The 143,907-nt window shown below is 36.6% G+C and overlaps 2 protein-coding genes across 2 annotated transcripts; one reads left to right on the top strand and one right to left on the bottom strand.

The window, feature by feature from the left end:
* Positions 1-24,619: 24,619 nt before the first annotated feature.
* On the bottom strand, positions 24,620-44,373 carry AP5M1 (adaptor related protein complex 5 subunit mu 1). Its single transcript, XM_036841530.1, is given in 12 exon segments — positions 24,620-25,330; positions 27,758-27,854; positions 30,728-30,846; positions 30,937-31,022; positions 31,748-31,806; positions 31,808-31,855; positions 31,857-31,889; positions 32,462-32,532; positions 32,535-32,574; positions 32,576-32,689; positions 36,854-37,499; positions 43,996-44,373. Coding segments are annotated over 12 exon segments (1,470 nt in total). The 5' UTR covers positions 44,070-44,373; the 3' UTR covers positions 24,620-25,247.
* Positions 44,374-44,516: 143 nt separating this feature from the next.
* Positions 44,517-97,846, top strand: EXOC5 (exocyst complex component 5). The gene is made up of 18 exons (XM_036841529.1): positions 44,517-44,776; positions 61,349-61,443; positions 62,072-62,219; positions 63,196-63,390; positions 67,033-67,097; positions 69,348-69,376; positions 72,723-72,832; positions 73,346-73,390; positions 73,499-73,639; positions 74,638-74,720; positions 76,038-76,247; positions 77,559-77,706; positions 87,536-87,644; positions 91,169-91,289; positions 92,466-92,552; positions 94,457-94,565; positions 94,762-94,977; positions 95,634-97,846. The coding sequence occupies exons 1-18, from the start codon at positions 44,750-44,752 to the stop codon at positions 95,820-95,822; spliced, it is 2,127 nt and encodes a 708-aa protein (XP_036697424.1). The 5' UTR covers positions 44,517-44,749; the 3' UTR covers positions 95,823-97,846.
* Positions 97,847-143,907: the final 46,061 nt, after the last annotated feature.

Genomic DNA, 143,907 nt, shown 5'->3' with positions numbered 1-143,907 from the left:
ACCTTATTTCTCTGATCACTATACTTCTTGCTTGTGACATTTAAACATGTTTTAGCAAGTCAGCTTGACGGAGGTTTCCTTTAGTTATGTAACAGAAGCCAGTTTAAATATTTGATTTATTTGAATTGCTGAATTCAAAATACTGTTGGGCATTTTACATTAATTTTAAAAAGAGGATGCTTTATAGATGACTAGTCTGTTTGTCAAATTATTGCCTTTTACCGTTTCTTAAAAGTTTTCATATTTCTTCTTGTAAGTGTTTGTTAAGGATGGTTACTCACCCAAAGAATAACGGGGAAAAAAAAAAAAAAAGCCATAAGCCTGAACAGGAAGGGCCAAGCGTATGGTGAAGACCTTCCATCTTACCCAGGCTTCTCTCAGTTCCACTTTGAACTTTAGATAACACGCTGTTTGTATATATGGGTGTGTGTGTGTGTGTGTGTGTATGTGTGTTTATGTATACAGATGTATAAATTTAGTCACCATGCATACTTGTTGGGGTGTCAGATCAAAGCACCCTCCAAAACATTTTCCACTAAGGACAGGAACAATTTTGAGCACTGTGGGGGAAATTCCAAGGAAGCCTAATTAAAATCCTTGCCAGAGCAGATACTGCTTTTTCATGTCAGGTATTTATCACAGAATTTTAGCTTTCTTTTAAAAAAGGGCACTCTGAATATTTACTAATAAAACATTCTGAATCAATTTCTTCCTCTTTAAAAATTCTAGGTGATGAACATGAGGACTGTAAGTACGCAGTACTAGAGAAGAAATGATTTTGGGATTGATGCACATGAATTCCATGGCGGCTCCACCTGCCAGGTGGAGGTCTGAGCATCTTCACAAATCCATTCTCCCTACCCATCCTCCCTTGCAGCCTCCAAGAATGCCTGCCCAGTCAGCCTCAAGCTTCCGGTAGGGGTTGCTGTTGTCTAATACAAGGCCTATTGTTCTCCATAGAATTTGGTTATCGCTTCAGATCATTGCTAACCTTTGCCCTTTCCCAGGATTTAATCTGTTTAAATTGATATTGGTTATTTGCTCTTGAGTTTACTGTGAATTTAATCTTATATTACTGTTTAATACATTAAAGTGCTATTTTGGTTGCTACCACTACACTGATTAGCATTAATTTTCCCCAGAATGTGTTCTGAATATCAGTGAACTTGTTCAGCAGAAGGAATGATAATTTTATTGTTTTTTAAACAGTGAAATATTTGATTACTTTATAAAATGCATGAAGTGAATTTTGATGAGATCGGTTCTAGAATCAAACTAAGACTTTCAGAAGAATTGAAACACTAGTCTTAACATACAAGTCTTGCCTTTAAAATTTTATTTTCCTGCTGGTAGAGATGCATTATATTTGCTTTTTTTTTTATTTAAATGAGTAAATAGTGGTATCCCCTCGTTTTTTTAAATAATCTTTTATTTATTTATTTATTTTTATATTTTTATTTTTGGCTGTGTTGGGTCTTCGTTTCTGTGCGAGGGCTTTCTCTAGTTGCAGCAAGCGGGGGCCACTCTACATCGCGGTGCGCGGGCCTCTCACTGTCGCGGCCTCTCTTGTTGCGGAGCACAGGCTCCAGACGCGCAGGCTCAGTAGTTGTGGCTCACGGGCCTAGTTGCTCTGCGGCACGTGGGATCTTCCCAGACCAGGGCTCGAACCCGTGTCCCCTGCATTGGCAGGCAGAATCTCAACCACTGCGCCACCAGGGAAGCCCCATATTTGCATTTTTGAGGCTGAATAATTTTAATTCCATTTTTATTATACAAACCCAAGAGGAACATTTACTTTGTTTTCACTGATTAGTTATACAATTATTCTTTTCAGATACTACATGAACCATGAACCATAATATTATATTCCTTGCTAATACATTTTGGCAAAAGTATGTACATGAAAACACAATACGTAAATGTAATGACTTTCTCAAGTGAGCGCACTGTTGCCGTGAAGCAACCACCTTCATTTTAATACAAGTAAAATTCATTAATTTTTCTCAGTTAGCAAACCGACTTTTCCAAATGAACTAGTGAAGGAAAAACATTGCCTGTTTTATCCTAACCCAGCTGATTTGCCTTTTATTACAAGATGCCTATTTGGGGAGGAGAAAAAAAAAGTCTTTAATTTTAATAAACTTGATGCAATGCTGACTCCTACGGGATTAGGTATGGTTCCGATATACTTAGTTTCTTTTTGGTTAGTTTCAAAGTAAAAGTTAGATTCAAAAGCAAAAGGCTTTGAAGCCAAGATACGACCTTCAAGACTCAAATGTTGAAAAGAAGAACCTGGAGACCCAGATGAACTAATCCTTTGAATTGCAAAACTTAACTTACACAAAAGAATATTTTATTTTTTCCCTTTCATTAAAATGTTTAAATCCCATCATAAGTCTAATAACCAGATTATGTCATTTGACACAGACAGTTGAGTTGAGCCTTGTATCTGTAAATACAAATGTAGTTTTTTGGAAAAAAATACAATTAACTTTGCATTCACATTTATATAGTATAGATTTCAGACTAAGTTAACTTCCCCTTTCTGAAGTAATTTTTTAGTTGTAGTGTTGGTCATTCACTTTATGTGTAGAGTAAAAACATCTTTTTTTCCACCTTAAGATAAGTTAAAAAAAATGACACTAGCTATGCACATACTGAATAACTCAGGGTATGGGATTTATAAAATCTGTTAGCTATTCCTAATAAAAATGCAAAGACTAAGAATGCTAATGATCTTATATATTTGTGAAGCTCCTGCTCTTAAAATACTTAATATCACTTAATCTAATTCTTGGAATACCTGTTTAGCATTCTTCAGATGGATTGTAAAATGTTAGTTAAATAATATTTCTAAGGGTACAAGGTGAAGACTGAAAATTCCAATTTCTAGTACTGTTCTTCCAAGATAAGGGGCAACTAATACAGCCTTTGTCTTGTAGGAAGCTGGAGTCAGATGTTAAAACAAAGTTTACATTAATCCTGAGGAAAATTCACAGTATCTTTCTCTTTCCCTGATATTTCAAATAGCTCTTAAGTTGACAGGGGGGTGGAGTCATAAAAAAAAAAAAAGAATCACAGCAGTAAACTAGGGGTATGTGACATTCTCTAATAAAAGGAACCAGGCTCCTTGGAAAAATGGCTGATTATAGGACTGAGGCAGAGAATATTCAGCATGAATCTGGAGCATCCTGTAGTGCCAGAGAGTGAGGAAGTGCTCAAAAAACAAAAAGAGACAACAAAAAAATGAAGCATGTCAAAGGGAAATAAAAAGCGACCTGAAAAAACTACTAACAGACAAACCTGGAACAATGTGGGCAACAAAATAAATAAGGTAGTATTGGATGTATGACCCATAGTATAAAATAAATAGTCATGAATCCATAATTGAACAAAAAATGAAATATAAAAAATGAAATACTAAAATATTAATATGAAATAGCCCAATTAAGAAGTTTTAAACATTAGCAAGTAGTTAAAAATCTTTTTAAAATACTCTTCAAAGAAAACATATTTGTGAACCAAACTGAGTTGCAGGTCTCCAATTTACAACCTAAGCCACAGTCTTCTATTTGCCCTGGGTTCATTTTTCAAGATTATATAGGGTCATTCATAATTTTCACGGCAAATGTAACCCTAAAGTTTGATGTTAATCTTTGGGGAATAGTAAGCTTGTTAAGATATGAAAAAGGAAATGTGAAAAAATGGGCCTAGAAATCCTTGCCAAGGAGCTACACAGTTTCCTCATATAGAGTTGACCCAACTCCTCAAAACCAACCTGCTTTTCCAAGGTCCTTCTGATCAAAATGGATCCTGTAATATTATCTAGCCCCATAAAGGAGTGGAGAAGCTCCCTCACCATTGATAGGAAAAGATTGATACGATACATCGTTAGGTGAAAAGCCAAGGTGGAGAACAATATGTCTAATATAACACTTTTTGTGGTTAAGTAGAGGAAAATAGAGATATATTTTTATAGTTGCTTGTATAAACATGAAATATATCCATAGGTTATGTAAAAATTTAAGAACCACTGTGAACCTATGGGGTGGGAACTGGGCAGATGGGACAATCTGAAGAGGAGGCTTTTGTTATATACCTTTTCTTTAGTTATGCTATCACCTTTCTGAAAATTTAAATTTAAAAATATATTCTGGGCTTCCCTGGTGGCGCAGTGGTTGAGAATCTGCCTGCCAATGTAGGAGACACGGGTTCGAGCCCTGGTCTGGGAAGATCCCACATGCCGCAGAGCAACTAGGCCCGTGAGCCACAATTACTGAGCCTGCGTGTCTGGAGCCTGTGCTCCGCAACAAGAGAGGCCGCGATAGTGAGAGGCCCGCGCACCGCGATGAAGAGTGGCCCCCGCTTGCCACAACTAGAGAAAGCCCTAGCACAGAAACGAAGACCCAACATAGCAATCAATCAATCAATAAATAAATATTTAAAAAAAAAATATATATATATATATATATATATTCTATTTTAATCACAAATCCATATTCAACTAACTTAAGTTTGAAAAATGTGTTTTGTTGTTTTATGTACTGGAAGAGTCCGGGGGCAGAGTAAGGGATGGCTGGATAAATCAGAACTTTCTTGTTTTTGTTCTCTAACTCTCAACTCTCAGCTTCTGGGTGTTGGCTGTATTCTCTCTTGCAGCAGATGGCTGACCCTCAAAGTTCAGGAAAAATGGCCACAAGATGCATGAGTCATAGGCTTATATTATCCTGAGACCTTGCCAAAGAGGAAGAGAAAACATCTTTCCTTCTCTGACAGTTAAGTCTAGACCATGTTGGGTCACATATCCTTCTTGACCTCTGAACCAATCATTGTGGTCAGGAGGTAGAATACTCTGATTGGCCAGGCCTAGTTCATATGGGAACGGTGAGGATGCCCTCACTTGTACCACATAGAAAGGGGAGGAATATTCCCCTAAGGCTGGCATGATGGGCAGTGAACACATATCTACTATAAAGCCAAATGTACTTAAAACCAGAACAAATCCAAATCCCTGTGGCTCAGGCATTTATATCTAGACTTACTGCAGAACTCAGGGACCCACAAGATGCTAGGGACCTGGAAAATGACCGTTAACCATATAAAAGTTTGCTCTCCATTTATGCGGGCTGTGAAGTTGACATCCTTCTCTAAGACCCTACCTGATTAAAGCTGATTATAACAAACTGGAAAACACATCAAGCCCCTTCCCCCCACACACTGTTTATTCACTCCTGATATAAATAGTTTTAGAGTCTAAACTTAAATGATGAGACAAAGGAAGATGTTTGCCAAAAGAAAGAGTAATTCAAGAAGCTCTGATTTCAGAAATGCTGAATTAATCTTCATAACGCTGCCAAATTTTTAGAAAGTAAAAAACTCAGCTAAGCTCATTAAGAAATCATCTAACATGATGATTGAAGACAAAAGGGTGGATATTCAGTTAGTGAGTTACCCAGCTCATGCATCTTGCAGCTTATTCAGAACCTTGCGAGAACCCACCTGCTTCAAGAGAGAAAGCTGCTACCCTCAAAAATATCTACACACTATGCATTGTGAGAGGAAGCAGGGTGAACTAAGCCTCTCGAATCCCTTTAAACATCAGTTTCCTCATCTGCAAAATGGAGATAAATTTGTTTTGCAAAGCTGTTGGGAGTTGTATTTGTGCCCTATTGCTGCTATAACAAATTACTACAAACTTAGTGGCTTAAAACAACACAAACTTATTATCTATAGTTCTGGCAGTCAGAGCCCAAAATGGGTCAGCAGGGTTGTATTCTTTCTGGAGTCTCTAGAGGGATAATCCATTTTTTTTTTTGCCTTTTCTAGGTTCTAGAGGCTACCCACATTCCTTAGCTCATGGCCACATCACTCCAACTTCTGCTTCTGTGGTCATATCTTCTTTTCCAATGCTGACCCTCCTGCCTCCCTCTTACAATGATCCTTGTGATTACACTGGCCCACCCAGATAATCCAGGGTAATCTTCCCATCTCATGATCCTTAGCTCAGTCGCATCTGTAAGGTCCTTTTTGCCGTATAGGATAACATACTTACAGGATTCAGGGATTAGAACACAGACAGCTTTGGAGGTCATTATTCTGCCTGCTACAGGAGAATAAAATGAAACAATGTCTGTGACTATTCTTAGCATTGTGCTTGCCACATAGCAGATATTTGACCAATACCTCTTTGCAGTTTGTAAGTTTTAGCAATTGAGATATTTGACTGTGCATCCTGTCCAGCATTAAATTCTTAGATGTTCAGTATCTTTGTGGGGGCAGAATACACAATGCTATGTTCTCATGGATGCCAACCTAATTTTATACATTTGTGAGCTCTGTGTACTGACCTTAGAAGATACTTTCTGTCCAAAAGTAAAGGGCAGTCCTTGAATGGAACTATTTTAAACAGTAAATGGTAAACATGCAAGTTCTCTTCAGTTACTCTTTAACGAAGACCAAATGCAGCACACAAATTGTGGAGAATTTTCAGAGAATACTCAATGTCCTGAAGAATGTTACATCTTGTAAAAGCTAGTAAAAGGGTTATTCATCAAACTATGTTGTAAGAGGTCAAGATGTAACAATACAGATATTGGTGCCTCAGCAGATCTCCTCATTTGTATTTGGGTTAACAGGTTCCCAGGGCATCTCAGCCTCCCTCTTTTGGGGAGGGTCCTGCTGGCCCCAAACTGTACTCAGTGCAGCCCAGTGGCCCTGAATCAGGGTGGTGGATGCTACACTGTGAGTTTTTCTCTAGGCCCATTATACTCCAAAGACTTCAGTGGCCAAACAAGACTCCCCATCACTTTGAAGAAGGTATGCAATGGCCTTTGAGAGCCTCCCCAAAAGACTCATGAAGCTTAGTTCACATATCTAAAGAAAGGTAAGATGAAGTCTCCACTAATTTTAGTGAAAAAACACCCATGATACCCAGAGGGGCCAATCTTTGCAGTAATGATGCAAGTATTTGGTATGCAAGTATTTGCAGTATTTGGTATGATGGGCCATCCCTAGTATGTGTTCTTTCTGGTTAATAATAGTCTTTGTTTAGTAGTCACTCTCCTATGAGGAAATGCTAATGTAATACTCACAGTCTTCTGCTGCTGGCTGGGACCTATCATCAATAGGTCATAAATAAACGACCACCACATACGAAAGACAGTATGATTATATATACTCCTACTACCTCCAATTACAGTAAGAGCAACAATTATAAGGTTGTACTCCTACAGCCACCCTAGGGAGAAAATGAGAGGAAAACGTTCCATTAGCTTAATGAAGAGAGCACAGCAGAGGCACAAATATTTTCACTATTAGCACCTATGGCGCTACACGAGGGAAGCTCGAGATGCAGGGTAACAATTAAACTTTCTGACAATTAGCCCCTACAAAGTGCGTTCCCTGAAGCCAAAGGAGACATTTAAAGAATCACATTTACATTTTTCTCACCTCCTGCCTATGAAATTTGAGTGAGTCATTTGCTTGTGGAAACAGAGGGAGTCAGGATGAAAGTTTATTTCAGAGATGACTACAAAGTATTGTTGGCAGGCTTGCTGGAGAACACACATCAGCTGAATGGCGTGGTTTGTAAAAGGGAAGGTTAAGAGAGCTTAAAGCCAAGAAATGTTTACACCAACCTAATTAGAGAAAATATGGATTTGTTCAATGTGAGTAATGTAGCTTCCTTGTTACCTCTGCTAAGAAGAAGACCACAAGAGGGGAATAAAACTGCTCCACCCAACGAAGCAGAATACTGACCTCGATCACACCGGTCCACTACTGCTATTGCTTCTTATTGCCCCACAGGGTCGCTGCTGAAGAATGTCCAACAGCCCCCATCCATGTTGCAAGGAGGCCTCTCTCAGCAGGACAAAACCGATCTTAGATGAAGGCTAACTCCTCTTCCTTGGAGCTAGCTTTGACCAGAGTATGCCTTTTTCTGTTTTATACCCCGCGTCCTGGTCAGCCTCAGTAACTCTGCGTCAGGACTGGTTCAACCCAGAGTCCTCTCTCCCCACCCTTCCCTGGATTTGACACCTCCAGGAATTGGGCAACTTCTCAGTTTAAACCCTCAAAACACCCTCAGAGGGGTTTCCTGGATTACAAATTTCCAACCTCTGACTTCCAATAATAGTGACTGAGAGAAAGCTGAAAAGAAAAATGGCAAGTTGAATAGCAGACTATGTCTTACTGAGAAACAGTATTGCCTAGGAGACAGTCTTTCAAGCGTGATTATCCTTAATGTCTGTGGATTTTGCCTGTGTTTCAGGAGATAGTTTGCGACTACAATTAGGCTTTAGGTGTTTGGTGAAATAACCAGTTGTTTTAAAATCATTAATTCGTAACAAGATACTGAGTTGGAGAAGTACAGTACTTCCCAATTACACCCTCACCAGTCCTTGTGACAAGCGTGGTCAACTCCCTTTCCTGAATCGTGTGGTAGCTACTTTTCACAGCACTTGCTGCTCTTTCCCTGATTACCAGAAGGTTCACTCTTGCCCCCTGCCACCTCCACCCTCAAGTTCTGCGGCCACTGTGCATTATGTTGTAGAAATTACACCACCCTCTGGACCTCTGCATCCTTCTTCCTCCCCCCACTCCTTTTTTAACTCCAGAGAATTTGTCACTACTGACATACTGCATATTTTACTTATTGTTGTGACTTTGTTAACATTTGTTAAGTAGAGCCCTGGGGTGTTGGATGGTGAGCCACAAGGTGTTCAATGAAAACCGCCAGGGAAAGCGAAATAGAGAAACTTATTACTCATAGGTCCTGGAGGAAGTACATGACACACCGAGAGGGGCCATGAGGAGAGGTTGAGTCAGGGTGCAGGTGGAGGGGGTGTGGCAGGACCCAGGGCACATGCCTTAATAGTGTCCTCGGGTGGAATGCTTTGGGATTCCCAGGTGAAGGCTAAATTGGTTAATTCAAACCAAAAATAGTACAGTTTTGGTGTAATCTAAGGGGTGCACAAGGAGAAGGCCCTGGGAGATGGGGGAGAGTGCTTATCACAATTGGGGGATTCATATCAGGAACTTGTGACTCTGCGGGTATAGTGTCAGTTCAAGGCCCCTGCAGGCAGTGTGGCCACATAAAATGAATGCCAGGGCAGGAATATGTGTTATAGGGTAGTCTAAACTCTCAACACTTATTTATGTCTTTATTTCCCATCTCTCCTTAATACAGTATAAGCTCCATGAGGGCAGGGGTTTGTTTTATTCATTGCTGAATTCCCAGCGCCAAATATAATGCCTGAACATAGTAGATGCTCAATAAATAGTTGTTGAATTAAAGAAAAAAACTGCAGGTAGAATTTACCAAAGTCTTTGTATATGTGTGTGTGTATGTGACCCAACCAAGAAAATTCTATAAGGGAAAGATTTTTATAACTCCATAATTTGCCTTCCTAACTATGAGCCCTACCATCATTTTCATCACCATCACTCTTTCCTATTGCTAATGATTTGTGTCATCCAAATTATTTTCCCCAAATTACGTGGCTACAAACGATAATATTTGGTTTACATAAAATTTGTCTTATATGCATAATAGAAGCATAGCAGGTGACAGAGACTTAGAGATCACCTAGTCATCTTGCCTTGCTCCCGCATTTTTCAGATGAGGAAACAGACAGTAAATGATGTAGTCATGATTGCATAGCTACCAGCACTGCCTGGATCTCGGGGCTTTTGTTTTAGTTTTAGGAGAGAAATGTCATGTGACTTTACAAAGGGATTTGAAAACCTGTCCTCATCAGAATAGAAGATCCCCCCTTAAACTCGCAAGCCCTAATTCCCCCGTTTGGAATCTGGAGGTAATGATTTATCAGGGTGGACCACGTGAATAGGATGAGTAGGGAATGGTTGACGTGGTGTAATTTGAGAGGTAGGATGGAGGCCCTGTAACTCCAAATACAGAACACCCCCAAGGTCAGAAATTGCACCATTGGCCTTTGTGCCAAGCTTTACTCACTCTGCAGTCCTATTTGAAAAGCAAATCTTCTGAATGGTGGAACACACAGGTTCCTAATACTTCAGTGGGTACCATACATCTCTGGATGTTTTCTGCAGTTGGTGTACGTGGCACAAAACAAAGCATGTTTTGCGGGTAAAGAGGAGAGTAGGCAGTGATGTGTCGAGGGCAGGGTGGTCCTCTTCCCATGTACGCAAGAAGGGGATGCATTGTCTGTAGAGAAGCTAAACACAATAACAAAACTGACCAAAAGTTGGTCTGCTTTTTATCGCCATGTGCCAACAATTCCAAATAATGTTAGTGATGAAATAATCCTCCCCCAAACTCTCTTTTAGTCTAAATTCTAAACAATTGCTGTGGTTATTGTTGAGTTGAAATATATAAAATGAGCACATTTGGATAACTTATCCTTTAATAAACACTGTATCCTGCATGTAGATTGATTTGGAGAATTCCCAATTATACTGTTTGCCCCACACGTGGACCCGGCTACACCCATTCCTTTCCAGAGTAATAAAAATTGAAGATTGTTAAAGCTTGCTTTGAAAGCAGTTTCTCTCTCTCAACTTTGGGGCACTACATAGTCCTGCGTTTAAGCAGCTTTTTGTTGTTGTTGTTGAAATAATTAACAATTTAGCACAGTGATTGGAAAGATGAAGAAATAGAACTTGGGTTGCTTCAATTCGGTCTTTCTGGGCAGTTTTTATTATAATAGTGAAACAGCATACTAACTCTGAGGTATAATGTTTCTGTTTGGGAAGTGTAAATTTTGTTTCAAACATCTAATCTTTTACTCAATTAGAATAATACTTTCATCATTAATCATTTGTTTTAAACTAAAATATAACAAGAAAATAGAATGTTACATCAGTGGTATGTTTTAGTTGTCTAAATTGTACCTTTTGCATATGTTTTGGTTTTATTAAAATTCACTTATCAGTTACTGCAATGTTATTTTGTGTTACTGTAACAAACTCTTATGTAGGTATAAATTCATCCCCCTTTAATAATACATCAATGTAATTTAAAAGTAAGTACATTTTAATTTGTTCTGTGATATTTTATTTTGTATTTTTTACTGGCATGATTATTATGTATATGGCATATATATACATATATGAGATACACACATATGTACATATATATTCAATAAAAGACAATTTTTACTATCTGCACTCCTTTTCTGGCCATAATTCTTGTTCCTTTCGTATGCTGAAAATAATTTTGTCATATGGAGATGATAGGTGTTAAAAAATAATCCACTCCATATGTCAAATACTCCAGGTATGCCACCAATATCCACACTGACACTACACTGAGATCTTCTACCAGCATCTCTAGTAGCTAGTTGTAACTTTGCAAATAATACTTTGCACATTGGTTGTTTTTTCTAGTGATTACTAAGCCAATGGGTTACATAACAATTTGAGTTCCATTTTTAACTCCATCAAAAGATAAGGATTCTTATTATTGTAATTACTTTGTCTTTACTGGTTAAATTAACATTCAGCTCTTGGGGTTGCTGTGCAACATACGATATGATTTTACCTACTGTTTGTTCAAAGTAGTCTTGTCACAGTAACAGCATGCTAGCTTGAAAAGCCTTATAACAAATAGGTAAATACACATCTTTTGTGAATTAAAGGGGGTAATTATGTCAGCCTTACTGCATTTGTGGGTGAATAGCTAAAAATAACTGAAGTAAAAATGTCAGGAAATATTTAACATTAAATACAAGTAATCACAAGATTGTCATAAAAATGAGAATGACCTATAAAACACAATTTTTAGTTTCTCTTGAGAGAGTACCCACATTAGAATATGAAAACACATGCACAAATACTCTTTTATTTCCCCTTCGTTTTAAGCAGTCCCAGTCCTATACACTACAGGTACAATTGCTATAATTTTCCTGTCAAAATAGACCTTTGCTATAAAAGACCCCCATATTATTATTTTAAAAATTTATCTTTATGCTTTATACAAACAGAACCCAAATAAATCCTGATATTGAAAATATTTTGGCTTGCTAGAAACATGTAGGATTATGCTATATGGGGTGTGCTTATTATTGAGATTCATTTAAAAACAAACACACCAGCATTTGCAACTGAGCTTCAAAGCAGTCTTTGGTTAACTACACACTTATTCCATGATTCTGTCTTTGTGCCAAATCTTTCTGGGAATTCCTTTTTCTTTGTGAATAGCCTTTAAACCATGTGGCATATTCTTCCAAATATTTGATTTCTTAAATTTAAGCCCCATGACTATAAGATGGTTGATTAAGCTAGATAAAATGGTTTTTTATTTAATACAATGAGGCAATCATAAGATTCATTTTCCTTCTGCAGCTTCTAAATTAGCTTTGAAGGCTTTTGCAAAGAGTAGTCCCCGAAATATCTTACTTGCTATGATAGCTTCACTAGAATCAGCTCTAGAGATTAATCTGAAAGACAACATGTATTTGAATACCTGAAACTGGTGGAGTTGTTGATGATGTGAGTCCCATTTTTAAAAGAGAGGCAAATGGATTCTAATGGCTTTTGATGTAAAGCAATGATGGTGGCATAACTTAAGTTAGCTGTGTTTGAACAAGAGTGAAATACTTCAAGTTAGAAGTCACCAGGAAACTGACATAATCAGTTTCAGAATCATATTAAATTTTCTCCGATCTTTTAAATTTTGCCTAGAACATTATCAGTGGTGGATCAATGACACCCTTTTGCATATGTAATTATTCTCACCCTCATTCCAAAAATGATTTGAGGAAATTAAAAATAAAGGATATAATAGTATAATATTAATAAAGTTCAATATAATAGGATAGGATAGTACCATAGGATACCGTAGGATAAAAAGATAGAGAAATTGAGGCAAAGGTAAGTAAAGTTAGAATAGTAAAATGATTCAATACAAAGATGACAAAAAATATATATGAAAAACTCTGCACATCTTTAATAAAGGTCAAAATTTCAGCTCTCAGCTTCCTCGTGACCAGAGAGGAAAATAATCTGTTGCAAGAATAAGAATATATATGTGTGTGAATGAGTTCATTCTCTTTCTCTTCTCTCTCCCCACCCTGCCCCACCCCTGTGGTGTGTGTGTGTGTGTGTTTAAGGAGAAGCAGTGGGGCTGGTTAGCTTAACTAGATGGAAATCTAAATCTAACTTTGCCATTAACACAACTTTAAATTTGTCTGTCCTGCAGTAAATGTGGGGATTTAATATTTTGCTTTTCCCTATTTTGCTAGCACATTACAAAAAAAAAAAAATACTTGGGATGTAAATAATAGTGACCTACTTCCAGTTCATAAGTCGTTAAGAAAATAGAAACAGCTGCTATCATTATTTGAGGGCGAGTCAAGGGGAATGTGTGCCATCACCTGTGTACCATTCACTTTGTATGTGCTGTGTCATTTCATTTGTACACCAGTCTTATGAAGTAAGATTCCTATTTCATAAATGAGGATGCTGGGTCCAAGGTTTCCTTAAACACAGATGGCATTTGAACTGTGTCTGCCTAACCTGAAAGTCACACTATATTCTCCACTGACCACACTGCTTACTAACCCCTCCAAGGGCTTTACTGGAAAACTATGTTAAGTAGCACAATGAAGACTCATCCTGATTTCAGATTCCCTGAGCGTCAATCTTTCATTTTCAAAAAGGCTCAAGGTAACTTTTGTGTACCCATTTGAGCTTCAACTTTTCTGTTGCCAACTACTACCTGAACTATTATTTACTCTATATTTTGCTTTATATGTATTCATTTAAAATTTATCAATAGATTTAAGGAGGAAACTTTATATTACTATTAAAAATGTACAACCAGCATGCTTGCTAGAAATAGAAACATAAAGAGAAATAACTATTAATAGATGTGAGTTTATGTGGCCTCTAGGAAGCTCTCAGGCACCATCAACTGGGCATCCCAAGGGAAGCCTCCGGTGCAGGACTGGGAAGTTAGGAAGCTCCTCCCTCCTTGGGTGTGGGGAGTGGTCCTCAGCACGAGTTTCCTGAGGGTCACATCCAGGCCTCGATGGTTTTATCATGCCATTCACTTTTCCACTTTCAGGTATCAGACAGTCTTTGCATTGTGGTAGGGACTCAGGCCTAGAGAAGATGAAGGAATATGTCCACTGCTATTAGAAATCTGTAGCTGCAGCTCAGAGTACTTTCTTTATTCAATAGAGCTAATTTGGGCAAAAGGGCTGGTAGAATAAAAGAAAACAAAATGTTCCTATTCTGTTAAAAGAGAACAAATTATTTTCAACTCTTTTTAGCATTACTAAGATTTAAGTGCCCTGATCCAAAACTTCAGATTTCTAGGAAGCTAAATTTGATGATTCAAATGTTTTATTAAATCAATAAATCAAGCAATCTGACATTAAAAAAAATTATGTTGTCAATTAAATCATTTTTTTCTATTATTTTTAGGAAAAAAATTTCAAGAAAATTCAAGAGATAAGAGTTGGTACTTAAAGCATTTCTTTCTTTCAGATTGTAAATTCTGGGAAAGCAAGCACTTTGTTTAATATTTACATTTTTTTCCTTAGAGTCTAGTACTGTATATTACATAATAAATAATGTGTGTCAGAATATTCTGAATGTATTTATTTCCTTACCAGGTTTAATCAGTTGTTCATCTTATGAAGAAATGACTTCCACACGTAGCAATTAGTTAATGAATGGTACAGGCTGTATCTTGGACATTATAAAGAAAAGCCTTCCAGAAGTTAATTGAGCTCTGTTAATAGTTTGTGGGTTATTACTGCATTTGTTCAATGTTCCTGTGGATGAATTTTATTTTCGTTCAATCCCACTTTTGGCAGAATATGAGTGTTCGGTCACCTTATGTGAGTTTTGCATAAATGTCTTTCCGTGAATAATGATGAATTGATAAACTTTAGCAAACTTTATATAAACACTTAAACCCACTCACTTCTACGGCCATTTTATTAACTCCCAAAGACCCATTCAAGCAATGGAGTAGGCATTCCTGCAATACAATATACAGCTGAACATTCAAAACCAAGGCCAAATGGACAATTCATATAATTTTGATAGTCTGAAGGCATAACTGTCTAATAACTAGTTGCATGAAAAGGCCATTTTTAATCTTTGATGTAGAAGGGAATGAACACTAGTCAAATACCTATGTACTTAGAACTCTGTATCATTCAATGCTCACAATACCCTATGAAGCTTGGAGGAAAGTGAAGACCACAGACATTAAGTAATTTATCCAAGACCACCCAGCTTGTAAATGGCAGAGCTGGGATTTGAAATCAGGCCTGTATGACTTCAAAGATTATATATTTCCTCTACATCATTCTGCCTTTATGATAAATGGAAATTTTCAAATAATCACTTGGAATTCTTGGATACTGGCAACTCTACTTCATCAGTATATGGGACTCACCGAAAGCTGTGACTTTATGAGGTGAGGGGAGTCATAGCATACCAGGTCATATTATATTGAACAAAACCAGGATTGACTCTGGTGAATAGTGGGGAGCTCACAAAGCCATTGTAGAGTTCCAGAAGGGAATTCTAAGATGAGAGTGCCAAATGCTTTAGGGTTTACGGAAGCATAACTGCAAAGAATGTGTCCTATGATGGGCAGCAACTGCAGGCCTCCGCTGTTGCTAGTCTAACAGGTTGATCCAAAACACTGCACACTGTGTCTGAAGAGCAGTGCACAGATGGTGACAAACCCTCCAAATAGTGTTAGAGATGGCAATCACAGGGCAGAAATCACCTGTGCTGAATGTGGATGGAACTACTGTTTGCACAATGGACTTTTTATACACACATGCAAAACCATAATCACTTGACATCATTGATTTGTCTCAGGTGGGAGGACAATCTGCTTTATTTCATATTTAACATTTCACTGTGTTAGTGAATCAAGACTAAGCTTTTGTTTCTAGTGGCACTGGGAATACAAAGATGCAAAGATGAATGTCATTGTCCTCAAGGAGTTCAAAATATTGGTGAGGAAAGTGGTGTAAAGTTTGCAAACTAATATGTAAGAGCAGTGCTCTAGAGCTTGCATTTTTGTTTTACTTACACACATATGCACACTCGTGTATATATGTATATATATACTCAAATGAAACAAGGCTAAGAATGTGTTCCACAGTTCTACTGGATATGAACTAAAAAATTTAGTTTTTTAATTTATCTGTCCGTTGACAGATGAGTGGATAAAGAAGATGTGGCACATAAATAGAATGGAATATTACTCAGCCATAAAAAGAAATAAAATTGAGTTATTTGTAGTGAGGTGGATGGACTTAGAGTCTGTCATACAGGGTGAAGTAAGTCAGAAGGAGAAGAACAAACTCTGTATGCTAACACATATACATGGAATCTGAAAAAAAAAAACAAAAAACAACGGTACTGATGAACTTAGTGGCAGGGCAGGAATAAAGACGTAGACATAGATGGACTTGAGGACACGGCGGGAGGGGGAAGCTGGGGCGAAGTGAGAGTAGCATCAACATATATACACTACCAAATGTAAAACAGCTAGTGGGAAGCAGCAGCATAGCACAGGGAGATCAGCTCGGTGCTTTGCCGAGGACCTAGAGGGGTGGGATAGGGAGGGTGGGAGGGAGGTTCAAGAGGGAGGGGATATGGGGATAATTGTATGCACCTGGCTGATTCACTTTATTGTACAACAGAAACTAACACAGTATTGTGAAGCAAGTATACTCCAATAAAGATCTATTAAAAAAATAAAAAATAAAAATGCTAAAAAGCTATGACTTTTTAGACCATGGCATTTTAGATTGGCATTAACTCTGCTTCATGACTTCTTGCATTACCCACTTGCAGTGGGTAATGACAAAAATACAGAAGTTATATTATAAATAAATATCTGGGTGTACTAAAAAAAAATTAGTTTATCAACTGAGTATAACGTATATTAGCATATCAACAAATTATAAAACAGCTCTTCACTTACATATTTTCTGTATAATCCTATTTATACATCATTACATTTTCTTCATTGATAATGCAGAGGTAAGTCTCATACGAGCACATGTGAACATGCATTCAAAATTAGCAAGGAAGGGAGGCAGAGAGGGGAGACAGAGTGTGTGAGTGTATATTTGAGTCTTTAGGAATGCGTTAGTATGTCTGTATATTAAGGTGGAAATTAAATATAGTAATTCCTTTCTTTAGAAGTTTTTATTTATCTAAATAGCCAAATATCAAACATCCGGAAGCAAAAAATATTCCCTTGCATGTATATACTTACTATATTAGATGTTTCTGGGTTTCTGCGATTCTCTTTTTGGAGAGATAGACCTCCAGGGATATGACATTGTCCCTGGGATGCCCTTCTTTCCTTTGTCTGCCTGGTGAATTTCAACCATCACACCTCTTTGGACAATTTCTGTACAAACAATGTATAGAAGTAGTCTTCCATTTTACAGTGTGAACACATTGCAGGAGTTATAATGTACCATTCAAAATCAGGTACTAAAAAAAAAAAAAAAAAAAAAAAAAAAGAAAAGACAAAATCAGGTACTATTTTTTGTCTAGTTCTGGAATGGTATATAATAGGAGCACAGTAAAAGTAGTTTAATTATGAGTTTTTATTGACTAAACTAAGGTCTCAATTTCAACGGGATTACTCAGCAGTTTTTAAATCCAAATCATACGTTATGTTCAACTTTGTTTAGACCTTTAACATTAAATGACTTACTATTTTAGTATCAGGGAAATACTTAAATTATGGGCCTGAAGCCACTTATATTCACATTAGTTAAAAAGTCTTCTTGCTGCTACCAGTTAACAAGCTGTAAGCATTATTAACCACTTCTCCTGGTGATTTCCTTAGCAAAAGCAGAGTTAGAAGCTTGGCATTTGCTTTATTTTAGATTCAAAAAAATTTTTTTTAAGATTATGAACAAAGACTGAAGTTCCTTAGAAAAATGTTAAATAAGATATTCATTTTAAATATAAAATATCCAGGTTAACTCAAATTAAATCTTTTTTATCAATTATTTCTATACTTTATATGATGCTCTGTAAATACTATAGAAATGGTAAATAATAAAATATCTAGCAAAGAGGTTCTCAAGAGCTTGTAGCATAGGCTAATAATCTTTGCTAAGTGTGATAGAAAGATTTTTAGGCTGAAATACAGAAGACTGACAACTGGTCATCTTGGTGAATCTAAGAAAACAGTTCTTCAAAAATTACTCAATCCATAAGAGGTTACAGAATACTGAATTGTATTCAATAACACCTGCAAGGGACCAAGTAAAATATGGTATTTAAATCCCTATTAAACACTACACTCCTAAAATATAAAAGTGATTTAGATTGTTCATTTTCCACAGATGAAAGCTAAAATTCTGAATTTTTAATTATTGACTTTCCCCCAATTTTAGCAGTACATATAATACTTACTAAATTTTTAAATGTCAGATTGGTATGCCCGCTTTCAATTGCTGTCTTGTTTAATTCTCAACTTTTTCTTATGAAGTAGCTCAAGATAAATGTAGCTCAAAAAAGCTCTCGTAATTATCAAGCTATTTTTCCAATGCACATATTATATATTCAATTACACACTCAAGTAATTTCACAATTGTTTTCATTTAAAAAATTATTTTCAGTTGATTATTTCTTATGCATTGTAGATTCTGGGAGGAAAGTTACATAAAGCATTTGAAAATAATTCAAAGGTGTAGTCAAGTGAATGAGGTTTTTTTTTTTAATAGGATACTTTACTAGTGACAAAAATCTTTAAAAGAGAGTATTAATACTTCAATATTTTGAAGTAAGATAGCTCAGAAACACAAGTTAAATGCTATTTATTTTTCTAAAATGTATAAATGACTCATTTTTATTATCACTCATGCACTGTAATAGTTGGGAGAACAGCAGGTTGCTTGAAGATGCAACAAATATTCTTTGAACACTTCAATAAACAGAATGTAAACATTCACTTTAATAATGTTTCCTTTGTTAATGCAAAACTGAGTGCATTTTTTCCTTGTCTCTGGTTGAGCCGTGACTAGCTGAGTAGCAACAGCAGAGCGCTGAAAGAATTTTTCAACAGCAATTTGCTTGTTCTAATTTACTTTTCAAGGTTGATGATCAGGATCATTATGTGGCTTGCAGAAGAACTATTTCTATTAACTTGATCCAGTCATTCCTCTTGTTCTCATCATATTTAGTTTCCCTGGCAGCTTTAAGTGAATCAGAAGTGCCACTGGTGCTCCAGTTCTATCGTTTCATATACAAAATGAATTCCTATATCCTTTAGAAACAAATCTGTTATACTCATTGAGAAAGTATGGGTTCTTTGAAATGAGTGACTTGGATACGAAACCTTTGCCTTTCGTTCTTCAAATGGAAATACTCTTTCTGGTTAGTGGACCTATGCAACAATAATACCAAAGCATTATCTGTTCAATCTTAACTTTGTTTAAAGAAATTCTAAGTAGCCTCGTGTTTTGAGCTTGAACACAATCATCACTCATCAACAAGATTAAGAAATAAAACTCATGTAATTTTTAAAATTTACATGATGCATACTGGAAAAGGCTTATTTTATTTCAATGTATAATATTCTAAAAATGTAATGGGAAATAATCAAGTTATTCTCCACATTTTCAATAAATTTCAAAATAGCTGAATGTTTTCCCAATCTGCTTTCTGTGAGGGAACGTGTATTACTATAGTTCTAACATTTAAAGAGTGCCAGCTAAGTGATTTGGAAAATTCAGTGGTATTACATTCGTCACATTAAACAAAACTATAAAACTGGGAAAGAAAAGAAACTCTTACTTCAATCACTGGCAAATTAACAAAGTTAACAATATAAATAAAATGGATCACACTTACCAGGCTTTGCTTCTAAAAGGGAAAAATCACAGGGTTTAAAAATATAGTCATTAGTTATCTCTTTATATAACCTGCAGAGGGCACTCAAGTCCCTTGAAAGAAAAAGTAAAAAATTTAAGAGGGATAACAATAATTTTTCATTTTTATTTATTAGTAGTGTTAACTAAATAACCTTTTTTTTCACATAAACTATCATTTAAAGAGAAGACATTTAGAGGAAACATAGTTTGATTTTAAATGTTTAATGGAGTATTAAGATATAAAAATTTTCACATCCTACTGGAAAAACAATTCAGCAGCAGGTGGTTTCCACCCCAGGGCATCCGTCAATATGTAAATGCTGCGCATCATATATTAACACCACACTACCATCAATTACACAGATTGGCCAAGGCCTGAGAAAAGTCAACCTGGACCTCAAAGTAACCTGCTTACAAGGCAGTAAATTAGTAATACAGATAAGGCATTGCATTGCTCCAGGCTATATACAGACAATAATGTTATCATATCCATAAAACAGTTGTTGAAAAAAAAACTAGAAGCTAGTTGAAAAGCTTTCAACTCATAAGAGTTTTAAACATTTTATAAGAGTAATCTCAAGAGCTCTTTGGCAATATTCATTTTATGCACCTCTTCATTACTACTAACATTGTGTTTGCAGGGAAGACATTTGAATATTTAACTTTAAATATTATTCTTCCTCTGACATGATAATGAAATATTTCATAGGGAAACCCACCAAGTTGGACACACTAACATAAAACATTATATAAATACGCACACACATACATCTATGTCTTACATAAATATATTCTTTCTCTGATAGCATATTTCAAAATATATTGCAACATTTTATTACTAAAAATTTACTGCGTAGAGTAAGTTAATTATTAAAAATACTAGTTTCTTAGCAACATGGCCAGGGGATCCTGCTTTCCATCTTATATTTTTTCTGATCCTCAATTTTACCATGGTTAAGTAACTTGCTATCAAAAGATATTTAGAAACATTTTGGTTAATAAATTCAAACTAGAGATGTTCATTTGGCACAAACATAAGTTAGATATGCATTTATTTGAGTCACTGTTTCAATTTAGAAATTGGATCACAAAAAGTTTGAGCCAAAAAAAAGGTATAAGAAAATTATCCTAATACATAACTTGCAAACTGATACTAGAATAATGAACAATTACAAAGCATTAAAAAATGCTGTCTATAATAATAAAACTAGTCAAGAAACACATCTTACAATTTTATTCTTCAAATATTGTGCAAAATTTCATAGAATGTTTCAAAGTTTAAAGTTATGGAGGAAGGGTACCCAGTTAAATGAGAAAAAGGCAGAAAAAAATAGTAAAATAGTAAACAGTACTGTCGAAAATGGTTATTTTGATAACTTAAAATAATTAGTTTGAAGTATTTTTGTAATGGTACTTCTATGAAAAAAATCTTGATTCACCATGGGAACAAAACAAGCTCTTTTTCCTCAAGAAAGGACAAAGTTAAATAAATCTTCGAAATCATAAGTCTTAAGATGAATAATTGTGTATTGCGACATGTTTTCCCCAATTGGATTTCTTTACCACATACCATGACATTTTTTAATGGAGGCGGATGGGGAGAAACTGTGCAGTTTAATAAAATAGAAGCATTTTCTCAGCGTAAGTTGTAGCTTTGATTTTTGGGTTATCTCAGGGCCAATAAATATACACTCTAGTATATGAAACAAAACTAGAAGATATACTTAAACTGTGGTCTTTGTTTCTTCAAAGCCTATGTTTTCTAAAATCATTGTTAGGCAAAGTAAAAAGAAATGTTTGTTCTATTACATAAGAAATAAACTTCATTTGGTATTCAATTGACTTTCTAACTTAGCAGACAGGACTTTTACATCTTCAAATACTGAAAATAAATTGCATTCTTGGCCCTTGCTTTAAAAGGTTATAGAGAATAAACGCACACCCTGGTAGTGTTCTAGTGATCTCCCTAATCTCAGTTGCACTTTGTCAGAACGAGGTAACTGGTAGTTAAGTGAAATACCCTAGATCAAAGGGGGATTAATCACCAACTGAATCCTTGCTGAATAAACCTGTCATTCAAGAAAATTATTTCCACTGAACTTAGCAGAGGATTGAAGGTATTTGCATAACAGGGACCAACGTACTTCAGCCAGGTTAAAAGGTTCAGAATTCATCCCATGTTTAGCTTTTTGCCTCCTTTTCCTTTCAGCAGCCTGGTACAATGGTTTCTAATCTGATAATACAGCTAACTATCTAAATGATGTCAGAACAGGAAAGTATTGCAAAGTTTGGATGAGGGATGGATCAATTTCACTTTCAGTAACTCCTAAATCTGATTTGTTGGAATTTAAGATGTAATCCTAAAAAAGTCCCTTAAACCTGAGAACTGTTTATTAACATCCCTTTTCTGACCTTTGTCTTAGAAACAACCGTTCTGCTGTGGCAGCGGTCCCTGCAGAGACTCTGGATGATAACTCGACCTACCTTCCTCCCAGGGGTGGTGCAGGAGTCCACGAATATCTATAACGGATTCTGAAATACTATAATAAAAACTAGAGGAAAAATACTAGTAGCTGTTCTATGTATTAAATTGTGCTTTGAAATATCTTAAACCATACAATGTATATATAAAACCACAATTTTAACTCACTGAAAATATTGAGTTGGTGTGAAAAAATTAATTTTGTAAGACTAATGATTAAAAATTAAAAAAAATAATTTAAGAATACCTGATAAGGTTATTTACTTCAAACCTGACATTTGAATCAATTATTTAAAAAGTAAAAGGTAAAAAATGCCCACCACTGTAAGGGGATTTATCTTATGCTATAAGGGTACTGCTGACTTTAAAAAGTTTGAGTACATTTTCAGAAATGTAACACTTTTTGTACATTTTGGGTCTACTGAAGAATAATTACCCATATGATAGACATCAGATTTCATAATCATATTTTGGCACTAAAGGGAATTTAGCAACTTTGCATCTAGCGGTCTGACACCATCCAAATCTTTAACTGGAAGAAGGTGCTCATATTCAGTGCAAACACACAGCATCTTTCAAGTTAAAAAATGCAAAGAATAGTTATCAAAGAAAATGAATAAAATCCATAGCGAGATAATATTTTAGAAAATGATTGAAGTTTTAACCCAAGAAAGGACTCTTAGAGTGTCTTATAGCTTAGAATAAGAACATGTCAATCACGATTAAGCTTCTGGAATCGGAATCCCTTTGAAATGCAGCTGTTTCTTCTTTAATTGTGGCAGCGGACTCTGAAGAAAAGAAAGGTCCAGCCTTAAAGATGAGTAAGGAATACAAAATAGCTCAGGATTAGTTGTGGAGTTCAAAGGTCGCTAATTACACTAAGGAGTTCCCAGACACAGAGAAAACATTAAACAGGTCACCTACCAAACGGGAAACAGACTTTGTCTTCAGAAATTATCCTGAAGTGACAGGTTTCTAGACAAAATCAAAGCATCATAGTGTGCCCAGCTGATATCAACAGGATGAAAACATGAGTTAGTTTTAGTTCTGTAGTGCTATGTTAGAATGGAATGGCAACAGATGGCATCAGGTTCCCCATTGTCCCTACACTTTTCCAGTACTTCTTAGATTTTCCTCAGGTTTCTAGAAATGTCAGATCAAAGATTCATTGGTTTTTCTGAATGCTTATAAAGTTTTGCCTAGGGGATTATTATACTGAATCTCAGCCTACTCACTAGATAAATGTCTCTTCCCTATTTTAGTGTACTTTGTTAAACACTTATACAATCAAGATGTACAAATGGCTCCATTAATATAAGTGAAATGTTAAGCTTTCCTTGAGTTTAAGAGAGATCAAAAAACTTAAAGGGAATGATTTTTTTCTTCTTTCAAAAGGAAAGTTTTTACTACTGATTATCTATGATTAACCTAGAATAACAAGCTAAAGTCCTGGTCTGGAAGTTACTCTATTTTCTTCATTACTTGGGATAATTTTGAACATAGAACATTATGCCATGATAATGCCTTGCAGAAAATGAGTTTACAATGAGTAGGATTGACCTTAATTTAAAAAAATTACATTTCAAATCCTAAATTTCTATGCAATCTCCTTTCAAACTATCATAGCTCTCTTTCAAGAAGTTAGCAGCTTTTTCTAAGCTTTTCCTTAAGAGACTCATAAAAAAAAAGAAACCAAGATATAATTTAATTGAATATTAATCTGTAATGCGTATTTTTTTTTAATAACTCTTCTAATTCTGTTCTGTAAAAAGAAACTTGACATGGAATAAGTTTTGAGGTTCTTGAGATTTCATCTTTTCTTGAATGGTCATTTAAAGTCCAACTTGACAATGAACTACTTTGAAAACAGAATGTGACAAATAATTGTAAAGACAGGTAGAGAATAAAGAGTATGACTGGATGGTTCCTGAAGAAACCCAGAGCATGCCAATAAGGAAGCAAGGGTGACAAATTTAAAGAAAATGTGCTACATGGAACTGAAATAAGATTTAAGTGATACTCTCTACGCATAAAATAGCTTTTGAATTTTTACCTGAATTCATTCATTAATGAATTATAAAAAAACAGTGAAAGACCAATATTATATCTAAATTTATCTTTAAAAATTTGGCTGCAGATATTTAGTAATCACAAAACACGGTGCTCATCTTCTGAAGGCATCCCACCCCTCTTAATATGCTTACTAAACAAAATGTTATTGTGGCAGATTAATAAACTTGCCTGAAAAGTAACTCCAGAACAGAGATAAACAAAATAGAATTATGCAGATTCTTTATTAGTCCGGAGGATAGTTCTGATTAAAAACAGCTTACTATTTTAACAATTTTCTTTCATTTTCATCAGCTGTTTTCTCAAGAGATTTACAAAGTTGTTTCTCATGTGGTCTCTGGTATTCTGTAACAACACATTGTACTAGCACTTAGCACTTAGGTTTGGAAGAGCAAATAGTTTTTTATCTTGCATGCCATCTACAATCCATTGGGAGTAGCTGCCTGCAGCTCTGCACTGAGGAGCCTGAGCCCATATCCAGGAAGGCTCAGTGGAGAAAGAGGGCTGTGACTGATTAGCCATGTCTGCCACAGGGGCAGGAAGAAACATGTATGGCAGGATAACCCAAGACTAGTCTAGAATAAGCTGAAAGTGAATCACTACATTTTATGCTCTGAAAACATACTTGAGCAAAATCAAAGGGTAATGAAATTGGATACATTAGTCTTTAAAATGTTCTTTCAAAGTAGATCAGACTAAAAACACTGAACAAGAGCATTTTGTAATTAAATCAATGATTTTCACTCATAGGTTATATGCATACATATTAAAAATAAAAGACTGTGATTTAATTTATGTTACTGTTGTATAAATCCCATTTAAACATGAGACAATTACAGTAATAATGATCCATATGTTACTGGAGCAGGAGCTTTAGAATTCCAGATGTAATAGTCAGAAGAAATTAGTTTCCGGTCTAAAAAAAAAATAAGATTATATTATCTTAAAAATTCAATGAGAAAGCAAAGTCATGATATTTAAAATTGTGGAACACAATTATTTCAAGGAAGGCAATACTTTGAGATATCCATTTCAATTCAATTTTTATCAAGGCATTATTATAACTTTCACCACTTTAAAAAATATGGCTTCATTAAAGACATGAATAATTCATCTTTTAGCTTATATATGCCAAAATCCCTCATGCCAATCTGCTAATTTTTTTTCTCACATCTTCCCTAAATTCTTTTTCTTACAGACCATTACTTCAGCTACAAAAACATTAAAAATAGTTTTATTGTTTCCCTTCTGTAACCTCTTCACCACAGTTCTGATTCTGATCTTGCTATTCTTTATGCATTCAAAGTTTCAGAGATGGAAATACACACCCAACTTCCTAGTAACGTTTTAAAAAGGTTGCTTCAGTGGTTTCTTATAGTTCTGATCAAATTTAAGGTTTCTGTTTTAAGAGCTTTGGACAAATGAAAATCTCTTTAAAGTTTTCTGATATGTAAAACTGAGATGATAATGCTCATTTGGAGCTAGACACGTGTAAGTTCTTATTCCGTACATCTCTATTTATCCAATTCTGCCTTTTCTACCTTCCTCATAATGAAAAGGATAGAGGTAGGATGTATTACCTCATTGCCTTTTTTTTTGTTGTTTGTTCAGTTTGAGAACCTAGTAACATTGAGAGGCAACACAGCATATTGGTTAAGTGGTCAGGGTCAAAGACAGACTGCCTGGATTTGAGTCCAGTTCTGCCATTTACTAGCTATGTGACCTTATTCTGTGTGTTCCGTCAGCATCCTCATCTGTAAAATGGAGATAACAACACTTACGTAGGGTGCTGTAAGGATTAATGAGTTAGCACACCTTACATACTCAGAACTGTGCCTGGCACATAGTAAGCAATAAACATCAGCTATTATTATTTAAATTAATATTATTAGCATTATTAAACTATTTTCAGAACTAAGTTGTATATTATGAATATAGATTTTATTGTCAAGATGATGGCAGAATAAAGGTTTTTACATAGTTGCACGAAGTGATAGTTATGCTCTGAAACTAATAGAAGAAGGAAATAAAATATTGGTCATAATTATACATTTAAAGTGACCTCTTTCATTCATATATTAAGAAGCAGGTGAATTACTGAAACATCTCATTCTGTATTATAATATCTGAAAATTACTACAATATGTTTAGTTAATATTAATAAGATACAATATTTTAAACATTATCTAAAGAGACAACATATTTCCCATAGACAACCTAAAATACTGGTCTGTTTGCATTTAGACAAAACTGCTGGTTTGTCCAAACTAACAACTGTATTGTGCCTTCATTAAAAAAAAAAAAAAAAAAAAGCATTATGAAGACTCTTCCATATACATCAATTTCTCTAAAAAGCAACGAAAAAATGATGTAGGAGAAAGCACAGGGATGTATGGAGGTAAAGAATATGGCTTATTCTGGTTATACTACATAGAATTTATTATTGCCATTCACAGGTAATTGCTTAGAATTCAGTAGTTCTGAGTTCTGTAATTCTTTAGAAACTTTAAAGTACGAAGTCTTGTCTTATCCTTCCTAGGGACCCTAACCCTTAGTTTAAGAAATACTTACCTAGATAGCTTTATTCCCCTTAATATATGAGGCAAAAATGTTGCTGCTTATGTTTAGCTAACTCTACCTCATTCTAGCTACTTTTTTATTCTATGCCACATATCTATATTTGATCTGAATTAATAATTTTGAATTCATCTACAAATTGCTCTGTCTCCCCTCCATATATTTCCATTTGTACTATGTGTGTATGCATGTGTACACACACACACACACACACACACACACACACACACACACATTTCTCTTGCCCTCCTTTTGGTAAAACAGGATACTAAATAATGCTCATTGACTACAACATTTGCTAAAAATATTTAAAATTTTAAGTAATAATCATACTTAACATTTATTGAATCCATCCCACATGCTAAGCATTATGCTAAGTGCATGGTTGATATGATTTTATTTAAACCTCCTAACAACACTGAGGTAAATACTACTACTAATTCCGTTTTATATATGAGGAAACTAAATAAGAAGTTCACTAACTTGCCCAAGAGTAAAAGAGTAAATTATAAGCAGAGCAAAGCAAATCCAACTTTAGACTAGAGCCCACCTCTATGTCAATCCTTGCTCATCCAGACCACTTTACAAATAGGAGAAGGCAGAGGGCAATGTACATAAACTGTTACACAGGATGGATTAGGCCAGAATTCTTATAAATCGGTATTATTCTCTGATCTTTTTCTGTCACATTTTAATTTTATCTTAGTTAATAATAACATAACACCACTTTAATTACCTTAAGTTAGTTTGAATCTGTACAACTTACATGTACTTATTTTTGGTTTTCCTGATGCAAAAACTTGAACTGAATGCTGATCCGCATAACACCCAGTGAGTGTGTAATCTAAGATCCTAAAATGAAGCTAGAACAAGAAGAGAAATGTACCAAATTAAGGTGATTATTTGGTAAAAATGATGCTCACGTTTTTTTCCCTTGACACAAGTTTAGGAATTTATTTCAGAGTTCACAAAATAAAAATCACAAATAATACTGTGTGTGTGTGCGTGAGAGTGCACATATTCACACATATACACTCACCTTTCCCTTTTGCATTAGGGCCATTTCTTTGTAAGGCTGACATTATGAAGTGCTTAACACGTACCAGGCCCTTCACTAATATAAACTCTTATCTGCACTGCAAGGAATCCCTATTTTACAAATGAGGGAACTGAGGTTCAGAGATGGAAACACTTAGCAGCATCCCAGTAGGTAAGCAGTAGAGCTGGCATTTGAACTCAGACCTGACTGACTACAAAAGCTGGTGCTCCTTCCCCTATGGTGTTTGGTGTTCTGTATGCTCTCTCCTATCTCTAAGGCTATGTGGTTGTGATAGATTTCAGATCGTTAATTCTTTTATACACCTTTTAGCAGAACACAATAAAGTAATTACTAGAACAGAAACACCAGTTTATCTGGTGTTTGGAGGGAATGAAACGCTCTACTTAATTTTTCAGAAAACTAAAATTTAACTTTTACATAACTAACCTTTCTAAAATGTAATGAATGAATGTAATGAATGAATGTAAGTTCCTGGATTTAACGGATAATGTGGTGATATCAGTATAAATGCCAATTAATATATTGGGCTATAATAGAGAGGGCCATTAGTACCTTCTCTGAAGGCATAGTGCTCGGCTGTCTCTGAGCCACAGTGATATTCACATGAACCATGAAAGGTCTATTCTTACAGAACTCCTGTCTCCTTTTGCTGTGATTCTCATCTTTGCTGCTAAAAGCTTTTGATTTGGCAATATCCTGATAGCTTTTCTATACTTTTCTTCCTTCTCCCTTCCCTGCAAATTTCTCTCTTTTCCTGTCTTTCTCCTTTTGATTGCCAAACTAACTGATCATAGGCATAGATGTAATTTTCAGATCTTCTGAGCAATTTTTTCCCTATTGCAACTCAAATTATCTAGTAGTAAAGGGCTTTTGCTTGCTTGTTTGGTATAATTCTGGATGCTGGAAATTATGACAAGGTTGATTTCCACACAACTAGATATTATAAAAATAAATGTATTCATTGAACACAAATACGTACTACACGTTTTTGATGTGACTATAACTGGTTAGGTAATGAAAATGAATAGAAGAGTCATAATCCCTACCTTTGAAAAACATCCAGTATAGTAACATCTCACATTTTTTTCTGAAAAACATCTGGAAGAGGGAATTTCTATAATAATCATTGAAACAAAGCTCATGGACATAGTTGAAGCCAATACAGAAGAAATGAATATCACTAGTGTACTTCTGACTTCACTACCATTTCCCCTAGTTGCTTTTACATACAGATTTCAATCTCTCTTTGATTTCTTTGATACTACTCTATTTAGGTTTTCCTGCTACCTTTCTGATCACATTTTCGCTTTCCCTCATTGATCCTTTTGAACCTTCCTCCTATTTTCTCTTATCTTTTTCTGACCTTATTCATTTCTACTGCCTCAACTATTTCTTCTCCATGGATAACTCCTAGATCCTAAGAACAGTTGAGCTTTCTCTTGAGAATCAAGCTTTAGGTTTTTAGCCACCTACTGGACACCTATACTGGGGTAAGTTGCTATTACCAGCAACATACGTGATATGAAGCCCACTCCCTCCCAACTTTCTCCACATTTCTTCTAAGATACAGAACTTTCTTCTAAGTATGTTCATCCATTCATCAAATATTTATGTGCTAGGTACTGAACTAGATGTTGGGAATAAAACAGTGAATGAATGAGATTCACACAGTCTTTGCCCTCCTGGAGCTTCAAGTCTGGTTTAAGTCACAATTTTTTAATGACATCATCTTTGACTTAAAACTATTTCTTATCTTTCTACTTAATTAGTGAGATTAAAGGCTATACCTTTATCACAGCTCTATTCCTTTTCTTCCCTTCCTTTCTCTTTCTGTGACACTACACTAGTTCAGCATTATTAACTTATTACCTTTCATCTGGAATACTAATATAGCTAAAAAATAGTTTCTTTGTCTCTAGTTTTTTTCTTCACTCACCTTCCTCACATCCATTTCAGATTGATCCTCATAAAGTATCGCTTTCTGAAGGACCACTCCCGTACTCAAAAAAAGTATAACATTTTCTAACAAAGCAATGAAAGCCAGATTCAAATCCTCTACAATCCAGACCTAAATCACTTATTCAGACTTTTGTGTGACTACTGTTTCTAGCACTGGTTCCTAAACATGCCTTGTTATCCTTCATTCCTGTGATTAAGTCATTTCTTCACCCATACAAACGAGAGTCAATCTTCAAGGCTTCGTATCGATGCTTACCTGAGCCTCAGAGTTTTGCCTGAACTCCATCTCTACTACAAAGCTTTCCTTGACCACTTTGGTTGGAAGTGCTCAGTCTTTTTTTTGAAAGACCAAAAGCAGTTAGTCCTGATCAGTTACTGACACGCATCATTGAAAAATCCCTAGAGGGCAAAGACTACATCTTACATTCTTTGTATACAAATCTCAAATGTGATATCTAAGAGCTGGGTAGAACTAGGTTAAGTTGAGGTATTTAGGTTTTACATAATTCTTTCACCTTAAAAATTTTAAAGTCTTAAGTGAAATAGAAAGTGATTACTAAACAAAAAGAATCTTACTAAAATCTAACAGAGGACTTAGACAAAAAGAACAGAACTCCAAAAAAAAAAAGTTAGGAAACAGTAAAAATCAATTAGATATATGCAATTTGGAACAAAAGGAAAGGTTTCTAATGTAGTGAGCCATATAAATATATTTACCTTTAAATATGCTGTACCTCCAATGCAAATCTGGTCAAATGGCTGCTTTTCATGGCTCTTGGCTCCAAAAGTTACAGTTCCAGAAAGACTAATTTCCATTGATTTTGGGAACTTCTGTCCTAAAAACAGAAATACATCAATCAACTATTATAAATTAAATAGATTCTACAGCAAATGAATGAAAAAAAAATAAACAAAACCTAGTTTACCAATAATCCAGATCAATAAGCTTTTCTCTCGAAATACTTCAAGCTGGCCAAAACTAACTTTGTATTCCACATGTGTGACTGGACCTCTTTAAAAAAGAAATGGACAAAATGGAAAGAAAAAAATAATCATAGATATAACAGTTTTAAGAGATGTAAGTCAAATCTTGCTACTGTTACTTAATACAAGGACAACATAAAAGCAGATCTGTATTCAAGTTTGCAGAATACAGTAGAATAAATAATGAATATTATATCTCAGAAAACACAGAAACACAATAAACATTTTTTTGGTGATGCTATACATTTCATTATTATTCTAAGATAACTACAAAGTCATGCAGAATGTATTAATACAGGCACATAGATTGACGTAACATTAAAACTGTGATTTTACTATATATTTATGTATCCTTTGAAAAGAACTATTCTGTAGGACAAACTTAAAAGTAGAACTGATAAGGAAGTAATCTTATGATATTAATTCACCAGGTTTTCTAGTTGGGCTTGATCTGTACATTGAGTACAGAGAAATTGCTAGAAATAAAGCCAGTAGTAAAATAAACCCTGAAGAAGCGACACTGGCTGAAGTTTATAACTTACTAGCAAGCAGTTTAACCAGAAAAATGATGATATTTAAAAATAAAGAGATTATGTTTTATGACAATGTTTTTGGTTCAGAATCAGCATACGTTTGAATAACATAAATTTTTAGATCTTAAAAATAAGGTAAAAACCAAGACAATTTATTATAGGGCAGTGGGAACGTACTAAAGAAGGCAGAGATCATGGCATTATGTTATTTTATTCCTACCTGTTGTAAAAAGGTATATGAGCTTCACAGAATTCAAAACTATTTTTCACACTTTCATGACAGTTTTAAATTAACTGTTATTTTTAGTTGTACTTCTTCCTCTTTTAACCTGATAAAAACCCAAAATTGGTGGCACAGGGACCTGGAAACAAACATAAAAACCATTTTATATAATTCTCAGGTTTAATGGGTCTAAAATATCAGTGGTGATGGAGAAAAAGCCTTGCAGTAATATAGTCATTACATACAGATATGACTTAAATGACTAATGGGTTACTCCAAGTTATTTTGATAATAGATGATGAAGCTACATTCCTTCTAAGGTCAGGATTCTTGCATCTCTTTCTATTTCCAGAGATGAGAAAGGTGCCTTACAGAGGTGTGTGATACATTCTTTTTCCTACTCCTGCCTTGTTCAGATTCCTTCCTCCAGGTTTCTCTATGACCTGCAACATAGAACATGCACTAGGCATACTGATCACTGACACCCCGCCCACCGTTTCTGCTGCCCTGCTTGTATCTTGACTCCCCAACCCTCCCAGATCAGCAGTAGCTTAATGGGTCATCAATAACTGATTGAGGGAAACAATCTGAATCTTCTGGTAAATAAACTCCTGAAAAGTTCTTGTTTGGACCAAAAGTATGGTGATTTGCTTACAACAGAATTCATAATATAAGATTAGCAAAGTCCCCGACTTCTCCAAGGTTGTTTACCTGAGAAGTGTAGTAGCATAAGTTGAATGACTCTAAAGGTGGAGTGAGTGGAAATTTGTAAGGCCCACTAATGCAGAATCATCCGCTGCCTCAATGCTACTAGAAGTCAGAACGGGCAGAGTCGAGAGATGTCACACAAGGATGAACCAGAATATCCTGAAGTGGAGATCCATTGGTGGGGAGACTCAAGCTGATGGTAACATTTGGCATACTTCCTTCTAAATCACACTGCAACACAAACAACAGATATTACCAAGATCCTTGAAGCATACATCTTCTGAATGAGGCCTTTCTTAATTTATCTGAGTCACTTTCCACAACTTAATTCACTTTTCTCTCAAGGTATTATTCTCATTGCTTTCTTGTGTTCTGGTTAATGATTCTATCATGCTCTCAGACACCCAAGCCAGAGACCAGGAGAGCCTTCCTAGAGCCCTCTGCTTACATTTAAAACCCTTAAAAAGCTACTTTTCTTCATTCCTGTTACACTGGTACAGGCCCTTACAATTTCTGTCATAGCCCTCTAAGTGTATCTAGACTCGCTTTCCTCTAATCAATCCATCCTTCATCAATGCCAGAGCTATCTTAATAAAACATAATTCTAATTATATCGTATCCATGTCAAAACCTCTCAATAGTTCCCCCTCAGTTTTGTATTACTTTTAAAGCCTTTTGCTGTTTGGTTCCCATCTACCTCTTTAACTCGTTTCTACCTGCAAGTAATGCTGGAGACACAATGGGGACTGGTCAGAGGATCAGAGACTTATTCTCTCCCAGCTCCTCCTATACGTGAGTAAGCCCTCATTCCTATACTAAACACCTTTACTCCCATAAATCTGTAGTGGCTCTTTTTCTGACCCAGCCAGACTGATACACCTTACTTGTTGTGTGTGCTGGGGGGGCGGTGGGCAGTCAGGCTCTTCCTTTATAACTCAAAACTTGACATTTACCTCTATTAAGCACCCAATTACAACTGTCCAATTGAGGCATATAAGGCTTACTAACAAGTTTTGTTTGGCTAGACTTGTACAATATTTTAAGAGTTGGTGGAACTCAGTAGGTATAATGCTTAGCTCCAAATGCAAGCAGCTAGTTCCACTATCATATACATAGTCTGCATTATGCATTAACTGCCCACTCTCTAGAGGTGAGAGCAAACGTCTGTGCCCCTGTTTGTTTCCTTCTTTAAGCTTTAAGTTTTTGAAAGCAAGAATTATTATATTTTTCTTTGTATCTCTAGTGCCCAGTACATTGCTAAGTATAAGAGATACTCCAAGGACTTCCCTGGTGGCGCAGTGGTTAAGAATCCACCTGCCAATGCAGGGGACACGAGTTCGAGCCCTGGTCCGGGAAGGACCCACACGCCGCGGAGCAACTAAGCCCATGCGCCACAACTACTGAGCCTGCGCTCTAGAGCTCGTGAGACACAACTACTGAAGCCCGCACGCCTAGGGCCCGTGCTCCACAACAAGAGAAGCCACTGCGATGAGAAGCCCGCGCACCGCACCAAGAAGCCCGCGCACCGCAACGAAGAGTAGGCCCCGCCCTCTGCAACAAGAGAAAGCCCATGTGCAGCAACAAAGACCCAACGCAGCCAGAGATACTCCAATAATGTTTGCTGAATGGATATCTTTTTATAATTACGAACCGTACCTTTGGTTCGCAATTTTAATAGGAAGCGTTTCATTTTTTTATCTACCACTTGACATATGTGTGAATTCATGAATATATCTGCTGTATAATGCAAGCATTTAGAGAGCAGGCAGGCATTATGAACAGTACCATGTATAATTAGTGACTTATAAAAGTCTTTCAGTGATAGTTAGAATAACATCAATCCCATTTGATAATAAAAATGCCAAATAACTACTATGAAACTTAAGAACATTTTAGTATTTTCAACTTTAAATCATCTGCTACTTCACTCTCTATATGTGGATAGCAAGAATTAAAGAAAAAGTTTTATTTTTGCAGATATTTATGGAGATAATATATGAACAAATATTAGTAGCAAATAGTATCAAAATTTTTAAATATTCTGTTTATACTTATTAAATTATTCTCTAACACTCTAACATAATTAAAGGAATCAGGGAAACAGCAACCTTTATGGAAATAACCAACAAATTATCTGCTATTTAGGCAGCTGAAATACCAGAGCACTAGCCATTCACTACGGGATGAGGACATCCATTCTAGAAGAACTCTGTATACTACCCTTTAAACCAGTCTGGCATATACGTATCTGGACTTTTAATTAGGAATTATAAAAACAGAAGGGACCTAGGTACTTATCTAATTTTAAAAATGAGAAAAGATTGAAAAAATTGTGTAACTCTTCCAAAGAGACAGAAATTAGTGGTGGAATGAGGACTAGAACTTCAGTCCACTGGCTTTTGGTTCACCAGGTTTCCTACTAGGATTGAGATAAAATGAAGATAAGTATTTCCATTTACAATAGGCTTCACAATAAAACTCCTTTAAATACTTAAAAAATGGTTTGGCTAACAGTTATACTATTTACATACAACCCTAAAGAAACATTTAGTTCATGAGTTTCAGTACACCCTCACTATTTTTATTTTTAGAAAAAAGTTTTTTAAAGATGAAAGTTTCCCATCATGATCATTTGTATTAGATCAAGAATAGGAGCCAATCTAAAATTCCCAGAAGCAATAAACTAGGGTCAGCCTATCAATGAGCTATTTAAATAGCATAATATTAATTAGTATTAAATTATATATAACATATTCCCTGTTCATTACTACAGAATGAAAAACAGAGACGGTGAATTTTCCTACTTATATTTTACAGAACTTACAAGAAACGTAGATTCAACAGCTTTAAGAGGTATGAATGACATAATCCGTGAACACCTTAATTTTGGAAACATTTATGATAATTATTTCTATTAAAATTAATAACTGGAATGTATTTTTGATCAAAATAGAAGTGAGTTTAAAACAGGCACATAAATTTTTAGGTCACGTTAAGGTTAAAAAGGAAAAAAAAGACCCAATTTGTCTGCCAGGACTCTTCTAATTCTCTGTTCTTGAAATCTACTTTTATATATTGGATTTGCACTTAACTACTCAACTTTAATATGATATATAAAAAGTTTATATCAATAAGTGCAGAGAATAAAGGAAGATAACAGAAAAACAAAGACACCTGAGAATATTAATATGCACTTGTAGACATTCTCTTGGAGGGGCTCTATTTTGATCATTATTGAATGTGGCACTGATCACTCCTAACTGTATTGTTATTTTCATTGCCTTTTCCTATTACCTAACCTTAAACCACAGAACCCTATATTAACCTAGTGACTTGTTTAAATAAAACATGAGCCCTTGAAAATGGCTTCAGATATTAAGTCAGAGATTTGTCAATTTCACCCCCTCTAGGAAAAATGGAAAATAGCTATGGTGACTTTAAAATATTTTCACAAATTCTTTGACACTACTCTTTTCAAAAGATGGAGCCTAATCCCACTCCCCTTGAACGTGGACCAGACAAAGTGACCTGCTTCTGATGAACAGAAAGTGGTAGAAGTGATACTATGTGACCTTTCAGCCTAGGTAATAAAAAGAATAGCTTTCACTCGTGCCTCATGTGGCTGTCTGTCTGTATGATCATTTGATCAAAGGGAAGGCAGTCACCAAGTTGTGAGGACGTTCTTAAGCAGCCTGTTGAGAAGTCCACATGGAAAGGAACTGAGGTCTCCTACCAATAATCAGCACCAACTTGCCAGCCATGTGACTGAGTCACCTTGCAAGCAGAACTTCCAGCTCCAGTCATACCTTCAGGTGACTATAGCCCCAGCTGAAATCTTGACTGTGACAGACTTCCACACTAGAAGTTCCCAGCTAAGTTGCTCTTAAAGTCCTGACCTACAGAAACTACGAGTATAATAAATGTTTATTGGTTGTGGTAACAGGTCAATTCATTACACAGCAATGCAGTTGACCCTTGAACAATGCGAGGGTTAGGGGCACTGACCCTCTGTTCAGTCAAAATCCATGTATAACTTTACAGTCAGCACTCTGTGTCCAAGGTTCTGCATCTGTGGATTTAACCAACTGTAGATTCAGCCAACTGCAGATACCATAGTACTGAATGCAGTACGTATTTAGTGAAAAAAAGCCACGTATAAGTAGACCCACGCAGTTCAAATCCGTATTGTTCAAGTGTCAAATGCATATAGCCAGTATAATTAGTAAGAAATGCAAAAAGATAACATTATAAAATTTCACGTGACATAACATTTAATGACTGCTGTTTATAAGAATCAAGAATGTCACATTATGATGTAAAATAAAGTCGGCAAATTTTACTTTTCTCCATAAATGTTAAGTGGTATGATAAAACAAGTACCAGGGAAAATCTCACCTTGCAAGTGACAACTCCAATGACTTGCCATGTATCTGCTATATCCTGTTTATCATATTGCATGGATTTTACCTTTTCAGTGATAGAAATAGAAACCTGTGGTTTTCCTTTGTATGTTCCAGCTTTCCAGGTTGGCTGTTTTTGTGGATGAGTAACAGAAGCAAAATTAATACTATCCAATGAATTTTGTAAGTTGGCATCTAACAAAGTGCCAAAGGGACAAGCCTGTAGAAGCAAGTCGGGCAACTGGCTCAATTTTGTATTTAGCTCACTGTCATTTTTTTGACCTGAGTAAAGAAAACCCTGTACCCCAAAAAGAAGTTCAAAGCCTTGTGAAATTCCACTAATGCTAATTAATGGTGGACGAGGGGATAAAGTTTGTTCCACCAGTGGAACACAAGCGTATATCATGCCATTCTTCAAGAAAGCAACAACTGGCCAGAGTTCTTCACCTCCTACTGGGAGTGCATAAATGGATGTTTTATTGATGTGTGAACAGCTATCACGACTCTCCGAAAAGTCCTTATCATCATCCAATAATCTCAGTTCGAAAAGCAGTGCTTTAAGGAAGGGACCATCTTCAGGAACAGGCACATAACTTGCTCCATTGAAGACTTTGGCTCTTTTTTCAACAGTTGGATACCGTCTGTATTAATGGAAACAAAAACATAATTAATTCCTGCAAGTAAAATAAAACTGAAGTTCAAAACCTAAAAACAAACATAAGGCAAACACTAATAACAACAAAACACACAATAACAAATACACACACCAACACACAAAAACCACAACCAAAAAAATATTATATTACATGTTAAATTCTTACTAAAACAACTACCTGTTGTGTACTTGATATATCTCAAATGATAAAGTATCATTATCTATTATTTTAAAAAATTCAATTTAGTTAATTTTTTAAATGGGTAGAGTACCTGGTTCTAATTCAAAATCCTAGTCTTTGGCTGCTCAGATTCGCACTTAAGCAAGGCGTGTATACCTGTATACATTTTAGGCATCTATAAGGACTTATTTTTCTTTCTTATCTTTTTAAAAAAATTTTACTTTTTATTTCCTTCTCTCTTTTGTTTTTTAATCACAGGGAACATCTTTCTCCCCACTCAATCCTACCTCCAGGAGTAACCCCTGCCAAGGGTTTAGTGTTTCATCCTTCTAGAGGGTTTTCAACGCTTTTAAAGCATAAACATAAACACACTGTCATTTTTAAAAAACAGAATGATACATTTTGCAGTGAAACTTACTTTTTTCACTTTCCAAGTTAGGTCACATAAAGCTACAGCTGCACAGTATTCCATTGGGTTAAGGACTTGCAATCTATCTGGACCCCCATTGGTAGAAACATCACTTCTTTTGTTGTTACAGGTAAGGCTGCAAAGATTTTCTTGTCTTGTCTTTCCTTTCCCCTTCCTCCCTCTCCCTCCCTCCCCACTTTCTAATTGAGGTATAATTTAGACATAACATTATATCATTAGGTTGGTCAAAAAGTTCATTCATTTTTTTCCGTAAGGTGGCTCTAGTAGTGCTTAGTTGTCTTTAACTTCATTGGAAACAATTTTGTTAGACTGTATTGTGACAGCTGTCATATCAGTGTTCATTTAAAAAAAAAATCAAAATTGGTGAATTTCTGTGTTGCCATTTTAATATTGAAAAAGAAAGAAAAAGCAACATTTTCAGCATACTATGCTTTATTATTTCAAGAAAGGTAAAAACACAATTAAAACGCAAAAAAAAAGATTTGTGCAGTGTATGGAGAAGGTGCTGTGACTGACAGAACGTGTCAAAAGTGGTTTGCGAAGTTTCATGCTAGAGATTTCCTGCTGGACGATGCTCCACCATTGGGCAGACCAGTTGAAGTGGATAGCAATCAAATCGAGACATTAACTGAGAACAATCAACGTTATAGCACACTGGAGACAGCAGACATACTCAAAATATCCAAATCAAGTGTTGAAAATCATTTGTACCAGCTTGATAATGTTAATCGCTTTGGTGTTTGGGTTCCACGTAAGTTAAGCAAAGAAAATCTTCTTGACCGTATTTCCGCGTGCGATTCTCTACTGAAACATATCGAAAACGTTCTGTATTTAAAACAAATTGTGATGGGTGATGAAAAGTGGATACTGTACAATAATGTGGAACGGAAGAGATCGTGGGGCAAGTGAAATGAACCACCACCAACCACACCAAAGGCCGGTCTTCATGCAAAGAAGGTGATGTTGTGTATAGTGGGATTGGAAGGGAGTCCTCTATTATGAGCTCCTTCCGGAAAACCAAACAATTAATTCCAACAAGTACTGCTCCCAATTAGGCCAACTGAAAGCAGCACTCGACAAAAAGCGTCCAGAATTAGCCAACAGGAAACGCACAATCTTCCATCAGGATAACGCAAGACCGCGTGTTTCTTTGATGACTAGGCAAAAACTGATACAGCTTGGCTGGGAAGTTCCAATTCATCCGCTGTATTCACCAGACATTTCCAGGATTTCCATTTATTTTGGTCTTTACAAAATTCTCTTAATGGAAAAAATTTAAATTTCCTGGAAGACTGTAAAAGGCACCTGGAACAGTTCTTTGCTCAAAAAGATAAAAAGTTTTGGGAAGATGGAATTATGAAGCTGCCTGAAAAATGGCAGAAGGTAGTGGAACAAAACAGTGAATACCTTGTTCAATAAAGTCCTTGGTGAAAATGAAAAATGTGTCTTTTATTTTTACTTAAAAACCGAAGGAACTTTTTGGCCAACCCCTAGTTTCAGGTATGTAACATAATGATTTGATATTTGTATACATTGCAAAATGATCACCACAGTAAGTCTAGTTAACATCTGTCACCTTACATAGTTACAAAATTTTTTTGTGTGTGTGATGAAAACTTTTAAGACTTCCTGTCGGGGCTTCCTTGGTGGCACAGTGGTTAAGAACCTGCCTGCCAATACAGGGGACACAGATTTGAGCCCCGGTCTGGGAAGATCTCACATGCCGCGGAGCAACTAAGCCCATGCGCCACAACTACTGAGCCTGCGCTCTAGAGCCCGCGAGCCAGAACTACTGAGCCCACACGCCACAACTACTGAAGCCCGCGCTCCTAGAGCCCGTGCTCCACAACAAGAGAAGCCACCACAACAGGAAGCCCGCGCACCGCAATGAAGAGTAGCCGCAATGAAGTGCGCGTAGCAACGAAGACCCAACACAGCCAAAAATAAATAAATTAAATAAATTTAAAAAAAGACTTCCGGTCTTAGCAACTTCCAAATATGCAATACAGTATAATTCAACTATAGTCACCATGCTGTACATTACATCCCTATGACTTATTTACTTTATAACTGAAAGAGTGTATCTTTTGACCCTCTTCATAAATTTCTCCCACCCCACCACAGGACTTTTTTTCTGATTCCATCTTAGTAGAGTAGGATGGAAAAAAGTGGTTCAATTTAATCCTCCACATTGTGGATTCACTAGTACCCTGAGTACACTTGGTACCCTGAGTCTTCTTGCCAACCCCTACAAAAACATGTAAGAGCATTTTAGTAATAGTGGTTTATCTCTATGGCCCTGGAAGATACTATGAGGTAACAAAAAGAATGAAATGAATAATCTTTCATGGTTTGCATGCTCTATCCTGAACACTAAGTTACTAATTCATTCTTTTTGGGGGGGAAACAAATTTACAAAAATGTTAAATCACATCTTCTTAATTAAAAAAAAAAAGTACTTTCCCGATTCCTTATCTCAACACTCCAAAGTCCACAACAAAGTCATTTATTTGCTATTAACTTCTGTGTAAATTGCCTAACTTCTCTAAGTCTGTTTTCTTATTTGTAAAATAAAGGAGTGGCTAAAGAACATATAAGCAATTCTCATCAAGAATCAAGAACAGACCTAGACAAATAATGTTTTTCTACTAATTCACTAATACTACTAATAAAATATTGGTGTTTATTAATAATTTTAAAAAAGAAAAATAAGAATGTATTCAAAGTTATCCATGTATTAGTGAACCTCACTCATTTACATTCTGATGCATTTTCTTGATTGAGGAAAGGGAAGAATTAGCTAGCCCTCCAGTAATGGCCTAGCAGGTGAATGCCACTTCTTTCTCTTAGTCTTTGGATAAGGATAGTTAAAAACTCTGGACTGAACTCTAGTCCAGACTATTATCCTCTAGAGGATAATTAAAGTTCTCTTAAGTGTAAGAATTTCATGATTGAAATTGTAAAAATAAGTTTATCTGGGACCTTATAGAATGTCTCAATATATGTTCAATAAATACCTTGTCAGATGACTCAACCTGTCATTTCAGAGTTATTCTAGGCCTTTTCTAAAACAGGACTTGAACTTTAAATGGCCCCGCAACTATAGGGAACAATACCAACCTAAGCTAGACTTAAGCTGGTACTGTTACTATCTATCCAGACAGCAAATCTCTAAACCAGAATCTAAATCAAGTTCTGTTGTGGGGAAAAAGTAGCTAGATAGAGGAAAGATCATCTGCATTCTTAAATCTTAAGTGATGGCCATTATCCTTTGGCAAATATGTGGATAACAGGGCAGTGCATATCTGTTTAGCTCTAACTCTGGCCCCAGGAGGTCAGAAAACAGAAAAAAAAATAAAACCTAACTAATTCATTCAATGATAGAGGATAAATAAGTGACAGATGAATTATCTGAACCCAACTTGCTGCCTTCATAGAGATGTTGAAAAGTCCACCCAAGCAAAAAGAATTTTTCTTTTGAAATATTCTGAGCACAGTGGGAAAGAACTCTGAAAACAAGCACAACTTCTTCAAGAAACTTATTATTGTACACAGTACAAAAATTTTACCTCTATGAGATATTAAAATAAGCTACAAAGCCACAGATATAAATACACTATGGTATTGGCAAAGAACAAAGTTATAGAACTGAGACAGACCAATGTTTATATGGGAGACATAATAAACTACTATCAACAGCCCCAGAAATCAGTGAAGAAAATACACACTGTTTGGAAGATGATGTTAGGAAAACTGGGCCACAGCATAGAGAAAAACAAAATGAGATTCCTACTTAACGCCACATCCAAAGATGGACTACAGATGGATTAAAGGCCTAAATATAATAGAGAAAATGATAAAGTCAAGAGGAAATAATGTAGGAAGATATCTTTGGGAAATAAGGGTAGGGAGACTTCAACAAGTTCCCTCAAAGGGCTAACTACTTTGACTGCAACAAAACTAGGGATTTCTGTTTAACCAAGGGTAATGAAATTACCAATTGTCAATGAAATTGACAATGACAATAAGTTAAGATAAAATATCTATAATACCTAAAAATGACATAGGACTAATATCAAGATTACGCAATGAACTCTTGCAAGTTAACAGGAAAAAACCAGCAACTCTTGAAGAAAAAAACAGACAAAGGATATATACAGGCAATTCACAGAAGAGGAAACCTAAAGGCCCTTGCTACACAGAGAAATGCAAACGAAAGTAAGATATTCTTTACACCAATACTGGCAAAAAGTGGAGTAAGTGTTAGGAAAGAATAGAGATACTGCTGAGAGTGTAGACTGGTCAAAGTATTCTGAGGAGCTAATTACTTGGTAATATTTAGCCAAAATCAGTATAGATATGCCCCCATGTAACTGTCTGAGGTTATCTACTGCAGCACCGTTTTGATAGCTGAGTTGGGGGCAATCTGGGAGATCATCACCAGGGGAAGGGGAGATGTAAAATGTGGCAGATGTAAACCATGGAGTACTACAGAGCAAGTAGATGCAATGGCCTAGATCTGCACTATCCAGTACAGTAGCTGCTAGCCATACATGGCTATTTAAACTTAAAATGAAACAAAATTAAAAACTGAGTTCCTCAGTTACAATAACCACATTTCAAAAACTCAACAACTACATGTGGCCAGTAGCTGCAATATTAGACAGCATAGATTTAGAACATCTCCCATTTCCATCACTGAAGAAAATTCTATTGGACAGTGCTGCCCTAGATGAACACAAAGTAACCTGGATGTTTCTGAAAAATAGTGCTGAGAAATCTGACAAACATAAGAGAAGGGAATGACATCTATAGCACACTTAATCATATAATTTGAAAAATACATACACAAACACACAAACAAAAGGATAAAGATACCAAAGGAAATATATAAGTAAAGCAGGAGTACCTAGGATGGATGGACCAATAAGGCTGATGAACCATATTGAAGATTATTATTAACCTACTGAGGTACAACAACAAGAACAATAAATGTAAGCCAGGTATCCCAGAGAAAATGGTAAACTCCAAGGCTCGATGCCTTCAGTAACAAAAATTGTTAAGGTAGGAAAGAGGGAAGTTTTCATATCCACGTTGCCTACCACTCTTCACTTAAAATTACACTCATCTTTGTCAGCCTCAATCTGGATTCAGAGCTAGCTACTTCACTATAGAGCTTTTCTCAGGGAAGAATGAATGTTTGCAAGAAAGAACTGTCCACCACTGAGAACAAAAGGTGAAACAGATAACTCAATTGCCACCCATATTTTACAGTGAGTTACTGTATATTCCCTTCACAGAGCTAGTTCGATAAAACGTGGCAAATTCTAAAAGTGGAAACAGATCAGCTCACACCATTTTTAAAAAGTGAATTCAATTTAATTTTTTGTACTTTTTCAATTTTCTTCAACAATTAGGAGCTTTAAAGTAAACTATCTGAGAATTTCTGGGAATGAAAAATAATTACAAGATGAAAGTAACAGCCTGATACTGCTCAGCAAAGACTTTCCATAAAAATGAGTTAAAATGTCCTTGAATGATTCTTATTAAAGTAGAAAAATGTGAAACATGTTTACTGCTCAGGAAGTTTCCTTTCCTTTCGTCATCTCCACATCAATCTTACGTAGGTGGAGTTACGATACAGTAACATTAATATGAGAAAATACATAATACTTAAAATGTGCCAGGCATCAACTCATTTAATTCTCACAACACTATGAGGTAGTATTATTACAATCTCCACTTAACAGATGAAACAAATGTTAAGTAACTTGCCCAGGTGTCGGACCAGGGATACACAGCATCACAAAACTACGCTACACCATCCATCTGTCCGATCCATCACGCCTGAGGATTTAGATTTGCGTTTACCTGGAGAATCTGACGGTGCCACAAAGTGGAGTTCCCGGTTCGTGGCTTATGAGCCACACTGCCCGCTGGGCCATGATAAGCCACTAAGGCATCAGCTCTTCTCTAAGGCTGCCACCGAAGAAGAGCGCAGACCGGCTTTCTCAGGCGTTTTCTTTTACCAGAAGCCCCGAGGCTCACGCATCTAGAGCCACCTTCTGCCCCACCACAGACAGGTCGGGCTCAGCAGAGAAGCTAACTCCTTCAGGTGAAGTCACTAAAACCTCTGAGTCCACGCTGGACAACACACGCCACAAAAACTTCTGTTAATCCGCACTTAAAACCTCCGGAAATCTATTTATCCCCACCAACCCTGCTACTTTCTTCCTCTCGAGTCCACTTCCGGGACGGTAGCCCGCAAGGATCACGGTTCCTCACTAGCCCGCGCAGGGAGCCTCTTCGCGGTTCGCCTGCTACTCTCCCCCTCGCCGGCCCCTCCCAACAGCCACCCGGGCACGCGCAGCTCCACTTCCGGCGTACGAGGCGGTGACAATGGGAGCGGCGCGGGCGGCGCCGGGAGGCAGCTGACAGGCGTCTTCGGCTTTGCTTCATGGCCGCTTTCCCGCCCCGCCTGGGCTCTGTGGGCAGCGGGGCGGCCCGCGGCAGCCGGGAGCCGGAGCTGGCGAGCCGAGCGGAGACCTGTGCGCGGCGCCGCTGAGGCGCAGCATGTGAAGGAGAGACGGCATCCAGTGCGAGGCGAGCCTCTCAGCCGGCCGGGATGGCCACGACGGCCGAGCTCTTCGAGGTGGGTCCCCGCAGCTCTTCAGGGAGTGGCAGGCCCGGGGTGCAAGCAGCGAGGTGGGCGGGCAGAGGAGCGGGCGTTCGCGGCTTCGGGAGCAGCCCTGGGGAAGGAAGGTGGCAAGGGGTGGGGTGGTGGCTCCCGTGTCGGCGCGGGCGGAGCGTGAAAGGGGGAGGGGTGGCTTGGGGACCGGGGTGGGGAGGTGGGCAAGGGAGCAAGCCCGGAGTCCCAACGGAGGAGCGTTGGTTTTGTCCGCACGGCTGGAAGGGAGCCTCAGGGTTTGGGCGTTGGAAGATGAACTCGGGATGAGAGTGGGAAGGGCTGACTTGGGGCGCGGAAAGAGGAGACTGACCCAGGTCTGGCGAGCCCCGTCTTGTCGCCTGGATCCCCGCGTGATATTCTAGGGCCACCCCTTGAGATTGGGACGACTAGGCGCTTCTCGTGGTTGAGTAATGACTCCGTTAGCCAGTGTTAGAAGCGGCGCTCACTTGCCTAGCATTTACTCTTCCATTTGAAAAGGCTGTAGTATTTTTTACGACGATAAAGGCCTACTAAACCCTTCCGACTGAAGGAAGTCAAAACTAAAATTAACATTTGTGTTCGGGTCTTGAGGAATTGAAGTGTATTATAACCCCCCCTCAACTCGGTGCTTTGTGACCACCTAGAGGGGTGGGATAGGGAGGGTGGGAGGGAGACGCAAGAGGGAGGGGATATGGGGATATATGTATACGTATAGCTGATTCACTTTGTTATACAGCAGAAACAAACACACCATTGTAAAGCAATTATACTCCAATAAAGATGTTAAAAAAAAAAAAAAGAGTCCTTAACGCGTGAGACAGTGAGATTCTAATGTGTTTCTTGGACCGTTTTCAGTCTCTAAAACTTAAAATTCAGTTTAGGGAAATCCAGTGTGAGAAGCTGTGATGCTTGAGATAATAGAATAGGAAAATTCTAATTAGACCACCTAACAACGTGTAGGGGATCTTCTTTTGTGACAGAAATGAAAACTGAGATGTGAAGGAAGGGGAAGGAAGAACCTTTTTGATGTGTGCTTGTGTTTCATATTGAATAATAAAAAGTGTAAGAAATAATTAAGAAGACTGCAGTTGACAATAGATAATTTCTCCATAAGTGAAAATTGGATCCTTTTTTCTGCGTGAGATTCAGCAGGTTTTGTGGGGTTTTTTGTTTGTTTTTTTGGCTTAAAATTTGAATGCCACAGTTTCTATAACAACTGGGAACTTTTCATTTCTTAGCTAACTATGTTTTGGGTTTCTGTCAGCTTTTGGATAGATAATGCATTTATTGAGGAATAGTATATGCCATTTTTATAATAAGTTGTAATAAAATAGTAATTTATGAGTGAAGGAATATAATTATAAGAAAGAATTGGGAAATATTAATTACATTTCCTCAGATTTAAGTGTAGGGATATATTATTACATTAAGTACTCTAACTCCAAAATTGTGCCATCTGTTTATTGATTGACACAGGAGCAGGGAGACATTCTTTTTGCTACAAGCTTTTACTGTGTGTTCCTGAGCAAGATACTAAATAGTTCTGTAGTTCCTTGTTTTATTTTCACATTTTTATAAAGGTAGAAAACAATTTATGAACTTTAAGTCTTTAATATAATGAAATATGGGACCAGCCAACTATTAATAGAAAACTGTTATTTTGTCATACAGTTCAGAAGGCATTAACCTTTGGGCTTATGAATCCTGCTTGACATTCCCAGTTGTCTTTTTTTTCTTTAAATGTTTGATCCCATGAGTCCACGTATACTTCCTTGAAAATATATTTGATTTCTTCCCCCTGACCCCACCATGGGGGAAGGAGAGGAGGCAGAGAAATATCTGTAGTATATTTAGCTTTCTAGGGTCTTGCCATTTAGTAAAGTAGTTAAACTAAATTAGGGTTTAAGTTAACTCAGTGACTCCAGTTATGATAGCAGGTAATATTCACTTACCAGTGATGATAGAGACAGACTAGTCCTGTGTCTACAGTGTTCATAGAACGACCTTGAACATGCTTATGGATCTTAACGCATGTGACTTTCTCTTTCCTGACCATATGTAGTTTGTTTCATCAAAATTAAAAGCATATTACCTTAGGGACTTCCCTGGTAGTGCAGTGGTTGAGAATCTGCCTGCCAATGCAGGAGACACGGGTTCGAGCCCTGGTCCGGGAAGATCTCACATGCAGCGGAGCAACTAAGCCCATGCACCACAACTACTGAGCCTGCGCTCTAGAGCCCGCGAGCCACAACTACTGAGCCTGCGTGCCGCAACTACTGAAGCCTGCGTGCCTAGAGCCTGTGCTCCGCAACAAGAGAAGCCACCGCAATGAGAAGCCCGTGCACTGCAACAAAGAGTAGCCCCCACGCGCCGCAGCTAGAGAAAGCCCGTGCGCAACAACGAAGACCCAAGGCAGCCAAAAATAAATAAATAAATAAATAAATTTTTTAAAAAAGCATATTACCTTAATTACAATTAAAGGTTAGTAGTCATGATTAAGAAGTGTATTTATCTTTTCATCCCTACAGTGGATTCTACTCTTGAATAAGTTTTCATCCCTAAGTGGAAAGTTGTTCTCTTTGCTTTAGAGGGAGAAGGAAAAAAAGAAAACAAAAACCAAACTTCGTTTGTCACTGCCATTTCCTGTTGCTTTTGCCTTAGGACCTAGGTTGTAGGACAAGTCAGGGAGTGCTTTTTCTCTTGCTTCCCTTTCTTAGTCACAGCTGGAGAACTGTGGAAAACAGAGATCAGGATGTAGTCAAGGATATTTAGTTTTTGCATCCTGGCTTTAACGCACCAATAAACTGAATTGTGTTTTAATTTTTTCACATTGAAAAAGAAGTTAACTCAATACAAAATTATGTTTTGAATCCATGAAATTTCGTAAGTGTTAATCCTATTTCTTTTAAAATCTTCTTATTGGTCCTGTGAGACTTCCTTTTTAACATAAACACCTTCATACAACAAAATCAAACTACAGGATATTTCCTCAGTTGACAGAAATGGTTTAAAAGTTCTGTCTGCAGTGTTTCTAAATGATCACCTCAGGTTGGACATTCTAAACAGGAATTCCTATGTGGTTTGGATTATGTCCTCTGCATATAAAAAGTGGCGGGGATAGTAAATTTTTTCTTTGTTGTCATAAGTATTCCTCTCTTTTCACTGCACTACTGAGAACATTGTACTCCCTTCTCACTTGCTATTTTTCTCTCCTGTCATTCTTCTGGAGACAATGGCTATTCTTCTGCTTGGGCAAGCTACCTTTATGGGAAAGTTCTTTGTTACGTAGGGTCCGTTACCCATTCATTCAACAAATATTTGTTGAGTACCTACTAAGTTAATGAGGCTGCATGTCTCAAAGGGTGTGCTGTATACATATTAATCCTATGAGATGTGCTGCAAAAAACCCAAATGGTTCAGAGCCCAAGGGTATGGGCATGCTTTGTTTCATTAGAGATTTACAGTATACCTTAGTATGTTAAGTATTCTAAGAAGTTCATTTCCCAAACTTTTTTAACCATGAGACTGTTTTACTTTCTACTGTTAATTTTGTGAATTCTATGGAACATACTTTGGAAAATGTTGAATTGTATATAGAACTCACCCTTACTGTTAAATAAGGGGAGAGAAGATAGATATATAACTATATATATATATAAAGCAGACAAGACGATAAAAGTCAAGATATAAAGGGAGGTAACTGTAGACCCCAGAGACAAGGGAAGAGTTCATTTTAGCTGAAAGATAGCATGCATGAAGAAGAGGAGTGCCATGTAAGGTAATTGGGGTTTAATTGTAGAGGTCCTAAATGCCAGGATTAGGAATTTGATTTTTTTTTTTTTCTTTCTTGTAAACGTAGATGCCTTGATAGTAGTGTTTGAGGTCATGTAATTTGACTGTGGTGACAATGGCTATTTGACTTCCAGCTTAGAATTTGAATAGCTAAGAACACGTTTGTGTAAAAACATATTTATGTCTCTTAGATTTACAAACTAAGTAACAAAAGCTATTTAAACAGACTTATTGAAAAAGACTTATTCTGTTGTTCAATTAACTAGTTAAATATGTTTAATGAACATGATATATACAAGTAAGGACCACTCCTTTACCTTCAGGGTGCTGAAATGCTACTTGTTTTAGACATATTAGCTATTAAACAAGTGTTTGTGGAACCTCGCCACCAATTACAGTATCATGTATATGAGAAAATGTATTTATTCAGTAAACATTTAGCTTACCTTACCTTACCTACCCTAGGCCAGAAATCCTTCCAGGTACTGGAGTTAAAAGATGGTTTGAGTTAAAAATCTAGTTGGGGGAGTCAAAGAAAAAAAAAAGAACTCTTTCTACCACTACTCTCAATATTACTTCACTTCTGACACCAGATGTGTGGGGATTTTCTTCCACAAGAATTCAATTCAGTTTTCCAATAGACACTGACTGGGTGTCCTACAATTCGCTGTAATTCTGATACTGTCTACCTGGAGTTAGCATCAGATCCCACAAGTTAAGGGCTCAGTCCCACAGAAATGCCCCCGCTTCAGATACCAGTTGTAGTTCAGGTTGTCACCTGTGTTTCTGACTGACAGCTATAAATTGGAGGGTCTCATGACCCCCTCTTAGAGATTCAGTAATTTGCTAGAATGGCTCACAAAACTCAGGAAAACAGTTTACTAACTAGATTACTGGTTTATTATAAAAAGATAAAACTCAGGAACAACCAGATAGAAGAGGTACATAAGACAAGATGTGGGGAAGGAGTGCAGCACTTCCATTCTCTTGGGTGCTGCCACCCTTCCAGCACCTTGATGTGTTCAGCAACCTGGAAGCTCTCTGAACCCCACACTTCAGGGATTTTTATGGAGGTCTCATCTCATCATGTAGGGATAATCATTAACTCATCTCTAGCCCTTCTCCCCTTCCCAGAGTATAAGGGGTGAGGCTGAAAGTTCCAGGCTTCTAATCATGCTTATCTTTCTGGTGACCAGTCCCCATACAGGAGCCCACCAAGAGTTGCTTCAGTAGGACAAAAGATGCTCCTATTACCCAGGAGATTCCAAGGGATTTAGGAGTTGTGTGTAAACCACTCCTATCACCTTTGTCACTCAGGAAATTACAAGAGTTTTAGGAGGTCTGTGTCAGGAACCACGGTTGAAGACCACTGGAACAGAAGATGCTCCTAGTACGCTTATCACTTAGTCCCTTAGTTGTCTTGTGTCTGCTTTCTTTCTACCTTTCCATGGGTAGGATGAATCCCATTTTGCCAGTCTGAAATGAAACGAAACGTTTGTAGTGCTTTTCAAAAGAATCAATATTCAGTAAATGTAATTCATTTAAATCCACCATGAAACACGTAGTCTCATGAAAATCAAATCAAATGTGGTTAAAAAGGAGAGCCAAATGTGATAAAATTCATTTAGTTCCAGTGCCAGAATTGCATAAAGTTCATATTTGGTTTCTGGTAGAATCTTGGATTTATAACACCATAGAATGCCTATTTTTTATTTCTGGAGTGGAAGGTGGTGGTCCTGCCTTTTTGGTTTTGGATCTATGAAGCAAGGCTTGATTTTCAAGATCCTGTGCAGGGGATTTGGCCATGGCCCCGATAACAAGTGGTTTGATTTATTGTGCATCTATGGTGTGCTCAACATTGTTCTGTTGACCACAGCTGGAAAGCTAGAGAAGTGTATGACAAATCCTGCCTTTGCTTTCAATTTAAGTGTGGAGAAGAGAAAAACTTACAAATGTTACTATAAAACAATAAATGACAAAATGGCAGTAATATATTGTTTTGTGTTGGCATTTGAATTTTTAAGCCTCATAGGGGTTAAGAGTGAAAAAATCAGTGGAGATCATCTAGGGAAAGAACCCTTTCCCCATAAGTATCCTTGTGGGTTGAGTTACCTGGTCACGGGTAAGGAAGCAGAAGTAGCATGGGTTTGAAAATAAGACTAGAGGAGGCTGCTGGTAGTGTACCTGTTCATTTTGGGGTGCAAAGAAATTTGGTTAGGTAGTGCAATATAAGAACTTCAAGGGCAGACTTAAGAGTGTAAACTTCATAGTTTAGGAATTTCATAGGGAAGTTTCTGACTAAAAGGGAATAGTGTTTTAAAGATTAGTTTGGCAGTGGTCTGCACAATGAATTTAAGAAAAGCCCCTTATATAGGAAGTACTTGAACCCACCTGTTAGTTGGTTTAATAGGACACAAATACTTATCTCTGAAATCCTCTGAGCCTTATTTTTTAATCCAAGCAAGCAAAAATATTATAGGTTCTTTGAGTTTGTGGGTGGCTGTAACATATTTTATTGGATCTATTTTTCGGAAAGCTACTGTAAGAAAATATAAACGTTTGATTGGATTTTCTCAAGGAAACAATGTTAAATTAGGGATTTATGTTCCTGTCCAAGGGCTTGAGGTCTTAATTTTTAATAGAAATGACCACAAACCCCAGGTTTTTATTACAATTGGTAGCATTTGTAAAGAAAAGGAAATCAGTTTAAGAGATCAACACAGTAATCAATTATGTAAAGTTGAATTTAATATGATAGTATCTTTGTAGTACATACTTAGATTTTTGTTTTTGTTTTGGACGTTTGCTTTTAATTACTACAGAAAAATAGAGATTAAGATATACCTTTGTCAGGTTCACGAAATTCTAAAAGATTTTTGGGGTAATTGTTTACAGGTATCTTTGAGAATCCTCTTAGGAGGACTTGGTCATTTGGAGGTCTTGGAGAATTTGCTAATTTGACTATCTTTTTCTCATTGTAAATGCCTTTGCAGCAATGCTAAGTATTAGAAAGTAAATTATTGGGATTTATTTGGTTTTATAAGCAGCAAAGGTTTTGTTTTGTTTTTTGCTTTTTTGGAACTTCCATTCCATTGGAATGAGTAGCTGATTTATTTTAACTCTTGTTGATAATTTGATTGCTTCTGAAGATGAAACCTGAACTTTGCTTCCAGGATGCTGTTGTCTCCTAAGTTTTCCTCCTCCTTTACTGGTCCCCCTTACTTTGTCTTTTGTTGGATCCCTTTCCTCCTTCTATCTCCACATGTTGCCATGCCCTTCTTCTTCCTAGATGAGCTCATCCTGTTCTGAGGTTTTAAATAACTCTAAGATTATGTCTAGCGCCAGTTTCTTCCCTGTAATACAAACTTATTTTTCTGACTCTGTGCTCTGCATATTCACTTGTATATCTAATTGGCATCTTCAACATATCATATGCAGACTAGAACTCTTACATCCCTACTCCCTTTTCCATCTCTTTCCCCAGTCTCACTAAATGGCACCACTTACCATTCATACAGTTGTTCAGGCTGCAGACCTCTATGAGTAATCATGATTCCCTTTTAAAATTTCTCCCCACATCCAATTCATCAGCACTTTGTATGAGTACAGTCTTTAAAAATGTCATGAACTGGGCCACATCACAGTACCCCCTCTACTGCCACTTTTCATCTGAGTCATTAGCATCTCTTGACTAGACTAGTACAGTGTTGCAGGTTTTCTCAGAGAAGCAGACTTTGAGACAGAGTTTAGTGTGCAGAATATTTATTAGAAAGTACCCTTGGGATAAATACATGTGAAAGGACAGGGTAAAGAAGCAAGATTGGGCCTTAGGAGAAGTAGCGGTACAATGCTGGCCCAGTGACAGTGGTGATGATCCCTATGGGAAGATCTGGAACTAAAATTACCTATCAGAGTTGTCCTGCTTTTTACCAAAGTGGTCAGGCCTTTATATCCCCGTCTTATTTAGTCATTGGATATAGACCGCATTGAGAAAAGTGTGACATTGAGTGAAGTGGCTCTCTGCAGCTGAGAGGATCCCTGAAAATACTGCCAGGTGAAGGTTCTGTGCTGACAGCACTGCTAGCAGCTAGAGCAAGACCCTTCTTGAAGGGAGATCTGGATGACACGTGTCCACCGCAGACCACCCCTGTGCCACTAGACTCCGTGTCTTCACATACATTTGGGGGGTAGCTCCTCTAGACTCCAGTTGGGGTTCTTATCCTGGAGGAAAATTAGAAGGTGGTTAGTGGGATGAACTATGGCCCCTGCTGTTGCATGTGGTCTCAGGTTGCAACTGATATCACTTTCCATTTTTTACTCTCCGTTCTAACTCCCCCTCACCTTCAGCTAGTATGTCTGCTGCTTTTGGTGGCTTAACTGGTTACCATACTCTTCTTAGGCCGGGTTGCACGCTTGTCCATGTACTTTCAGAATTGGTCAAGGGAGTATCACAAGATCCTTACAAGGAGATCTGTGTGTCAAACATATTGTTCCCTGCCCCCTCTGTATAGTAGCCACCCTGCCTCCCTCTGATGATGTCAGTTGCCCTGCCAAAGATGGTCACTCCTCTTCTTGTTTTTTATTCCCTGGATAAAAGCAGCCAAATGCCCAGGCAGCACTTGCAGTTATAGTTTATTGGGACTCTTATTATGTTCCCATACAAAAGTATTCCCCCTTTGGAGATTAAGACCTCTAACCCTGTAGACCTTAGAATTGCAGGAATAGCAAGAACAAATTGGGAGTCATGATGAGCAGGGCCACTTCTGATTTTACTCCTTGTTCCCAGGCTCATGTGTTTTTCCTGTTGGGGACACAGCATCATGTAAAGGTTTTAAATTCAGAATGTATACTGCATCTTGGCGGATAGCGCTCCATCTTTATAGAGTATTGTCTCTGAACTGGTAGTTCAGTTATACCTTCAACAGGCTCTTTCAGTGCTCTATCAGACTGGCAGCTTCTGGGTGGTATGGTTTATGATATGACCAGTTGATCCCATGGTCACCCCCTTTGCTGTTAAATGGGTCCCATGGTCTGATATATGAGATCCTGTGCCAGGAGAACAAACACTTCCTCTGAGGATAGGCAAACTCAATTTGGAATGTTTCTATTCCTGTTAGAATGAATTACTCTTCCAGCGTGGAAAGAGCCCAGTGTAGTCAACTTGCTACCACATGGCTGATTAGCCTACTTGAAGGATGAGGCTGTTTTAGGGGCTCAGAGTTGGTCTCTGTCACTCTTAAGCTAGATCTTTGGCTTTGACACTAGATGGATCAGCCTTGCTAAGTAAGACCTCGTGCTGTTGGGGCCATATCTCTGTACTGTGTTCTCTCTGTTCATGTGCGCAATATGCTAATGCTGGGCAGAGGCTGGCTGGTGTCAGCTGGCAGAGTCATCTTGTCTACTTGGTTGAAGTCTTCTTGTGGATATTAACATGTGGTACTAAGATCTTCATACTTCATGCCCAGTCTCATGTATCCATTCACATGCCTGTACCCCAGACTTTCCTGTTCTCTTTCTTCCAGTCTTTTTCCTCTGATAGCCAGGCCCTTTGCAATTGTCTGTGAGTCCATATATATTCTAACTGCAGGTCAGTTTTCTGTCCATCCAAGAGGATGACCAGGTGTATTTCCCAAAGCTTTGCCTTTTGGGAGGATTTTTTTTTTCTTGCCACTGAGTTTCAAGGCCACGGTTGAGGGAGGTTGTAATTGCAGCTGCTGTCCATTTTCATTTGGCACCCACATGCTTAGCCAACTCTTCATAAACCAAGCTCATGCTATTTCCTTCTCTGTCATCTGGTTGTAAGAGATTCCCATAAGGCCATACATGTGAACTGAGGGAAGGATGCTAGTGCAATAGTAGTGGAAGACATGGGAGTTTGGGCTACCTGCTTATGCAGTTTGCTTTGTGGTTCTGTTCATGTTTGATCCTGGATTTACTGCTTCCATCTTATGATGGATAGTTCCTAGGTCCACTTGGGGAGTCTGTTAGAACACACTTCATGTTATAATTCTGGATGCACGGTCACTTCGTGTCCTGTGGTCAGGTGTACCTTCTCTGCCAGGGTCCAGAAGCATACTAGGAGTTGTTCCTCAAAAGATGTGTAATTCTGCTGCAAATGGCATGATCTTGCTTCACAATCCAGGGATCTGTGTTGTGATTATCCCACTGGAGCTTGCTATAACTTCACATGACATTGTTTCTTGGCACTGATTACTTTAATACTTTAGTAAATGCTGATTTCTTTAATACTATTGGGTCTGCTAGGTTGTATGGCCCCCTCTTCCACAGATCCCTTTTCTGTTTTTGTGTTACCTGAAATATGTGCCAGAGTGGGTGTGGAATATGTTGGCTCCAGAAGCTGAAAAGGCCTACCAGGTGTTATGTGTCCTTCCTTGTGGTGGAGGTGCAAGGTACCATAGTTTGTCCTTTACTTTGGATGCGATGTCCCAGCCTCCCCTGTCTACCTTAAACATTTTATTGATACACTGTGCCCGTGGATCTTTATAGAGTATATGTCTCAGTCTCTGGAGCACGTGTGTCTTACCAAGCTTCTCCAGTGTGCTAGCCAGTTCTTGCTCATTTGGCCCAATTAGCATGATGTCAGTTCATATGAGGAATCAGTAAGATGTTCTGCAGAATGTCCATACAGTACAGATCATGTTATAACAGAGGGTAGGAGAGTTCACATAGCCTTGAAGCAAAACTGTAAATGTACACTGTTGTCAGTTCTATGTGACCATGAACTGTCTGATCCTCTTTGCTAGTAGGGATAGAAAAGAATGTATCAGCTAAATCATTGACCATACAGCATGAGGCTCGGAGGTTGCCACCGCATGTGGCACGGCAGATGTAACTGGGGCTACTTTTTGGTTGATTATTGAGGTAGTCGTCCTCCAGGATTTGTGTGGTTTCTGCAAAACCCAGACTGATGAATTAAATGAGAAAATGATAGGTAACATTACCCCTGCATCCTTTAGATGGGGGTTGGCAAATTTACAGCCCATGGGATACCTGCCTGTTTTTAAAGTTTTATTGATATATAGCTAGACCATTTGTTTATGTGTTGCCTATGGTTACATTTGTTTTACATAGGCAGAGTTGAATGGTTTTAACAAAGACTCTGGCTCTCAAGCCTAAAATACTATCTAGTCCTTTATGAAAAAATTTGCTGATCCTTGCTTTAGAGCTTTAAGAGTGGCACTAATTTTTGCCATTCCACTTGATTACTACATTGAGTAGGGAGGGGTAATTTCAGAGACTTTTACTTGGACTTCCCCACCATAATAGTTCCTACTCTATAAACCAAGGACTCAGTGTGGAAGTTGCATTGGCCATCAGGTGTGTCTGTTCCTATTAAAGGTTTGCAAACTGGGGAAATGGCCACTAGTTGGGCTAATGGCCCATTAGACCGATGGTGAGCTTGACTTTGGCTAGGAATGTGTTTATTACTTGGCTCCCATATGTCCTCCTCCCATATGTCTCTTGAGTCCATGGTGCTTTGAGTCAATCAAGAATGTCAGCTAGGACCCTGTATACAACAGACCTCAAAAAGTTTGAGTATTCCCTTTCCCTAGTATATAGTTACTCAAGTAAATTGTTGTAACTGCTTTTGGGGGAAGGAATAGTAGATTCATTACTGCATGTATTTGCCAGCATATTGCAGAGTCCTTCCTCCTGGGAACCTGGCCTTTTCTTCAGTCGATAATGGGGAATATGTTATAGTACATCCTTCAAGACCTTAGTACAAGCTGTGGATTCTCACTACCTCTCTTGGTCTCATCTACAACTATTCTCCACTTCACTCACTGTGCTCTAGTCACACTGGCCTCTTGTCATTACTTGCATACTAAGTTTGTTCCCTGTACTTGGAGCATTCCTTCCCCAGATGACTTATTCCTTAGCTGCATTTAGTTCTTTGTTCAGAATTTACTTTTTTTAAAAAATATTTATTTATTTATTTATTTGTGGCTGCTTTGGGTCTTCGGTGCTACATGCGAGCTTTCTCTAGTTGCGGTGAGCGGGGGCTACTCTTTGTTATGGTGCGTGGGCTTCTCATTGCAGTGGCTTCTCTTGTGGAGCATGGGCTCTAGGCGCCTGCGCTTCAGTAGTTGTGGCACACAGGCTTCAGTAGTTGTGGCTCACGGGCTCTAGAGCACAGGCTCAATAGTTGTGGCACATGGGCTTAGTTGCTCCGCGGCATGTGGGGTCTTCCCGGACCAGGGCTCGAACCCATGTCCCTTGTACTGGCAGGCGGATTCTTAACCACTGTGCCACCAGGGAAGCCCAAAATTTACTTTCTTAGAGAGGCATTGCCTGATCACTTCTACTAAAAATAATTCCACTCTTATCCATCCGTCTGTATCCTGTTTAGCTTTCTTCATAGTTCTTACTACGTTTTCATGTATCTGCTCATTTGTCTGTTACTCTCCTCCATGAAATCCAGTGGAGCAGAGATTTTTCTCCTGCCCTTAAGAATATTTAGAAGAGTGAGTAGCATGTAGTAGGCTCTCAATTAATATTTGTTGAATGAGGGAATACTGTATTTTGAGAAAATTGAAAATGTTTCATATGAAAAAATGCTTGCTTTTTTTTCACTGTCAATAATACTTGTTGATTTGTAAGTTTTTTGACATATAATTTAATAAAACTGGTTTGTTGAGATTAATGAACAGTGTAACATGTTGAATTGAAAACTGAAACTACTCTCAATAACTAATAAATGAAGTTAATAACACATGAGAACTGGGACTTCCCTGGTGGTCCAGTGGTTAAGACTCTGTGCGTCACCTCAGGGGGCATGGGTTCGATCCCTGGTTGGGAACTAAGATCCCGCGTGCCACATGGTGTGGCCAAAAAAAAAACAACAACAAAAAACCACACATGAGAACTAAGATGATTAAGTACTGTATTTACACAAGTATCTATGCGTAAAAAATGACAGGGAAAAGGAGCACGATAACTATATAATTTAATGAAAGTACTGTGGACTTTTTTTTTTTAACATCTTTATTGGAGTATAATTGCTTTACAATGGTGTGTTAGTTTCTGCTTTATAACAGAGTAAATCAGCTATACATATACATATATCCCCATATCTCTTCCCTCTTACGTTTCCCTCCCTCCCACCCTCCCTATCCCACCCCTCTGGGTGGTCACAAAGCACCGAGCTGATCTCCCTGTGCTATGCGGCTGCTTCCCCCTAGCTATCTATTTTACGTTTGGTAGTGTATATATGTCGATGCCACTCTCTCACTTTGTCCCAGCTTACCCTTAGTACTGTGGACTTTTGAAGAGCTGCTACTTCCTAAATAAATTTAACCCCTTTTAAAGAAAAAAACTCTTTATTTTACCAGAAGTGAAGGCTTGAACTTTTGAAATCAGATAAGCATATGTGATCTTGGATTAAATAGCCTTTTTGTATCACATAATTTCCCAGGTATAAAATGAATCAACATTAATAGAACCTACCTCATGGACTTGTTAAGTACATATTAAATGAGATTAAGTTTGTAAAATGCTAGGCACATATCTGGTACATAGTAGACACTTTAAAAAATCAGCTGTCATCACCATCTTATCATAATTTAGAAGTATTTCATGTGCTTGTCAGACTTTCTAAAGTTCTAAGTAGCTCTAAACATAAATTTCTTTGACTCATTGCTTCTCAATTTATATATGTAAATTAAGAATTGTTAGACACGTCAGCTCTTTGTCTCAAGAGAAGTGAGGTAGACTACAGGTATGATTATATAAATGATATGTTCGCTAAATGAGTTAATTGTATATTAGAGGGCCAGAATTTTTACTTTGCAGCATAGCTAACTCATCCTTAGGATTTAATCTTCGAACATGTCAGCACCTGGATAAATCTGAATTTTTAATTTTTTTACAGTTATTACAAAATATTGGATATATTTCCTGCATTGTACAATACATCCTTGTAGCCTATCTTACACCCAGTAGTTTCTGCCTCCCACTCCCCCACCCTTATATTGCCCCCCTTCCACCCCACTGGTAACCACTAGTTTGTTCTCTATATCTCTGAGTCTGCTTCTTTTTTGTAATAGTCATTAGCTTGTATTTTTTAGATTCCACATATAAGTGATTTCATACAGTATGTGTCTTTCTCTGTCTGACTTATTTCACTTAGCATAATGCCCTCCAAGTCCATCCATGTTGCTGCAAATGGCAAAATTTCATTCTTTTTTATGGCTGAGTAGTGTTCCATTGTATTTATATACTACACCTTCTTTATCCATTCATCGGTTGATGGACATTTAGGTTGCTTCCATATCTTGGCAATTATAAATAATGCTGCTGTGAACATTGGGGTACATGTATCTTTTTTTTTTTAATTTACGTGTTTATCTATCTATTTATTTATTTATGGCTGCATTGGGTCTTCATTGCTATATGCGGATTTTCTCTAGCTGTGGCAAGCGGGGGCTACTGTTTGTTGCGGTGTGCGGACGTCTCATTGCGGTGGCTTCTCTTGTTGCAGAGTACAGGCTCTAGGTGCGCAGGTTTCAGTAGTTGTGGCGCATGGGCTTAGTTGCTCTGCAGCATGTGGGATCTTCCTGAACCAGGGCTTGAACCCGTGTCCCCTGCATTGGCAGGTGGATTCTTAACCACTGCGCCACCAGGGAAGTCTGGGGTGCATGTATCTTTACAAATTAGTGTTTTTGTTTTTTTTCAGATATATACCCAGGTGTGGAATTGCTCCACATATGGTAGTTCTATTTTTAGTTTTTTGAGAGACCTCCATACTGTTTTCCACAGTGGCTGCACCAATTTACATTCCCACCAACAGTGTAGGAGGGTTCCCTTTTCTCCGCATCCTGGCCAACATTTGTTGTTTGTGTTCTTTTTGATGATAGCCATTCTGACAGGTGTGAGATGATAGCTCATTGTGGTTTTGATTTTCATTTCCCTGATGACTAGCAGTGTTGAGCAGAGCTGAGATTTAAATCACTCTGTTTTCACTGCTGTATAAAACTTAATAGTAACTTTGGGAAACTACGAATAGCTCCTTGTGCCTAAGGTTTAGATGGTGAGGATAAGAAGAATTCAAACTGGAATCGCCAGTAAATGCTATCAGTTTAAGTTACATGCTAAGTGGGAGGCAATATATGATATCTATTTGTACGAAAGAGGGTAATATGGAAAATATGTAAATTAGTGTGTATTAGTCTAAAAACTGCATTCTCAGCCGATGGTGAACATTTGAATGTTTGTTTTCTTGATTGGGCCTTCTACTCTGATATTCTTTTTTTTTTTTTTTAAAGTGTTTGTTTTTTTGGTTTTTTTGTTTTTTTGGTTTTTAATTTTATTTTATTTATGGCTGTGTTGGGTCTTCGTTTCTGTGCGAGGGCTTTCTCTAGTTGCGGCAAGTGGGGGCCACTCTTCATCGCGGTGCGCAGGCCTCTCACTATCGCGACCTCTCTTGTTGCGGAGCACAGGCTCCAGATGCGCAGGCTCAGCAATTGTGGCTTACGGGCCTAGTCGCTCCGCGGCATGTGGGATCTTCCCAGACCAGGGCTCGAACCCGTGTCCCCCGCATTGGCAGGCAGATTCTCAACCACTGTGCCACCAGGGAAGCCCTGATATTCTTTTTTTATAATTCTTTTTTTTCTGGGAAAGTTTAGAAAATTTTACCCTGCTTTTTCATTTTTTTCATTTTTAAAATATTTATTTATTTATTTATTTTTAACTTCTGGCTGCGTTGGGTCTTTGTTGGTGCGTGTGGGCTTTCTCTAGTTGTGGCGAGCGGGGACTACTCTTCGTTGTGGTGCGCAGGCTTCTCATTGTGGTGGCTTCTCTTGTTGCGGATCACGGGCTCTAGGCGTGCGGGCTCTAGAGCGCAGGCTTTGTAGTTGTGGCGCACAGGCTTAGTTGTTCTGCGGCATGTGGGATCTTCCCAGACCAGGGCTCAAACCTGTGTCCCCTGCATTGGCAGGCGGATTCTTAACCACGGTGCCACCAGGGAAGTCCTGTCCTGCTTTTTTAGTATCAGATATTATACATGAGCATTTTTTTCTGATTTCATTAAATTGTTTTACAACATGATTTTAATAGGAACATAATTGTTTTATCCTGTAAGTTTACTCTAATTTTTCAATAATGATTTTGTTGAATATTTGTGTAATAATTTTTCAGTGTTATATATAATACAAAAATTTTGTGTTCATATCTGCTTTTTCCCTTAGAATTTTATAAGTAGAATTACTGGGTTAAAGGGTATGAGCATTTGTAGTACTTTGATGTTACCAAAATGTTACCTGCTGTCCTCCAAAAATACTGTACCTTTTAACATTTCTAACAATAATGAGAGTGAATTTCAGCTTATCTTCTCCTGTATGCATATTATAATTAAGGAAAAAGAAAAACTTTGTCAGTTTGTGAGGCAAAAAGAAGAAAAAAAAAGTGATAACTAGATCTTATTTGATTACTAGTGAAGCTGTATATATTTCATGTTTCTTGGCCATTTGTATTTCTTCTATAAATTGTTTGTGTCCCTTGCTCATTTTTCCTTTGGTATGTTCCTGCTCATAATACTCTTTAATATTTTAATATACTGATTTTCATTAAGTAATTTGTTTATTGAAGATTTTTTTAAATTGAAAAACCCTGTACATTTTAATAATAGAGATGTGTTTAGTAATTTAATTTTAAGTTCTCACATGGTATAAACTGTTTCATTTTTGTAAGTAGTATTAAGTCATGGTCTGTGAAACTTTTTAAAAGAACATTTATTTTGTAAACTAGGAGCCTTTTGTGGCAGATGAGTATATTGAACGTCTTGTATGGAGAACCCCAGGAGGAGGCTCTAGAGGGGGACCTGAAGCTTTTGATCCTAAAAGGTGAAGTAAAAATTTCTTTTTCATAGATGCAGTCTAGTACAAATTTGTGTCTGGAATAGAGGTGACTGTTGGAATTCCTTTCAACATTCATGTAAAGGGAGTTAACAACTGGCCAATAAAAGGAAGAAGCATTAGAAGTTTGAGATTTATTTTTTTCCTTTTATGTTTCTTTTATTTTAGAGAAGGACCTTAAGTGATATGGGGGAAGGGATTTTATTGCATTATGAGAATTTAATATTTTCTCCACTTAGTAATAAATTAGAAATGGCTGGCTATACCTCTAAAATAAAACATGTTGAATATGTTGTTTTAAGTATCGGTGTAAATTGGGGGAACAAAAATTCACCATACCCTGGAATGCACAGTATTATTTTTATATAGTATGATTTACCTTTTTAACTATTTCTATAAAATTGGTTTCAATTCTGGGGGTTAATGGAGATTCCCTATGAGGTTTTCATTTATGTCAGAGATAATCCCTAACAGGATGCTGAAGAGAAAATTAACATGTTCATCCTTACCTCAAGGAATGCTCACTAATACTTTATTTACAATTATAAGTGAACTGGTCACTTCCTAGTGATCAGTTATAGATGGATTGATACATATTCTAATTTTCCTTTGTTAGATTATTAGAAGAATTTGTAAATCATATTCAAGAACTCCAGATAATGGATGAAAGGATTCAAAGGAAAGTAGAGAAACTAGAGCAACAGTGTCAGAAAGAAGCTAAGGAATTTGCCAAGAAGGTACAAGAGCTCCAGAAAAGCAATCAGGTAAATATTTAGTTAAATAATGAATAGTTTATACAGGCTTTAATATCTTTATTTCCTTTCAGTTTTCAGTTTTTTAAAAAAATCTAGTGCAATAGTAATTGTTGAGGTTTCTTTATACTGCTCCCATCTCATGGGATAAAATGTTAATGAATTGTTATCAGGCACTCTGGGTGCACTTGCTTGCCTACTGAGTGTTGGTTTGGGATCACAGTACTCTCTTAGGATGGGGTGGTATCCATTACAGTGTGGTCCTTGCTTCCTCTTTAACAGTGCAAACTTTTAAGAATGATAATTCAGTAGACCTTTATTTTTAGGGGGTCGTGATTAGCTTGGACATTTAGGTATTTATTTGCATTCTCATTTAATCATAAAGCAAAAGAATAATACCAGACCAACTATTGCCTGGATGGAGTTTTTTCCTAGAGGAAACCTGGTCTGGGAAGCTTCACAAAAGTCATGAGGTATATACCCTAATGAGAATGCTGGTGTAACTGGGAAAAGCATGTGCAGAACTCTTCCTCAGTCCATTTGGGAGTAAAACTAGATCTCTAGACTGACTCTGGGGTAAGTAGGCCAAGCTTCTTAGCCATTCTTAGGCCCTAAACTTAATCTGGAACCTCTGAACCTCTTTCACAGCCTGGACCTGACGTGGAACTTGATTGCCCTTTGTAAATGTAGTTAGAAGAGCATGTTTAGCATCGCTGCCTGCCAGGGGCTGTTTGTTCTTTAGTGTTAGGGGTTAGCAAGCTGATTTCTGCTCAGATTTCATATGTTTAGATTCCTTCACTTAAGCATGTATAACTGTTAGAAAATAATAAAGTCAGTAATTTACATAAGATAGAGAATGTGTTTTTAAGTAGTTCAGGTGATAGATTCCAAATACTTCTAATGCAGATTCCCCTTGGTAATAATGATAGTATTAGTAGTTAATCTGGGTTCTCTGATTGTATTTTATGCTTGTTCACATTTTTTCTAGGTTGCCTTCCAACATTTCCAAGAACTAGATGAGCACATCAGCTATGTAGCAACCAAGGTCTGTCACCTTGGAGACCAGTTGGAGGGGGTAAACACACCCAGACAACGGGCAGTAGAGGCTCAGAAATTGATGAAATACTTTAATGAGTTTCTAGATGGAGAATTGAAATCTGACGTTTTTACAAATTCTGAAAAGGTGAGCACTGTCAGAAGGATAAAAGCAAATTATAGCATTAATAACAATGCCCTAATTATGAACTACAGTTATTACTTTCCAGAGTCAGACTTCAAGTCACTGAGTAGCTGACTTATTAAAAGTCTTTATTCGAAATGTACACTTGTCTACAGATTGCTGATCAAGTATATATATATTCAACTTTTTAGTTGGATTGCCTGGCATTTTTGTTTATGAAATTTGTATGGTTTAGAAATGTTGAGGTAACTATTTTAATAAATATTTCTTTTTCATAATTGACTTTTAATATTAACAGAATTTGATAGTCACATTCCATTGGGTGAGGGGTGGTCTGACCTAAATCATTGACAAGCTGAAGTATCTTTCTATGCAAGGAATTCAGAGCTTCTAGTTTTTGTTACTTGAATAAAGATCTTTTACAAAGAATTAAAGCATAGTTTAGATCAAAGAGAATAGAAAAATCTGAATTAATTGTTCATGTTAATCTTTTTCATAGCACTAGTCACTTAATCCTGGTCTAAGGTTGCATGGTGTTGGCTGCTGTACAATCTTGGAAGAGGTTATTTAGCTCACTTTCTTCCCCTCGGGGGAAAAATCAAAATGCATGAAAAAATAGACATTCTTATGGATGGTATATGCACCTAGTGGCATTGTCCACTAATATGTTGAATACAGTCTTCCAGAATTTTTCTGAGTGTACTCCATGGGATATCTCAGATAGTGGAATTTTAAAAACTAAGTAGGACTGAAGTTCACTTTGAATTAAGCAACACTTTTTTTTGTGAGTAGGAACTATATACGGGTATAGAATTTATAATTTTTAGAGATCTTTGAAAGGAATGGTTACATATGTAGAGATAACTCCTCTAAAGAAAAGGCAGTATTTTAAATAATGAGTTTCAGGAATTATATTTGTAATATAAAGTAGAACTGATAAGATTAACATCAAGAACATTATCATACTTAAACACTTGTAAAATACTGGCAATATCTAGTTTTTATATATTCACATGATTTTTATATATAATAATACACACACACACACACACGGCTTGAACACTGAACTGTTTTTCAGGATAGTTTATGGAATGCTTTTATTTTATGTTTCCTAAATATAAACATATTTCTAATGTATTATAAAAGTACATATTTATACATATAAAAATGTTTTTTTGTATATATATAAAATTGTATATAATTCAAGTCTTATACCTTGGGTTACCTTGGATTATACCTGTTGGATTGTAGAGTATATTTATGTTATAAACAAAATGCAGATATTTTACCCAGTGTGAGTTGGTCTGTTTATTTGATGCAGCTCAAGGCAGCCATTTAGAATCTAGAGAAAAATAAATATTTTAAAATTGACTGATTACACATATTTTTACCCTGATTTGTATTGCTTGTAATGTTTTGCATAATGAAATTATGTTTTTTACACTTTTCTTTAAACATTTTAATTATCCTCAAGTAATTGTGTAGTTCATGGTATTACTATTGTCTCTTAGTTTTTAAGATTTTGATTGAAAGAAGAAGAAAAAATCTTCATATTCTTGCTACTTCATTCACTTGGTCACTAGCTGTCTGTAATTTTTGAAGAGCAAGTAGAGCTAACAGTGCTTATGCTACTTCCTCTTATTTTCTCTCCTTTGCTTCACTCCCTACCATATCCCATTTTCTTTCATCTTGTTCCTTTTTTCTTATACTCTAGTCCTCTTTTCCCAATTGTCTTGTTTTTCTCTCATATCTCCCATAAGTTTTGGGTTACTGTTGAATCATTACTTCTGACCTGGTACTATCACAGTTAACTACACTTAGGAACATCATATATGGTATTAGATTGCTAATTATTAGATAAACTTCTAACTATCTCAATTTCTGCACTGTGTGCCAGCCACCTTCCCAATGGAAAGAAAAGGAAAATCACCCATGGAGTTAGGGAGGTGTGTGATTGTGGAAGGAATTAGAATGCGAAAAGATAACAACACATCTTTTTCCTTTTTCTTGTTGCTCCATAGTCATTTTTGCTTTTTTTTAATCTTTGCTTCTCAGAATCTTCTAATTTTCTTCTCTGGGGAAAAAAACCCATTTTATGGCCATAGTATATATTCCCTCTTACCTCTGTCATTACAAAGTATGTTAGTTGTTTCTCTTAGCATCACAACTTAATGTTCTTCATGTAGATAATGCCTGATGGCCCTGATTATCTTTAACCTGTGGTGGTCTCTCACTTTACCCTAACATCAGTAGTGGTGGTCTCTCACCTTACCCTAACATCAGTAGTATATGTAAGCAAGTTATTAGATTGTGGTTTTGAAAGCTTCTGTACTTTTATAGTATATTTCAACTGATGGATGACCTTAAGAGCTACTTGTGCTTGAAACAATTTTTATAAAATAATTAACTGTGGGAATTCCATAAAATCAAGTGTTATTTACTCTGCTATACTTCTTACTATATTAAGTGAAGTTTTCAAACACTACGTAATGGGGACTTGCATCTCTCAAGACAACAAGAACAAACTCCTGATAGGAACATAAAACATGTATGTAGGTCCTTTCTGAAGGGAGTATCGGTGAGGAGAAAAGGGTGGACATTGCTAGTACAACTAAATGGCATGGTGAAAAGAGATAATGCAGTGGTATCTGTGCCCATGTTCAGTAGAATAGAGTGAGCATCTGGTAACTGAAAATGACAGTGACATGCTGACTAGGAGAGAAGAGATAACTGAAGCAGAAATGCTATCTATATTCACTATTGTTGGGCAAAACAACAATATCATTTGGTCCTGCTTTTGTTTTCCACAGTTGCTTGCCAGACTTCACATGAGTACTCGGTTAGAAAGATCTGTGTTAATGTTCTCAGCTCTTCCTTCACGTTTGTATGAGTCTCTCTCTTTTTTTTTTTCGTGTAAGAGAAAGTGAATGATCATAAAATCATTTAATTAAAGGTGTGCCAAAATAAAACTCAATACTTATTTGAAATTTGTTTTAAAAAGTAAACATTATATAACTCCCCTATACATTAGTGTGAATAAGCACAAATGTTTGCATTTTAAGAATTTTGGACCCCTTGCCTAAATCCTTTAGTTCCACAACTTGAATAAGTACAAACATTTCTGTACCATTTTCCATTCTAGAAACTTCATATTAAACTTAATCTTTGCTTTTATAACAAGTTTTATAACTTGGTATGTTCATTAAATGACAGGCATTTTGTTGTTTTTTTCTTCACTTAAAATGGGATATATACAGCAGTATGATCTGAATTATTTTCATAAATCTTGTTTATCGTTTCACAAACTCAGAAGATACTTAAACTTGCTTTCAGCAATCAGTGATTTGAATTTTTTCTGAGTAAACTTGAACTGCAGGTTTCATTGGGAAGGGATTGTGGCATTATAAAATCACAAGATTTCAGTACAATAATGACAGATGTTTATGTTTTGTTGACTCATTATTGGTGATAGCCCAGATGTATTCCTGTTGCTCATAAGATTTTATTTGTTGTGTTTTTTAAAGAAAATTGTTTGGGTGAGTGTCTGTGGGCATACATAGAAGAATATTACTATTTTTAAATATAAAATTATTTTTTGATATGTATAAAGGTTTTTTTTAAATTATTGCTTTTGTTTTTTAATAGATAAAGGAGGCAGCAGACATCATTCAGAAGTTGCACCTAATTGCCCAGGAGTTACCTTTTGATAGGCAAGTTTATTTCTCAAGAGCTAATTTGAGTATATGGTATAGTGTATAGAATAAAATTGTACTTTTTCTTGTATGATTTTGCTCATTAATTCAACAAAAACTTATTGAGGACAGCCTTTGTACAGGTACAGTATGTAATAGCTGATTGAAAAAAATGTGGTATCTTAACAACTAAATTTAATGATATATCTTGAAATAATTTCAATCTTATGTTTTTCTTTTGAAAAAAATTGATGGAGAATTTTGAAACTGGAGTAAGATTTTGAATTTTCTTTTTTTCTGGACTTTGATAAACAGACTAGAAGGGGACAGAGAAAGTTTAAACATGGGGCTCTTGAGTTCCTTCTTCTTCTGTCTACATGAGAATTCTTAAGCTTTTAGGGGTCTTAGACACCTTTGAAAAGCTGGTGAAAGCTATGAAATTTCCTTAAAAAATTCAGATACACAGACTGTTGTATACAATTTCATGGAGTTTTAGACCCTTTAGCCTATCTGTAGGCTCCTTCCTAGGGACTTCAGGTTAAGAAATCCTGTTTTAGATGCAAGACCCTAGGGCCATTGCTAAGTTAGGTATTAATGGTTTCATCCTAAAAGAAACTTCACTGAGAAGGAAATTCTTTCATGATTTCCTTTAGTTCATGGAATGTCAGACTCTATAATAAAATCTTGTTAACAGTGGTTCTCCCATTTAAATATCTGGAAAAAATGTCTTCCCTTTTAACAGATAATATACGTATTTTATTCTTTTGGTAATACTTGAAAATCCTGAGGTACAGGTAGAATGTAAATGTATTGCTATACTTAAAGCTTGTCCATTATGTCCCAAACATAGAGTGAAAGTGAATTCCCTACCCCCAAATATATCTTATTTTACTCTGAACTTTGTATCATCATAAAGGATTAGCAGTAATAAGCATCTATCATTTAGCTATTATTAATAATCTCATACTTGTCCAGCATTATGAGCAATGATTTTTAATGTCGCCCACAAAAAACCTCTCTTTAACTTTATTTCAGAGTTAAAACATTTACTTAAATGGGTAAAATGTGTGGCTCACAATAAGTGCATCATAACTGTTGGCTTCATCTGTCTCCCACCCCTACAAACACACAGGCATATACTCATCTTCTCCTGCTTCTCAATTACATGCTTCTCTTACAGTTTTGTTTTAGCGTATCAAGCCTTAGAATTGAATATATAGCCTAATCAAGTTTAATTTTTTCACAAAGATCAATATGGCCTAACATACTCTGTGATCCACTGTGACTTAGATATCAATTTTGTATAGATCTTTAAATTATTACCTTCTTCATCTGTCTTTGGCATTCTTTTGCCACCCACTCTCCTGTCTGTTCAAACTAATTACATAAGATCTCTCAACATTAATTTTCCATGTTGTGCATTCCCCCTTGATACTTATGATTTGAAAAAAATTCTAGTGTATGGTAGTGTGTGATATTTTAGTTTTTGAATTTGCAGAGGTTGAATGCTAGGCACATTACTGGGTCCTTTTTATGGCTTCTATTTTATTTTTCTAGTTTTAAAATAACTCATTTGTATATGCTTATTTTATAGTTGTTTTTCTTTAAGTAACAATAGTGGAACGTCATATGAGGAAATCCCAACTGAGGGGAAAATAGACAAATATCAAGTGAATTTAAAATGCCGGTGAATATGAGTAGGGACAATAACCCAGTTGTTGGGGTCTTCTGGGTTGTTAATGCCTCATACAGAATTCCTCCCTTTAAAAGGGGATTGGTGGGACTTCCCTGGTAGTCCAGTGGTTAAGACTTGGCCTTCTAATGCAGGGGGTGCAGGTTTGATCCCTGGTCGGGGAGCTAAGATCCCACATGCCTCTGGGCCAAAAAACCAAAACATAAAACAGAAGCAATATTATAGCAAGTTCAATAAAGACTTTAAAAAAAAATGGTCCACATCAAAAAAAAAGGGGTGGGGGAATTGGTTAATCAATGTGAATTTCCTCAGTGAGAACCAGATACCCCATCTGGATTGCCCAAATTCAGTTTTGTTACATGGCATGCTTCCTACTATCAGTACTCTCTCCCCTCTGGCTTTGTCTTTCCCTCCCCTCCCTCCCTCCCCCGCTTCCTTCCTTTTTTTCTGACGACATTTAGTATAGAGGATTCCTATGTACCCCCAAAACCAGTTTCCCCTTATATTAACATCTTACATTACTATGGTACATTTGTCACAAATAATGAACCTCATCATTGGTTTTTATCTTTCAGATTTTCCGAAGTTAAATCCAAAATTGCAAGTAAGTGGGGTTCTATTTATTTAACTGTTTTGGATAGGTAATCAAACTACTTGTATAAAAGAAAGAAAATAGTAAAAGAAGAGAGTGGGAACAATGTCATCCTCCCACCCCATCCCTGAGTTTGATTCCTCTTCCTTGAAACAAGTGTGATCAATTTCTTGGGTATTCTTCCAGAATATTCTATGGATATACAAGCATAAGACATAAATCGTGTATATAATGTGTAGAATTTAGTTCTGCTGTCCACATTTATTTTAAAATAATTGGTGGCATGCTATACAAATAGCTTCCATACCTTGTGTTTTTAATTTAACAGTGTATCTTGGGGATTGTTTTTGTATTCATACATACAGTTCTAATGTAGGTTCTCTTTTTTTAAAGTTAGCTCATAATGACCATTTCAGTACCTATTTAACTCCTTACATGATAGCTTGATTCTTGATCTTTGGATTGTATTTTAAGCAGATCATTCTGGATTTCTTGAAAGGCTGCTATATTCGCAGGCTCCCGTGGTAGTCTAAGTCACTGTTTTGGGAAGTCATTGAAGTTCAGAGACCACCTGTTTTCCCAAAAGTGTACCGTAATAGCCTCAAGAATGTAGTGAATCAAATACCACATGTTGTCTTAAGGTGTACCTTGGTATTGAATCTGCCATTGTTTGTAGTAAAGGCATCTGAACACTAGTAAAGAGTTTTATAACTCTGCTCACCCTTTCCATAAATTCAGGTTTAAGATTTTTCCTGTCTCTTGCTATCACAAATGACATCCAGAAGGTTTTTTCCAGGCAGCTGCTTTCTTTTTTTAACATCTTTATTGGAGTATAATTGCTTTACAATGGTGTGTTAAGTTTCTGCTTTATAACAAAGTGAATCAGCTATACATATACACATATCCCCATATCTCCTCCCTCTTGCGTCTCCTTCCCACCCTCCCTATCCCACCCCTCTAGGTGGTAACAGAGCACTGAGCTGATCTCCCTGTGCTATGCAGCTGCTTCCCACTAGCTATCTATTTTACATTTGGTACTGTATATATGTCAGTGTTACTCTCTCACTTCATCCCAGCTTACCCTTGCCCCTCCCCATGTCCTCAAGTCCATTCTCTATGCGTGAGTCTTTATTCCTGTCCTGCCCCTAGGTTCTTCAGAACCATTTTGTTTTTTTTTAGATTCCATAGATATGTGTTAGCTTACAGTATTTGTTTTTCTCTTTCAGACTTACTTCACTCGGTATGACCGACTCTAGGTCCATCCACCTCACTACAAATAACTCAATTTCTTTTCTTTTTATGGCTGAGTAATATTCCATTGTATATATGTGCCACATCTTCTTTATCCATTCACCTGTCAATGGACACTTAGGTTGCTTCCATGTCCTGGCTATTGTAAATAGAGCTGCAGTGAACATTGTGGTTCATGACTCTTTTTGAATTATGGTTTTCTCAGGGTATATGCCCAGTAGTGGGATTGCTGGGTCGTATGGTAGTTCTATTTTTAGTTTTTTAAGGAACCTCCATACTGTTCTCCATAGTGGCTGTATCAATTTACATTCCCACCAACAGTGCAAGAGGGTTCCCTTTACTCCACACCCTCTCTAGCATTTATTGTTTGTAGATTTTTTGATGATGGCCATTCTGACTGGTGTGAGGTGATATCTCATTGTAGTTTTGATTTGTATTTCTCTAATGATTAGTGATGTTGTGCACCCTTTCATGTGTTTGTTGGCAATCTGTATATCTTCTTTGGAGAAATGTCTATTTAGGTCTTCTGCCCATTTTTGGATTGGGTTGTTTGTTTTCTTGATATTGAGCTGCATGAGCTGCTTGTAAATTTAGGAGATGAATCCTTTGTCAGTTGCTTCATTTGCAAATATTTTCTCCCATTCTGAGGGTTGTCTTTTTGTCTTGCTTATGGTTTCCTTGGCTGTGCAAAAGCTTTTAAGTTTCATTAGGTCCCATTTCTTTATTTGTGTTTTTATTTCCATTTCTCTAGGAGGTGGGTCAAAAAGGATCTTGCTGTGAGTTACGTCATAGAGTGTTCTGCCTATGTTTTCCTCTAAGAGTTTGATAGTGTCTGGCCTTACATTTAGGTCTTTAATACATTTTGAGTTTATTTTTGTGTATGATGTTAGGGAGTGTTCTAATTTCATTCTTTTACATGTAGCTGTCCAGTTTTCCCATCACCACTTATTGAAGAGACTGTCTTTTCTCCACTGTATATTCTTGTCTCCTTTATCAAAAATAAGGTGACCATATGTGCGTGGGTTTATCTCTGGGCTTTCTATCCTGTTCCATTGATCTATATTTCTGTTTTTGTGCCAGTACCATACTGCCTTGATTACTGTAGCTTTGTAGCATAGTCTGAAGCCTGGGAGCCTGATTTCTCCAGCTCCGTTTTTCTTCTCAAGATTGCTTTTGCTATTCGGGCTCTTTTGTGTTTCCATACAAATTGTGAAATTTTTTGTTCTAGTTCTGTGAAAAAGGCCATTGGTAGTTTGATAGGGATTGCATTGAATCTGTAGATTGCTTTGGGTAGTAGAGTCATTTTCACAATGTTGATTCTTCCAGTCCTAGAACATGGTATATCTCTCCAGCTGTTTGTATCAGCTTTAATTTCTTTCATCGGTGTCTTATAGTTTTCTGCATACAGGTCTTTTGTCTCCCTAGGTAGGTTTATTCCTAGGTATTTTATTCTTTTTGTTGCATTGGTAAATGGGGATGTTTCCTTAATTTCTCTTTCAGATTTTTCATCATTAGTGTATAGGAATGCAAGAGATTTCTGTGCATTAATTTTGTATCCTGCTACTTTACCACATTCATTGATTAGCTCTAGTAGTTTTCTGGTAACATCTTTAGGATTCTCTGTATAGTATCATGTCATCTGCAAACAGTGACAGCTTTACTTCTTCTTTTCTGATTTGTATTCCTTTTATTTCTTTTTCTTCTCTGATTGCTGTGGCTAAAACTTCCAAAACTATGTTGAATAATAGTGGTGAGAGTGGACAGCCTTGTCTTGTTCCTGATCTTAGAGGAAATGGTTTCAGTTTTTCACCATTGAGAACGATTTTGCCAGCCAGCTGCTTTTTTACATAGCAGTGGTAAATGGCAGTCACACTGTAGGAGCTCACCTGTTTTACCAGTTGGGAAGATTTTTTGGTCTTGAAAATATAGGTTTATATACCACAGTATATTGTAAGGTTTTGATCCACTACCTATAATCTCATATAGTTTTTGCAATTCTTTTAAAAGAAAGCTAGATTCCTAGTCATTATATTTATAAAGAAACCATATACTCCTAAATAACTTGGATACTTTGTCTCATTGTAGCTGAATGACATTCTATTTTTAGGTAAATACCATGATTTAGAATGCCAACTGATTCAGGAGTTTACTGGTGCTCAAAGAAGAGGTGAAATCACCAGAATGAGGGAAGTAGCAGCTGTTTTACTCCATTTTAAGGTAAATAGTAAAAATTTAAAATGCAGATTAGTCTTAAAGAGTGCGGAGATTATATGAATTCTATGTATTATAGTCTCTGTTTTTCCCTGGTTGTATGAGTCAGTGATAATTTTCATTATTTGGAATAATTTGAATGTACATTTGTATCTTTCTCCAGAAATGATATTAAATTTTAGGTAGTTAATATTATTTAAATAAGGATCTTATATTCAATAATATTAATATTTTTTCACTGAATTTTTATATAGTTTGATATAGAAAATCATATTGTCTGCCTTCAGAGTGTTTAATGTATTTTTTTTTTCCAGTCAAACATTTGATGAAATAATTCAAAAGCCAGAAAGCTTGACCTTAAGTTTGGAATATAGGAACCAGAGAGTAGCTATTACCGTTGGCCATTTATTGAGGCATAGACATAGCTTTATTACATATAATACCTCTTTTATTGACATTGTTGTTATTATTGTTATAATTGAACCACAACAGTGATGTGTATTTCTTTCTTCTTCCTAGGGTTATTCCCATTGTGTTGATGTTTATATAAAGCAGTGCCAGGAGGTAACATAACAGTACACTTTATTGGATTTTATTTTATTTTATGCTTATTTGTGTTTTAAAAAAGCATTTTAAAATTATATATTCAATGAAATTTCCTCTGCTGTTTAGGGTGCTTACTTGAGAAATGATATATTTGAAGATGCAGCAATACTCTGTCAACGGGTGAACAAACAAGTTGGAGATATCTTTAGTAATCCAGAAACAGTACTGGCTAAACTTATTCAAAATGTATTTGAAATCAAACTACAGGTAATTTTAAACGATGATTAAGTACTTAAGGCAATATGTGATTTTTTTCCTCTGTGTTTTAAAAGTTTTTAAAATTTAGTTTATTTGTGTAATATCCTTAGGCATAGTAATCCACTTATTAAGTGTAGGAGAAAGGAGTGACAGTGTCATGCTTTTAAAAAAAAAAATGTTTTATTCTTCACCAAGAAAAAAGGTGCTCATCACTCAGTGTCATCAGAGCATTTGTTTGAAATTACATGTGTATCAGGTTGTGGTAGGTTAGCCTCAGTTTTAATTTTTATTGGTTTCTTACCTCGACCAATAGATGGCATTTTTGAAATTGAACAAGAATTACAAGCTCGATCTGTAGAATTTTTTATAATATGGTACTAAGATTAAAAGAAAACACACAGGAATTTCATTTACAACCTTGGCTTCCATACCTCTATACTTTAAGGCAACATTTCCTAAACTATGTTTACCAATGGATTGAGCAACATTAAATAAGTGTTGTCTTTAAAACACAATTCAGGACTTTTAATAGCCTTTAAAGATACTAATATGTATTGTGATTCTCTAGAAGTGGAGATGTAATGTACAGCGTTTCCCAATTTTATAGTAATGTCTCAAAGGGCACTAGTGTTACTTTGACTACAGTTTTGGAAAAGCTGCTTTAAGGAATTGACCATATTGATACAGCTTCAGGTTTTGTTTTTTGGGATTTTTAATTTTTTCTCCCAATGTACTTCATGAGGCAGGATAGGCAGATTTCAAAAGACAAGGTATTTGAGATTCTTAATGCTTATTCCCAACACTGATAAGATGTATGAGTAAATATGAGAAGCAGTAAAAATTAAAAACCTATTTTTTTTTATATTGGTCTCTTTTCTATGCATTGCCTTTTCCACTGGATTTTAATTCAGAACAGTTCAAGAATGTGGAGTAATTCTAGAGAAAAAAAAAATTGGCTATATAATTTAATATTTACTTAATTGACAGAATGTTGACTTTTTTTTTAGAGCTTTGTGAAAGACCAGTTAGAAGAATGTAGGAAGTCCGATGCAGAGCAGTATCTCAAAAGTCTCTACGATTTATATACAAGGTATATTTTTAATTATTAGAAAATGGTAATATCTCACATTTTCTTTTTTTCAAATAGAAAATGGGGAAGTATTCAGGTATTTTTGAATAACAGTTTGTCAGATAACAATATACCTTTTAGCATTAAATACTTGACTGTATAGACTAGTATTGTACAAGAGCAGCATTCTTAACATGTTAACTTAAGGAATTGGATATTATGCTTTATATTAATGTACTTTAATGAAATATAAAAACCTTGTTTAAGACTTGAGAATTTTGTTTCTGATTTTAATTGTAAGCTAGTTCATTATTCTTTAACTTTTTTCTTTAAGAACTAGTATAATTACATTTATCTGCAGTTAAAACTTTAAAAGTTGAGAAAGGGAGTGACAAACTCTTTTTTAAATTTATTTATTTTATTTTTATTTATTTTTGGCTGTGTTGGGTCTTTGCTGCTGCGTGCGGGCTTTCTCTAGTTGCGGCGAACGGGGGCTATTCTTTGTTGTGGTGCCCGGGCTTCTCGTTGCAGTGGCTTCTCTTGTGGAGCATGGGCTCTAGAGCGCAGGCTCAGTAGTTGTGGTGCACGGGCTTAGTTGCTTTGCGGCATGTGGGATCTTTCCGGACCAGGGCTCAAATGCGTGTCCCCTGCGTTGGCAGGCGGATTCTTAACCACTGCGCCACCAGGGAAGCCCCCAGAGTGACAAACTCTTATATGACAATTTCAGACTTAAGTCTGATGTGAAAATTTGTCTTGTGCTTTTGTAAATGGCAGTGTTATACTTTGTAGAAGCTTCATGTGGAGTTTTTTTCCAACTCTATTGCTTTCCTTTATTGTCATCACTTTGAGAAGAGGGTTTTCAAAAGTAACTATAATCAGGAAGTCCATCTCAACAACAGCACTATTGTGAGCCTATCTTGAACAGTGAGAAACAGAAAATTAGAGGAAAGTCCAGGGACAAAGACTGAAGAGAATGAACAGTGCATAGACTTCTCAGTATTTTGACTTGTGTACCATGTCATGAATGGCATACTTGAAGCCATTCTGCCACTGTTGCCATTTCTAGTCTGGTTGGTTGCCTCAGTTTCCTCTCCTGAGTCATCTCTAGGAGTTTATGGTAGTTTTCAAAACCACGATGTTGTTTGTAATATTCATTCTACTTAATATATATAACCCTATACAGTCGCTGTCTGCATCCTAAGTAACTTCCCAGGGTTTAAGAAATGGTGGTGTAACATAAGTTATTAAAAAGTCACGTTATAAAAATATGTGTTTCTTAAATATTGTTACTATACCTAAAATATACATTAATCTTTTCTCTCCCTTTTGCATGAAAAGAACCACAAATCTTTCCAGCAAGTTGATGGAGTTTAACTTAGGTACTGATAAACAGACTTTCTTGTCTAAGCTTATCAAGTCCATTTTCATTTCCTATTTGGAGAACTATATTGAAGTGGAGACTGGATATTTGAAAAGCAGAAGTGCTATGATCCTACAGCGCTATTATGATTCAAAAAACCATCAAAAGAGATCCATTGGCACAGGAGGGTAAGTGTTTTTGTTAAATGTTATAGTTAAAACTAAAGATACTAAAAGCTATTATATTTGGACAACTTGTGAAATATTGATAGTCATTAGAATTTTCTGTGAAGAATTTTTTTAATACAGTTTGTTTACACCATTCATCAAATCCTTTCTCTCGAGCCACATGTTGAAATGTTCCTACATAACATTATTAAAATGTAAAGCAGAATACTAGTACCATAAAGAGTTCCTCCCTCCCTCCCTCCCTCCCTCGCTCCCTTCCTGCCTGCCTTCCTTCCTTCCTTTTTTTAGACTGAGTAAATTATTCCAGGTTATTAACTAGGAAGCACATTGTTTTATTGCTGCTATTGCAGGTGTGGTTAAAAAGAAAAATGCAGATAGTTCACAGTTTTGTACCCTGAGCTTTTTCATGACTTGGGCATAAAATTATTTAAGTAATACATTAAAACGTGAATGTACTTACCTACTAGAATAAAATTAAATGATTTGCTGTAAGAATTGGTGGCAACTCAGTTATCTAGATCTCAACTATCTGGAATTGAGTTGATTTTAGGATGACTCAGAATGACCTCTGTGGAGCCATATAATCAGAGTTGACAGTTCACATAATGCACACCCAAATCATTTTCTTGTTTCCCAGTTTGTCATATATTAAATAATGATCATGGAGAGATTATAATTAGCAATAAGAAGTGACATCTGAAAGGCAGTAGCAAGTAAAAGAGAAAAACTAAAAAACAATCATAAGAATTTTTTGAAAAATTAGTTCACAGTCTGGAGCTGTATATTCTAGGATCAAAAAAAATGTAATTTTCTAAAGATACTCTCATGTAATAAATGTTCTTAATGACCCTCAGTCATTGAGAAAAGCTAAATTATGTTTAATAATAATGAAATGTACAATATGTTTAAATGGTTAATGTGTTTAAAAATCTTTAAAATTTTAAAGTTTGTTTTAAGCAGGACCATTTAGTTATCTGGAATATTAACTTATTTGGAAAAGCCCACTTCCTAAGGAAACCAGACAAGGAGTTTTGGGCTACTGAGTCACAATTGTAGAGTTGAAAGAGACTTTAGAGATAATAACTCCAAATCTACTCATTTTTCAGACGAACGTCTTCTGTTTAGAGATTAATGCTTGCTTCACTTTACAGAACTACTTACTGAAATTAGAAGTTTTAGGTCTCCTGGCTGTTGGTCTTTGTTTCTTCTTCTTTCTTTTTCTTAGTTCATGTATACTAAGTTTGAGAGTATTTGAAATTGAAATCTATGTATAGTAGTGTTCTTTTTTCATTTGTTGGTATTATGCATTAGTATTCAAGATTTGAAAGAGAGAATTAGACAGCGTACCAACTTACCACTGGGGCCAAGTATCGATACTCATGGAGAGACTTTCCTATCCCAAGAAGTGGTGGTTAATCTTTTACAAGAAACCAAGCAAGCCTTTGAAAGATGTCATAGGGTAAGAGTAATTGTAGATTTATTTTATTTGTATATAGTTGTGTATTTTAATTTTTCTCTGGTTAGGAACAATTGTTTATTGTAATAAAAAATAGGATTTTTGCTTGGGGAACAGAATTATTTTTAAATTATTTAGAAGTATATTTTAACATAATTTTAAAGTTGAGCGTATCAAATTTTCTTTAGTGACCTATTAAAGCAAGATATGAAAGGGAAAGTTAGACCTCTCTTATAAAGATATAGAGTATTAGGGAGAGAAGGATGTTTAAGAACACAGATATCAAAGGAAAGGAAAAGTTGACTCCATTAAAATTTAGAATTTCTTCCACAAACATACTTTAACAAAGTAACAGATAAGTCACAGCCTCTGAGAAGGTATTTGTAACCAATATTACTAACAGAAGATTTATAAAACAAATAGTAGTGGCTAATAATTGTATACCACATACTATGTTCCAGGCACTATTCCACGCACTTTAGGTATGTTATTAACTCATTTAATCATTGTAACATTTCTGTGTGGTTATTATTCCTGTTTTACAGAGGAAGAAACTGAGGTATATACTTCTTAAGTACGAAGTTGAGAGTTGAAGCAGTCTTAATTTTTTATTTGTATTGATGTATATCATCTATATACTTATATTGATAGATAGTAAATCAATATAAATCAATAGAATACAAGTCAAAGGCTACACATAAATACAGAAAATATAAATTATCAATAAGATATTCAGTCTCACTAGTGGGGAAATGAAACTTAAAACGGAAAATACTATGTCATTCTCAATAGGTTGGCAAAAATTAAGAAGTCTGTTGATACTAAGTATTGGTAAGGGTGTGGAGCAATAGAAGTTCTCATACACTGCCAATGGAAGTAAAAATTGGTATACTTTGGAGAGTAGTTTGTTATTTCCTTAGAGAAATTTGTAGGTGCACATGACATGTCTAACATCATAAGCTATGTTGTTTGTCATGGTGAAAAATTAGAAACAAACAAAGTGTGCCATAAAGAGAATTGATAAACTGACATTGTTCATATACTAGAAAACTATATACCAATTTAAATGACTAAACTAGAGCTACATGTATCATCAGCATGAATAAATCTCAAAAATGCAATGTTTAGTGAAAAGAGCAAAATGGGGAAAAGATATATTCAGTATACCACAACATAAAATTTTAAAAAGTAAAACAATACTTTATATTATTAAGGAGCATACACAAGCATGGGTGTGATAAACAACTTCAGAGTAGTGGTTGCCTTGGGAGGAATACCCAAGGGACGTTATCTGTATGTATAATGTTGGACAACTCCTGCCCCCCAAAAGGAAGAAAATCTGAAGTACGTTTGGAGAAATGTTAAAATATGACACATCTGGGTAGGTGATGGGTATATTTGGTACAGTAATATCTGTACTTTTCTGAATACTGGAAATATATTAAAATGTTTCTAAAGCATCGGATCATCAAACATGAAGCTGTCAACATATTTATTTGAATCACAGCAACTAGGTCTAAATCATGACCTTCTGTCTGGAGAGTCATGAGATTGAAAATCAGTTTAATTCATTGCAGTCTGATCCAACAAACATTATTTTGTGTTTACTTTGTACCATCTGCCATGTTAGGCATTGAGGTTATAAATACAAGACATTTACATTACTTTTGATTAGTGTGGAGAAAAGAGGTAGACATAAAAAGAATTAGTGCAAGGTAGGTAAACACTGCTGGGACCAAAGAGGAAACAACCAGCTCTGCCTGGTTAAGGAATTGAGAAAGAGTATCAGGAAAGATTTCAAAAAGGAGGAGACATTTGAGGTCTGGATCTTGAAAGCTAAATAGGATATCTTCAAGAGGATGATTCTGGCAAGCTGTTTCAGGAATAGAGAAAATTACGTGCACAAAGACATATACAAATATCAATCATGCAGTATGAAATGCTTGAACTAAAAAAGGATGTGGGGAGAGTAATAAGTCAGGAGGTTGAAAATGTAGACAAAAACTCTTTGTATACCATACTTAGAAATTTGGACTTGACCGTGTTAAGTGATGATGGAAACTTTAAAGGATATTAAAAAGGGCAGTGTAATGAGCAGATTGGTGTTTTTTTCCTTTCTTTTTAAAAAACTTAGTAACTTTGAGATATAATTGACCTTCAATAAACTGCATGTATTTGAACTGTACAATTTGATAACTTTGGTAAATTATGTGTACATTTGTGAAACTATAACGCAGTCAAGATAATGAACAGATCCATCACCTCCAAAAGTTTCCTTCTGCCCTTTTAAAATCTCCCTTTCGCCTCCATTTCTGTCCTTGGGCAACTGCTGATCTGCTTCACTGTAGATTAGTTTTCAAAAAGAAGGGGATGCTTCAGGACTGAGTCTTGAAAGCTAAATAGGAATTTTCAAGAAGTTGATTAATTTTCTAGAATTTTTAATAAATGGGATTATAGTGTATTATACTGTATACATGTGTTTCTGGATTCTTTAACTCAGCATAAATGTTTTGAAATTCATTCATGTTGTTGTGTGTATTAATTAGTATGTTCTTTTATTGCTGAGTGTATTTTATTTAATGAATACGCCACAATTTGTTTATCCATTTACCTATTGATGGCAGTTTAGATTGGCTCCATTGTTTGACTATTACAAATGAAGTTGCTATGAATATTCATGCATATGTCTTTATGCAGACATATGCTTTCATTTCTCCTGAGTAGCTATATGATGTGATATGGTAATTCTTTTTACGAAACTGCCAAACTGTTTTTCAAAGTTGTTTCATGTGACATTCTTACCAGCAGTATATGAGAGAGTTGCATTTGTTCCACATGATTTCCAACATTTGGTATGATCAGTCTTTATTTTAGAGTCTAATAAGGTATGTAATGATACCTTATTATGGTTTTAGTTTGCATTTTCCTAATGACTGAAGATGAGCATCTTTTCTTGCATTTATTTGCCATTCATGTATATTATTTGGTGTATTTTGCGTGTGTTTTTTAAAATTGGGTTGTCTGTTTTCTTATTTTTTGACAGTTGTATATCTGGTTAAAATTCATTTATTTGATATATGATTTACAAATGTTTTCTTTCAGTCTGTGGCTTGTCTTTTTCATATCTAAAGAGTATTTCAAAGAATAGAAGTTATTAATTTTGATGATATCCAATTTAACACTTTTCTGTTATTGAAGGTATTTTTGGTATCATATTTAAGGAATCTTTGCCCACAAAGATTTCCTCTTATATTTTCTTTCTTTTGTTTCCTTTAAGTTTTCTTTCCTTTTAAAAAAAATTTTTAAAAAAATTTTTCAACAATTTTGAAAGGTTACTTTCCATTTACAGTTATTACAAAATATTGGCTATATTCCCCACATTGTACAATACCTTGAGCCTATCTTACACCCAGTGTTTTCTACCTGCCACTCCCCAACCCTTACATTGCCCCCTGCCCCCCTGCTCTGTAACCACTAGTTTGTTCTCTGCATCTGTGAGTCTGCTTATTTTTTGTTGTATTCACTAGTTTGTTGCATTTTTTTAGATTCCACATATAAGTGATATCATACAGTATTTGTCTTTTTCTGTATGACTTATTTCACTTAGCATAATGCCCTCCAAGTCCATCCATGTTGCTGCAAATGGCAAAATTTCTTTTTGTTTTTATGGCTGAGTAGTATTCCATTGTATATATATACCACATCTTCTTTATCCCTTCATCTGCTGATGGACACTTAGGTTGCTTCTATATCTTAGCAATTGTAAATAATGCTGCTCTGAATATTGGGGTGCATGTATCTTTTGGAATTAGTGTTTTTGTTTTTTTTCGGATATATACCCAGGTATGGAATTGCTGGGTCATATGGTAGTTCTATTTTCAGTTTTTTGAGGAACCTCCATACTGTTTTTCATAGTGGCTGTGCCACTAGGAATGTTTACATCCCTACTAACATTGTACAGGGTTCTTTTTCTCCACATCCTTGCCAACATTTGTTGTTTGTAGACTTGATAGCCTTTCTGTATGAGGTGTGACGTGGTATCTCATTGTGGTTTTGATTTGCATTTCTCTGATGACCAGTGATGTTGAGCATCTTTTCATCTGCCTGTTGGCCATCTGTTTGTCTCCTTTGGAAAAATGTCTGTTCAGATTCTCTGCCCATTTTTTAATCAGGTTTTTTGTTTTTGATATTGAGTTGTATGAGTTTTTTATATATCTTGGATATTAACCCATTATCTTACATATCATTTGCAAATATCTTTTCCCATTCAGTATGTTGCCTTTTTGTTTTGTTGATGGTTTCCTTCGTTGTGCAAAAGCTTTTAAGTTGGATTGTGTCCCGTTTGTTTATTTTTGCTTTTGTTTCCCTTTCCTGAGGAGACGGATCCAAAAAAATATTGCTAAGACCTACGTACTGCCTATGTTTTCTTCTGGAAAAGAGCGTAGCGTACTGCCTATGTTTTCTTCTGGAAGTTTAATACTACACTGTTTTGATCACTGTAACTATAAATCTTGAATCAGGTAGTGTGAGTCCTCTAACATTACCATAGAAAGCGTTTTCATATAAGTCTAATAATTTGTCAGTTTCTGGGGAAAAAAAAAGTTTGGGATTTTGACTGGAATTGCTTTGAATCTATAGTTCTGTTTGTGGAGAATTGACATCTTAGCAATATTGAGTTCTCAAATACAGTTGATTTTTATATGTTGATTTTGTACCTGCAACCTGACTAAACTCACTTATTCTAATAGCATTTTTTGTAGATTCCACAGGATTTTCTGTATAGAATATCATGTTTTCTGCCAATAAAGTCAGTTTTACTTATTCCTTTCAATATAGATGCCTGTTGTTTTGTCTCTTGCCTTATTGCCCTGGTGAGAACCTCCAATACAATGCTGACTATAAGTGGCGAGAGCATACACCTTGCATTATTCTTTTTGTTTGTTTGTTTTTAAAATTTTTTTTAAACATCTTTATTGGAGTATAATTGCTTTACACTGGTGTGTTAGTTTCAGCTGTATAATAAAGTGAATCAGCTATACGTATACATATATCTGCATATCCCCTCCCTCTTGCATCTCCCTCCCACCCTCCCTATACCCTGCATTATTCTTGTCTTTATCATTAATATGATGCTAACTGTAGGTTTTTCTTTTTTTTTAATTTTTTTTATTGACGTATAGGTTTTATTTATTTATTTATTTATGGCTGTGTTGGGTCTTCGTTGCTGTGCACGAGCTTTCTCTAGTTGCAGTGAGCGGGGGCTACTCTTCGTTGAGGTGCACAGGCTTCTCATTGTGGTGGCTTCTCTTGTTGTGGAGCATGAGCTCTAGGTGTGCGGGCTTCAGTAGTTGTGGCTTGAGGGCTCTAGAGCTCAGGCTCAGTAGTTGTGGCGCATGGGCTTAGTTGCTCTGTGGCATGTGGGATCTTCCCAGACCAGGGCTTGAACCCGTGTCCCTTGCACTGGCAGGTGGATTCTTGACCACTGCACCACCACGGAAGCCCCTATTGACATATAGTTGATTTACAATATCATGTAACTTTCAGGTGTACAGCAAAGCAATATGTATACATATATATGTATACATATAAATATGTAACCTTATAGGTTATCACATAATATTGAGTATAGTTCCCTGTGCTATACAGCAGGTCCTTGTTGGTTATCTGTTTTATACATAGTAGTGTGTATATGTTAATCCCAGCCTCCTAATTTATCCCTCTCGCATCCCGCTTTCCCCTTTGCGTAACCATAAGTTTGTTTTCTGTGTCTGTGAGTCTCTTTCTGTTTTGGAAATAAGTTCATTTGTGTCGTTTCTTTTTCTTTTAGATTCCATATATAAGGTATATCATATGAGATTTGTCTTTCTCTGTCTGGCTTACTTCACTTACTATGATAGTCTCTAGGTCCATACATGTTGCAAATGGCATTATTTCCTTCTTTTTTATGGCTAAGTAATATTCCATTATATATATATGTATATATAATTTTTTAAATTAATTATTTATTTATTTATTTATTTTTGGCTATGTTGGGTCTTTGTTTCTGTGCAAGGGCTTTCTCTAGTTGCGGCAAGCAGGGGCCACTCTTCATCGTGGTGCGCAGGCCTCTCACTGTCGTGGCCTCTTTTGTTGTGGAGCACAGGCTCCAGACGCACAGGCTCAGTAGTTGTGGCTCACAGGCCTAGTTGTTCCGCGGCATGTGGGATCTTCCCAGCCCAGGGCTCAAACCCGTGTCCCCTGAATTAGCAGGCAGATTCTCAACCACTGTGCCACCAGGGAAGCCCCTGTATATATAAATTTATACACACACACACACACACACACACACACGCACACCACATCTTTATCCATTTATCTGTCAATGGACATTTAGGTTGTTTCCATGTCTTGCTATTGTAAATAGTGCTGCTATGTACATAGGGGTGCATGTAACTTTTTGAATTATAGTTTTATCTGGATATATGCCCAGTAGTGGGATTGCTGGATCATATGGTAATTCTATTTTTAGTTTTTTAAGGAACCTCCATACTGTTCTCCATAGTGGCTGCAGTTTACATTTACCAATTTACATTCCCACCGACAGTGTAGTAGGGTTTCCTTTTCTCCACACCCTCTCCAGCATTATGTATAGACTGATGATGGCCATTCTGACTGGTGTGAGGTGATACCTCATTGTAGTTTTGATTTGCCTTTCTCTAATAATTAGCGATGTCGAGGATCTTTTCATGTGCCTCTTGGCCATCTGTATGTCTTCTTTGGAGAAATGTCTATTTAGGTCATCTGCCCATGTTTTGATTAGGTTGTTTGTTTTTTTGATATTGAGCTTTATGAGCTGTTTGTATATTTTGGAAATTAATCCCTTGGCAGTCGAATCATTTGTAAATATTTTCTCCCATTCTGTAGGTTGTCTTTTAGTTTTGTTTATGGTTTCCTTTGCTGTGCAAAATCTTTTAAGTTTAATTAGGTCCCATTTGTTTTTCATAGGTGCTGTTTATCAGATTGATGAAATTCTTTTATTCCTAGTTTTCTGGGTGTTTTTATAAGGATTAGATGTTAGACTTTGTCAAATGCTTTTTTTGTTGTTGTTCTGTTAACGTGGTGGATTACATTGATTGATTTCCAAATGTTAACCTTGCATTCCTTTGATAAACCCCATTGGTCATAATGTATTATCCTATTTATGTATGGTTGGATTAGGTTTGCTAAACTTTTGTTAAGAATTTTTGTGTTTGCCTTCAAGAGGGATATTGATGTATACGTATTTTTTTTCTCGTAATGTCTTTGTGTAGTTTTGGTATCAGGGTAATGTTTGCCTCATAGAATAAGTTGGAAAGTGTTCCTTCCTCTTCAATATTCTGGAAGACTTTATGAAAATTGGTGTTATATTTTCCTTAAATATTTGGTAGAACTCACCAGTGAAGTCATTTGGGCCTGCAGTTTTTAACTTTGTGAGGGTTTTAAACTACAAATTAACTTCTCTAGTAGATATGGAGCTATTTTAGTTACTTGTTTCTTTTTAAGTGAGCTTTGGTGGTTTGTGTCTTTTAAGATTTGTATATTTCACACAAATTGTTGAATTTATTGGGATTAAGATGTTCATGGTGTTGCCTTATTATCCTTTTTTTTATGGTCAATTGATTTTGTGTGTGTGTCCGTGTGTGTGATTTTTAATTGAAGTATAATTTGTTTACAATGTTGTGTTAGTTTCTGGTGTATAGCAAAGTGATTCAGTTATATATACATAATATATATAATATATATATTCTTTTACAATATAGGTTATTACAAGATATTGAATATAGTTCCCTCTGCTTTACAGTAGGACCTTGTTGTTTATATATAGTAGCTTATTATCTTTTTAACGTTTGTAGTATCTATAGTGATGTCTCCTATTCATTTTTGATGATTGGTATTTTTTTGTGTGTGATCATTCTGGCTGGAGGTTTATCAGTTTTATTGGTTTCCCCAGAGAATCAGCTTTTGGTATCATTGATTTTTCTGTTTTCTGTTTTGTATTTCATTGATTTCCACTCTTTATTACTTCTTTTCCTTCTGCTTACTTGGGTTTCATTTGCCCTTCTTTTTCTAGTTTTTTAAGGTGGAGGTGAGACATTGATTAGAGACCTTTCTTATTTTCTAATATAGACATTTAGTCTTATAAATTTCCCTTTAAGGTACTGCTTTAGCTGCATACCACAAATTTTAATTTGTTGTATTTATTTTCATTCAGTTCAAAATACTTTTAAATTTCCCTTTTGATTTCTTTTGGCCCAAGAGTGGCTTAGAAGTATGTTATTTCATTTCCAGATATTAGGGGATTTTTTAGATGGCTTTCTGTTATTGATTTAAATTTGATTTCGTTGTGGTTAGAGGACATACTTTGTGTGATATGAATCCATTTTAAATTTATCGAGACTTGTTTTTTAGCCCAGAATATGATCCATCTTGGTAAGTGTTTTATGAATACTTAAAGAAAATGTACATCCTGATGTTGTTGGATAGCGTATTCTATGAATGTCAGTTAGGTCCAGTTGATTAACAGTGTTGTTTATGTCTTCCATATCCTTACACATTTTCAGTCTACCTCTTCAATGAGTTATGCATGAATGTACGGATGTAGAGAGGAGGAATGTGAAAAATTAAATTTATTCTTTGTGGCTTGCTAAGGGCATTTGTTAAGCATCAGTGAGCAAAGAAGGGAGGTGAGGGTTGTGGTAGAGAGACTGATGAGAAGGGTAAAGGTTAGGGTTGTATTAAGAGGACCAGGAAGGGAATTGAGTAATACCGAATTAGTATTTATAATCAGTAGAGATTTAGGGAATTTAAAGTGGGTTATGCACTTCAGTGCCCATTACTCTGAGAGTGGATCACAGATGGAGACTACAAATAGGCAACAATCAATTGATAAATAATATAGGAAGCAGTTATAAGAAGTTGAGAGGTAATTTTCTAACTTTTAAAGAGGGATTTAATTTTCTCAGTATAATTACTAATAATTCCTTTACTAAGTAGTTAATCAGCAGCAGCAACATCAACATCAAAATGAAAATTTATTATTGTGAACTTATTATATGCCAAACACTGAGCTAAAAATACCTTACATGCATTTTCATACTTTATTTTCACCTCAAGGCTAGGATATAAGTACTATTAATATTATTCCTACCTTACAGATGAAGAAATTGAGGCTTGGTGGGGTTAAATAACATCTCAAGGGTTCACTCAACCAAGAAGTGATGAAGGGGGGATTTGAGCCTGTCGTATTTTATAGTGTGTCTGTTATTGACTTCCCATCCCTACCCTCCAATAAAATAAAGAATCCTTTTTGTTCTGAGTTTTACTAGAATAGCATTTATTCATTTGGTGGCTCTCAGAATTCTTTTACTGTGACTCACAATAAGAAAGGCACTTTACATGGCAGTTGAGTGTACATTTTTTATATGTATTTATGTGTGTGTGTATGTTATGTTTGTAAGTGTTTATTTCATTAAAACATATTTGGTTTTAATGTGTACTTTAGATATTATTTTCTATTGGTTCTCTCTTCTTTTCTCTCTTTCTTTCTTGTCACAATCCACTAATAGGTTACAATCCAGGTCAGAAAAACATTGATCTAGTCTAAGCCAGGAGAGTTGTAGACAAACATGGAGCATTGTAACTGTATGTACATGAGAAAGGCATTTTGGGTGGGCAGGAAGAGTTTTAAGTTATCATTTTGATACCTGAATACTGACTATGTCTTATACAAAGTTGATTGCTAAAAAAAAAAAAAGTATTGCCTTTTTTAAAAGGTAAACTTGAGGAGTGATATATTTGGTTTTTGTTTTTAAAGCTCTCTGATCCTTCTGATTTACCAAGGAATGCCTTTAGGATTTTTACCATTCTTGTGGAATTTTTATGTATTGAACATATTGATTATGCCTTGGAAACAGGACTTGCTGGTAAGTATATTTATTTGTGTTATACTTCGTGTTAAATTCCTTTAATCCTATTTGGTTAAACTGTATGCATAATGTTGTTTTATATATATTCAACTCTATCTGTCAAAAGCAGTTCAGTGCAATGAAATGCTTTTTGAGCTTCTGTAACAAGGATTTGTCAGATACTAGAAGCTATAGAAAGACACAGTTCTCATATTGCTTACATTGACCAGGGCTACATAAGTCACTACAGTGTATGGAAGAATGTAACACAGTGCTGTAAGCTATGAAATGCCAAAGGAGCAGAAATGGAAGTGACAGCAATTCTGGTTGAGACAGTTGAGTAAAGTAAGATTTAGAAAGGAAAGTAAGCCTTTTCAAAATAAGCCTGGAGAGGAGTAGATTCATATAAAATTTTTTCTTTTATTTTTGGTCTTCTGGGTTTACTGGTATTAATAGGATAATAATGACTTCTTCCCTAAATTACAGTCCCATTAATTCAGTTGCCTCCTTGACCTCTCTCACCTGTTCTGTGTGCATCTCAAATTTAATATATGCCAAATGAAACTCTTTATCTTCCACCTAAACTTCTTCCTTTCCCCTTCTTTTCCATGTCTTTAAAAGGCATTACTATTTACTGTTTGCTCAAGGCCCAAACCCCGGAGTTATCATAATTCTCCTTTTCATCAAACCTGATAGCCAGTCTATCAGCAAATCCTGTCTGTATACTGCCAAACATAACTCAAATTCGTCTCCTTTTCTCCATTTCCGCTGATGCCACCCTGATTTAAAGATCATTATCTCTATCCATTCCTAACTGGTCTCTTTGTGTACATTCTTACCTTTCCAAATAACTGACTCCATGTAACAGTTATGTTATAAATTCAAGGGTCTTAAAATTTCTTGGTTAAGACCCTTTAGTGGTTTCCTGTTACTCTTAGGGGAAAAACAACAAGAAACTCTTCATGAAAGTATAGCTTTTGATCTGGCCTCCTCTTATATATTCATCTTCATCTCATGTTGCATTTCCCCTTACTACCCCAGCCCCTTTGGCCTTCATTCATTTTCCTCACTCAGGTTCTTTGCACTTGGTATCTCCCTACCCCCCAATCCTTTTCCTTCAGCTCTTCTCATGTCTGGCTTTTCACCCGTCTGATCTTAGCTAAAGTGCTACCTTCTTAGGCCTTTGCTGATCGACTTAGCTAAAAAGTGACACCCCTTTCCCAGCCTAGTTATGCATTATTTCATCAGTGAATTAACTTTTTTCATAGCACTTGTTACAATGAAATTTTCATTTGTTAATATCTGCCTCACTCACCAGAATTCATTCATTGGACACATGCTTAAGTCCTTACCCTTGTACTCATGCAGCTTACATTCTTGTGGAAAAGATAGACAAATGACTAGTAAGTGCAATGAATAAAAATAAAATTGAGTAAGGAATAGAGAATAGTAATGGGAGGTAGGATAGGGAATTCAGGGGCAGAGGGCTTCTTTAGAAAGGCTGGTCAGAAAAGGCCTCTCTGAGGAGACATGAACCAGAGAGCTGAATGAAGTGAAGGAGTAAATTGAGTATTTGGAGAAAGAGTATTTTAAGTAGAGAGAACAGCATGTAAGTTCTCTTGAATAGTGAACTTCACGGGAATCTTACCTGTCTTAGGAATCTTATCTGTCCTAATTGCCATTATAGGCTAGCACCTAGAAAGCACATAGCACATGCTCAAAAATGTTTGACTGTATATAACATCATTCCATAAATTTTCTAAGGTTGAAGCAAAATTACCCATAATTCAGTAACCTTGTGGTTTATTCTTACCCTTTTTTTTTTTTTTTAACCTGCAGGACGTAGATAAGCATTTGTAGCATGCTTCCCCCCCCTCCTCCACCCCATACAGCAGAAACTTGACATCAAGTATTTAACATTTGCCATTTACAAATAAGCTAATGTGGTAATTTTTATTGGGATAATAATATCCACCTCAAAGATGTGAAGATTAAAGAAGATAATAAAAAAGTAACATGAATTTGATTCTATATGGTATGAAAGAGTTGTTCTTTAGCTAGAATGGAAGCCTAGCTTCTTCATTTTAATGGCAGTATTCATAATTTGGAAGGGCTTAGAAAATTTCCTGGTAGGATGAGAATGTCCCTTATACTCATAAACATTTTCCATGCAGCTATTTAGTTAGTACATACTGCTATTATTTCTAATGATTTTATAAAATTCTGTCATGCATATATATTATAAAGTTAACCACTCCCTATTATTAGACATCTTGGATCTTTTCAGCAATTTAGTAGTATAAATAATGCTACAATGAACATTGTAGAGCTTAAAGTGTTTTCCTTATTTTGAATTATTTTCTTTGGATAAAATTCTGGAAGTGAAATTACCAGATCAAAGCGTATTGCAAATTAAAAAATTTTTATACGTATAAACTATTTTCCTAAGTGGTTTTTTCCCACTAATCTATACTGCTATTGGCATGTATGATTATACCAGCTTTTCTGCACACCACTGAATATTCTTTAAAAACTTTAATAATTTAGTGGTTAAAAACACACATCACTATTGCCTTTTCATGTCTTTCATTAATAGCAAGGATTAGTATTTTCTACATGTGTATTGACTTTATTTTTTTCTCTTGTAAATTTGTGTTGGAGCCTTTAATTTTCTTATCAATTGGTGATTTTGTCGTTTATGGGAAAATAAAACACCTTTATTTTCCATTTTTAAAACTTTGAAAAAAAATCCTCCTCCTGTAAAGAACTCTAGGTATTAAACTTCTGTTTTCTCATTTTCTGTGAGTATTTTTCCTAGCCCCTTATGTCTTTGAACTTTAGCTAGAAACATAAATGTCTGTGGTTAGTAGGGACTTCTAGAGTTTAACTATTACTCTCTTAACAAAAGAGGAAACTGAAATCTGGCGAGATCAGCTGTCTGTTTTGGGGTCAGAATGTGAAGTGGCTTGAATACAGTGCTGAAAATCTGGAATTTATTATGTTGACAGTGAGGAGACTTTGAATTATTTTTGAGGAAATAGTAGAGAACATGGTGAGTGAAATATGTTAAATACATTATTATGGCAACAATATATAGCATCAAAGATAAGGAGATTTGAACCAGGATACTAATAAGAAAATTATTTTAACTGTTATCAGAGGTAATGAGGCCTGGTTATAAGAAAAATGGTAGAAGTGTATTCATGGCTCATGTGAATCATTGGGCATAGGAGGGCAGGAAAGGGAAGGAGAAGGTATAGTCCAAGACGATTCATTTATTGATTTATTTATTTTTTATTTATCTCCGCAAATAATGAAGACTTGAGTAGATAGTGAAAATTTGGACGTAAAAACGTTGGATGAATTTTATTAAATTATTAACAAGTTTAATTTTACTCTTCTGTCCACAAAAATTATTGCTGATTTAATGAAACAGCAGTTACTTTTATGCATGTTGTATATATAAAACCACATTCTTTTTTCTGTTGCTTACATGAATTTCTTTAATATGATTCTAACATATACATGCCTTCCAACTTTAGGAATTCCTTCTTCGGATTCTAGGAATGCAAATCTCTATTTTTTGGATGTTGTGCACCAGGCCAATACTGTTTTTCACCTTTTTGACAAGCAGTTTAATGATCACCTTATGCCACTAATAAGGTTAGTCAAATTGTCTGATTTTTCATTGGTGTTTCAATGAATATTATAATACTCTACTTCTTGTTAAAATTTAAAAGTAATAGATGTTCGTTAAAACATCAAACAGGAACAGGAGGGTGTGAAATAAGTAAAAGCCCTTTTCCTCTTCCTTGCCTTCCTGTTTTCCTTCTGTGGTATTAATTTTAGTTTACTGAATGTGTCAGAAACCTAAATCTGATATGAAAGACAACTTCTAGCTTGTTCCCACTTATTATAATAAAAAGATGTACAATAACAATTTTGTGAGATCAATAGGACAGGTTTTGATGAGGCATTAAATAAGGTTTAGTTTATATCTTCCTATCAATTTATGTGAACTTTTAAAGCATGTGAGGATTAAATAAGGTAGTGTATATGTGAACATGCTTTTTAAAATTGTATGTGTAGTACTATAATTAAAGAGGAAGAATATTCATATAGAAGATACAATTCTAGACATTTTGTATAAACGTTGATATGCCAAGAAATAATTAGTCTAGAAACGATCTCAAAGATAAAGATTACTTGTGATCCCTGAATCACATTTTGAAAGGAAATTTACTTTTTAAAGAGCTCTAATGTCACATAACAAAGAATTCACGTAATTATTAGGGTTGCATATTCTTTAATATTTTGGGTGTTTTTTGACATTTAGGTAATATTCAGAAGGTAAATATGGCTACCAAGTTGGTTTTGTTTTTCATTTTTTTTAATATAGGAAAGCTAAATACAATTGAATTGGGTGTTAGTCTCCAAATTTTAATTATTATAATTTGCTGTATTCTCAAGACTTTGTGATTTTTCTTACTGATATACCAGAAATTTAATTAAAAAGGAAACCAAATAATTTCAGAATTTCTAAATCACATGTTTATATTCTAAAGGGATGTCTCCTCACAGATGAAAGTAATAAATCTAAATCCTCCTCTTCCTTCTCTTTTAACTGGTTAATTTTTCCTAGCGTGAGTATTGTAATGAATTGGGCATAGTGAATACTAAATAATTACTTTACTATTTATATGCTTCTTGGATTGGTGAGCAAATTAAAATAATGTGTGTGTGTGTGTAGGTATATAGCAATACACATATGCCTATGAAAAACTGTTAGAATTGTAAGGCTACTAATGTGATCTTTTTCCCCCTTTAAACATTCAATAGCTCTTCTCCTAAGTTATCTGAATGCCTTCAGAAGAAAAAAGAAATAATTGAACAGATGGAGATGAAATTAGATACTGGCATTGACAGGCAAGTTGTTAGTTTTACTATTTCTCTTGCATTTTTTTTGTTGTGTTTATTTTTTTATTTTTAAATTTTTTTAACATCTTTATTGGAGTATAATTGCTTTACAGTGTTGTGTTAGTTTCTACTGTATAACAAAGTAAATCAATTATATGTATACTTATATCCCCATATCCTCTCCCTCTTGCATCTTCCTCCCACCCTCCCTATCCCACCCCTCTAGGTGGTCACAAAGCACCGAGCTGATCTCCCTGTGCTATCTCTTGCATTTTTTTAAAATTGTAAAAACACCATTGTAACAACATGAAAATGATTTTCAGAGAAGAAAAAAATCTATTTTAATTCCACCATCCTGCTATAACGTTTGATTTTATTTTTACATATTGTTTTCATCTTTATTAGAATGTTGTTTTTATTGGCTTCCAGGTTTATTATTTATGGAAGTCAGTATGTTTAGACTTACTTTTAAAGCAGATTCTATTTAAAATCTTTTTTTGTAAATGCCCCCTCCTACACACACACACACACACACACACACACACACATGCGTGTGTGCACACACCCTCTCGCTCTCCCTCTCTCTCTCTACAAGCTCCTTAAAAATGGTATGTAACATAGAGGATTTTATTTTCAGTTAGAACTGTCAGGCTAATATCTGAAATGCTTTAAATAAATATACTGATTTTCTAAAAGTAACTTCCATTAAGTGAATGCAGACTCTACATTCAAAAAAGTTTTGTAATGTGTATTGTAGTTAATTACCTGTTCATAATATGGAGCAGTGGATCTCTGTCTTTTGAGATGATGGTGGGCATTTATATATTGATGATGACAATAGCTACTATTTGGTTTGGCCAGAAAGTTCGTTCGGGTTTTTGTAACATGAAAAACCCGAACGAACTTTTTGGCCAACTCAATATTTATCAAGAATTTGCTATGTGCCGGGCACAGTACAAGGATCTTTACCTGTATAATTTCGTTTATTTAAGTAGGAAATACTGTTCCCATTTTACAGGTGAGGAAATGAAAGCTTAAAGAAATGAGGTAGTTTGCTCAAGATCTAATGCTGGATATTTGGGACTCAAATTCTAAAGCCCATGCTACTAGGTTTGGGCATATTTTTATTTACTGTAATTCTACTCCTTTCTCTTCTATTCAAGAAAACATATTTGAATATAAGTTAGTTACAGGAACTCCAGCCCTTAATTAATATCTTTGTCTTTTGCCAATCTATTATCCTTTCCCAGCTTTATTTTATTCATTGTTGTGCTTAGATTGCTTGGTCCATCTCTTTAGTTACTCCCTCGTAATTACCCTAAAATTTATTTCCTTTAACCATAATTATCTTACAGATGCTAAAATCTGGATTAATGCAGACTCTTTTATTCCCATAACCGTATGGCTGATTGCTGTTGGAGAATACCACGTAACTCAAACATTATTCGTGCCATTACAAACACATACTCTCATTTCTCAACTGGGTCTTCAGTACCACTTGTTCAGCCTCCTGCTTGTCCTTAGACTGCGAAACTCGGGTTCTTCTCACCTGTTCTTCTAAACTTTGGCCATTCCTCATAAGCCCCTCTATCTTACTGCCTTCCTAAGCATTCTCCAAATATAGTTGTTAAGGAAACAAATGAGTGACAGTCTTCTAAGAGCTTTAAGATTTCCTTAAATAGAGTAATGGGCGAATGAATCTTTGCCCTGTGTTTTGAGCAGGAAGCTAATAAAACTAAGAGGTCTTTGATGTCAAGACCTAGAATTTACTTTTTAAAAATCTAAAGTATACCCATAGTAAAATAGTCTCATGGTGACATGAAATTAAATAATTTAAATTTAATTTGTTATAAATAAAAGTAAATATAAAGTAAATTAAATGGATCAAATACATGGTGTTCTCAATTCTCTAGGACATTAAATTGTATGATTGGACAAATGAAGCATATCTTGGCTGCAGAACAAAAGAAAACAGATTTTAAGCCAGAAGATGAAAACAATGTTTTGATTCAGTATACTAATGTGAGTAAAATGATTCAGTATGCTAGTAAGAATATCTGCTTTGTTTGTACTTTTGTTAACATTTCATTGATGTATGTTATTATGCTCCAAGTTTTTTTCTTTTATACTTAGAGATTAATGAGAAACTATATGTATTTTCTCCTTAGCTAAGCTGATACACATTTCTATGTAATAAGTATAGAAAAAATTTTTACAGGCCTGTGTTAAAGTCTGTGCTTATGTAAGAAAACAAGTGGAGAAGATTAAAAATTCCATGGATGGGAAGAATGTGGATACAGTTTTGATGGAACTTGGAGTACGTTTTCATCGACTTATTTACGAGCATCTTCAACAATATTCCTATAGTTGTATGGGTGGCATGTTAGCAATTTGTGATGTTGCTGAATATAGGAAGTGTGCCAAAGACTTCAAGGTATGTATTCACAAATATCAAACTTGTAAATAGGTTCAAGAACATAAGTCAGATCATAAAAAATGTGTACTGACTTATAATCATTAGTGAAAAGTTTATAACTTTTGTTGACATTGTAGTGAGACAGATCTAACATTTCCTAACTGAAAAAGTATTGTTGCAGTCATATTCTCAATATTAACATATTTTTGCTTTGAGCTTTATTTTAGACAAGGCCGTATTTCAGTTCCATAGTCCGAATGACCTTATTAAATAACGCGCATGACTAATGCTGCATATATCAGATATCAGGAAAATATGTTCTTTCTTCATGTACATCTCTCTGAAATCAGTTTCCCTTAATGTTTAAATTATTTAAGAAACCTGGTAAATCAATGATAACTAATTCTAGTTTACAAAAGTATAAATGATTATTACTATTTAAGAAAATTGGCATAATATGAATCTTTTCAAAAAGATTATAGTGAGTTTTATAATGTGTGAAATATTTGAGTTTTAACACTTAAGGAACTTTAAAAAATTCTAACGTTGAACTCTCCAACATTAGTTAAGTCCTGAATAACAGTACGTAAGTGAGAAGAATTTACAAACTGATTGTAAAACTAAACATTATTTTGTTTCAATGTTATTTTTTTCCTTCTCTTATCTCAATTCAGATTCCTCTGGTATTACAGCTTTTTGATACTCTGCATGCACTTTGCAATCTTCTGGTAGTAAACCCAGATAATTTAAAGCAAGTCTGCTCAGGAGAACAACTTGCTAATCTGGACAAGAATATTCTTCACTCCTTCGTACAACTTCGTGCTGACTATAGATCTGCCCGCCTTGCTCGACATTTCAGCTGAGGTTGAATTTACAAGGGCAGTGTGTTGTACTTCAGCAGGCCTTGGTTGATAGAAAGCACAGGCGGTTTCTTATGATACAGCCAACATTTTATTGAAAAATGATGACTGTTTAGAAAAACAGCAGCCATACTTACCCTTGAGATTTTTTTGAAATTTGGACACTACTAAGCATATTTTGCTCTTTTCCCTTAAGTTGAATTTTAATTCCGTTTTTGAACTTATAAATTTCAAACTCTGTAAAGCTATATGTCATTGTTTTCATCCTGGAAAATGTTGGTGTCAGAAGGCAAATGAGATGTTACCAGTGTTCTGGTTCATGTTCTTTAACATAGTCCATTGGGAAATTTCACCATCCTATTTTGCACTAAAGATGGGTAAAATCCAGCAAAACTACATTATTATTTATCAATTTTCAGCACTGGTAATTGTGAATCAGGTTATTTTAGGTTTTTCTAGAGAACTTTTTGCTTCTTTCAGAAGGTTAATTAACAATTGGGCATAATTTTTGTAGTTGGTTGATTGGATTTTTCTGAGGTACAACAATAATACTATTCCAAGAAAAATGTTATAAACAAAACTAAAATGATGAAATGTTTTATGTAGGTATTAGCAGTGGATCAGAATACATCTGCTTTCTGGGTAAAAAAAAAAAAACTTAAAAGTTTACAATTTCTTATTTGGTAAACAGATTTTTAAGCCAATGCTAGCAAGAAATTAATAAAATTATTTTATATTTCGCTTAAGATAAGGTGGAGGATCTTAACTAAAGGACCATATTTATTCATTATTTTAATGTTATAAGGGAAGTAAAAAAATGAGGTATAGTCTAAATGGTACATATGAGAAGTATTGACAGTGTTTAGCAACAATACAGTCCTTTAAGATTTCTACCTTTATGCAAAACTGGAATAAGATGGAATGGCTAAACATGCAGGTAGTCTTCTATTTTAAGAGGAGTTGGGAATTGATAGTTAGCATTATATTCTAAGTCTCGAGATAAACTTTGCAAGGGCTAGTTGCTTTTTAAATCTATAGTTTCTGTCATTACCTTTTTCAAGGCATTTCTGAAGCGATTCCTACTGAATGTAGTTAATTGAATTGGCTTAATATGGTGGCATAATAAATCACTTATAAAATTTTAAACATCAAGCAGAAATTTAGAAAGATCTTTACTCTAAAAACTATAAACTTGCTCTGTGAGAATGCATTCTTAGCTATATGTAGTGTTTCAGCTTTCATTGTGTTTTTCATAGTCTTCAGGAACAGATAAACTTTAATGTTCAACTCATTCTTGACTTATCTTTTTCTTTTAATGTAGGCTTTTTGGCCTAATTTTGGAAAACTAATTTTAAGAATATGTTTCTGAATGTTCATCAACTTTACCAAAACTTCCAGGTCCAGAGTGAGCTAGCTACTGATTAAGTTACTATTGACTGAATTTTCTTCATTTTCTGTTTAGCCCAGTGTTATCAGGGTAAGCAAGAGAAATGAAGTATGCCAACTTTTATCAAAGCATTTTAGGAAATTGTGGCAGCTTTAGAAGGCTGTCTAGTTTTCTATTCCTTAGCCAAAGGAAAGCCAGAACAGGTTTTGGATACTAGAGAAAGTCATATGCTTGTACTATTGCCGTTTTAGAAAGCTCTGATGTGAATTCAAATTATACCTCTGTTACTTAAAGCCAACAATTTTAAAGCAGTAGTTTTACTGGCCACTTGAACTCTTTGTACACAGTGTCAATTTGTAAAAAAATAAAAAAGGGAAAAAAATATCAAATAAAACATGAGAGAACACTTTAAGACTTCCAAATCAGAAAAGTGCTTCAAATTATTTTGTTTGGATTAATTTTTTAAATGTAAAACATATATTTGTTGCTTAGATATTTTGTTAATTATTATTTCCATGTTTGAATTCTGTGCAATATTTTCCATTATGTCCATTGACAGGACAGTAACAAAGAAAACTCATAAGTGACTACTTAATTTAGAAGTGTTAACATTAATGCTCAATAAACAAATTCCCTGCAATTGTTTTTTTTTTATTTCACTCCATTTTTACATTTTGAGGACATTCATACTGAATTTTATAAATTATTTTTTATTTAAATTTTTAAGATGTTTCTTATTTTTCATAGCATAGGTCTTCCTTTTTAAGCAGAAAAATACTTGATTATATAATCAAAATTAGAAACAGATCGTCTTTCTCTAAGAAAAAATAATTTGTTGTATAAAGCAGTATGCATTCTTTGCATTCGTTGTATTTCATTTTGAAAGTATTTTTCATATTAATGGGCACTACAAAATTCTGCTCAAAATATATGGCTCAAAAGAGATGGTCAATAAGTAAAATGTTTTTCATACGCACATGGTAAAATTTTAGGTAGCGATAATGGAACTTTGTATATCAGTAACTTTAGTCAACATTTGAATAAGGAGAATCTATAATTTTCCGTAGTTTCACATGAGCTAACATGCAATGTTTAGATAATGTTTTGAAATCAATAATAGACTCTTAAACACTGCGTTTTTAGGAAATGCAGAAACACTCGATAAAAAGCTTGAGTGTATTATGTTTTCATAACACAGAAAGTGAAATACAGAACACAGGTTTAAGAAGGAAGTCTAGCTTCTATAAGTTATGATATTAAAAATGACAGCTAACCAAAGTAGCTGAATACTTCTTATGAGGAATTGATCTGGGAGTTTAACTCTTTTTTTTTTAATACAAAAATATTCTATGTATTACCATTTATTGCCCATTGACTCAGAAGTATGACATATTTTCTAGAAGCATAGTGATTTCTAGTGGAGAATTTGACATATGAAGCATTCTGAGCTTTCATCCAATTAGTTTAACTATATTCAGTCCCTGTAGTACTTCTCTCTGCTTGAAGAAGTCTGTCCTGAAATACGTCGTGTACTTTGGAGGAAAAGACCAGTCCATATTGTTACTGTAAATAATTCTACGTAAAGTAAAAATAGCATTTAAAAATTTTTGATGCATAATAAAGTATAGCTATATTTATTGACTTTAGTCCCATGCACTGTGCTAAGCCCTTTACATATATTATCTCATTTGGTTTCAAAGGAGCCCTAGGAGTAGGGTACTGTTATCTCCATTTGACAGACCCCGTGCACAGAAAGTTTTAAGTAGATCTGCTCAAGTTCTACAGCTAAGTAAAAGACTCAGATAGAAACCTGAATGTTTCTCACACTTTATCTTCTATACACTATTCTCCTTATGCAACATAAAATATTGTTTGATAGGCTCATTAGTTTTGCTGAGTCTAATTTTCTTTTCATCCAATATTTGGTTCTCGTACTGTTTAGATTATGAAGTTGAGATACAGGGCTAATATCTAATTTACTGTTAGACTTTTTCGTAGTGTCTCCGGTGTGTGGTCATACTTTTATAAAATTTGGTTTTTAAAATTTTATAAGTGGTCATGAAATTTTAATTGAATATTAAGTGTGTACCTACTAGAAATCTTTCCATCAAAAAGTTCTTCAGTGAGTTACTTTGCATAATCATAATACTGTTTGAGTAATAATTTTTGCAACAGAAAGACTTCAGGTATTTTGTACCATATTTTGTAACATGGGAGTGAATGACAACTCTGCCTTGAAACATATGAAGAAATCAGTATTTCTACCTTCAAAAACAGACTATTTTAGTGTCACAAGTTTGCCAATTCTGTTGTTTATTTAGTGCATTGGTAGTTTTTAAATGGCTAATGCTGGAGTGAAAACATGGAGAAAAATGTACTCAGTGTATTAGCAATAGGCAGTCATTTTTATGTAATCAAATATTGCATATTTAATATTTTTAAAATTGCCTTAACTCTTAACTTTTATTCTTACCACTGATCAATCTTTCTCTTTCCAAATTTAGGGGAGAAACAACCCTCAAGTGTATATAGGAGAGAAACCTGACACATTAGAGAGTAAGAATTTTAATTGGTGTTTTGAAGCAGCTGGGTTGATAACCCTGGGCTTAACAAGATTGATATTTTTAAACTAGGCCCTGTATACTTTAACATAGTTATCTGGGAGGTAACACTAAACTTCAGTTCTTGTGATTAATAACACTTTTGTGGGGGAGAGACAAGTAATTAACCATACTTGCTCATTTTCTAAGTGGTTTAGAAGGTTGCAGTCTGCCTCACCATACAAAGCTAATTTAAATATGAATATATAACAATCATACTTCAAACAGCAAACAAGCTCAGAGGAAAGTCATTTATTCAGAAGGCATAGATTTGCGCTAGACAGCAGTGATGCATTACAAATATATAATTATTTTCACTAATATTTGAGCAGGTGGAATGGATTAGAACATGGTCAACATTATGCTGCTGCTAACATGTATTTTCCTATATTAATATGTACTGTGCAACATGTATTAAAATTGTCAATAATTCATTTTAGCCGAGATACTAATATTTATATTACTGTGTTGAAGAGACAGTATCCAACTGAGCCACTTTTAATTTAAAAATCTGAAACTGGAATTAAGTTTACTTTCAAAAACCACTTAAATTACTTTATAATCACTGGAAGGTCAATAAAACAGAGAATTATCAGTGACTGGTCACTTAATAGGAAGAAGTATGGAGGGTTAAGAATAGGGATAAGAATCTGGAATGAGTTAAATTAAGTTTCATTTATACTCAGATGAGTGACTTCCTTTTGTTTTCACCATTGGCAATCTTAAATGAAGGAAAATGTCTTTCTTCCAGAGTATCTTCATATTAATAAACTAAGTTTGAAGATTGGATGGAACCAACTCCAAGGAATTAATCTCCAGTGGTGGACTTTCAGATTTTTTAGATTAAACTTTGAGAGGTAGGAAGCCTTCTTGATGCCCCTGTAATCTTAAATAGGCAGGTGCCTTGGAATGGGGCCATCCCTTTTTACCTGCCTGTCATTTTAATCTTTATACTGTGGGTAAATTTGGTTTCTTTGAACTCTGGCATTTTGTTGTGGCAGTCTATCAAACCTGCAGCTTTTTGCTGTAGAGAATATTATCCAAATAGAATCTGGACAATGCTGAACTAAAGAAAACTGTGAAACTACGTCTTAAGTATATAGTTTGCAAATGCTGTGTGCTAGAGGATTCACATAAAATTATGTGAAAATACTTTATAAGGAATACTACTAAGTGCCTCTATATTAGGATTCTTCAGTAGAATGTATTTTCAATTTTTGCCACAAGGGGGAGAAGTTATTTTTATAGTAATACTTACAAACATTTTTGTTTGATAAAAATAGAACTCACATAGCTTCTCTCTACTGAACAGCACCTATGAACATGTCGCTGTCCTAACTAACAGGAAGAGTGTGTGAGTATGTGTGTGTGTTTAAGATTCTGAAAGTCATGTGTGAGAAGAATTTCTGGGTGAATTAATGACACAAAACTAAAACAGTTTTGAAGAACATATATGTGCACAGTGGACCCAGGAACTGGACAGACTTCGTCCTTGAAATTGTTTTTTTAATCATTGAATTCTTTTATCAGCTCTTTAAGAATAATAAGAATCTATTGATTCATTTTTTTGCTTTCTCCTTTTTAAAGAAAAATTTTCGAAACAATCTCTAACTTACAGAAAGGTTGTAAATATTGTACAAATAAAATTTTTCCACTTTGAGAGTAAGTTGCTGTCATGATGCCCCATCACCCTGCAATACTTTTGTATTTCCAAAGAGAAGAAATTCTCCTATATAGCCACAATACAACCATCAAAATCAGGAAATTAACATTGATATATTACTCCCATCTAATCCTAACAGGTTTCACCAGTTGTCCCAATAATGTTTTATAAGGATCCACTTCAAAATCATGTGTTATCTTAGATTGTAGTGTCTCTAGTTTCCTTCACTCTGGAGTGGTTCCTCAGTCTTTCCTTGACTTTTACTACCCTTGGCACGTTTGTAGATTATAAGCCAGTTATTACGTAAAATGTCCCTAAATTTGGATTTATCTGTTTCCTTGTGAATAGATTCCAGTTGTGCTTTTTTGGCAGGGGTATTATAAAAGCAATTCTGTGTTCTCATTGCATCCTATGAGGTAGTGCACAATTTCAGTGCACTGTTTCTGATGATACTCATTTTGATCACTTGCTTAAGGTACTATCTATCAGGGTTCTTCACTGTAAAGTTACTTCCTCCCTTTGTAAGTATTTTGTGAGGAGGTAGTTTGAAGCTATTTATATATCCTGCTCCTAATCAAAATTTCAGTTTATTAATATCAGTATGAATTCATGGTTTTCTAGTCAATGGATTATAATCTGTTATTTATTTTGAATCTCAAATCATCCCACATTTGGTCAATGGGAGCCCTTTCAAGTTGGCTCCTGTGTCCTTTGACAAGTTGCCATCATTTTTTAAGTACTTTCTTACATTTGGGCACACAGGTTTGTCCAAACTTACCTTGTACTTACCTGCCCCATCTTTAGAATCAGCTGTTTCTCTGCCTTTTAGTGGAAATTGGTATTTAGAAACTACAATTTGTGCATGAGATGTGCTTATAATTGAGATATCGGTGCCACACTCCTTCTCAGTGGATGGTGCTCTAGGGCTTTATGTGTGTATATATATGTATATGTTTTAAATTTACATACACATACACTTTACTGTGTGGCACCCTTTTCACCTCACTTGAGCTCCAGTACCCCATATTGTATTTCTCTCTTCCCCCATGCAGGAGGGGGACTTCCTCACTCCACTCAGCCTCTGAGGCTTTGGCTTTAGGACAGGTTGGGGGAATGAAAACAGTCATTACAGAAAACATGTAAAGATTTAAAAATTCTAAATAAAAATTACTCATAATTTCATCATTCAGAAACAACTTTTTTTTTGGTGTATTTTCTTTTATTGTAGTGATCAAATTAATAAAGCTGAATTGAGAAGGGTAAAGTGTTTATGCCAAAAACATGAGGCTTATATTTTAAGGAATTAAATTTGAAATCATATCATATGTTTTTCTATAATACGTGCCCTTGCTACTATGAGTAGTTGTTAATTAATGATAAAGTACATCAGAGAAACTGATTCTGAGAAAGGAAATCTGACCATTAAGGACTAAATACCAATAGGATATTGGTATTTTATTACTAATAAAATTCAAAGGAAAAATGATCATAAAATTGTTTTGTAGGCCAGCAAATAAAAATATATTTAAGTAAGATCAACTTTATATGAGAAAGGAGTCTGTATCTAGACTGGATTTAATACATCTTAAAATAAACTTCGTTTGAAATAGGAGTCTATATATGGGCAAAGTACTTAATCCTCAGTTTCCTTGTTAGTGCTCTATGATCACTGCTAAGGCTAAAATTCTGTAATTCCAAATGCAGGCATTCTGTTGAGAGTGTATAGTGATGTCAGAAATAGATTAGCTTAAGAAGTCATGTCTGAGCCCAACTGAGAGTATCTGAGAGCTAGATCCTCCTCCAGTGCTGCCAGCTTGCAGTGACCGTACACCACTTTGGTTAAGAGCTAAGGCTCTTGAATCAGACAAAAGGCAGATGTGCATCTTGGCTTTGTCACTTGCTAATTATGTGACCTTGTGCGAGTGTTGTAAAGTGGGGAGAAAAGACATTTGTGGTTTTCATCCTCACCACTTCTGTCAGCTTTTTGAAGGTATTTCCAGTCCTATGTGGGATCACCTCATTGGCTCATTTTTCATCTGACCAACATTTATTGAAATGTTGTCCTTTGTCTGGTACTGTATTAGAAGTTAGGGATATTAAGATTAAGTAATAAGATCCTGCCCTCAAGAGTGTAGCCTAGTGAGAAAGTTAATGTATGCAACCAATGACAGTATTGTATAATAAGTGCTATAACAGTAGCATGGAACCAAGTACTGTGAGAGTCCACAGGGAGCTGTTACTAAATTTGTGGGCTGCTGGGAAGGGTAGGTAATTAAAACTATTAAAGTTACCTTTTATTAAACACCTATTATGTGTCAGACACCTTGCTAATAATACATTTGTTATTGTGCTTAATAGAGTGGGAGGTAGGTACTGTTTTTATCCCCATTTTACAAATGAGGGAACTGAGGCACAGGGAAGTTAGATAACTTGACAGAGGTTAAATATCTAAGAAATAGTAGAGTCAGAATTCAAACTATAACCACAGGCTTCCAGAGCCAGTGCTTTAACCACTTTGTTCTGTTACCTCCAAGAAGATTTCACACTAGACTTTTAAAAGTCAAGGAGCATTTCAGGAAATGGAACAGGTAGAGGGGCATTCCAGGTAGATGTGACTCACACTTGCAAAGGTGTGGTGCATGAGTCACTGGTGTATTCACTGAATGTGAGTAGAGCTTAGGGTATGTGGTCTGTCAGAAAGGCAAGTAAAGCCTGGAATATTTGGGTCAGGGTTAGTTTATTAAGAGTTTTAAATGCTATGCTAATTGTTTAGGCTTTATCATAAAAATAATAGAGAACCAACCATTAATGACTAAGTAGGTGAATGACATGAACAACTCTTTAAAAAGGCGGCTGATAGGAATGTGTGCCGTGGGTGAGAGGGCAGAAGAGAGCAGAGGCTAGGCTGCTGCGTTAATCTGGCTGCTGAGGGCCTGAACTGGGGGAGTAGCACAGGAATGAAGAGGAAGTGATGGACTCAGGAAACACTTGGAAGATTAAACCAGTGGGACTTATCTATTGTTGATTATTGGATGTGGAGGGCAAGGAAGAGAGGGAATCAAAAATGATTCCAAGATTCTTAGCTTACATATCTTGTTGAATACCAACATTACTTACTTACATTATATACATTAGCAAAAGTAGGTTTAGGGGGAATGTCAATGAGTGCTGGAAGAACATCTATTTTCTCACCAAGAGAACTTGGTTAAGGTCATGTAAAATTTTTAAAACTTTTTAATCATCATTTTTTCAGAAATACTAGAAATGGTGGGAGAAGAAAAACATCCCTTCTTTCTCTATGGTTTTGAAACAGAGGAATGATTTTGAAATTTGAATAAGACTTTGATAATGTATAGTTGTTGAGTTTTTGTTTTTTACTTAAAGCAAAAAAGAAAGCTTTCTAGCATTCTAATGTATGGATATAATGGGTAGGCTCAAATGGAATGACACCAGTCCTCTAGAAAATTTAAGCTGGGAAGTATGACTTCCTATAGTTGGACTGTTTATATGCTAGGAATGCTTCCTGATTCTGAACCAGAATTTTAACCTTTAACCTTGAGGATGTCAAGTATCTTCTTATGGGAAGACACTGCAGATCTATAACACAGTTCTCAGCCATCATATTTAACTGTAATCCCAAAGAAAGCATGTTTACCTCATTAAGGTTAACAAATGACTCCTTGGCAATAGTATGTGGAAAGTATAATTACAAATTATGGATATACCACAAATTAATTGTATTTGATGGATTTCAGACATGTTTTGAAGGCATATTTTTGGATCTTTTGGAAGTTTGACATAACTGAGTTGTCTTAAGCAGGCTAATAGTTAACCAAAGTATTAGCAAAATCCTTTAGAGGTAATTTATTTCTGAATCTGATTTTAAAAAAACCCAAAGCTCACACATTGTCATCCTTTTATCAGATGCCTTTTACTCTGCTTTAGCAATTTTTTAACACAATGAAATAAAATTATTTTCATTGTGATTACTAATGGCTTTGATCAAAAGAGATCATTTACAGAATATTGAATATTTTTGTTAACTAAGAAAATAGTGGATACAAATTTCATTAAAATTTTGTGATTATATTTAGTAAATATTTTAATTTTAGTACACATTTAACTTTCATCAGTACAGAGAAATGTGTTTTTAAAATAGATTGTAATATTTTGATTTTTCTATAAAGGAGATTATAAAAAAGTAAATGATAGTCGTACATAACCACAGAATACATATTCATTTCAAGTACACATGGAAATTTACAAAATGGACTATGTGCTAGGTCTATAATGTCCTAACAATTTTCAAAAATTTGAAATTATTCAGAGTATGTTTTGTGACTGTAGTGGAATAAAGTTAGAAATAAAAGTTTACTAAATTTTCATATACTTGGAAAATAAACAATTTCTAAATAACTCAGGAGTCAAAAAAAATTACACTGGAAATTAGAAAATATTTGAACTGACTGGTAAAAATACAACTTATCAAAACTTGTGAGATGCAGCCAAAGCAGTGCATAGAGAAACATTTAAAGCCTTAAATGTGAATGTATTTAAAAGAAGAAAAGCAGAAAACAACTATTTAAATCTATTTGAAAAAGTTAGAATAAAGCATCAAATTGAACACATAGGAAAGAAGGAAGGAAAATAACAGAAAATAAAATATAAAACAGAGGATAAATAAAAACAAAAATTGGCTTTATTGTAAAGACTAATGAAACATAAACCTCTGCAAGACTGATCAAGTAAAAAAAGAGCACGGATATTATTTCAGGAAATAAGAGGGAAACTTCTGTACATATTCTGCAGACATTAAAAAGAAAACTAAAGTGGGTCTTTCCCAGTGGTCCTGTGGTAAAGAATCCGCCTTCCAATGCAGGGGATGCGGGTTCGATCCCTGGTCCGGGAACTAAGATCCCACATGCCGCGGGGCAACTAAGCCTGTGTGCCACAACTACTGAGCTTGCGTGCCACAACTAGAGAGCCCACACGCCCTGGAGCCCACACGCCACAACTAGAGAGAGAAAACCCTCACGCCGCAACTAGAAAGAAGCCCACGTACCGCAACAAAGATCCCGCGTGCAGCAACGAAGACCCAACGCAGCCAAAAAAACTTAAAAAACAATAATAATACCAACTCTTTGCTAATAAACTTTAAAAAATAGATTAAGGTTATCCTTCAAAAAAATTTAAAAACTTAGCACTGATGCAAGATAAAATAGAAAATATTAACAATTCTATATCTATTAAAAATGGTTATTCTGTAATTAAAGACTTTCCTGTGAAGAAAGCAGGCTTAGATGACTTCCTTGATTAGTAATGGTAACATAGTTTTGAAAGCTATCTTCCTGAGATCAGTAAATGCTTGCTATCACCACTTCTGTTTAACATCATAATGGAGATCCTAGCCAATACAGTAATGCAAAAAAAAATTATATATATATATATGTATAAGGCAGAAGGGAAGAAATAAAACTCATTATTGGCCGATATTGTGTTTATGTACATAGAAAGTCAAAGAGTACAGATAAGTTATCATAAGTGAATTTAACAAGGTTACAAAATCTGTATACTACAGAAATTATTCTTTATGCCAATAAACAATTTGAAGATAATTTTGAAATGTTATCTGTTACAAAAACATCAAATACCTAAGAATGAAACTAGTGAAAGACATGTAAGACCTCTATGCATAAGACTCTAAAACATTATAGAGAGAAATTAAAGGGAGTGAAAGGCCATGTTTATTGATCAGAACTCAACATTATAAATCAGTTCTCCACAAAGTGATCTATAGACTTAATAAAATCCTAATCAAAATCCCAGCTCATTTGTTGTGGAAATTGACAGACTGACTGAAATTCATATGGAAATGCAAAGGTCCAACAATAGCCAAGATATTCTTAGAGAAGAAAAATTTGGAGAACTTTCACCACTAGATACCAACACTTATTAAAAAGTTACAGTAATTAAGACTGTGATATTGACAAAAGGATAGAAAAATAGACCAATAGAGCAGAATAAAGGGTCCAGAAATAGACTGACACATACATGGATACTTGATTTATGATAAAATTGGTGCTGAGGAGTAGTATATTTATGAATCTCGATCCCTCCTCCCTGCTTAATACCATACACAAATTCTTGGTGGTTTATGCACCCAAGTGTGAAAGATAAAACAATAAAGCTTCTGAAAAATAACAGGCAAATATATTTGTAATAGAATAGGAAAAACTATCTTTGCAAGTGACAGAAAGAATTAACTCTAACTTGAATTACATATAAATTAGGAACTCCCAGTCATGCTAAGGCAGAAAATGAATAGACTTTGCAATCAGGAGTGAGAGGGTCAGGACAGAAAGAGCCTCTGAATCTCTGGAGGCTAGAGATTGGGGAACTGGATTTAAAAGCATGAAGATTCTTGAAGAAATTTGTTGGTGGGAGTTAAGTTGAAAAGACCAAAGAGAGTAGGGAAAATATTTACAATATGCATAATTGACAAAATATTAGTGTCCAAAACGTATGAATAACTTCTATAAATCATTAAGAAAAGGACATTTCAATCGAAAAATTGGCAAAAGATTTGAATCACAGTACACAAAAGAGGATATTCAGCACCCAATAGATATAAAGATGCTCAACCTCATTGGTTATCAGGGAATTGCAAATTAAAACCACAATGAGATACTATTACACATTCCACAGAATGGCAAAAATTAAGAAGCCTTGACAATTCCATGTATTGGCAAATGTGAAGCAAGTGGGATTTGTATACATTTCTGGTAGGAACAGATATATTGCTATTTGGATAACTATTTGCTATTTTCTACTGCATATGCATACCCAGCAATTCCACTCTTTCCTTTGAAGGGAAGGAAAGGTAGTGTCTGAGGAGGTAGCTCAAGAGCTTAGGTCCTGGGGTATTGTTTTATTTCTTTTTTTTTTTTTTAACACTTTGCTTTTTTAAATTCACTTTATTTATTTATTTTTTTAATTTTATAGGTACTTTATTTATTTATTTATTTATTTTTGGCTGTGTTGGGTCTTCGGTTCGTGCGAGGGCTTTCTCTAGTTGCGGCAAGTGGGGGCCACTCTTCATCGCGGTGCGGGGACCGCTCTTCATCGCGGTGCGCGGGCCTTTCACTATCGCGGCCCCTCCCGTTGCGGGGCACAGGCTCCAGACGCGCAGGCTCAGTAGTTGTGGCTCACGGGCCCAGCTGCTCCGTGGCATGTGGGATCTTCCCAGACCAGGGCTCGAACCCGTGTCCCCTGCATTAGCAGGCAGACTCTCAACCACTGCGCCACCAGGGAAGCCTGTTTTATTTCTTGATCAGGGGACAGTTACATGAGTGTGTTCACTTTGTAATAATTCATAGAAAAGTACATTTACAGTTTGTGCACTTTTCTGAATTTAGGTTATATTCTAATTAAGAGGTTAAAGTAATTGAAACAGAACTACTTTGGTTTTGCATTCATAGCCATTAATGATGCTATTAAGGGCTTCCCTGGTGGCGCAGTGGTTGAGAGTCTGCCTGCTAATGCAGGGGACACGGGTTCGAGCCCTGGTCTGGGAAGATCCCACATGCCGCGGAGCGGCTGGGCCCGTGAGCCACAATTACTGAGCCTGCGCGTCTGGAGCCTGTGCTCCGCAACAAGAGAGGCCGCGACAGTGAGAGGCCCGCGCACCGCGATGAGGAGTGGCTCCCGCTTGCCACAACTAGAGAAAACCCTTGCACAGAAGCGAAGGCCCAACACAGCCAAAAAAAATAAATAAACTAAAAAAAAAAAAAAAAAAAAATGATGCTATTAAAAATAATGTAAAATCTAGAGGCACATTTTCTAGAACTTTCTGGATATAATATGCCTCCTGGCTTGTGCTGTTTGTTGAATAATTTGTATGACCGCAGAGGATAAGACCTACTAGAGTAATTCCTGTGTAGGTGGATTAAAACCCATGTGTGTATATATAATATTTTTTTTCTTTTCTCATTCTAAAGTAATATATACATGCTCTAAATACTCCAGACATTACAGAAATATACAATGCAGTATAACCAGAAATATGTACGTAGTGTAACCCTGCTTTATTGGCTTGGTCTACAAAAGGTCAGTTTTTTAAAAATACTAAAATTCTAAGAATTCCAATCCAACACCTTGAATTCCCCCAAACCTAAGGTTGTAGAGGATAATAAAGCTTTACTGCATGCTTGGGGGATAACCAAAGAACAGCAGCAAAAGTGATTTACTCTGCCATTGGCAGTGATTTTTCTCAGGTTCATGTGCCCTGAATTCAATATCAGGGACCCCATGGACTTTCTATCAGGCTCCCAGATGTTGAGGCTAATTTAACGCCCATCAACAAAACTCTCCAAGAACTTTCATGTGCCAAATCCAGACTCAAAGAGGCTCTGTCTGCCCCATGCCCACACTCCTGATTCCAAGGCCCGTTCATTTTTCTGCTTTAAAATGATTGAGAGAGGGACTAGATGGTAAGTTACAGTAGAGTGGATTTCTCAAAGCCCAAGTTCATTTTAATAACACCACAGAGGAACACTTAGAGTCCTATCTAAATATACATATAGGAAAGCATTTCTCCAGTGCTTCAAGAGCCGAGCACAGCCAACACCACATCTGGTTGCTAAACAGAACTCCTCATGATGATAGCTAACACTCAATGGAACGTTTATGTCAGATGTTATTTTAATGACTTTACAGTCAATCTACACAAAAACTCTATGAGGTAGATACTAATATTGTCATTATTTTATGGTTAAAAGAGTGGAGGCGTGGAGAAACCTAAAGCAAGTTCACCCAGGTAGGGGAAGTTAGAACCAGGATTGAACATGGGCAGTCAGCAATTGGTACCTGTACTCCTAACCACCACCATGTTACATTTCTTGGAAAATAAGCTGCTCAGATGATAACATCTGGCTTTGGACTTCTGACGACTTCACAAGTTTCTCCAAGATTAACTGATGAACTATTACTTTCATGTAACAAGAGACTATCCTGAATAATTTTCCCCAAACAAAGGGTACATCTCAGAATATAATGGATTTATCTACTACCAGGAACCCAAACTATCCAGCAACTCCCCAAAGCCAGATCATTTCACAAAACAAACCAGTACATTTAAAAAGTGGAAAATCGCAGTAATCCTGCTCAGTGTTCAACTCTGTTAGTAGACATGTTATGAATTTTGATTTGGGTAGCTTCTCAAACTTGTTCTTACTCTTAAATCCATACCTTTCACATTTAAATATGCAGGAAGTTGAACATTGATGTGACCCATGTGGGATCATAGCACGAGCAGAGGATGAAAATACCTGAACCAACATGAAGAGTTTAGGGAGTAAGCCTTTCCTTTGTTATTTAGAGCCAGTGGGTGAGAATTCATAGGCCAGTTAGTAATAATGTTGCCTAAGTGTTGGGCTAGGCCAGACCCAAAGCCTGATCCACGTTCAAAGATGGGCAATAAAAACGACTTGAACTCATTTTAAGATTACTCTGACCCAATTTACAAACCTGCAAAAGAGCAGCAATACAAGTGTGTGAGTGGAGAGGCCCTTATGGAAGGGTGCCCAAAGTTCAGAAGTCAACGTGGCATGTTTCCAGTAATGAATCACCACACAACTCTACCTCTACAGAGTCTTATTAGCCTAGGATAAAGGCCCTATCAGCACTCAAGGGTTTATCATTCACTCAATTCAATATTTACTGAACACCTATGTGCTAGGCATTGGTCTAGGCACATGGGATACATCAGTGAACAAAGTCCCAGACGTTGTTGAGCTTACCTTTTAGCAGCAGAAGCGAATCAATACAATTAATAAGTAAATTCTGCAGTACATTAGAAAGCGATAAGTGCTTTGGGGAAAAAAAAAAACCAGATCAGGTTATAAAGAAAAAGAGTTGGCAGGGAAGAGCTGCTCTTTTCAATATGGTAGGATCAGCTTTATATGTGTGCAGTCTCTGCAGTTACACAAGGCCCATACTCAGAAGGGATTGCACTTGGTTTAATGCTCTGCTGACATCATCTTGAAATTCTTAATAATTTTGTCTTTGAACTTCTGTGTTGGGTTTTTTAAAATAAATTTATTTATTTACTTTTGGCTACATTGGATCTTCCGTGCTGTGCTTGGGCTTTCTCTAGTGCGGTGAGAGGGGGCTACTCTTTGTTGAGGTATGCGGGCTTCTCGTTGCGGTGGCTGCTCTTTGTTTCAGAGCACGGGCTCTAGGCGCATGGGCTTCAGTAGTTGTGGCACGTGGGCTCAGTAGTTGTGGCTCACAGACTCTAGAGCGCAGGCTCAGTAGTTGTGGTGCATGGGCTTAGTTTCTTCACAGCATGTGGGATCTTGCCTGTCCAGGGCTCAAACCCCTGTCCCCTGCATTGGCAGGTGGATTCCTAACCACTGCGTCACCAGGAAAGCCCCTGAACTTATGTTTTTTAAGTGAAGTCTGATGGGACAATGGAGTATGTGTATAAGCAGAGGAGATATGCACAATTTGCATGTCTGCCATGTCTGTTGAGATTCTAATTGAAAACTGCATTACATTGGTGTATTAATTTGGCATTTTTAGATTATTAAGTTCTTTCCATTCAAGAAGATGGTATGCTTTTCTATCTGGTTTTATGTCCTCTGGTGATATTATATAGATATTTTCTATTTAGGGCCAGCACATTTCTTTTTTATTTAAATTCTATTTTAATTTATTCCTAGGCCCTTTCTGGGGGGACAGCAGTTTTGATGCAAGGCACATTTTTTTCATATTAAAAATCAGCATTTTGTCTTTTGACTTAAAGTCATAGGAGAAGGGAGAAAGTTCCGGAGAAACACACAACTAGGAACAAAATAGTCTTTTTGTTTCTTGGCATGTTGTATTTCTGGCCATCCTTTGCTTGCAAGTTCTCCTTCAGACCCATTGAAATTGGATAAATAATCCTTTTTGGGGGAAAATACAGGGATCAGTGAGTCTCAAAGTTAGGGTAGTAGTGGGTAAGACAAAGCCTGTACTGGCCATGAGAACAGACTGCTCTGTGTGGTTACTTGTTGGGATAACCATGGCTGTCAGCAAGACCAAAGAGAAGTAGCCAGAGAGGTCAGTGACCCCATGGCCTCTTGGGTGGGGTCTACATATGTACCTTTGACACCCCGGCCACTGAGGACTAAATGCAAAGAGCAGCACAAGCAGGGACCACAGGGGCTGATGTGATGTGTGGCCAGGCCTGATTTGTGCAAACCAAGGAAAATGAAGCTCATCCCAGATCAAGAAGACTGTAAATGTTTTTATAAACCTCAACGGACCCATTTAGTCAGCAGAAATATTTTCACCAGCAGTGTAGGATGTGCAAATGCACAGAGATGGAGCAGCTAGATGAAAAATAAGAGGAAAATCTTAAAAGTAGCAACAACACCATGGCAGAAAGAGGTGAACATTCTAGACTAAAATTAAGTGGACACAGAGATGTTTTGGTATGCAGCCAGAACCCAGCAGCATACTGCTGGAGACATTGTGACTCATAGAGGGCAATCAGCCCAGCAAGGACAAGCATGGACCCAAGAGGAAATGAGGCAGAGAGACGAGGTACCAGACTATGTCTGAGACAGCTTCTGTTTGCTTTGGGCTGTAGGAAAATACCTGGCCTTAGGATAAAGGCCATTTACAGTGGCCAAGAGAGATCTTCATTTAGGTGTTAGAACAGAAACAAGAGTCTTTTGCACCCAGCTACATTTAGAAACCAATAAGCCATGATATTGGTTTCTGCCAGAACAGTTAATTGTCAGGCCCCAGTTTCATCGACCACTGCTCTTTTGAGATTCCTGGAAGGCAGAATGGGAGGCTCTTATTAGGATCCAGTATGGCAACACTGCTCTTGAACATTCATTTTTCAGCTGAGCATTGTGAGAACCACAGGCAGGGAAAGAGTTAAGTATGTCAAACTGCATACACAAAATAAAAAAGAGAGAGAAAGAAATGTTACCAGCATATTTTTAAACAATAGACATGAAAATGCCGGCTCTTCTCGGTATGGAAAAAAATTTCCTTTTCATACATATTGACAGCCAGAGGGGGTTATTATTGAGAACATGGGTGAAGTTACTGCCAGTTTCTACTGGTACTCATGTTTAAAAAGAAACTATGGAAACCAGAAGAAGGAATATTAATTAAGTTCAAATTTGGAATGTCTTTGCCAGGAGTAGATGAATGAATTCAATGAAGCAACCTGTTGGGTTGTAATTCAGTGTTTTGTTAGCAATTTAATAGAATGTTGAACTTTTCATAAATTAACACTTTGTTTTAATAATCTTATTAAAAGGTTGTTTCTTGATAAGGTTAGTCCTGGAATGTGGTTTTGTTTTAAATTTAAAGAACCAGTATATATTTTTTCTTTTTCACAATTTAAATAACCGCATTATTGGTTATTTATAAAAATATTTAATACATTTCTATGTTAAAAATAAAAAGCACAAAATAGTATAGACAAGTAAATGTCTTTCCCACTTCAGACTCTGTCTCCCTGCTACCCCTAACTAAAGAAACCTGTTATTAGTTTCTTGTGTATACTTTAGAGATATTATTTGCACATCTCTTTCATACAAATTCACAAAATCTGTTGTTTGTTAGACCTATTATAACTCTTTTTAAAAGTTCCCTATTATATTTATATTCAAGGCCCTTTGATGATCACATCTTTGGGGTATTATTTTCTAAAAACACATGCCTTTTAAAAGAAAATATTTTCTAATAATGAAAGTAATATGTCTGGAGAGCGTAATGCTAATGAGAAAATACAAAATGGGAAAACTTATTCACCTGAATAAACCTGGAGAGTTTACAAGTAAGGCTTCACTGGTCACTGCAGGGTTTAAAGGAAGTTTCCGCTTTACAATGTGAATATGTTGTGGTCGTCTTAGTCCTTAGACTAATTTGCTTCTTTCTGGTGGCGAGGCTAGCAATGTGGAGAAAACACTGACTAAACCGAAAACCAGCTCCATTTAAATGTGAAGCTGCGTTCTAAACACAAGCAGAGTCTGCTGAAGGGCTCTGAACATTAAGCTGCATGCCTCGCTGAGTTTTATTCCAAATAGACAACAGCAGATGGTAACAATGCACTTCTCATAGATGGTAGGAGGGAGGCAGTCTTGTTTCAAGTAATACTATTTCTGGGCGATAATCCAAAATGCGCAGTAGGCAGAAGTTAAAAGGAAGCGCTTGCTTTTAGGTTTTTAAAATATATCCCTTAATCCTGGGTGATGATTGACAATCATGATTTAGAGTATGAGGGGCCTCTCTTTAATCTGGCAAGTTTGATGTTATTTGCGTATCTAGTAGGGCTTTTATTCAACTAAAACTAAGTGGAAGCCTATGCAATTGATGCTGCATTTCAGAATTGATTCCTGGCCTGGTACTCTATTTACAGATTAGTAAGTACACAGGATCCATCCTCTTCATCATCTTTTTGAAATTTAAAGGCTCTAAAAGAGACATTTACAATTAAAATGTTTCTTGCTGTGTAAGGCTATGACCAGGAGATGACGTTTTTTCCCTATAATTTAATTTCTTGAGAAAAGAAGCAGTGTATAAGATTATATTATAATCCTGATTTGATTCTTAAAGTATAATATTAGCCATTGGTATTTCCAGATGATTAAAATGTTGTCATTACTGGCTTTGTGTGGTTTGTTTTAAGTTCTTGGGAGAAATTTTAGTGAATTACCTCCAAGTCTACGGCGCCTATTACAAGGTTTCTAGGGAAGCTTTCGTAAGCAAAAGATCTGTGTTCAGCCATTGTATTCCTATTGTTTTATCATTTGTGACAATAAATTGATTTAAAAACACACATTACTAAAATATAATTAAGTTATAAATTCCAAAACATGATACAGCTAAGAAAAGGAAATGAACAGAAATGAAATTTAACAGATGAATTTGACAACAGTAACAATAAATGTGGTTTTTATTGAGGCAATCACTAATGTTAATGTCTCCGTCACAATTGAATTAAACAAAGCAAAATGGGCTTAAGGGAAGAGAGAGAGAGCTATATGTGAAGCCCAAGTGATTTAGTGTTTGACCTGTGTTCTCATTATGATGTTTTTAATTATGTAATTTGGGGGAAATTTTTAAGAAGTAAAACACGTTCATTACAGAAAATTGGAAAATACAGAAAAGTATAAAAAGAAAATAAATATTACCCTCAACTCCAATTTTCAGAGACAATCACTGTCTTGTAAAGTCAGTTTTTTCCCCTTATCTTGGTTTAATCCAGATTTAAGTATAAAATATACCTCCCAGGAGACATTGTGGCTGCTGGGAGCGTGCAGAAGTGTTCAGAAAGGGTCCCTTGCAGCTTCTGGATCCGGGATAAGTGACACAAAGGGCTACAGGTTTGGTCTGTGTTTTGTAGCTGCGCTAGCAGTGCTTTCTTCCTATAGAAACCCCAGTGATGGGAACCTTTGTGTTTAGAATATATATATTCTAACCTAATAAGTGAATGTTGATAATACTTCTTTCTGTTAACATTTCAAAAGCCCATTTTTGCTGCAGAATCATGTGTTTGATATTTAAAGGCTAATAAAATTAATCCAAGTAATAGAAAAATAGTATGAAAATCATATTAGAGTATCCATTGCAAACAGTTATTAAACCCAAATTTCCTTTTTGCCTTTGGACCTTCAGTTTCTTGCCAGTAAATGATTGAGTGATTGCGAAAATGAAAACACTACTTGCCTTTGCTCAATTTATTCATAAGAATTGCATAGGTTAACTCATCAAATCTTAATGAGGATTTTCTGAGAAGTATAATAGGTAGACCTAAGTCTACAGGCTCAAAAATTAAATCCCAACCCCTCAGAATGCCAAATCTGGGGAAAAGTCAAGGACCTTCCTCTCCAGTCAGCGATGGCCATCATCCCAGCAACCTATCCTGTCACGTGGTTTTCCCTCTCCCCGGCATGCTATTCCCCCCGCTCCCTCACACCCTCACATTACTGGCTGCACTCTTCCTTGGAGATGCTGCTCTGATGTCTCCTGTGCCATGAAACCTTTGTCTCCTGCCCCTGGCAAGGTCCCTGGCACCTCCCTCCACACTGAGAGGGCCCTTCACACACACACAAACCTCCACTGCAGCTCTCATCACCTCCGGTTTCCACCATTTATTTACTATCTGTCTCCTCCTTACCTGTGAGCTCCCACAGCCTAGCACAGCATTAAAAAATAATTTGTTGATGCATTGACTTACTAAATAGATGAATATACAAGTGGATGGGTGAATTGACTCATAAGATAAAGGTGTCTAGCACCCAGCCTAGCAGCACAGTTAGCGTGCGTAGTAGTGATAATAGTTTCTGATGCTATGACTCTTACTGAATAGTTATCAGATTTTGTGTTCAGTCCTTTAATGAACTACTCTTTTATGGTGATATTATTATCCTTATTCTACAGCGGAAGAAACTCTGAGGCTTAGAAGGAATAAATCACTTATCCAAAGGCATACAGCCAATATCTCATGGGGACGGGACTCAAATTCATGCTGTCTCATTCCAAAGCCTGTGTACTTACCAATATCAAATACTACCTTTTTCTGCAGCAGGTAGTCAATACTTGTCGAATGAATCAATGAATAAATGAACGGGTACTCTCCTTACAAGTGAGAAGTTTTGCTGAGAAGCAAGTAAGAAGTTGAAGTGAGACTTAGCATCAGGTGTGTAGTAAGTGCTCAAGAAATGGCAGTGCCATTGACTTTATTTTGTCATATGTTCTATGTGGAAGCAAACCACCCAAATAACATCAGTGAAAATCTGACTTGAAATTAAGGCTGGATTGATTTATGTGAGCACCGTGGATGTCGAATATACTTGTTCAAGATTTGTTTAGTGGGGAGGGGTCAACACTGGCAAGAATGCTTCCTTTTCCCCCTTTCAATTTCCTCTAAAAGCTTATGTATTTCAGTAGAAATGGGACCATGTTACATTTTGCCCTTTACGTTAGGAGGCATGTATAGAGACCCCAGTTCACTGGCAACACATTTTGTGGTATTTTTAGCACTTCTAATATATTGGTACCATAGACATTGGTCTGGTTGGTCCACTCCATAATCTGACTCTATATAAAGAGGGATATTATTATGAAAAGTGCCAAAAGATGTCACAAGTTCCAGGTTGATCTCCATGGCTCAGCGATTCTCAACCCTAGTTAGTTTTGAATCAACGCATTTGAAGAGTTTTTAAAGTCTTCAGATTCCTAGCACCCAATCTCAGAGTTTCTGATTAAGGAGACCCAAGGAGAGTTGTAGTTGACATATGTATTTTTAGGAAGCTCAGCACTGTGGATTGGGATGTGCAGCCCATGTCCAGAACTGATGAAACAAAGTATGTAAAGACTTTGACATATAAATATAAACTTTCCTTACCCTGAACCCTCCTAAGCAGGATGGCAGACAAAAAGGGAATAAGGATTTATTTCCAGCCAGGTCTGAGGAGGAAGGGACTCTGACGTGGATGTGCTAATTGGATTAACAGATACAGTTCAGTGGTTCACAAAGTTGACTTTTCTTTGCACTCACCCCAGGGCAGTTTTAAAAAATAACCTGAGTTCACTGGCAACACATTTCTGTGGTATTTTTAGAACTAATATATTGATGCCGTGGGCTCCCACCCCTAGGGGCACTGATCTAGGTTTGACCTAGGTCTCAGGATTTTTTAAAGCTAGCAGGTGATTCTAATGTGCAGAAGTGTTTGAGAACCACTGGTCTAGTTGAGGAAACTACATCAGATGTCAGGTAATTGACTCTTTGCAATATCTCCTCAACAAGGGTATTCTCTTGGATTGATCCTTCTGCCACTCCTCAAATCTAATGCACAGAAAGCAGGTCTCTGTTTCAAAGGAAAGGAGAAGGAGAGGCAGTGAGTATGGCTAAAACATAGGAATCTCTGGTTTTCTAGAGTTTCTAGGTAGGGTCTCAGGAAACATATTATGGAGGCACTTTTTTGTTATGTACCTTTGCTCTACCTTTATTCTCAGTAAGAAAGTTCTTGACTTTAATTAAATTTCCTAAGCTAAGGTATAAGCTAGCCAACAGGAGTAGTCCATCTGGCAATCAAAGATCTCAATAAAAATGAATATGTTGGCGTTACGATTTGTGTATGAGCCACCTCATGAAGGCCTGATCACTCTCAGGTGCAATGATAAAACTGTGGTGCAGAGCCCACCAAGCTGAGAACCAGACCCAGCTTTCTTGATGATCCTACCAAATTGCCACCCCATGAGACTTGCGCAGAAAGAGACGTCTCTTTCATTTTAAGTCTGTCTCTTTACAGGAAGACCCAGGAACCATCCCACAGCATTTACCATGTTGAATAAAATGGGGCCTCTTACTCCCTTAGCTGAGTGCTGGAAATCATGGGCAGGTATTTGACTTGGGTCTAAGAAGAAAAATAATCTGACAGCTTGGAGACAAAATAGAGATAACTGAAGGGTCTAAGTGCAGGCATGAACACCAGTCAAAGGGCAGTGTCTCTGAGAAGTAGACCATGAGATAGAACAATCCTAAGCCAAATACACATGTTCGAAGGACCCTCCAATGTCCAGTTCCATGAAACTCAACTAGTGGAGATGAGAACCATAGGAGGCTGGGGGCAATTTCAACACAGGGCTCTTCTCTCTTTCCAATTCTCCCTCTATTCTGCATCAGTCTTGTGGCCTGCCTGAAAATCTCACCGTTTAGGCTTTGTTATTTGGTGTAAAATACAACTATCTCCAGAAAGTGCAATAAGCCTCCCCATTAATGTCTATACAGTGATTCTCAACCCTTGCTACATGTTAGAATCACTTGGAGGGTTTTTTAGTTTTGTTTTTTAAATACTGAAGCCAGGGCTTCATTGTCAGAGATTCTGATTCAGTTAGTCTAGGGTAGGGCCTAGGCATTAGTGTATGTTTTTTAAAAATGAAAGGTAATTTTAATGTGCAGCCAAAGTTGGCAATCACTGGTCTAGAGTGTGAAAAATTTGATCATATCCTTTCTGGAGGGCAGATTTTGATTGGGAAGGAAAGAAAACTGAATCCTTGGGCAAAGGGAAGTAGGAAGAAGTACCTGGGGTTTTTACAGGAAGATGGGGAGAATGGAGATTAGGAATGAGGAGGTGGTGCTGAAAATAAACTTCTATTTGTCAATTTTGCCTAGGGCTGGCTCTGACCCAGGACATAGAGATAAGAAGCGAGGAGGAGAGTGAGTTTATAAGAAAAATGCATCTTCATGAATACATATTTAAAAACTCTCTTAACAAGCATTCTCAACATCACTGGGTTTTGGAAATTGACCACCTCTAACAAAGCACTTTTAATTCCTGTAGTACTGATTCTACCTGGAAAATCCTAAAATAAAAACTAGCACAAAATTGAGTATTAAAATATCTATGGGAGTAGTGGTAAGTGAGGTGTTTGCTTAAGGATCCCTCAAGACAGTTTATATAAGAACCTTGAAGTGTGCCCTCAGAGAAATAAGTCATATTTTGTTATTGTAAAATCACTGTGTAAATATCCTTTTATAAAACGCCAATCCAATTTTATCTTGCTTTAGTTTGCTTCTCCATCATTTGCTAGCCAAATAGCTTGCCCCTTGACCCGTTCACTTGTCACTTTACTTGGCATGAAGAATTTTAATTAGTTTTGTTGGTTGTCCTCCTGACTTTTGTTTAGAACATTTTCCAGGGCTGCTACGTTACCTCTAATCCACAGCCTCTGAGAGGCAGTGTGGCATCATGCACTGAACTTGTGCATCCTGGGTTTGAATCTCAAGTCTTTGACCTTGGGCAAATCTTGTTGATTTCCTTTTCCTCATCTGTAAAATGGGGACGATGCTAATACACTGGCAGAATTATGAGCATTGAGTGACAATATATGTGAAAATTGCTTTATAAACTATATAACATGCTGTGTAAAGGATTTTTTCCCCTTCCATGGCCCTCTCACAGGGAAGGCCTGTTAAAGCTCTTCAGGATAGGATGAAAGGGGATGGATTATTGGGGGATTTTTTTTTAATTAATTTATTTATTTATTTATTTATCTTTGGCTGTGCTGGCTTTTCGTTTCTGTGCGAGGGCTTTCTCTAGTTGTGGCAAGTGGGGGGCCACTCTTCATCGCGGTGCGCGGGCCTCTCACTATCGCGGCCTCTCTTGCTGCGGAGCACAGGCTCCAGACGCGCAGGCTCAGTAGTTGTGGCTCACGGGCCTAGTCGCTCCGCGGCATGTGGGATCTTCCCAGACCGTGTCCCCTGCATTGGCAGGCAGACTCTCAACCACTGCGCCACCAGGGAAGCCCGGGGATATTTTTCAGACATCTGCTCTTGGTCTATGGATCATTTCAGAACAAATGTGCTGAGATCATCCTCTGGCCTTCCTGAAGCCACGGCTCAAGAGTCATCATCACCAGCCTCTGGGCGCATCACTCATTGGGTGCTCTGCCCCAGAATCTGACATCAGAGAGATTTGTATGGACTGTTGGGTTGGTGGATTTGACCTTGGGTAGGGCTCTTCAGTTTGTGATAATCAGAGTGAGCCACGTGGCTTTGAAGGTACAAGACCAGAGTTTCCTCTCAAGATTATCATTTTAGCTTTGGGTCCACCAATCTCTAAGCCCTTAGAGGGCCCCTTTGTGGTCTGTAATTCCTTGGGGTTGTGAGAATCTCCTATAACATCAAACCAAGACACTCTCTAAGAACTTTATTGATAGGACTTGTGGCTGTTCATCAGTGTCGTATGATGGAATCTGCTATGCAAATACAATTCAATAGGAAATATTGGGGCTTGTTTATCCTTTCCTGTTCTAGGCTGTCCTTGTTTTGATCTAGGACAGTGGTTCTCAATGTGTGATCCCCAGACCACCAGCAGCAGCATCACCAGGGGAACTTGTTAAAAATGCAGATAAATCATCAGCTCCACCCCAGATCTTCTGAATTAGAAACTCTGGGGGTGAGACCCAGCAATCTGTGTTATAAGAAGCCCTCCAGGTGATTCTGATTCACTAAAGTTTGAGAACCACTGATGTAGAAGGCAGCTACCTAGGAAGCTGTGACCACCTGTGTTCTCTCCTGGGTTCTACTTCATTGGAAGTAGAAATGACCATCTTCAGGCACTTCTCTTAGGTACCTTATTGTAGTCACCCAGTGAAAGAGCCATTATCAATGGCCCTGTGCTCTGAAAGCAGCCTGACTGGCTGACATTGGGTTCTCCATCCAGCTAACTGCTCTCTCAGCGCTTTGCTTCATCAACTTCCTGGATTCAGCTGCCTTTACTTTCAGGCCGAACAATTTTAGGAAGAAAAGTGTATGATTTCTCTTCCTGGGTAAATGTGCATTTTGTTATCTGACCTCAAGAAATAGCATGAAATTAGCTTATTTCCCCTACCCTTGGTTAAAAGAAATGTAATTTTGTTCTGTGGCTCTTCACACGTTTGGTGATATCTGACCATAAATAGTTTTAGGACTAGAGAGGGTCAAGCAAATAAAACAGCCTTGCCCATAGGCTGGGGAAAAAAATTCTGCCCAACAAATTTAAATTGCCTTTCCTTTGATCATAACACATATTGGTGGCCTGAAGGAGGATAGTACCAGTGCGCTGAAGGCTGAAATTTCCATTTCTATCGTTTTTTCTTTACCTACCAGAGTGGCTATCTGAGGGACTGTTGGTCATACTCTCTAAGTAGGGTTTTGTGTCAGTTTCTGCTTTCAAAATGTGCTGGAGATCTGAGTAAATTTTTTACCACTATCCAGTATTGTATATTTTCTTGTTTTGCATATGATCACCACTATGGTTTTAATATCTGAGTAGTAACATTAGGGAGACATGGGAAAAATATTTTCCTTATCTTGTTTTTGGTCTTGAGCCCTAAAAGTTTGTTTCTCAGAAGGTTCTAATTGAAAAGGCCCATTCAGGACCTACAAATTTAATGGTGGTTTCTGTTATTCAACTCTAGGATTCACTGAGATAGGTCCATATTAAATAAGATCCCCTCTTCATGTGGTCACAAATTCAAGATTCTACTGTGTAACAATGAGCCCTTCACCAAAGCTTTACCATTAAAGCCAATATGCTAGATTCTTTCATTTTCTCACCACCAAATACTTCAGGGGAGAGCCAGTGATCTTTGACTTTCACTCCCATTTTATTAAGCTAATTTTTGTCATCATTACTCATCATAAGGTGACAAATGATGACTGAAAAAATAAACTGGCTGAGTTGTGAGTCACAGTGTTCCAAGGAAATGGCCAGGGCAAGCTTGTTCAACTAGCTGCTGGGTTCTGGGTAAAAATGAACCATCCAAATCCATCCCTTTCCCAACTTTGGTTGGCACCACCTGTGGCGATATTTCGCTCTGGCTTATATATCAATGGGGATAATTCTGGGTCTTGTAGCTCTCTGGGACTAACAAGACTATGATAACAATTCCAAAAATTTTCCAGATAATTACCTTTCCTTGCATTGACCCAATGGTGGGAGATTGGGCTGGGAGGATATACGGTTATGAGGTCCCACTCTCTGCTTCCCAGCTTCCCAGTGTTTTCCCCTGAAGCCTCAGCCTCTCCCCACAAAAGGTTAGAACTTTAACCAGCCCCGTTTGAGAATGAGGACTGGGAGAAAACAGGGGTCAATTGCAAATCTTGATACATCCAAACTAATTGGGGCTTTCTGTATTAAGATTGTCAACACACTTGAGGTAAGAAGATGTTCAATTTATGTTTGATGACTTGAATTGAATATACAGGTAGCATACCCCTGGGAGAAAAAGTTAATCTTTATTAAATCTTTAATGTTTTAAGAGTTATTCTTTATCTTCTACCTCATTTTATTCCTGCAGTTTTGCCTTCTGATAGGTTGGGACTTCTTTCATGATCTACGTTTTTCAGATGAGGAACCTGAGGCACAGAGTAGGCAGGTCTAAAATCACACAGCTTTGACAGAAATGGGGATGAGACTCAAATCAGTTCTTGTGATGTCCAGCCCAAACCCTTGAAGCAATGAGTGTTAGTGTGGCAGTTATATACCTGAGATGCTGCAAACTTTGTTCTCCTTCCCCTCAACCAAAAGAGTAATCCAAACAATAGTCTAGCATCAATAAAACAAACACCTTTTGAAAAGTGACTAAAATGAACAAAATGAGAACCAGACTCAAAAAGGACAACTGTTTTTTGGGTTTTTTTTCCTCAAAAGAGAACAGTTTTAATACATGTGCCCAAGGTTTTGGAGATGGTTTTATATATAGTCATGAATCCAGCACATACTTTATTAACTTCCCATGCTCTGCTTCTTCACCTCTGGTACAGTGTGAGCCTGGGAATCTCCCTTTACGTCCTCCTTAAGTTCACAGGTAAAAGTGTGTTTACTTGGTTCATTGTGCGTGTTTTATAATTATCTTTTGTGTTTAGAAGAGATTTTAGAAGGTTAGAAACCGCTAACTTCCAGACCTATCTCATTATCACACAGTCAAATGCTATTTGAATAATTATTTAAATTAGATGGAAGCAGTATTTTTTTCCCTCTAACGAGAAATAAAACTTTGTCACTGTTTCCCCAACTCTTTTTTCTTTACCTCCAAAGAAATGGAGATCTTATATTAACCCTATGAGTTGCGCTTTTTTCAGTTATTCTTCATTGTTTAAGTCAACCAGGCAAATATGTACTCATTCTAGTCTGAGATTGTGTGAATAAAGAATGATGATTTTATTTTATAACTTGAGTACCCCCTGGAGAAAGTAACTGGCAAAAATGTCTTGGTATTTAAGTTCAAGGTTGAGTTTTTAATGATTTGAGTGTGAAGTGTATGAATTAAAAAATTAGCTCTTTGGAACCGTCTGTCCTGAATTCAGACATCAGATGTGGTGTTATTGTTAGTCTTAGAGTGGACCTATCAAGAGGCTACGTTTTTGTTGTTGCAGAGCTATTCATATAAGCTGTCCTGTGTTATTCATCTAGGCCAGGGGGTCATCAAACTCTTTCTGTAAAGGGTCAGAAGGGTCATAAAGCATATATCTCAGGTCTTGCGGGCGTGGTGTGATAAGAAATATATTTGGTCTTTGTACCAGTTCCTGGCAGAGAGCTCCTACAACCTTTGTAACTTCCTGAATGATAGGGGTGCTAGGAGCATCCTTTGTTCTAATATTTGGTCTTTGACTCAAGTTCCTGATACAAGAGCTTCTAAGATCCTTGGAATCCCTGGAGTGGTATGAGTGTCTTTTTGTATGCTAATGAGATGGCCGGTGGCTGGGGGCCTCTAGATAGCTTCAGGATAGGGGCTGATCACCAGAAAGACCAAGCCATGATTAGAAGCTTGGAACTTTCAGCCCCACCCTCCATCCTCTGGGGCTGGAAATGGAGTTAATACTCTATCACACCTAAATGATGAAAACTCCATAAAAATCTCTAAACTACAGGGTTTGGAGAGTTTCCGTGTTGGTGAACACACCCACAAGCCGGGAGGGTGGTACACCTCAACTTCATGAGGACAGAAGCTCCTGCGCCTGAGACCTTTCAGACCTCACCCTATGTACCTCTTTATCTAGCTGTTCATCTGTATCCTTTATTATATAATAAACTAGTAGATCTAAGTGTTTCTCTGAGTTCTATGAGCCATTATAGCAAGTTGTTGAACCTGAGGAAGGGTTTGCAGGAACCCCCAATTTACAACCTGTCGGTCAGAAGCATAGGTAACAACCTGAGACTTGTGATTGGCATCTGAAGTGATGGAAGTCTCCTGAGACTGAGCCCTTAACCCGGGGGTCTGCACTAACTCTGGGTAGTTAGTGATAGAACTGAATTGTGGTACACCCAGTTGGTGTTTGGAGAGTTGGAGAACTGGTTGGTGTGGGGAAGTGGTGTCAGAAGTGTTATGAGTAGAAAAGGGAAACAGAGTTTTTCCCTTAGCGGGTCGTGTAATTTCTGTCACAAGTACTTAACTCAGCCATTGTAGAGTGAAAGTAGCTGTAGACAGTATGTAAACAAATAAGTGTGGCTGTGTTCCAATAAAACTTTATTTACAAAGACAGGCAGTGGGCCAGAATTTGGCCCATGGGCTGTGGTTTGCTGACCTCTGATCTAGAGGCTTCTTGGAATAAATTTGTTATTCTGAACTATAGAAGATTATATCAGATAAAAAATAAAAAGTTCAGTTAGTTGTAGACAAGAAGCTTTATGATTCTGACTCCTATGATTTAGGCTCCAGAATTATACCTTTAAATGAGGGACTTCCTGTCCTCACATCAGGAATTAGGCTGAGCAATTAAGAGAACTTAATTTAATTGCTTCATTTTAAAATACAACTTTTAAATGAGGTATATTTCTCATGGAAATATATATGTGCATGTTTGCATATACATCCATATATTGCATTTACGTATCTGATATATCTATACTTATATCTAGCATGCTGTGAAACCCTACAACACCTTTTTCAAACTTTATTTTTAGTAGCTACTTTCACAAAGAACAAGACTGGGTCCCTCCTTGTCATTCTCTAGACTCCAAGTGAAACAAGCATCCCAATCCACCATATGTCTGTTAGTAATTGCAGGGTTGGTCTGTTCCAGGTGAGAGCCGTCCATGGGGCAGTGTATGGCTTCGGGCTGCCCTGTGCCAAAGTCGCTGTTTGCCAGGTTGTTTGATCAAGGTAAAGAGAGATGATAATCAGAGCCCAGGTTGCAAAGACAAAAGTTGGAATTGGCAGGTTAGGTAGATAGGATAGGTTTAGAGCACTGAAAGAGATGGTGTAAAACAGGCAAGAAGGCACTTTGGAGGCAAATTCTATGAACCCTGGGCATCTGCTGGGATGTCCCTTCTCAAGGGCAGCCTGGCACCTTTTGTTGGCTGGAGGCCAATTTTAACAGTGAATGAACTCTGTAGGCTACTTAGTGACCCATTCTAGGGATTTGTGGAGTTCTGAAGGGTCAATTCATCTTGGATCCCACAGCATAAAGTTGACTAGTCAGAAAGAAGACCAGTAAAACTGTCATCAAACCAGTATTAGACACAGAATCCCCTTTCATTGTTAGTGGCATTTTCAACATGAGTTAGGGCTTTAGATATCCTTGGAGGCAGTCAAGGTTAAAAACAAGGGCTCTGAAGTTCAACTGTCAGGTTTCAACATCAGCTTCACCGCTTATTAGCTGATAATGGTGCTGTGTAAAATAACCTAATCTGTCTAAAATTGTTGACTCTGTAAGATAATCTATTTTTCTTTCTGAAATGGTGGGAGCTCCTGCCTGTTTCCTCAGCTGCCCACCCCCCATATTTTTCTCAGGCTGCTGCAAATTGTTGGATGGAATCATATGAATTCTAAATTACTTTTTAAAATTGACATTACTTTGCTGCAAGCCAACTACTTCATAAGCTGTGTCAGCTAAAGGTCTCCCTACCAGTTAGTCTGAAGAAGTTTTTGCTGTCATATCTGTCCTGTTAATTTAAGCAGAAACTGTAATTAGATGTAAGTGGTCCTGTTCCCACAGAAATGAATGGCAGCATCTGTAGAGAGACAACCGTTCCAAACCCTTTTGGCTACCAGTGCTCTACAAGTTAGCAGTATGGAGTGAGGCCCAGATCCAGACTTCTGTCGGCCTAATTTTATATCTGTGGATACACAACACTAAATCCAATATTTCTAATGCCTTGCTGTGATGGGTGCAAAGCCAAGCACATTCCAGACTTTTGTGCTGGTGACTCCTTCCGAGAAGGACACTATGTGTGTCTGTGTTTGTGTGTTTTCTATTTTCCTTGATCACTAAGCAAAAATAGGAAAAAATAAATAGCCATTTGAAAAGTAGCTATGTGCAAAACCAGAAAAAGTAGAAAGTTGTGTTTATAACTGAACACTGGAATCCAAAGATATTTTGAATAAAGATACTTCATTCCTTTGTTTACTTCTCTGATAAAGGAATGAGCTGCTTGTATCCTGAAAGTCTGGCCAATGATAGAGTCAAGTGCCAGGGCCTCCTATGTGTGTAGGGATGTATTTGCAGGAAGAGTATCTATGGTAGACAAGTAAGAAATCTATATTGAGACAGTTCATACTATACTAAAGCTTCAGCAATGCAGTAAAACTGGCAGTTGTTCAATATCTAACCCTCATCTGTACCACACTAGAACTTGTGGCGTATATAAGAGTGATAGAAAACATGATTCCTTTTCTCAGTGAGCTTGCAATTTGGCTGGGGGTTCAAATACACAAACTCAAAGGTAACTGGATAATAAAATTGAGTACAATAATAAGTAGAGTAAAACTCTCTTCGTGATGAGAGAAGCATGTTCCAACAAATTCATTTGCTTAAAACCTGGTGTCATATTGCAAGATTAATGAAATGACCAGAGTGAGGTTGCCCAACTAGCCATCTGGGAGTTAACAGGGGTCTTTGCCATCTAAATCCGCCCTGGTCCTGGCCGCAGTTTGGTGCCACCTGGTGGCAGTTGTCCACTCCAGCGTAAATATACCTGGAATGATTCTGGGCCCTGTGGTTGATGGGACTTCCAGGAAAGAGGCAGCAATTCCAGGAATCTCCCAGAAAGTTGGCATCCGTTTCATTAGCTCAATCCAGGGAAATTGGGGACGTGGTGACCACCTTGGCTTCCCTGCTTCCTGATGGGGTTACCTGCAGAGTTCCTCTTTTCCTTCCAAGCAGCCTGTCTTCCCGCCCTCCAGCATCTTTGAGAACAGGGCTAGGCAGGCAACGGCAGCCAATCATTACTTTTGTCATATTCAAATTGACCTTTTACTGTTCTTTTTTTTTTTTTTAAATTTATTTATTTATGGCTGTGTTGGGTCTTCATTTCTGTGCGAGGGCTTCCTCCAGTTGTGGCAAGCGGGGGCCACTCTTCATCGCGGCACGCGGGCCTCTCACTATCGCGGCCTCTCTTGTTGCGGAGCACAGGCTCCAGACGCGCAGGCTCAGTAATTGTTGCTCACGGGCCCAGTCGCTCCGCGGCATGTGGGATCTTCCCAGACCGGGGCACGAACCCGTGTCCCCTGCATTGGCAGGCAGACTCCCAACCACTGCGCCACCAGGGAAGCCCCCTTTTACTGTTCTTTAAAATTTTGTGTTATTTTTTTATTTCACAAACTTGGAGAGTAGTTATTCCAGTGTATGTTGTAGCAGCAAAGATTTCTTGAAAGAAGTTAGGCTTGCACCTTTTGTGGAAATGTAGTTAGTCGGGAAAGACAAACTTTACAATATCAAGTAAAAAATATTCTCCTAGCTGATTTTGCAGTTTTCTGGAAAACATGTACCTGATTTAGAATGTATTTGACCAGATAAGATACATTTTGGGAACTTTGGGATCTTTTGGGTGATAGTAAGGGACGAGAGTCTGTATTGGTACCTGATGGTGCTTGCTGTTTTCAAAATATTTGATGGCCCCTAAGCACTTTTTTTTTTTTTTTTTTGGCCACACGCACAGCCTGTGGGATCTTAGTTCCCCACCAGGGATTGAACCCGTGCCCGCTGCAGTGGAAGCACGGAGTCCTAACCACTGGACTGCCAGGGAATTCCCGCCCCTAAGCACTTTTGGCACTAGAGAAAAGGGCCTTTTTCACAGATAGATATTTAGCTGTACTAATGCATTACTTAAAACACCATCAGCCGTGACATGTTTGAATGTAAAGATCAACACATGAGAGAAAGAGAGAGAGAGATGGAGAGAAAGAGAAAAAGTGCTCCAATGTTCACCTAAGAATTAAGAATTAAGTTACCCTGCATTTTTCTAATTTAAAAAATGGGTTTGCCCTTTATATAAGCACAACAGCCTTGCCTGCAAATTTGATTTTAGTTAAGTCTCAATCAGGCAAACTACAGATACTGCAGGGATCAAGACAGGAAATTTAAGTTTATATCAATTGTGTAGCTCATTCTTAGCAAAGGCTTACCTTCTGGTTGATTCACTTGCCATTACCTCTTCCCTTGGTAATTTTCCTATCCTGCCCTATGGTTAATGCTTTGCTTTTTTTATGAAGTGCATTTTAATCTTTAAAGTGCTATGCAGGCAAGAATTAATCTCTGGTGGAATTTTTCCATTTTGTAGATGGAGGAGATATAGATAGATTGTCTGGGACTTCAAAGTGGAATGTTTTCAGAGCTGGGATTTGGTGAGCAGTCCAAGCCCTAGAAATCCCGAGGCAGCTTTAAATTATCTGTTTGCCCCTGGACTGTAGATCCTCTTGAACCACATTTGTGAGTATATGTGTTTGTATGTTGATAGGGGGAGGGGGTGAGGGGTGACCAATCGGAAGAGTTAAATGATACGTTTTCAACTGGTCCAATTAAATAAAAAATACATCCAAACAAGAAAACTGCTGATGGCCTTAGATATAATAGAAAGAGCTCTGGGCAATTACTTTATCCTTGTGGGGTACAGTGCCCCCCTCTATAAAAACAGAAACAAAGACAAAAATATTTACTGAGCAACTGTACATTACCATATGCCTGAAACTGAGTTAGGTATATTCATAATGGTCACTGAATTACCCGAAGTCCAGTTTCTTAGAAAAAGGAAACACAGAGAGATGCAGTGTCTTGTTCAAGATTTGTCTAGTTCATTTAACTATGAACAGGAGGGTCTAATCCCTGGACCTAGATCCAGTGCTCTTTCTGTCACATCACAGCTGCCTCAAAAGCAGGCAAGACTAGCTGATCTTGCAGGTCCTGTATGGCTGTAATGTAACATGGTCCCATGATGATGGAGAGGGTACAATTCAATGAGTCTGAGTGGAAGATAGAAATGATTCAAGAGTGATCATCATTGTGCTGACTCACCGAGTCTAGAAGAGTGATTCTCAATCTTGACTTCACATCAGCAGCATCTCGTGAACTTAAAAAAAACTTCTAATACTTAGGTCTATCCCCAGACACATGAAATCATGGGGAAGGGGTCCAGGCATCAGTCTTTTCAAATCTCCCCCAGTGATTACAATGTGCAGCGAAGGTAGAATACAACTGCTTTAGACTTAGGAATTCATACCAGTGAAACTTCCTTTCTTGAGGTTGTTTGATACACTCTTCTCTCTCCTCTCTCCGGCATCTCATCTCTCTTTGCTCTTGCAAGCCAGTGGAAGGAGAGCAACCTTCAGCTTCCTTGTTAGTTCTTTCCATTTACAACAGAGTGTGATTGCTGTAGGGGAGGGGAAGAAAGAAAATTAATAACAACAGGCATGAACAACAAACACTGGCAACAGGTCCATTCCTGACAAAGACTTAGCAGTGCATAACCATGACAAGCCAAACCATTAGCAAGGAAACTACTCACGCCTGACTTGCTCAGGTGGCTTTGCCAGCAGATAACAACCGGCTCTCGGGAGTAGCTTCCATCCAGTGCAGCTCTTCACATGAAGGAGGGTGTTGCGGCTTTCCTGTAGGGGGAGAAACAAAAGTGACATGCAGCGTCAAAGTATTCCCAAGGTCAAAATGACCCAACACCATATGGGATTCTATGAGCTAGAAAATAGTTGATTAAAATTTCAACCCCCTTCACAGACCAAAAGGGATTTTATCCCCAAATCTGGCATACTTAGACTGTGGCTGCTTCTAGGGCTGGATTATATCCTTATGGAAAAATGGGTCTTAACAATTTCCATGGGTTCTTGTTCATTTAGGCCTGTTTTGGAATCTGACTTCAAATTCTGACAGATGGAAATCCACACTGCTTGAAATAATAAACATGGGAGAGTTATAAGCAAATATCTAGATCACCTTATTAAGGTAAAAAAATACATGCATTTCAATAGTGAAGTGACAATAATGGGGCTGGGTAGTATTTGGTAAGGATTTCCAGGATCTTCTTCAATTTAATTTTATTATATTTTAATTTTTAATTTTTTTTTGGTCATGCGGCATGCAGGATCTTAATTCCCCAACCAGGGTGACCAGGGATCAAACCCGTCCCCCCTGCAGTGGAAGCGCAGAGTCTTAACCACGGACTGCCAGGGAAGTCCTCTTCAATTTTAAATGTGTAACGAGTAGTTTTAAAATGAGTCAGTCTTTTTCCGGTGTTCTCAACTGAGTGAGAGAGGAACAGTGAAAGTGAAAATCTAGGTGTTTCCAAATTTAAGAGTGGTTCCCCCAACTCTCAGATTATCAGAGAATAAAAGTGCCCTTTCATTTTCCCCAGCATTTTGAGTTGTTTCTATTATTAGTGACCAATACAGTGGTAAGAAATGCTTTTAATATTTTTTAGCCTTTTTGTTGTGAAATACACACACACACACACACACACACAATCAGAAAACTGCAAAAATAAATAATGTTTAGCCCAATGATCCACCACCAGGCCAAGGAATAGAGTGTGGCAAGCCTTCCTATAGTAAATTTTCTCAGGTAGGGAAAGATCATCATTTTGAAATTCTATCTTTCTTCCTGGAAAAGTAAGAAACATTTGAAGCTGGTTTTTGAAAGATTCCTAACGGGGAAAAAAAAGGAAAGCATGTCAGTGGGAAACGTTGAGTTCATCGCTGTGCCGGCTAGAACTTTCCCTGTTGCCTGAACATATTTCTGTGCCTTTGTTCCTGCTCTTCCTTCTGTGTGGAGAGCCTTCACCCTGTGGACTGTAAAAAGGAGTTGATAATACCTTTCTAACCAGAGGCTTATAATTATGTAACTTAAATATTAACTAAGGCCCAATTAACCTAGTCTCTGTGAGGCGTTATATTCTGGGAAGCCCAGCAACCACAAGAAATTAAAAGAATTCTAATTCTTAACTAAATCACTTAAAGAGCATTTTAGGGGGTATATTTCATATCCCACAGTGACAAAAATCCCTTCTCCCCTTTTCTCTTCTTCCATACCCCACAGCAGTTCTAAAGACTCTCACTTACCAACCCTACCCCAGAAATAATCTCTAGATCCCACATACTGTGGTATTTTCTCTCTCTGTACCTCCTCCTTTCCTCTGTTCTTTATCGTGTAGACCAGTTAAACTGTTCATGCTTCTTTTTTTAAAAAAATTCCTTTCTGCTTTTCCCATCCCCTAGATTTTTTACAACAAAGGAGAGCAATGGAGGTGGCCCTACTAGCAAGATTCTTCCCCATTTTCCTCTTTCTTTTGGGTCCTTTTTCTGTCTACTCATTCCTCAAATTCTGTCTCTCAAAGAGCCCAAACTGGTTTGGCAAATGCCGGAATATGCTTAGAGGATGAGAGAGTGGGGAGAAGTGGACTACATTCTTTCAGCTGGTAGGGGTGATGTGTGTGTGTGTGTGTGTGTGTGTGTGTGCATGGGTGGGAGAGTGTGGGTGGAGACTGGGAATACTCATGTTAATAAGGCTTATCCCAGAAATGATTAATTGAGCTGAATTTTTAAAAAAACAACATAAATTGAACGTGGGTAGGGGTTAGGGATGCTACATCTTAACCTCAAAAAATGAGTAGGACAGTCTACTAAAGGGTTAAAAGTATTGAAAGACTGCCCGATGTGGGTCAGAGTTGCCAAAAGCACTGCTTTGACCCTGGGAGATTCCTGAAGACTTGGGTGGTGGTAGTTAGGGGTGGAATGGGGAGAGATGGATGTGAAAGGAAGGAAAAGGCTAAGTTACATGCTTGGGTGGGGGTAGTCTTCCTCATGGTTCTTTGCTGAGATCTTCTTTTTTCCCCCCGCTGAAATCTGCAGGGACCATATCCAGAGCTGCCTCATGTAGGGCAAAGCTGGAGGAGACTGAGATCAATTAGACCAGCAGGACTGGGGCCATGAAAGTAAAATGGTCAGTGTGCGGCCACCCAGCCATTGGCTGTGACCACCTGGGTGGTGGGCCAATGTGATGAGAAACAAAAAGTGACCAGTCAAGTCCTAGACCTGCGGCCAAGTAGACGGTGCTTAGTTCCTTTTTCTAAAGGGTTCGACAACCTTAGAGAAAAATGTATCTTCAATATAAAATGTAGAGACATGAAGATGAGGGCAACAGAGCCCACATAATGTAAGACAATGCACAGATGCATAGGCTACTTAAGAGAAAAAGAAGTGATTTTCAGAGTACAGTAACAAAGATCTAGATGTTTTATGTAGTAAAATTTGCTTCTAAAAACCCCCTGGTGTGATTCAGAAATTCTGAGATAATGCCCATGTTTCTGAAATTTCTATTAAAGAACCACTCTGGAATTATCCATAGTAGAAATACCTAAATCTAATTCCACCCAACAGAGCATCTGTTCATCTAGTCATTGCCCATCAGGGACTGCTATACTAGTGGTGTCCTGATGGGGCTGATGCCCGAGGATATCCTTCTGCTATTCCTGACTAATGGTACTGATTCTGATTTTGTAGCTCCTCAGTTTATGACTTCAAGTTGATGACTGATTGCAACTACCCAAACTTACCAGGCTTTATGGCATGACAGATAAGATTCAGGTTATCCTCTTCAACTTCCCTCTTCTTGTCAGTGGGACCACCAGATTCATAATCTTCCTTTTTTTTTTTTAGGTCAACATGATTAGTTTATTTTTTAATATTATTGAACAGTAGCAAGGCATGGCAAATATACTAATCATTTTAAAAAATAATTTATTTATATTATTTTTGGCTGTGCTGGGTCTTCGTTGCTGTGCACGGGCTTTCTCTAATTGTGGCGAGCTGGGGCTACTCTTTGTTGTGGTGTGCAGGCTTCTCATTGTGGTGGCTTCTCTTGTTGTGGAGCATGGGCTCTAGGCACGTGGGCTTCAGTAGTTGTGGCATGCGGGCTCAGTAGCTGTGGCTCACGGGCTCTAGAGCGCAGGCTCAGTAGTTGTGGCGCACGGGTTTAGTTGCTCCATGGCATGTGGGATCTTCCCGGACCAGGGATCAAACCCGTGTCCCCTGCATTGGCAGGCAGATTCTTAACCACTGCACCACCAGGGAAGTCCCACTAATCATTTTCTTAACCTACAGATATGGAGAAAACTACATGAAATCTATATAATACTATTCAAAGGCACTATACATATATTCAAAATGCTACTCTCTCTAAAGAAGTTTCCGATTTTTTTTTTTAATTTGGGGTATAGTTGTTTTACAATGTTGTGTTAGTTTCTACTGTACAGCGAAGTGGAGCAGGTTCTTATTAGTTATCTATTTTATACATATTAGTGTATACATGTCAATCCCAATCTCCCAATTCATCACACCACCAACCCCAACCCCCTCATAAACTTTTTTATTCTTATTGTCTTTATTTCCTTTGATCCCCGTACCCTATATCCTATATGCTCCCCAATATCTTTCTTTTCAATGTCTTTGGAATCCAGGACTGCCTCTATCATTTGAGGGACCCAGAGCAAGAGTAAAATAATAGTGGCCTATACACCCTGTGTCTAAATACTTGAAAGTTATAAAAAATTGAGCTCACAAACTATTGAACAAAATGTTCTCTTTTGCCTGGACAAATAATACCTTCCTAATGACACAATAGAAAAGTGTGAGTGAAGCTATGGTTTATGTGTGACTGAAAGTTGGAAAAATGTCAAAAGCAACTGACATTGCTTTTGTGCATTAATTATAATTGCACATATCTGGGTGTATTGTTGACGAGCTGGCAGTGTTTAGGTGAGTAATAAAATAAAGATACACATATTTCATAAATTATTGTGTATATATTTATTAAAGTTTTTGTCTTCTTTTCAGCAAAATCACCAATTATGTTGTTATAATGAAGATTTTCACATAATTGGTTTTCTATTAATAGGGATGATCTAAAGGACTGAAAAATAAAATGCATTCAAGTGTACAAATTTTGAATATGTTTTCAGCAAAAATATAACTTAACGTAAAAATAAGCATTGAAACATTTAAGTTAGTTCGAAAAATTGAAATTGTTTTAATAGGTCTTCCAAAAAGTTATTTTCTTCTAAAATATTTAAATTTACATATTAAAGTTTAAAAGATAAAATACAAATAGTAATGAATTTCCATATTTTAAAGCAAAATTATTTAGATAAAGCTAACCTTTTAAATTTAATTTTAAAAAATGAATTCAATTTCATTAACTATGCTTGTCAAAATGAAACTATTAGCAGCAGTGAAAGATCTTTTTTACGAACGTGTTGTATTTAGATCCTCAAATTTAAGAGTAAGTGAATTGTTGAATATAGCAAAATGTTCGTCAGCTTCCATGTGCAATTGTTTTCAATATACACTAATTTATGAGGACTCTGAAACCACAAACTGGGACACAAAGAGAAGCAAGAAAATGGATGCTCAACTCTACTAGGAAAAGATATTTCTCTGTGCAGGAATCTGTGGCATTCATGCTGGGAGGAAGGCTTTGTAAGTTATTGTCTTCTCTTGAATCTAAGCAGTCCTGCTGCTGAAGCCCTCCTGTGCTCCAAAGCAGTGTCTGTCTCTAGGAGGGCGGCCTCAGCTGCACAGCCGACCACCCTCATGGTGCTGGACACAGGTGCCTGAACACCACTGCATTCTGTTTTAAGGGTATGGGGCAAGAAAGGTGGAAAAGCATTTCCCTGGGGCCTAAGCAGTGTTAGTTGGCAGCATGAATGTTTAGAGCTATGGATTGTGCCATGCTGGTGCAGAGCATTGGATCCAGAAAGACGTGTCCATGTGCTTTTCACTAAATTTAATTTTTTTTAATTTTGTGATACGTAGAACCCTCTAAAGCTTGGAATCCCAGCTGTCTTGCCTGGGTCTAAGGATGGAACTGTCCTGATATGTCTCTTCCCCTCCATTTCTTAGACCTGGTTCTAGTTATCTTGTATCTTGATATTGAAGTAGCTCTAACCACCTGTGCATTTTTCTCCTGCCACGTCATCTACATCATCTGTAAGATGAATTTTTCTTAAATTCTGTGACCTACCGTGTCATTTCTTGCCTTAGAACTTACAGTAGTTACCTGATGCCTACTGAATCAAATCCTAAACATTAAGACTATCTCACCTCATCAAATTAATTTCCTTTGTTTACTGATAAATACCCTTTGCTCTCTTATACCCCCTAAACTTGTACTTCTCATTCTTTGTTGAGTAACCTTGCTCACAAGCATCCCCACTTTTTTTATCCATGTAACCTTCACTAAGGTAATAACAAATATCTTTTGGCTTATATACATCGGCTTCTGTTAGGTGGCTTGTGGATTTTTTCCAGCTGCATTATATTTTGTCTTCCTAAGTATTAGTTGTATAAAAGTAGGGTAATTTTATTCTTCTTTGTTCTTTTAAGGCTATAATCATATTTCAATTATGAGAATAAATATTTATGTTTTAAATAAAAATTTAGAAGTATATTAAGGAAAATGTCACTCTCTTCATCACTTCCACTCTCATTCCCCTGGAGAAAGCCCTACCAATAATTTAGTTTGTTGTTTCAGACTTTTTCATGTATACAAATGTTTACAAACATTTTTGTATACACCTTTTGTAAAAGCAAAGAAGGTAGTAATCATCTTAAATATTCTCTTTTATGATTTTCTTTATTTGCATAACACTATATCACAGATGACTTTCCATGTCAGCCCATCAGACTATCTCATTCTTTAAAAGCTGCATATAATGAATATTATATGAATATTAAATCCCAACTGTAAATGAGAATAAGAATAGTATGTATTTCAAAGAGTTATGGTGGGGATTAAAAATGTTAAGACATTTGAAGTGCTCAGAACTGTGTCTAGCACATGGTAAGGATAAATACATGTAACCTGTTTAATAATAAAAACAACAATTTAATACTGTTATTATTAATTTATTTGCCTATTTTCTGCTAATAGACTCTTTTTCTTTCTTTAACCCATACTATTTTTTTTAGTTTTTTTATTTTTTAACATCTTTATTGGAGTATAATTGCTTTACAGTGGTGTGTTAGTTTCTGCTGTACAACAAAGTGAATCAGCTATACATATACATATACATATATCCCCATATCTCTTCCCTGTTGCGTCTCCCGCCCTCCCACCCTCCCTATGCCACTCCTCCAGGTTGTCACAAAGCACGGAGCTGATCTCCCTGTGCTATGCGGCTGCTTCCCACTAGCTATCTATTTTACATTTGGTAGTGTATATATGTCCATGCCACTCTCTTGCTTTGTCACAGCTTACCCTTCCCCCTCCCCATATCCTCAAGTCCATTCTCTAGTAGGTCTGTATCTTTATTCCCGTCTTGCCCCTAGGTTCTTCATGACCTTTTTTTTTTTTTTTAGATTCCATATATATGTGTTAGCATACGGTATTTGTTTTTCTCTTTCTGACTTACTTCACTCTGTATGACAGACTCTAGGTCCATCCACCTCACTACAAATAACTCAATTTCCTTTCTTTTTATGGCTGAGTAATATTCCATTGTATATATGTGCCACATCTTCTTTATCCATTCATCTGTTGTTGGACACTTAGGTTGTTTCCATGTCCTGGCTATTGTAAATAGACCTGCAATGAACATTTTGGTACATGACTCTTTTTGAATTATGGTTTTCAAAGGGTATATGCCCAGTAGTGGGATTGCTGGTATGGTAGTTCTATTTTTAGTTTTTTAAGGAACCTCCATACTGTTCTCCATAGTGGCTGTATCAATTTCCATTCCCACCAACAGTGCAAGAGGGTTCCCTTTTCTCCACACCCTCTCCAGCATTTATTGTTTGTAGATTTTTTGATGATGGCCATTCTGACCAGTGTGAGATGATATCTCATTGTAGTTTTGATTTGCATTTCTCTAATGATTAATGATGTTGAGCATTCTTTCATGTGTCTGTAGGCCATCTGTATATCTTCTTTGGAGAAATGTCTATTAAGGTCTTCTGCCCATTTTTGGATTGTGTTGTTTGTTTTTTTAATATTGAGCTGCATGAGCTGCTTGTAAATTTTGGAGATTAATCCTTTGTCAGTTGCTTCATTTGCAAATATTTTCTCCCATTCTGAGGGTTGTCTTTTCATCTTGTTTATGGTTTCCTTTGCTGTGCAAAAGCTTTGAAGTTTCATTAGGTCCCATTTGTTTATTTTTGCTTTTATTTCCATTTCTCTAGGAGGTGGGTCAAAAAGGATCTTGCTGTGATTTATGTCATTGAGTGTTCTGCCTATGTTTTCCTCTAAGAGTTTTATAGTGTCTGGCCTTACATTTAGGACTTTAATCCATTTTGAGTTTATTTTTGTGTATGGTGTTAGGGAGTGTTCTAATTTCATACTTTTACATATACCTGTCCAGTTTTCCCAGCACCACTTATTGAAGAGGCTGTCTTTTCTCCACTGTATATGCTTGCCTCCTTTATCAAAGATAAGGTGAGCATATGTGTGTGGGTTTATCTCTGGGCTTTCTGTCCTGTTGCATTGATCTATATTTCTGTTTTTGTGCCAGTACCATACTGTCTTGATTACTGTAGCTTTGTAGTATAGTCTGAAGTCAGGGAGCCTGATTCCTCCAGCTCCGTTTTTCTTTCTCAAGATTACTTTGGCTATTCGGGGTCTTTTGTGTTTCCATACAAATTGTGAAATTTTTTGTTCTAGTTCTGTGAAAAATGCCAGTGGTAGTTTGATAGGGATTGCATTGAATCTGTAGATTGCTTTGAGTAGTAGAGTCATTTTCACAATGTTGATTCTTCCAATCCAAGAACATGGTATATCTCTCCATCTATTTGTATCATCTTTAATTTCTTTCATCAGTGTCTTATAATTTTCTGCATACAGGTCCTTTGTCTCCTTAGGTAGGTTTATTCCTAGGTATTTTATTCTTTTTGTTGCAATGGTAAATGGGAGTGTTTTCTTAATTTCACTATCAGATTTTTCATCATTAGTGTATAGGAATGCAAGAGATTTCTGTGCATTAATTTTGTATCTGCTACTTTACCAGATTCATTGATTAGCTCTAGTAGTTTCTGGTGGCATCTTTAGGATTCTCTATGTATAGTATCTTGTCATCTGCAAACAGTGACAGCTTTACTTCTTCTTTTCCGATTTGGATTCCTTTTATTTCTTTTTCTTCTCTGATTGCTGTGGCTAAACTATGATGTATCCAAAACTATGTTGAATAATAGTGGTGAGAGTGGGCAACCTTGTCTTGTTCCTGATCTTAGTGGAAATGGTTTCAGTTTTTCACCATTGAGGACGATGTTGGCTGTGGGTTGTCATATATGGCCTTTATTATGTTGAGGAAAGTTCCCTCTATGCCTACTTTCTGCAGGGCTTTTATCATAAATGGGTGTTGAATTTTTTCAGAAGCTTTTCTGCATCTATTGAGATGATCATATGGTTTTTCTCCTTCAGTTTGTTAATATGGTGTATCACATTGATTGATTTGCGTATATAGAGGAATCCTTGCATTCCTGGGATAAACCCCACTTGATCATGGTGTATGATCCTTTTAATGTGCTGTTGGATTCTGTTTGCTAGTATTTTGTTGAGGATTTTTGCATCTATGTTCATCAGTGATATTGGCCTGTAGTTTTCTTTCTTTGTGACATCTTTGTCTGGTTTTGTTATCAGGGTGATGGTGGCCTCGTAGAAAGAGTTTGGGAGTGTTCTTTCCTCTGCTATATTTTGGAAGAGTTTGAGAAGCGTAGATGTTAGCTCTTCTCTACATGTTTGATAGAATTCGCCTGTGAAGCCATCTGGTCCTGGGCTTTTGTTTGTTGGAAGATTTTTAATCACAGTTTCAATTTCAGTGCCTGTGATTGGTCTGTTCATATTTTCTATTTCTTCCTGGTTCAGTCTCGGAAGGTTGTGCATTTCTAAGAATTTGTCCATTTCTTCCAGGTTGTCCATTTTATTGGCATAGAGTTGCTTGTAGTAATCTCTCATGATCCTTTGTATTTCTGCAGGGTCAGTTGTTACTTCTCCTTTTTCATTTCTAATTTTATTGATTTGAGTCTTCTCCCTTTTTTTCTTGATGAGTGTGGCTAATGGTTTATCAATTTTGTTTATCTTCTCAAAGAAACAGCTTTTAGTTTTATTGATCTTTGCTATCATTTCCTTCATTTCTTTTTTTTTTTTATTTCTGATCTGATCTTTATGATTTCTTTCCTTCTGCTAACTTTGGGGTCTTTTCGTTCTTCTTTCTCTAATTGCTTTAGGTGCGAGGTTAGGTTGTTTATTTGAGATGTTTCTTGTTTCTTAAGGTAGGATTGTATTGCTATAAACTTCCCTCTTAGAACTGCTTTTGCTACATCCCATAGGTTTTGGGTCGTCGTGTTGTCATTGTCATTTGTTTCTAGGTATTTTTGATTTCCTCTTTGATTTCTTCAGTGATCTCTTGGTTATTATGTAGTATATTGTTTAGCCTCCATGTGTTTGTATTTTTTCCAGAGTTTTTCCTGTAATTGATATCTAGTTTCATAGCGTTGTGGTCAGAAAAGATACTTGATATGATTTCAATTTTCTTAAATTTCCCACAGCTTGATTTGTGACCCAAGATATGATCTATCCTGGAGAATGTTCCATGAGCACTTGAGAAGAATGTATATTCTGTTGTTTTTGGATGGAATGTTCTATAGATATCAATTAAGTCCATCTTGTTTAATGTATCATTTAAAGCTTGTGTTTCCTTATTTATTTTCATTTCGGATGATCTGTCCATTGGTGAAAGTGGGGTGTTAAAGTCCCCTACTATGATTGTGTTACGGTCGATTTCCCCTTTTATGGCTGTTAGCGTTTGCCTTATGTATTGAGGTGCTCCTATGTTGGGTGCATAAATATTTACAATTGTTATATCTTCTTGGATCGATCCCTTGATCATTATGTAGTGGTCCTTCTTTGTCTCTTGTAATAGATTTTATTTTAAAGTCTATTTTGTCTGATATGAGAATTGCTACTCCAGCTTTCTTTTGATTTCCATTTGCATGGAATATCTTTTTCCATCCCCTCACTTTCAGTCTGTATGTGTCCCTAGGTCTGAAGTGGGTCTCTTGTAGACAGCATATATACGGGTCTTGTTTTTGTATCCATTCAGCCAGTCTATGTCTTTTGCTTGGAGCATTTAATCCATTTACATTTAAGGTAATTATCGATATGTATGTTCCTATGACCATTTTCTTAATTGTTTTGGGTTTGTTATTGTAGGTGTTTTCCTTCTCTTGTGTTTTCTGCCTAGAGAAGTTCCTTTAGCATTTGTTGTAAAGCTGGTTTGGTGGTGCTGAATTCTCTTAGCTTTTGCTTGTCTGTAAAGCTTTTAATTTCTCCGTCAAATCTGAATGAGATCCTTGCTGGGTAGAGTAATCTTGGTTGTAGTTTTTTTTCCTTCATCACTTTAAATATGTCCTGCCACTCCCTTCTGGCTTGCAGAGTTTCTGCTGAAAGATCAGCTGTTAACCTTATTGGGATTCCCTTATGTGTTATTTGTTGTTTTTCCCTTGCTGCTTTTAATATTTTTTCTTTGTATTTAATTTTTGATAGTTTGATTAATATGTCTCTTGGCATGTTTCTCCTTGGATTTATCCTGTATGGGACTCTCTGTGCTTCCTGGACTTGATTAACTATTTCCTTCCCCATATTAGGGAAGTTTTCAACTATAATCTCTTCAAATATTTTCTCAGTCCCTTTCTTTCTCTCTTCTTCTTCTGGGACCCCTATAATTCGAATGTTCGTGTGTTTAATGTTGTCCCAGAGGTCTCTGAGACTGTCCTCAATTCTTTTCATTCTTTTTCTTTATTCTGCTCTACAGTAATTATTTCCACTATTTTATCTTCCAGGTCACTTATTCCATTCTTCTGCCTCAGTTATTGTGCTATTGATCCCTTCTAGAGAATTTTAATTTCATTTATTGTTTTGTTCATCACTGTTTGTTTGCTCTTTAGTTCTTCTAGGTCCTTGTTAAACGTTTCTTGTATTTTCTCTATTCTATTTCCAAGATTTTGGTTCATCTTTACTATCATTATTTTTAATTATTTTTCAGGTAGACTGCGTATTTCTTCTTCATTTGTTAGGTCTGGTGGGTTTTTGCCTTGCTCCTTCATCTGCTGTGTGTTTTTCTGTCTTCTCATTTTGCTTAACTTACTGTGTTTGGGATCTCCTTTTCACAGGCTGCAGGTTCGTAGTTCCCATTGTTTTAGGTGTCTGTCCCAGTGGCTAAGGTTGGTTCAGTGGGTTGTGTAGGCTTCCTGGTGGAGGGGACTAGTGCCTGTGTTCTGGTGGATGAGGCTGGATCTTGTCTTTCTGGTGGGCAGGTCCACGTCTGATAGTGTGTTTTGGGGTGTCTGTGGCCTTATGATTTTAGGCAGCCTCTCTGCTAATGGATGGGGTTGTGTTCCTGTCTTGCTAGTTGTTTGGCATAGGGTGTCCAGCACTGTAGCTTGCTGGTTGTTGAGTGAAGCTGGGTCTTGACGTTGAGATGGAGATCTCTGGGAGAGTTTTGCCGTTTGATATTACGTGGAACTGGGAGGTCTCTTGTGGACAACTGTCCTGAACTTGGCTCTCCCACCTCAGAGCCCTGATGCCTGGCTGCAGCACCAAGAGCCTTTCATCCACATAGCTTAATCTAGTCCCCAAATTTCCACGAGGCACAGAAAACAAAATAAAATAAAACAAAAACTCTTTAACAATGCATAGGCAATGAAGTCAATCCTCCTCACATAGGTCTTCTTAAAATTAGGTCACCTAGGCTTCATTCTCACTGAAGGTCAGAAAAGGCTACCCCAGGAAAGGAAAGAAACCATCTGCAGCCTTGCCTCTCCTTAAACTAGAAGATAGCTTGCTAATAGACTTTTGTTTTCTCTAATTTTTTACTTTTACAAATAATTCTTCAATGACCATCCTTACATATACCCTTGCGCACTAAACAATACTAATTCATCTTTCTATCAATAGAGTATAAGAATCCAGTATGGCAATTTTTTAATGTTTCTTGTATTGTTTTTTTTCTTGAATTTTTTTTTTTTGATTGTTGTAAAAGTCACACAACATAAAAGTTCAATATGGGTAAAATAGTACGTTTTACTTTTTTAAAAAATTATTTAATTAATTATTTATGTATTTATTTTGGGCTGTGTTGGGTCGTTTCTGTGCTAGGGCTTTCTCTAGTTGTGGCGAGCGGGGGCCACTCTTCATCGCGGTGCGCGGGCCTCTCACTGTCGCGGCCTCTCTTGTTGCGGAGCACAAGCTCCAGATGCGCAGGCTCAGTAGTTGTGGCTCACGGGCCTAGTTGCTCTGCGGCATGTGGGATCTTCCCAAACCAGGGCTCGAACCCATGTCCCCTGCATTGGCAGGCAGATTCTCAATGACTGCGCCACCAGGGAAGCCCAGTATGTTTTACTTTTGTTGTATTTCTGATTATAAAAGTAATACATGCTCATTGCAGAGAATTTGGAAAATATCAAAAATGTCAAAGCCCTACCATTCAGAGATAAAATCACTATTAACATTTTAATGTATTTCTTGGGAATCATTTTATTTTTATTGGATAAGTGTATGTAGTTTTTTTTCACTCAATACACATTATAGAGAAAGCACTTGCCCATGATATATAATATTTTGTCACATGAATACACCATCATTTACTTAACTGTTCTCTATTTGTTGGA

The sequence above is a fragment of the Balaenoptera musculus genome, chromosome 2, assembly GCF_009873245.2.
Source record: "Balaenoptera musculus isolate JJ_BM4_2016_0621 chromosome 2, mBalMus1.pri.v3, whole genome shotgun sequence".
NCBI lineage: Eukaryota > Metazoa > Chordata > Mammalia > Artiodactyla > Balaenopteridae > Balaenoptera > Balaenoptera musculus.
The sequence above is the reverse complement of the archived record's forward strand: the minus strand, read 5'-3'. Positions and strand labels throughout refer to the sequence as shown.

Excerpts from the sequence above, each read along its gene's own strand:
- EXOC5 (XM_036841529.1), top strand. The coding sequence starts at position 44,750 with ATGGCCACGACGGCCGAGCTCTTCGAG. Across the intron at positions 67,098-69,347 it reads CAGGAGTTACCTTTTGATAG|ATTTTCCGAAGTTAAATCCA; the intron begins GCAAGTTTATTT and ends TTTATCTTTCAG. Across the intron at positions 73,640-74,637 it reads TATTTGAAATCAAACTACAG|AGCTTTGTGAAAGACCAGTT; the intron begins GTAATTTTAAAC and ends CTTTTTTTTTAG.